This window comes from Suncus etruscus, chromosome 9 (assembly GCF_024139225.1).
Source record: "Suncus etruscus isolate mSunEtr1 chromosome 9, mSunEtr1.pri.cur, whole genome shotgun sequence".
Taxonomy (NCBI): domain Eukaryota; kingdom Metazoa; phylum Chordata; class Mammalia; order Eulipotyphla; family Soricidae; genus Suncus; species Suncus etruscus.
In genome coordinates, this window is record NC_064856.1 from 12,239,665 (window position 1) to 12,383,281 (window position 143,617).

At 46.6% G+C, this 143,617-nt stretch overlaps 2 protein-coding genes and 1 non-coding gene across 4 annotated transcripts; 1 reads left to right on the forward strand and 2 right to left on the reverse strand.

The window, feature by feature from the left end:
• Positions 1 to 12,122: 12,122 nt before the first annotated feature.
• ANGPT4 (angiopoietin 4) lies at positions 12,123 to 55,495 on the reverse strand. 2 transcript variants are annotated; one of them, XM_049779267.1, is made up of 9 exons: positions 55,187 to 55,495; positions 34,120 to 34,275; positions 30,477 to 30,598; positions 27,241 to 27,473; positions 23,484 to 23,599; positions 20,420 to 20,521; positions 18,552 to 18,718; positions 13,561 to 13,691; positions 12,123 to 12,359 (listed from the first exon to the last, which is right to left on the reverse strand). In XM_049779267.1, exons 1-9 carry the CDS (start codon positions 55,493 to 55,495, stop codon positions 12,199 to 12,201), a joined length of 1,497 nt encoding a protein of 498 aa, XP_049635224.1. In that variant the 3' UTR covers positions 12,123 to 12,198. The 2 variants fall into 2 exon arrangements, with proteins under 2 accessions (XP_049635224.1, XP_049635223.1); XM_049779266.1 differs by having other exon boundaries at positions 23,484 to 23,604; positions 27,234 to 27,473.
• Positions 55,496 to 65,241: 9,746 nt separating this feature from the next.
• LOC126019512 (U1 spliceosomal RNA) lies at positions 65,242 to 65,405 on the forward strand. The gene has a single exon (XR_007499189.1). It is a non-coding gene; the product is annotated as a U1 spliceosomal RNA (small nuclear RNA).
• A 26,835-nt stretch (positions 65,406 to 92,240) lies between these two features.
• Positions 92,241 to 133,651, reverse strand: RSPO4 (R-spondin 4). The gene is made up of 5 exons (XM_049779508.1): positions 133,573 to 133,651; positions 100,770 to 100,958; positions 99,937 to 100,077; positions 95,614 to 95,799; positions 92,241 to 92,344 (listed from the first exon to the last, which is right to left on the reverse strand). The coding sequence occupies exons 1-5, from the start codon at positions 133,649 to 133,651 to the stop codon at positions 92,241 to 92,243; spliced, it is 699 nt and encodes a 232-aa protein (XP_049635465.1).
• Between the last annotated feature and the right edge of the window lie 9,966 nt (positions 133,652 to 143,617).

Genomic DNA, 143,617 nt, shown 5'->3' on the forward strand with positions numbered 1-143,617 from the left:
CAGTGGGTTAGTACAGTGGGTAAGCTCTTGCCTTGTACTTCGCTGACTTAGTTCAATCCTGACATTTGCATATCATCCTCTTAACACTGCCAGGAGTGATCCCTGAACACAGAACCAGGAGAAAGCCCTAATAATAGCCAGGTGTGCCATCCCCCCACCAAAATCAAACTAAAACAAAACAAAAAATATGAACTGTACAGTCAAGAAGTTGTGCTAAGTGTTCTGTTTTCCAAAGCCTACAAAATTATGTGTATACTTAAGTTGCAGTGGTATTGCCTAATAGCTCATACCTGAATTTAAAAAAAAACAACATGGTTGAAGGACCAGAGTGATAGCACAGAAGTAGGGTGTTTGCCTTGCACATGACCAACCCAAGAGATGGACCCGGGTTTGATCCCCAGCATCCTATGTGGTCCCCTGAGCTTTCCAGGAGCAATTTCTGAGTGCAGAGCCAAGAGTAACCCCTGAGCACCGCTGGGTGTGTCTTCCTCCCTGTCCAGGACAAGGGCAAGTTTGATCGTGTCTGTGGTGGTGCAATGCGGTATTTGTGTTCAGACGGGAGTACAGAGTGGTTTGGCTCAGCAGTCACAGGATGGCCTGTGGGATGAGGCTGTCTGGGGCAACTGTGTGTGCTCAACCGGATGTCAGCTGTTCCCTGAAATGTTGGGCCAATTCATAGGGTGGAAGGAAAGATTCAGAAAGGAAGTCATTTTCTCTTTGTTCTCCCATGTGGGCTTAGCTCCCCTCAGAAAAGAGAAATGGGAGTTGCAGCCCCAAGCCAGGAGGGAGAGGAGGCTGGGAAGACGGGGAAAGAGCCAGGCCTTCAGGCTTTCTTCCTTAAGGCAGTGGCAGGTTGCTACAACCACTGAAAGGATTTTAATGATCTGATCTGTTTAGATTTGACTCCTCACACTAGCCATTCTGGTAGACAGCCAGAATAGCAATTTAAAAAAAAACAAAACAAAACAAACAAAGCTTTCCTTAAACCTTCCTTCTTTGGAAGAATATTAGAGTTAGCAGCAGGGGAGGTGTGGCAGGCCCCCAGCCATCCTTGTCTTTTTCCCCTGACTCCAGGCCTTCCCTGGGTGCCAGCTCAGATGGCCAGAAGTGGGTTCAGGTGGACTCTTAGTGGTCCTCAGGTTCCCCCCTCCCTCCGTACTCCAGGGGGAGGTGCATGGGGAGGAGGGCGGGCAGACATCTGGCTTCCGATTTTGTCCTTGATTCTGGAGACCAGTCCTTGCCAGGTATAGGGTTTTTCTCCCCTGGACTTCAGTCTTTCCCTGGACACTGGTCTAGGTGTACTCTATAGGGGTCAACAGGCTTTCCCCCTATCTCTCCCTACACTAATGGGAATGCACTCTGGGAGGAGGGCAGGCTGTTCTAGCACTGGTTTATATTGGGACAGTCAGTGGGAATTTTTTCTCTTTGTTTTCATATTGATAGTATTGTGTGCATATATTCTATATATCCACAATATCCATCTTGTATTGTGACCTTGATACTGCCCTACAAAGCTCATTTCTAATATTTTACTGCCTCAGTCCCTACCCTTACTTCCCCCCATCCTCCCATATAGGTGCAGCTAATGACATGAAGCTCACCACATAGAATGATAAGTACAGTTAGAGAAATAACTACACTGAAAACTATCATAACAATGTGAATGAATGAGGAAAAAAGAAAGCCTGTCTCGAGTACAGGTGTGGGTGGGGTGGGGAGTAGGTAGATCTGGGAAAATGGTGGTGGGAATCCTGCACTGGTGAAGGGGGGTGTTCTTTATATGAAAGTAATCATACAAGTACAATTATATTTGTAATCATGGTGTTTAAATAAAGATAATTAAAAAAAAGAGTTAGCAGCAGGAAGCATTCTGAGCCCCTTTGTTGGGATCCTGTGGCATACACATTGACCTAACCACCCCTATTATTACCTGGGAACCAATGGGAATCCAGTAAGATTTTAGGTCTTAAACAACAATGCTGGCATAGTTTCTCCTGTGTATGGTGGTCCAGGCCTGGCCTAGCAGACCCATTATTAAAAAGAAGCCTCTTTGAGGTTTCAGTGGTAGTAATGGCAGGGAGGGTACTAGCCTTGCATGTGGCCAACTCAGGTTAGATCCCTGGGATCCCATATGGTCCCCTGAGCACCACCAGGAGTGATCCCTGAGCAGAGAGCTAGGAGTAAGCCCTGACCACAGCTGGGTGTGACCTAAAAGCAAAACAAAAGAAAAATGAAACAAAAACAAACTAAATAAAGGAAGCTCCTTCTAGTGTCTGGCCCAACCAGTATGTGGCTTCAATCCTTGAGCCTGCCAGAGCTCCATCTGTGTCTGAGCTAAAGTGAAAGGACAAGGACAGAGGGATCCTTCTGCTTGGTGCTGGCTTTCTCATCTTCCTGATATAATGTTTCTTCATAGATATCATATGTCACTCTTTAATATCAGAGAATCTGGGAAAAGTGATCATTATGTAGGTACATCTACTCTAAAGGGTATTTGTGTTTTTGTCTTTAAAGGCTGTACAAGGCCATAGAAATACAGTGGCCTTTCACACAGCACTCAGCTTGATCCCTGGTACAGCAAATAGTCCAACAAGTACCTCTAGGAGTGATCTCCAATCACATGGCCAGAAGTAATTCTGAGCACCACTGGGTGTGGTGCCCAAAAATAAAAGTAAATTTTTGAATATAAAATAAATAAGATTCATTGGCCAACGTGGGAGATCTGTGTGGGTGCAGAGTAAACTCCAGCTTGGGATGCTGAATTGTAGATTTATGAAGAAAACAAAATATTAAGCCTTGTAACCATTGTGCTTAAATAAAAAACTTAATGTTATTAAAATTAAATTAAAAAGAAATAACACTCTTTGATTCTCTATTAAGAGGAAGGTCCTCTCCCCCCCAAACTCCATATATACACACATATTCCCTATGTCTATACTGGGGCTCTGTGACATCTTTAACCAGCAGAATAGGTTGTGATGCTTTTGTTTATTTGTTCTGGGCTACACCTTTCAGGTTCTCAGGGGTTAATTCTGGCTCTACTCCTGCCAGGTTCAGGGGACCATATAAAATGTCAGGGATTGAATCCAGGTCAGCGATGGGCAAGGCAATTGCCCTATACTCTGTACTTGCACTCTGGCCCCCTGTTGTGATGTTTTTATAATGTAATGTACCATACAAGGTCATATAGCACCTCATAGCATCTGTTTGTTAGACTTGGAGCCAGGACCTGCTTCATGGACACCGGGCCTATTGGTTGCATTCTTTGCATGTACTCATTAGGTGGCCCTCCTTGCTTTAACATGTTACTGTCACCATCTTAACATTCTCTTTAATTGTCATCTTGAAGCTCTGAGTTTCCTCTTTGAACTTGTTTATTAGAAGGGAAGTCTAGTGGGACAAATGGATCATGTATATGAGCAGAAAGCAGACATGTTAATAAGGGTGGCTACTATTCACAGAGTGTTTGCCAGGTATTTTGTCCACATGACCTGGAATTTGGTGATTCCCAAAGCATGATATTCAGGGTAACCTTCTTATGCCTGTTATTCCATCAAGTGTGGGCCAGATAAAAGAGGCCATATATTCTGTTTTCAACTAGACAACGACAAACTAAAGTCTTGGTCTTGGCATTCTAAGAAACACATTCAAGGAAGCTTATCAGGTCTTCCTTGTTCATGTTGCATCCTGTGCTGGCTAATCATGAATGCTGAAACTGATAGCATCGAAAGCAAAAAAAGGGAAAGATTGGGGTCAGCGAGATGATACAGGGATAAGACACATGGTGGAACTTGAGCACAGAGTCAGGGATAGCTCCTGAACACTGTGGGGTATAGTCCCCCAAACCAAAGCCCCACCACAACAGCAAAAAGCTATGGAGCCCCAGGTCCTTTCCTCCAGGACATGGAGAGAACAAAATGTATACCTGGCTTTTCTCCATTTAAAATTTCCTCTAAAGACTTCAGGCACTTTTTCTGCCACCAATTCACAGCAATGATGTGTCCAACACAGGAAATAATGGGAAGCCAAGAAATGCTTGGTGCTGTACTAGTAGGCTGCGGTCCTGTGTGACGAGGTTTTCCAAGTACTGTCAACAGACTTTCCCTGAAGTCCTGGCCACATCAGGGTCCTCACCTCATTGAGAGCCCTGGTGAGGTCTTACTAAGTGAGCTATCACTGCCTGCAGCGTTGGCCTCTGCTTAGAGCACATCTTCCTTTCAATCTGATTCCCATAGCTCTGATGCTGCCTCTTAGGATTTTCCCCCTCAAACCCTCTTTCTCTCCTTCAACAAACTCCTTTTCTTTCAAAGAGGCCTTCCATGGCGAGGCTGGTGTTCTTGCTCCAATTGTACCATAGAGCTGCTAGTTCGATTCATGCACTGTTTGTCTTCTGGCTCATTTATATTGAATTTCTGTCTCCTCCCACCTACTGCAGACTTGATTCCCTTTAGAACACGTGTCAATTCACTTTGTTCCTGACTTTCCCAGGGATTAGTGTATAGTAGAGACTTATTTAATACAGCTTTGCAGAGGAACGTCTTGTTTGCGTTTGTGAAGCAAGCAGAACTGTGTATTCCCATTTCACCAGTGAGAGGAGCAAGACCCCAAAAGAGAAGGGGCTGTTCTTTTTTTTGGGGGGGAGTCATCACACCTGGTGGTATTCAGGGGTTATTTCTGCGTTCAGAAATCACTCCTGGCAGGTACATGGGACCATATGGGATGCGGGGATTCGAACCATCATCTGTCCTGGATTGGCTGCATGCAAGGCAAACGTCCTACCACTGTGTTATCTCTCCAGCCTCAGAAGGGGCTGTTCTAATCCCTCATGAATCACAAGTACAATCAAGATTTAGTGACTGCAGACATCTCTTCCACACAACAGGGAGGAGGTTAAGACAGAGGGACTGGACCTAAGTCAACTGGGGGAGCCTTTGAGGTACAGAGGCTTTTTAGTTTAATGTAGTTCCATTTGTTTATCTTTGCTTCCACTTTCTAGGTTGGTGGAATTTCATCCTTAAAGATACCCCTAGCTTCAGTGTATTGGAGAGTTCTGTCTATGTTTTCCTCTATGTACCTTATGAATTCAGGTCTGATATTGAGGTCTTTAATCCATTTTGAGTGGACTTCTGTGCATGGCATTAGAAAGAAGTCTGACTTCTTTCTTTTTTTTTTTGGTATGTAGCTGACCAGGAAATGAAGACCAGAATATAAAGATAGCTCACAGATAGGTGCTGGTTTCCAATCTATTCAGGATAAGCATGTCACTCATTGGTTGGAAGCACCTACTCTAACTGATCTCCTCCCCTGGGTGTGGTCTTTGGGTTCTCAATAAAGCCCCCAGGTTTCAGGGAGAAGCAGCTTGCTGTTTTGGTTTCCACTCCTGAACTTTCTGCTTTCTAGTCTTAGTGCTAGGAGTGGAAGGCTTATGGTGGAAGTCCCTGAACCTGCTTTATCTTCTTAACCATATGCGGATTATTTCCTGTGTCATTTGCTTCCAGACCCGAGTCTCCCCAATCTCCTGGGATTGGGGCATGAGGCTTCTGCTACAGACTGGGAGATACTATTTGCTTACCACTCATCTCATAAAGATGTAATATAAAAGATTTATAAAGCATTGATAGAACTTTACAAGAAAGAAAATTCAATCCCATCAAAAAATGGAAAGAAAGGATAAACAGAAACTTCCTTAAAGAAAAAGTATAAATGGCTATCAAGCACATAAAAATGCTCCAAATCACTAATCATCAGAGAAATGTAAATTAAAGCAACAGTGCACTATTACCTCACAGCAGAGAGTCTGGTACTCATCACAAAGAACAACGCTGTCAAAGTTGGCATGGATACAGTGTGTGTGTGTGTGTGTGTGTGTGGGGTTAGGTAGGAATGTTAATAGACCCAGCCTTTTGGGAAAACAATATGGACCTTCCTCAAAAAATTAGGAACTGAGCATCATATGATCCAGCAATTCTGCTCCTGGGAATATACCCACGGGCTCCAAAACACAACACAGAAAAGGCATCTGCATTACTGCGTTCATTGAAGCACTATTCACAGTAGCTAGAATCTGGAAACTACCTAAGTGCCCAAGAACAAATGAGTGGAAAAAGAAGCTATGGTATATCTATATAATGGAATACTACACAACTATTAGAAAAAAATGAATGAATGAAATTTACTGTTACATTGATGGACATGGAGAGTATCATGCTGAGAGAGATGAATCAGAGGGAGAGGGTCAGACATAGAATGATTGTATTCATATTCAAGATTTAAAAAGGCAGAGTGTGAGAATAATACTCAAAAGACAATAGAAACAGAGGCTAGGAGATCTGGTTCATGGGAGTAAACTTGCCACAAAGGGTGAAAGGCAGTTAGGACAGAGAAGGGACCACTTTGATATTGATAATGGAAGATGATCACTCTGGATGAGGATTGGATGTTGAAAGAAGGTAAAGTGATATGCATGATACCCTTTCAGAAATAGTATTGCAAACCACAGTACCTAAAAGGAAAAAAGAAAAAAGGAAAGTGCCTGCCATAGAGGCAGGTGGGGGAGAAGAGGGGGAAGAACATGAGGGAAACTGGGGCTATTGGTGGAGGGAAATGGAACTCAATCATAAATAATGTTGTAACTTAGTAATTTAGAGGGATTCATAAATCATAAAACAAAAAGTAAGACCTTTGTTGTGCCCTCCTTGCTAAAGACACAGGCTGAGGAAAAAAAACCCTGAGTCTTATGTAGGAATCGAGGAGGGTGGTGGCCCAAGGCCGAGTTCTGCTGCCAGGATGGGAGGATAAGGAATGGCATCAGTGATGGCAGCAAGGAAGGAGCTGGGCCTGCCTGGGCAGGTCAGAGGAGACTAGCGGGCCTCTCTCTTCATTCGTGCTTTCAAGCAATGGCTACCTTGAATCTGGTCATTGCTTAGGTAGATTTATCTTCTTTTAATCTGAGAAATAGAAGGTCTAGGCATATGCATGCTGAGGGAGCTGGTGATTTGGGTCCAAAATGCAATAACTTCTAACTGGGTCATTTTTGAGAAATACCTACATTTTTCCGAACCTCAGTTTCCCCGTGTGTAAAAGAGGGTAAGTGTAGTTGTGGGTCTGATGTATAATGGATGGTGCTGAGGGGAGACATGATGGTGAGGATCAAACTCGGGTCCTTGAGCTGGAGCAATTATGCAGGGGGAAGGGTGCTTGCCTTGTGCCTGGGGACAACTGGATTTGATCCTGGCATCCCATATGGTTCCCTAAGCCCTCCAGGAATGATCTCTGAGCACAGACTCAGGGGTAAGCCCTAGCAGCAGTGGGTGTGGCTCACTTCCCGGGAAAAAAAAAAAACAACCCACCAGGTTTGTGTATGCTGGTGTGTACTCTGATAGTCCTTTGGGCTATGCCCTCTGTCCCATTTTTAAAGCCTTTTTAAGAGGGAGAAGGTTCAGTCCACATAGAAAGTGAGAACAAAAGGGACCAGAGAGATAGCATGGAGGTAAGGCATTTGCCTTTCATGCAGAAAGACGGTGGTTCGAATCCCGGCATCCCATATGGTCGCCCGTGCCTGCCAGGGGAGATTTCTGAGCATAGAGCCAGGAGTAATCCCTGAGTGCTGCCGGGTGTGACCCAAAAACCAAAAAAAAAAAAAAAAAAAGTGAGAACAAGGACAAGTTATAAAAGGGACCAAACCCTTGAACATTGAGACAAACTCTCATGCTCTCATGTCATCCTTAATGGAGGCCCCTTGTGCCTACTGTCTTGGGGTATACCATAACCTATCCACACCAGGTTGCCACCTGCCTTTACTTTGGGAAGAGGTGAATATCTTTTGCCTCCCTGGCTCCTATCAGTGACAATGGGAAAGGAAGATTTATTGGGTCTTGGAGATTTTTCCAGAAAGTTTTTCCTCCCCTCCAGCATTGTGTAGTAGATGCCAAAATGCTTGCAGGCAACTCAGAACAAGGGAGGCAGCAAGGAGCTTATTGAAGGCTATTATTGGCTGTGCTGCCTTAGGTAAGACACTCTCTCTGAGCTTAGTTTCTTCATCAAACAGGGAGCATGCTGGGTTGATTATAGGAGAGACAATATGGCTTTTGCATAGGAACTTGTAGATTTAGGCATTCTGAAGCAGCGTCTTCTAGGAGACATGGGCAGAGGTGTGCCACCAGCTCTGCTGCCATAGGGCCTTCTGCTTTCCATGCTCTCCAACTGTTCTTGTAGTCAGATTGAAGTGTGATGGTCTAAGGGCTGTCTATCTTTCCTGCACAGGCAGATGCTGGAGAGAACCCAGGTTTCTGCTCCAGGGTTATGCCCTGACATAGTAGGTATTCATGGATGTGGCAGGAAGTGAGGGATGGATAGCCCTGTAAGATGGAGACAGCATGAATTCCCTATAAGCTGACTCTTATTGGCCTGCTGAAAAACCCTCTTGATGATGCTGAGTAAGAAACGGCCATTTCTCAATGGGAGTCATCCATCCAAGAGGCTGCAGCTGGCCTCTTGAAGTGGGACCTGCATCCATTTTGTCACTTCCACCACGTCCATTACACTTGTCTATCACACTCATGCCCACCACATTCATCATGTCCACCATGCCCTACTCTGTGCAACCTACAGCCCCTTTGTTTCTTATACATGAATCTTCCCACGTGTGCATACATGCCATATTACAACTGGCTGATAGTGTGTATAAAAAAGCTTTGAATCCATTAAACAAACAAAATATATCCCTGCAGAGGCTTCTGGAGAGTTTGTTTGCAACTCTGAAACCTGTTTCCACTGCTCTATCCCAGCAGCCACTGCTCCCCTTACATTCAATCCAAAACACAACGGGGTGCCAATCCATTATGTTTTGGATTGAATCTAAGGGGAGCAGTGGCTGCTGGGATAGAGCAGTGGCACCTAATGTGGAGCTCGAACCCACAACCCAGAGATTAATAGTCTCATGCTCTAATGACTGAGCTAGATGGGCATGTGAATACAGCATTCCAATCGGTTGATCGTGTGTATGTATAAAAGAGCTTTGCCCCTGTTCAATATAGGAGCCATCTCCCTATAGAGTCTTCCAGAAACAATGTCTCAGCCTCCCATGACTAGGCCACACAGCTTGGGTAGGACCAACCTGACCTCTGGTCCTGGATCTATGATCATGTGATCCAAGACAGGCCAAGCAGAGTGAAAGTACTAAATGCATCTTTTTTTTTCTTTTAGACACTGTGGTTTGCAATATTGTTACTGAAAGTATATTACGCATATTACTTTATGTTCTTTCAGCACTCAGTTCTCGTCCAGAGTTACCATTTCCAGCTATTATTGTCATAGTGGTCTCTTCTTTGCCCTAAATGCACTCCCCTGCTAGCAGTGGAAAATTTCCTACCATGAACTGATTCTCCTGGCCCTCATTTCTATTGTCTTTGAATATTATTACCTTACTGTCTTTCTTTTTAATATACCACAAGTAAGTGTGATCATTCTATGTCTATCCCACTCACTCTCTGACTCATTTTGCTCAGCAAAATACTCTCCATATCCATCCATGTTAAGCAAATTTCATGATTTCATTTTTTTCTAACAGCTACATAGTATGCCATTGTGTACATGAGCCATAGTTTCTTTATCCACTCATCTATTCTAGGTCACTTGGGTTGTTTCCAAATTCTGGCTATTCTGAATAGTGCTGCAATGAACATAGTAGTGCAGAGAGCTTTTCTGCATTGTATCTGGGAATATATCCAGGAGCAGTATTGAAAGTATATTCAGGAGCAGTACTGGAATCATATAGACGCTCAGTTTCTATTTTTTGAGGCATATCCATATTATTTATATATTAAAAATAAAATGTAAAAAATAATGGACAGAAAAAAAGAGACAACTTGACAATGATATGGCTTTCTTCTTTGCATAGCACCTTAATTTACCTTAAATTAAAAAAGAAAAAAAGTGCTCAGAGCAGGGCTAAGTGTGGGGGAAGTGCTGGCTGAAAAGATTCAGGCTTTGTTGAACTCAGTGGAGGAAAGAGGGAGAGTCTACGGGGCAGGACTAGTTTCTATTTTCAAGCTGATGGACTGGGAATGTGTGAGTCTGTGATGCTGGAGTATCTGTCAGGAGACAAACAGACTGAGCATAAAATCAATTCAGCTGATGCAGGACTTTGAGGTGGAGAGTTGACATTAGTTAGATACCTGGATCCATCCATACCCAAAGCCATCATTTAGCTTCTCTATGCAATCACTCCTTTCTTGAGGATTGAGTTTCTATCCATAACACTCGAGAGTTCTGCCACAGGAGGATAGGGAGGGAAGAGACAAGATGAATATTAAAGAACAGAAATCTAAACTACTATCTTGACTCTTTCTGGGGCACAGACAACAATTTGGGCCTTCTCTCCTGGAGGTTGAATGCTGTTCCCAGCACCCAGGGGTATCCCAGCCTCCTCCCCAGCAGACAGCTATCCTGCAAGTCCCCCAGTACAAAACAAATGTCAAAAGCACAAAGCCAATATGCTGGTCACACTGGGGCTCAGGAGAAGGAAACATGGCCAGCATGGGCACACTTTCCTCACCCCATTCACCTCCTCACGAACTAATGTTTATTAGGCACTTGCAGAAGTTTACATACATAGCCCAGCTCCCGGGTGAAGAGGTGGGGGAATTACCATCTTATATCATGGGCAGGACCACTGAGGCTCAAGTCCAAGAGATGGAGCAGGTCTGTCCACCCCATTGCTCTGCCCATGGCTGCGCTGTACACAGTAGATGTTGGATAAAGGCCACAAGAGCTTTCTGGGCTGTGCCTCTGTGTTCTTGACTCCTTGAAAGAGGATGAATAGGATCTAGGCTGGGCTAGCTCAGCCAATTGACTGAGAAGGAGACTGGGGCATGGCCAAGGAGCATAAAGGGGCCCTTTCCCAGGGCCCAGTTTTATGCAGAAGGCACTGTCTGAAGACAAAGGCTGCCCTCTGGTGGAGCAGAACATCTTGCTAGGGGCCATGGGAGGGATGAGGACAGTGTCTCCCTTGCCCTGACCAGTGACCCCAGCTGTTGTATCACTGTGGGTGGGGTAGCAGGATGTGCTGGGCTGCAGAAGAGAAGCAAGAAGGATCAGGAAGGACATGGAGTTGAGTGGTCAACACCATCCCATCCCCTGAACTAGACCAGGGGTGAGTGAGGTGACCAGGAGTGCTGAGGTGAGCCTCCTAGACAAATACCTGGCTCTGATAGCATCTGGAAGCCAGAGAACATCAGCCTGCAGCACACAGGAAGCTGAGTTCCAGAATCTTTTTCTGAGATGGTGCTGTCTGCTTTAACTCAGAGTTTCCTGCTACTTATTTCCAGAGTCTGCTTGAGACCATCACTGGGGTCTTCAGGGCCAGACAGCTGGAGGTGGGAGTGGATCCTTGGGACACTGTTGGGAACAGTGAGGATGGACATTTCTCCAGCCCTGAGGACGGTAATAAATAGGATCCATTTGGCCACACTGTATCGACAATCACAAGGCACATGCCATATAAATGCTTTCACAAGATGTGCAGCTAGTACGCCTTTGTGTACAGATCTAACCCAATGGTTCTTTGTTCACTTGGCCACATACACTTTTAGAGGGAAATACTGTCTAGGGCCAATGCAAGAGAAGGGATCCTGCTTAGATCTCCTGCTTAGAGCCCAAGGCTGAGCTCCAGATACTGGGCCAAGAAGTAAGGTGGTTGTGGAGGTGGAAGGAATCATGGGGCAGGTCCGTCCCTGCTGCCTTGCAGCCCTGAGCATCAACTTCAAGCACATCTCATGCTGAGAAAACTCAGATCAGGGGCTGGCCTTCCTGCCCAGGATATCTGGAATGGCAGCTGAACTATTCCTACCCATTGGGCACTGTCCCTACCCTTGCCAGAAATCCCACAACAAACCATGGATTCTTTCAAAAATCAAAGGGGAAATCTGTTCTCACAGGCAGGATATTTGCCCCTCTGGCTGGTAGGGGAATTCCTGCAGGAGGAGGGAGGCACAAGAAAGAGATGCTACAGAAACAGGAACCCCAAAGCCCCATTCTTGCAGAATCTGGTCAAGTTTTAAGGAGGGGACAGCTGACTTTCCTGCACTCCTGGGGCAAGGAGTGCTGAATCCAAAGACCTGGTCCTGTGTTCGGGCGCAGCAGGTCCAGGGAGACGTGGTGGGCTCCTTTCTGGGGTGCCGCCCAAAGCCCATGCTCTCCTTAAGTGCCTATGGGCCGCACCATCATGCGGGTGGCACGCAGCGAGTAGCTGGGGCCCTGGAAGTAGTGCCAGCGGATGCCATTCAGCTTGCGCACGTGGTGGCGAGCAGGGTAGTAGATGCCGTTGAGGTTGGAGAGGCCACAGGCATCAAACCACCATCCTGGGGGAGGAAGGGAAGGAAAGAAGAAGAGGTCCACCAATGAGGTCTGGTTGCCACTCACCCACACACATTGCATCTGTGTCACTGCCTCCTCCAGGAAGCCAGGATCTCTTGCTGGGAGCAGCAGCAAATTTCAGTCACTCCCTAGATCCTCCTCTCCAATCTCTCTCTCTCTCTCTCTCTCTCTCTCTCTCTCTTTCTCTTTCACTTTCACTATCCTACACTCTCCCCAAATCCAACATCCATGAAGTCTTCTAGCAGTCTGTGTCACTGACTCCATCTGCTGGTCTTTGTCCCCATCAGTCTCTGTCCCTCTCTTAAAACACGCTTGTCATGGCCGGAGCACTGGTGCAAGTGGTAGGGCATTTGCCTTGCACATGCTAACCTATTATGGACCGTGGTTCAATCCCCCGGCATCCCATATGGTCCCCCAAGCCAGGAGTGATTTCTGAGTGCATAGCCGGTAATAACCCCTGAGCGTGTTCCCCTCCCCCCAGAAAAACATGCTTGTCTTATTGATGGTCTCTGTCACCCTGTCTTTCTGTACCTATCTGTTATATATTTTTCTTCCTGTGTATTTTTGAACCATGTCTGACAGTGCTCAGGGATGACTCCTGACTCTGCACTCAGAAATTCTTCCTGGAGGAGCTCATGGGACCATGTAGAATGCCAGCAATGAAATCCAGGTTGGCTGTGTGCAAGACAAGCACCTTACTACTGTACTATCTCTCCAGCCTGTCTGTCATATTCTGTCACCATCAGCTCTGTACATCTGTCATGGAGATGGAGCTTTCTGTCTCATCAGCCTTATTGTTTTCCTCCATGTGTGCCCATCTCTGTGTCTCAGAAAGACTTTCCCTCGTTTCTGTTCACCAATCTCTTCCTCTTGCACATCCAATCTCAGACTTCTGTTCTCCACAAGAGCACCGCTGGGGCCAGCACTGTGGGAAGTTGCCCCTTTGCTCTCAACCCAGCTCCCCTGATCCTGGACCACCATGTCCTGGAGGGAGGATGAGGAACTGGAGTGCCTGATGGGAGGATGTGTTGTTCTGGAACAGTCCTTAGAAAAGTGGTGGTGCTGGCGTTAGAGGGTGAGGCCATGAGCACTGAGAAGCACTGGGACCCAGTCCTGGCTTCACAAGGACCCAGGAAGGGAGGGAATGGGGGTGTCTAGTGGGCCCTCCTCCTCCACTGCACCCACCTCCAGACAGCATCTGGGCGCACTTGCAGAGGCAGTTGTCATTGTCTGCGTCACGGGTGCTGAAGTTGGTGCCCTGCAGGACCAGGCTGCTCTGGCGACCTGCTGAGCCACTGTATCCTCCCAGAGAAAGCCTGGAGATCACCCAGAGGCGGTGAGATAGAAGAAGGGAACCCAGAGTCAGCTTGGGGGTGGTTGAAAAGAGCCTTCTCTCAGTCAGGGGCACTTCTCTGCTTGTCTTGGGGTGTGGGACACCAGGCCTGGGTAGTTTGCATCATTCCGTTCCAGCCCTCCTGCTGCATCTGTACTGGGCCTCCCACATCTCACTGCCCCTGATCCTGCCTATGAAAGAGAATGACCAGGAGGATGGGGACAACCCACTAGCTTCACTGAGTGTCTCTTCTTGTCCAGGTAGGAATCAAAGGACTTTGTAGAGGGTCAGTTCCTTCTCCTTTATATTCCTCACAGCACCCCAGTAATCCCATTTTCCCATGAAGAAACAGATGTGAGGGCTAGACAGAACCTCTCCAAGGTCTCAGAATTAAGAAAGGTGAGGTTTGGTCTGGCTGTGTCCATGCTGATCCCCTGCTGACCACTCTCTTCCCTTCCCTGGCCACACTTTTCCACATGGACCTGTGCCCTGGGGTACCCCTGGTCACTTCTGTAGCCCATCTTGGGGATGGGGATAGGGAGAGACTTTATATGTCTTTGCTAGTTGGTGAGCTCCTGGTAGCACCTTCTAGCCTGTAAGGTGGTTTTGACCATGAGATCTAAAGACAGACACTTGGATTAGGATTCTGGCACTGTCACTGGCCCTCGGGTGATCCTGGATACTTCCCTATCCCTGAGCATTGGTGTCTTCACCTGTTTCCATGCTAAGGACAGTGATATTTATATCTGCTGACACTAGCTTGCGGCAGAGCAGAGCAGAGCTGTGCATGGAAGCGCTCAGTGTGCTGAGCACCGGTTGTTTGTTCTGCATTCTCAGCTCTGGGCTCTATTGAGCTGGCGTTGCCAAGCCGGGCCTGAGGGAGTGTGGGGTGCCTGAAGGCCTTGCCCTGACAGTTGAGTTGGGGACCAAATAAGGAGGTCATCTGGGTGGAGCTGAATGAGCCCCAGATGTGGTTGGGGCAGCTTAGAAAGTTCTGGTTCCCCCTGGGGCAGGGCCTGGAGCTCTGTGGACTGGGCATGCTGCCGGGCTCAGTCCTGCTCCTCCCACTGTGGGCTCTGCTGTCTGTGGTGAGGGAGGGTTGAGTCCCCGGGCTCTGGATGCCTGTGGCCAGCTGTGAAGTTCTAACTGTGCCCTTATACCTGCTGCCCAGAGCCTGAGAAATGTTGAAGACTCTTCTGCTAAGGGGCATGTGTAATCAGGGCCACGCAGGGTGGACAAGACATGTGCCCCCACTTCAATGCCCCCTATTGGCCCTCTAAGGCTTTGATTTTTCCTTATGATCACTGAGGGTTAGTTCAAGGACAGGCTTGGTGCTGAGGTTTAGGGTCCTTCTATGATGGGGCTGGACCAAACTGATGGTTCTTTTTTTTTTTTTTTTTTTTTTTTTGGTTTTTGGGCCACACCCGGTAACGCTCAGGGGTTACTCCTGGCTATGCGCTCAGAAGTCGCTCCTGGCTTGGGGGACCATATGGGACGCCGGGGGATCGAACCGCGGTCCGTCTCCTAGGCTAGCGCAGGTAAGGCAGGCACCTTACCTCCAGCGCCACCGCCCGGCCCCAAACTGATGGTTCTGATGGGTCATCCATGCAGCACTGAACCCTATGTCCTGGTTCAGATTCTGCTTCTATTACTTTCCTCACAATTCAGATTGGGTAATCTATGATCTTTGGGGTGGAGGATAAGATGCAGGAGAGGGGTGATGCCTGAGAATCTCCCTTGCTCCACTCTTCAGTAGTTTAGGTCTGGGCAGTCCGAATTGATATTTGATCTCTGGGGATTAAAAAATTAGATGGGTGAGCTGTGGAGCCCACATGCTTGTGGATCTGTGTGTATGTATGGCTGGCTGAAAGCATTTGCAGAAGATTCTTCATGCTGGAGAGTGTATGTGTGTATCTAAGTCTGTGCAGTAACAGCTCATCTTAAGTCTGCTTTAGACTCACTCTGTTGTCTGCAAAGCTTCTGGCAGTCATGTTTTCCTAGGCCTATGAATGTGTCCCGAGTGTGGGGAACCCTGTATCTGTGACTCTCTGCATGAGTTCTGCTCTTGGAATCCATGTGAAGATCCCTGGTGAGGGCAGGCACCTAGTGAGAGTTTGTGCCATGCTGTGCCTACCTGTCTCTCTCTGTGGAGAGTCTTTTGCTCAGTTGCAACTCAGCAGGGCTCCAGAAAGCCCCTATTATTCCTGCCCCTACCTGCCGGCCCAGGCCCCGGCTTTGGATGGCCCACATGTCACTAATTCCGAGTTTCTCTAGAGAAATTTCCTCACTTATCCTCTGACTCTATACCAGGGGCAGAACATGCTTGGTCCCTCTCCTGCTGACCTTCCTCTAGTAATTTCCAGGTCCTCTTGTGCATCCTGAGGGCTCCATTCCCAGATTTCTATACTTCTCTGCAATAAGCAGAGCCTCTTTTTTTTAGGGTCCTAGTCACCCTTAAGAGAGACTTGGGGGTACCTATATAATGGGATACCATCTCCTTTTGTGTGTTTTTCAGAACATCCTCACTGCCTGGGATGGTTGGGATATTGACTACTGTTATGATTTTACCTCCTCCAGGGAGCTCTCTCTAATTATATAGGCACCTCTATGCCACCAGATGGTTCCTGATTCTCAAGGGTGGGGTATAGCCTATGGACATACTTGCCTATGTCTATGGACTTACACATAACACAATGTATTGTGAACAGCTTTGAGGGAATAGAGCCCAGGTCTGATTCTTCCCTAGTTAACAGTGCTAGTTGGTGCTGGCACAGAGCTAGTGTTTAGCAGACTGGTATTAGGTCTCTGCTGAAAGTCCAGTAGCTGTGGGACTTATGAACTCTGACAGCCTGGAATGATGGGTCAGGAGCTCTCCATGACTCACATAAAAAGCCAAAGCCAAAACGATTCTCATAGGAGGATCTGACAAGAGATCCCAAAGGTAAGAAACATCTGCATATTTGTTTCAATGGATATACATAACACAGATGTGTTATGTTGCTGTGCCTTTGACTCCATTATATGTCATCTCCAACCTCTTTGATGCTATAAACTCAGTATATTGCTGCAGATTTTCTCAATGATAAGTAAGGTATTTTTTTTTCTTTATGGATGAGATTTTTTTTTTTTGGTTTTGGGGCCAAACCCGGTGACACTCAGGGGTTACTCCTGGCTATGCGCTCAGAAATCGCTCCTGGCTTGGGAAACCTATGGGACGCTGGGGGATCGAACTGTGGTCTGTCCTAGGTTAGCACATGCAAGGCAGATGCCTTACCTATTGCATCACCACTCCAGCCCCAGATGAGATTTTTTTTAAATAGTGGCTCAAGGTCATTCAGGGAGACAGAGATGGAGTCAGATTCCAGGTCTTGGCATTGGTGGTAAGGGGCTTATGTAGGAGTGCTAAAGTTCCGTATCTTTTTTTGGAGGGTCATGCCCAGTGATGCTCAGATCTGGGATCAGGAGTTTCTCTTGGCAATGCTCTGGGGACTCTGTAGTGCCAGGAATTGAGCCTGGGTCTCATGCAACACAGTGTCTATGCTCCAGCTTCTCTGGTTTTATTTTATCTTGAGGAGCAGGGATACATCCAACTTAACCCTTCCTGGTCCAGATACTGGTGATGTTTCCATCAGTTCTAGACTTTGCACTCAAAAGAGAAAATGACCTGACAGGGGTGGGTGCTTGAAGCAGGATGTAAACACACCCACCTGGAGGAACCAGGGCCTTTATGGGAGAGAAAATATCATGAAGAAGAATATCACTATGAAGACCAAATGTAAAGGGGGGCAGAGTGACAGCAAAAGTTTTTTTCCACATCCATCAGTGTTCTGGAGTTACTCCTGGATCTAAACTCAGAAATCACTTTTGGCAAGCTTGGGTGACAGTGTGGGATGTAGGGGATGGAATCTGGGTCATCCCTATGCAAGGTAAATGTCCTACCCTTTATACTATCACTCTGGCCCCCAAACACCAGAAATTTCTTGGAAAGAAGATTGTTCATCAGTGGAGATAATCCAGCATGGCTGGGTGTGTCTATGATGGGATTCTAACATCATACAAAGGACTGGATGGACCAAGGTCCTGTTCAGTCCCCTAAGCATGAATAGGTAAATTCAATTCTGTCTGGTTTCCAAAATAGCAGGAGCAGACATGGCTTCAAGACCCTGAGTTCCTTAGAGAAAGAAAGTAGGCAATGGAGATACCTTACATTTTGGCAACAAGGAAAAAGTATTTTTAAAGTTTGGCTTGATGTCAGCTCTGGGAAGGGGACTTAAATTTAAATTATGTACTTCACTTTCCACATGGCTAAAGCAGATATAGATCAATGTCCAGGGGAAAAATCAGTGGAATCATGTGCCAGAATTCGTTTCCTAAACTGAGCAAAGAAAGAATCAGGCTGAGATGGGGCAAGAGACTTGGTTGAGTTTATCATCTGCAAAATCTGAAGCCCATTCTGTTTTTTAAGACACCGTGGTATGGAGAAGCCAGAGTCAGAATTAGCCTCAACTTTCCCATTCCCAGCTCTGGGGTCTTTCCACCTCAGCCTCCAGCTCCAGAATGGGAAAGAATCCCCAACCCCCATAAAGTGACCGACCGAACTAACTAACCTTGGAAGGACCCTGCCTGCTTCCAACTTGGCAACACCAGCCACCTCCTCTCCACCCCACCCCGTGGCTGGGACGTGTTGAGTGTGAAACAGCCGCCTCCAGATCCCGTGACGTGCGCCCAAATGGAGGACAGATGGTAGGAAGCGGAGACGCCCATGGACTGACCTTGTGTGCAGCCTCTGAAGCCACCAGCCCCAGGTCCCCAGCCCGCCCACCCGTCTGGGACCCGAGCCCACCTGTAGAGCTGCCCCTCACTGCCCAGCTGGAAATGCTCATACTGGGCATAGGCATCGTTGCCTTCCCAGTCTTGCAGCTCCACGCGCAGAGAGTAGGTTCCGCTGCTGGTGAGCTGGTGCACGGCCTCGTTGCCCAGCCAGTACTCTCCAGCTGGGTCACCAAAACCCTGCAGCAAGGCGAGAGGGGGAGTGGGTGACATGCCAAAGAGTGGAGGCTATGCCCCCGACAAAGATGCTGGGTTGGGCCAGCTACCAGAGTCACTGATCCAAAGCCACTTTGCCTCATGATCGAGTTCATAGAGTGTAAGCAGACCTGCAGGGGTAGAGCAACTGAGCTCCCAGTGCACCAAGACTGAGGCTCCTTTTTGTAAATGTAGATGCCTGTTAAGAAGAATTGAAAGCAAATTTCCATGAAGTTCAAGCACAAGAAAAATTAAGCAGTAGGAAGTCCAGAGAGTAAGCACCCTTTGGTAAGGGAGGGGATACCACTTCTGGGATGCTGGAGGTAGAGTCAATGCTCTTTAACCTTTGGACACCAATGGACCAGCCCATATCCTGCACATTGATTCATGGATCAGCATTCAGTATCAAGGCACTAGATTCATGTATTTCACTTGTTTGCACCATCAAATTAGTACCAGTTTATGTACCAGAGGTATAGAAAACTTTTCTGAGTGGTGCTCACAGGGGAACAGAAATATATAAACATTCTCCTGAGTCTTCCATTTAAGATTTGTGCACTCAGCTCCATGAGTGTTAAACTTCCACAAATTTCAAAGATTCGAATGAGCAGCATAAATGGTGGAGCATACTTCCATAAGTGACTCAGCAACTATGGTGTGATTTCAGCCATACTAGGTAGGAGTGGAAAGCTAAAAGCTTTGGTTGTCAGGGTCATAGGGTGACAAGAAAAGTGAGCCCTTTGCCAGAACCAAAATTCAGCACCATGGACAGGACCCAGCAAAACCCCACTCCCCATTTTAGTGGAGCTGTGTGAGAGATCATCAGCCTGAGGGGTACTCAGGACTCTTGGCCATTTAGGGATGCTTTCAAATCCAGTCAGTTCAAGAATACTCATGGTTTTCTTAGGTATTTTAAAGTATTTTTCAAAGGAACAGCAGCAGACAAAGGAGACCATTGTTGCATTTCCTTATGGGTCTATTGTTCTATTTCTTTTGCACAGTTGGAGCTTTTAATTAACTGGCAAAAAAAATTCTTTATTTCAAGTTTAACTAAAAATTGGACGACAATAGGATAATACTTCTCATCTTGTAAAATGCACATGGTCTTTAAGCTAGAAATGCAATATTGAAAAGTCTATCTTGTGGATTGGTCGTTTTAGCAATATTTATGTCTTGTCTAGAAAAAATAAATCAAGAGGGGCAAGAGTAATAGGTAGGGCCTTTGTCTTGCATGTGGCCTTACCCAGGTTCAATTACCAACATTCCATATGAACACCACCACAAATGATTTTTTTTCTGCAAAGTAAGCCCTGAGCATTGCTAGGTATGACCTCCAAACTAAAGCCACCACCACCAACAGCCTATCCTCCCAAACCCCAAAACCCAAAACAAAACAAAACAAAACAAAAAAACAACCCCAAGAATACAGATAAACTTTCATTCTAAGAATATATTCAGACAAAACCTCCCTCCAAAACAAAAACAACAGCAATAACAAAAAGTGGTTTAATTTCAGATGATGGAGTTCCTGAAAGTGTATATATACTGACTAAAATCTATTGAAGGTGATTAGTTTTAAGAGGTATGATTATTTTTTCTAGGAAGGATAGAAGACTAGCCTGTTCTCAGTGCACAATAAATGCCTTGTCTCAAGTCTGGGACTGATCCCCCCCTAAGCAATATTACCTGTTTATAATCCTTCCAATTCCTCTGGAAATTGACGCTGCCATTTTCTCTACGCTGAATGAGGGTCCACCCACCTCCATTCGCTTCCATGTCACAGAAGACCTGGAGAAAATGATAGTGTAAGGGAGAGGGGAAAGGAAGCTCTTGGAGGCAGCTAGGAGCTAAGGCTGACCTGGCTCAAGTGTGATTGGTTAGAAGCTCAGAGCGACTGGGAAACCTCATGGCCATACCTCCTTCATTTTTCTGAGAAGAGGAACTGTCAGTTCCTTTTCCTCATATGGAGAAGGGAGTAGTGATACCTCTTTGTGCCTCAGTTTCTTTTTTTTTTTTTTAACTCGATTGATTCTTTTTGGGACCAACACCTGGCAGTGCTCAGGGGTTACTACTGGCTCTACACTAAGAAATCGAGAAATTTCCCCTGGTAGGCTGGGGGTCCATATCAGATGCCAGGAATCGAACTGGGTTTCTCCCATGTCAGCGGAATGCAAGGCAAATACCCTACTGCTGTGCCATCTCTCCGGCCCCTGTGCCTCAGTTTCTGATCTGTAAGTGGGAGATGGGGATTAACAGAGACATCTAGAAAAGAATGTGGCAATAGTAAAACATTTCCTGGAGGCTGTCCATTACTTGTTGCTGCAGGGTTGTTAAAAAGGTTAAGTGTTGAGCAGTGTAGGTGCCTGCCATATGTAGAGTACAAACAGTAACACAATAGACAAGTGTTTCCTAAACATTTGGTTATATTGCCAGGCTCCATTCAAGGCACTGGGGGTGCTGCTCTGGGTAATAAAAAAGAGTTTAATAATAAAAAAATAAATAAATAAAGAGCTCATTGTCCCTCAGTCACACCTTTTGGTCTCTTCTTTACTCACATCCTATTCTCCACCTCCCACCCCCAGGTCAGTTCAGGGCAAGTTCAACCAGGACAAACTTGGTCCTGACTCTGTACTAGATGAGTTATAGATGAATCAGAGGTAAGTGACCCTAGGAGCTGTTTTAGTCGACAGGAGGCAGTGTCAGGGCAGGCAGATTTCTTCATGAACATGTGGGCATTTACAGGGAGATCCTGCAACATGGAGTCACTGACCAATTGTGGAAGGCTTCTTGGAGGAGGGGACATTGGGACAGGGCTGTGGAGGACAATGTGCTGTCAGGGAGGGTCCCGTGGGTCTGACAATTCCAGAAGGTGGGCAGCAGGAATAGAGGTTCAGATAACAAAGACTAGTTAAAGGAGGAAAAAACGATGACATCTGTTTTTATGCACTGTTAGCAGAGGATGCAATAAGGGAAACTGAGGCCCAGAGGTGAGAGGAATTTACTTCAGGCAAAGAAAATTGTTATTTGAGCCCAGATACCTTGCCTCTCAGATAAGTTCTTTCTTTTCTATCAGTGTCCCCAAATTCAGTTATTCATACTTTCCTGAATTCCATTATAGCCGGATCCTATTATTTTCATAATAGAATATTTTAATAATAGGATATTTACTTTTAATGGTGTCCTACTTTTAAATTTAAATTAATAATTAGATTAAATAATTTTTTTTTTTTTGGTTTTTGGGCCACACCCAGCGATGCTCAGGGGTTACTCCTGACTGTCTGCTCAGAAATAGCTCCTGGCAGGCACGGGGGACTATATGGGACACCGGGATTCGAACCAACCACCTTTGGTCCTGGATCGGCTGCTTGCAAGGCAAATGCCGCTGTGCTATCTCTCCGGGCCCAGATTAAATAATTTTAAAAAGAAAAATATCACTATCCTAAATCTAATTGCAAAACTAAAGAGAACAAAATCATCCTAAGTAACTGTAGCTGGAATCCAAGGTGTGCCTCTTGGCTTCAAGAAGAGTTTAACAAGGTGTGTGAAAAACCTTAAAAACAAACTGCAAATGAACAGGGTTGTCCAGAAGGGCTGAAGGGAACAATAAAAGGTGTCATATAAAAGGGAACTATAAAAAGTACCATAGATATACTACAGGGAGAAGGCTCTTAACTTGCACCCTGCTGGTACTACAAACTAGGTACTACACATGGTTCCTGAGCAGAACCAGAAATAGCCCTGGGTGTTGCTCCATCCCTACAAACCCTACCAAAAAGGAATAGGAAAAAGGATCATAAAGCAGATGTACCTGGGCCGGGAGATAGCATAGCAAGAGTTTGCCTTGCAAGCAGCTGATCCAGGACCTAAGGTGGTTGGTTCGAATCCCGGTGTCCCATATGGTCCCCCGTGCCTGCCAGGAGCTATTTCTGAGCAGACAGCCAGGAGTAACCCCTGAGTGCCACCGGGTGTGGCCCAAAAAAACCAAAACAAAACAACAACAAGCAGATGTATCATATAATATATGTTTATACTCCCATGCTCTTCTTCTGTGCCTGCCCCCCCCCCACACACACAACTTACTCCTGATAGACTTCTTTCTCTCTTCTGAGAGACACTTTCTCTTCACCTGCTCCCCTTCAAACTACTGAGCCCCAAAGCCATAGGAGCCAAAGACTGAAGATGGTAGTGCCTCTGTTTCCCCTGGGCTCTCATTCCCTATGGGTAATGGAGTCCCCACATCTTTTTCAATTGGATTGTGTGTAACTTACAAAGAAACTTCCTGTGACAGGCCCTGGGATTTCAGAGCATCTCTCTCCAGCACTAACCAACATGGAATTCTTTTTTGCTGATAACAATCCAGGACAAGCTAGACTTCCAAAGTTGGGAAATTCTGTTTTAAACCCTGGTCTGATTCCTGATTGGAGAGAGGGGCTCCACAAGATGGAGTAATCTTATCTTCTTTGCTAACTTTTCTAACTCAGATTTTGTTTGTTTGGTTTTTGGTTTTGGGGTCACACCCGGCAGAGATCAGGGGTTACTCCTGGCTCTACACTCAGAAATTGCTCCTGACAGGCTTGGGGGACCATATGGGATGCCGGGATTCGAACCACTGTCCTTCTGCATGCAAGGCAAATGCCTTACCTCCATGCTATCTCTCTGGCCCGCTAACTCAGATTTTGGACAAGAACTCAAGATTATTGGGGGAGTTGTCTGCACTATGATATTCTCAGACCCTAGGAAGCTCCCTAACCTTTTTGGGCTCCGTCATGTTGGCCACATGGATGATGTAAACGCCGCTGGTATTGGCCCCAAAGCGCTGAATCTCAGCACAGTCCTGGAACACCTGTTCAGCTGCCCTCATGGAGGCTGTAAGGGAACAAAGCAAAAGCAGTTGACCCAGAAGGGAGGGGAGAGAGGAGAAGCCAGCAGGCACATTCACCTGCTCTGTGCCAGGTGGAGGGTTGGAGGGTTCTGGGGCAGGGAGATGACACAGACCTGGAAAGGGCCCCTAGATGTTTGGCATTGAGCTGGGAATTAGAGGGGAGCAGTCTCTGGAAGTCTCACTGGTGGAAAGAAAGGAACAGCGAGGCAGAGAGAAGAACATGTGCAAAGCTTCTGAGAAAGGAAGTAGTTTGTTCTATGAGAGCAGAGTTGAGGCTAGGGAGAAGAACAGGGAGATAGTAGAACAGAGAGCAACATCAAGGTATAGGAGATGAATCTGCAATGCAGGTAGGGGCTAGTCTATTCCTGAAAACCAGATGGAGGGGGGCTGGCAAGGACCGAGGTTTGATACCCCGACGTCCCATGTGGTCCCCCAAGCCAGGGGCAATTTCTGAGCACTTAGCCAGGAGTAACCCCTGAGCATCAAACGGGTGTGGCCAAAAATACAAACAAAAAACAAACAAACAAACAAACAAAAACCCAGATGGAGGATAAGAACATGATTGCTAATGGAGAGAAAGTCAAAGCAGGGAGGCAGGCATGAGGCTGTTGGAGTGGGTGACTGAGGCCTGAAGGACAATCAGCTCCTTTGCATTGCACAGAGCAGAACACTCCATTCTTAACAAGTATGAGGAGCCTGGCAAAGGGCACACAAACAGAGGGGCAGAGCCTGCCTCCCTCCAGGTATTTTGGGGGATTTGTTTTTGGAACTGCCTTCCCAGAGGGCTAAAGTCCCCTTCACCCTCACCCTCTCAACCCTAGAGGTGGGCTATCTCAATACATTTTCCTTGTGTCTATTGGAATATATTTAGGATTCTGTTTCTTCCCTGTGAAAGAAATGAATTAGCTGTGACAGAATTAATTAACTAATGACAGAATCCCACCAGGTTCCTTGGTCCTAGACTGAAAACTGTCAGGGCTTCAAATTTCACCTCCCTCAGTGGGATCTAGTTATAGGTTTGGACCTCAAAACCCAACCTTTGGGTAGGTGGTATCCAGTGATAGGCTAAAGTTCTTGATGGATAGGTATGGGCATCAATGAAAAATCAGGATGCTACCAAGGACTGTGATTTCCGGTTTGGCTCTTGGCTTGGACTATGGGTCCTGGAAGTAATTTGTGTGTGTGTGTGTGTGTGTGTGTGTGTGTGTGTGTGTTTGTGTGTGTGTGTTGGGAGGAGGTTATTGTTTCCAGGTCACAAATGAAGCATCTTAGATGCTAATTTATGGTAGTGCACAAACATCCCTCACCTACCTGTGAGCCCCAATTTTCTGGTGAAATACAAGGGAAGAGACTGTCTTGGAGGTGAGCATGTTCAATTCCCCACAGCCAGGCAAGGGCAGATGGGAGCTGGTTTCAGACTCCAGTTTTCCTTCCTAAGACTCCGCTATTGTTTTCTTAGTCAATAACAAGGACAGTGACAATAATAACAATTAAAGTCAGATAGCCACTGCAGATTATAGGGTTTCTTGGTCAGGTATTGCCAAGGGTTATTTTGAGGGCAGGGGAAAATATTTTCAGGAGGTGGGGTAAAAGGAAAGGGTTTTAGGCTAATATAAATAGGCTCAATATTAATTGACAACACAGTTTGGCTAGCCTAGACTTCCTGAACCTCTGTACTAGTTACACCCTTATTTAACTCTCAGCACCAAGGCCCAGCCCTTCTATGAATGAATCCCTCTGATTCTTTGTGCAAGAACTCCCTAAGATAGGCACCATGATTGTTCCCACTTTATAATTGAAGAAGTTGGAGGTTCTGAAACATTGAATGACTTGGGCACGTCCAAAGGCTGGCATTGAAGGACACCAAGTCTGATCCCTGAACTGTGAGGCTGCAAAGTCAGTTCTCTACCTACCAACCACCTCCGCCGGGGTCTCTTCTGCTGAGTCCACAGAAGACAGGACTTCGAGTGTCTTAATGAATGTGCCTACAGATTAGAGGTTTCCCTGTCTGTCTAATCTACACAAGGACCCTGGAATCCTCAATTCCTGTCATCCAGGGAGTCCAATTCAGCAGAGAGACCACATAGGCTGCCTTCAAGAGTGCCAGCATTCCTGATGCTTGTACCTACCTCCATCTATTCTGGTCTCTGTCCCTGTGGGGATTTTAATCCCTTTTAGCGTTTCCAACTGAAATATCATCATAGTATTCTTACTGGTGGTATTGTGGGACAGGAGAAGCAGGCATTTGAGTTAAGGGTGCCTCTGGTGAAGTGCAGGACACAACCTCCCACCATGCCTGTGAGCAGGTATTTGGCTAGAGCTGGACATTGGGTAGTGGTGGCCCTGTGGAAGGAGGCACAGGGCTCCTCAAGTCTTGGGCAGAGACACATGACTTGCACACGTGGAACTGATTTAGGCAGCCTCATTGCCAGGTCAGTGATGGGTCCGGGAAAGGCTACAACTCATGGTTTGGAAAGCAGCCATCTGTCCTGCTTGCTGTTGCTTGGACCTCAAACTTCCATTTAGTTGAACCAAACTAACTTAGATGTATTCATGAGCTTCTGTCTTCAAACTGCTGCCAGTCTACCACCTAGAATCCCAAACTTATGTTACTTCCTTGTGCCTTCAAGACTCAGGAATCCTGTCTTCAGTCTTTCTCCCCCTAAGCCATTCTTCTCTCCAGGGTTCTTCACTTCTTCCAAAACCTCTCACTGTTCCTCACTGTCTTCAGGTGAAAAGTCCCTTCTCCAAGGCTTTTCTGTCCTTTGGGGATCTGGAAACTTCAGGAACACTGAAAGCAGAACTCACTTTCCAGTTGTGTCAGGGCTTACCTCTGGCTCTGAGCTCTAGGATCACTCCTGTCAAGACCTAGGGGACCATATACTGTACTAGGAATCAAATCTGGGTCTGCTTCGTGTAGAGCAAGTGCCTTCTTAACCCCTGTACTATCTCTCTAGCCTTGGATTGGGGGTTTTTGCAAGAAATGTGGCTATGCCATTCTGTTCCTTGTGTCTCCAATCTCCAATCCCAATGGGGTTTCACAGTGTGTTTGGTCAATATCTGTTTGCAGACAGAGTGGTTGGAGCTAGAATGCCATAACCCTCCATCCCCCAGTAGGTCCCACTAGGTGCCAGAGCTACAGAGCTGGACTAGAGATGGCTCCCTCCTCCCTCTAATTGGGCCCTCTCAAGGGCATTAGGTGGGAGAAGTTATGGGGAATCCCATTGATATGTTTCATAGATAGGGAAACTGGGCCAAGGCAGGGGTGAGCTGAGCCCAAGTAAGTGGAGATGGAGAGTGAGTGGGTCTGTGCTGGTGGCGTCCTGGTGATCATTCCAAGCCCAATAAATAGATGAGGGGAAACTGAGGCCGTGAGAGACACAAGGGCATGGCCAAAGTCATTCATGGAATCAAGGAAGAAAACCTAGATTGGTTCCTCTGTTTTATCTGTGGGCCGCATTATTCTTACTGCTACTTATTTCTATTGAACATGTAGGGAGTATGTACCCATGATCTCACCCGTGGTCGTTTCCAGGCTCCAGAGTGAAGGTGGAGCGGGCTAATAGAAGGTGCTCCCTGCCCTCTCCTACCCACCTCCCGCACCCAGCGCACTCCATACGCTCACCGGGGCCCTGAGCCACGACGCGCACCAGCCGCTGCACCGACTCCAACAGCTGGCGCTGCTGACGCTGCAGGAGACTGGAGTTGCTGCTGGCGGCGCGCAGGCTGCGCTCCAGGCCGGCCAGGGCACCACTCTGGCGGCCCAGCAGGCGCCTCAGTCGCTCCTTTTCGTCTCGGAGGCTGCTCAGCTCTGCCTGCTGCTGCGTCTCCAACGCCAGCACCCGCGTTTCCAGCGCGCTGCAGGGTGAGGACGCAAGGGGGTGAGCCTGCTATGTCTCCACCAGGCACTCCCTGTGCGCGCTTTCCACTGGGACTTGGGTGACAGGTCCAGCGTTAAAGACCCACTCAGAGAGATATAAAAAACCCTGCCAGGGAAGCGCACAACGGGAGGCAAGGAGGAGCAGAGGGAAAACCTTCAGCTGGCCTTCGGATGAAATGAACTGGGGAGCCAGAGAGGGAAGAGGTGGGGTGGGAAGGACCACTAGCATCTCTCATAAACACCAACTTCTAAATATCAGGTGCTAACTCTATGGGAAGGGAAAAGAAACAGCTAAATGTTCACCACCAGGTTTGGGTGAGTCTGTTGGGGTGTCCCAGGGAATGCTCTTAGTGACAAAGAGGGAAGAGGTGGAATGCACTACATGACCTGAAAGATGCCCAGGATCTGGAGTGCAATGGGCTTGTCAGTGCTTCTCCAGAAGAAAGGGGGACTGAACACAAGGCTCGTAGTGGGTTAAAGTATTAAGGTCCAAAGGATATGGTGAATTTACAGGAAAAGGCATGAGAGAAACAGTGGTGGTGACTGCAGCGAAGGTGAAACTGCACTGCACACTATTTCTTCTGCAGAGAGCCCAAGTGATGTGACGGAGAGGCAGAAGATGGGGAGGAAGGTCTGGAGGGAGAAATTTTCTCCTTCCTTCTGTACTATGTGCTCAGGTGCCTCTTTCCCCCCAACCCCTTTAGTTTTTGGGCCACACTTGGCTGTGCTCGGGTGACTATAGGTAGTGTTGGAGATAGAATCAGGCGAGGCAAATACCTTAACCCCAATGCTATCTCTCTGGTCCATAGAAAGAAGCTTTTAATCAACTCTTTCACTTTAGGCAACTTGTGCCTCAACTTTGCTCATTGGTGTGTACAATGAGCTATGGAAATGTTATTTATTACATCTTAGGTTGGAGTAATAAAATGGAAACCACCTTAAAAGATCTGGGGAAATAAATGAGAGACAGAGAGAGCCATGTAGCAAGGCGTGATGCAGTTGGAGAATAGCATGAGCGAGGCAAGGGCGCCATGCAATTATAGAGCCATTTCCATGATAATTGGGGAGTGGAAAGTACAGAAGGATTTCGTGTGACCTTTGGGATTTTAAAAGACAATTCAGGGACACCACTTGCATGTTTGGTTACATAGCATTACAGGGAGGTCAGTTTGAAAATGGCCAGCTCAGGAAAACAGAAAATTTTGACTATTTATTCATGTCTGTGACCTCCCTCCCCACAAACACTTCCTGTGTCTATATGACTGTCTGGCTCGTGGTAAGTACATGTGGCCAAAGGGAAGGTACAGTATAACAATGATAAAGGAAATTGTAAGCTACTGTAATTGTACTGTAAGCTACAAAAGGAAAAAAAGGGGGGGGAAGAAAAACAATGCCTGCCATAGAGGCAGATTGGGGAGCGGGACAGGAGAGAAACTGGGGATATTGGTGGAGGGAAGGGATTGGTTGGTGTAGGAACATTGTCGGCCTGAAACCCAATCATGAATAACTTTTTGATTCATGGTGAGTCAGTAAAATTTTTAATTCAAAAAATTAAATGAAGCAGCATAACAAGGAACTGTGTATAAATGAAGGAGCACACAAGAGAAATAAACAGCTGTTGGTTCTTTTTGCTTGGGGAGGTGGCTAAGGAATAGGGGAAAGAGGGATACTTGTGGTTATTCAGGCTCTTCTCCAGACTCACAAAATGAATTCCATCAGGCCAGAAGGAATTTCCCTTGAAGCCCAAATGATGCTGCAAAAAGAGAAAGAATTTGTGTACACCCCAACTTTTAAAATTGCAATTGTTCCCTGGGTCAGAGAAACTGCTGATGGAATGTGTCCATGTCCTGGTCTCCTTTCCTTGGAAGTGGAGAAAGGAAGAGAAGAGGGCAAAGTCACTGGCAGCACCAGAAGAGAGGTAGTTGGTTCATCTTTGAGATCTTATCCTGACCCAGCCTGTGAACAATAACCATCTCGCCTAGAAACTTTCTGGTCTGATGTTACTTCCAATATGGTGCTGGCTTTGCCTCCTCCAGTGCCCAGACCTGGGTTCTCTCCACTCAGCTTGAAACTGAGATGGAATCAGGCTCTGAGGTCTTATCTAATCCTCATGACTTTCATCCTTGGTAATTTAAGGGGTGTTCCCACAGGCATATTTGCTCACCGGACAGACTCAGACTAGAGTGTGGGGGCTGTGGTTGCCTCTGGGAATGGGAATGTGGATGAAATCAGACTGACCTATTTGTTTTGTTTTGTGTTTTTGTTTTGAGAGGAGGTTGGGCCATAATTAGCAGCACTCAGGGGCTACTCCCAGCTCTGTGTTCAGCTGTCAGTTCTGGTGGTGCTTTGGAGACCATGCAGTGCTGAGATCAGGCAGATGAGGAAGGTAGCATGCAAGACAAGCTCCTGAGAGGCTGCACTATCTCTCTGGCTCCCCTATTTATGAATTAGTAAATCTAATTAAATTTCACAGAATAAATTGTATGATATGTCAATGGTCAAAAAAGTCTGTTGACATTTATAAAATCAAAGCCTAATAAAAAGGAGGAAGATAAGTGTACATGAGGCTCAGTGAACACTGGTTCAGGGATTGGTTGGTGTAGGAACATTGTCGGCCTGAAACCCAATACCTGTTCTCTGTTTACATCTAGTGGGGGTAGCCAGGCCTTTTGCTTGCCTGGACCCCAGTCTCAGCCAGGCTCTCTCTCAACCCTCTCAGCTCCGTCAGTCTCAGCTCCCAGATGGCCCTTAGCCCCCAACCCAGCCAGCCCTATTGTCTATCTTCACTCAACTTCTGGTTGGTTTCCACCTCCTGCCTTTTCCCAACCTTGTCCCAAGCTCAGTTGTCACTTGTTGTTCCTCACTCCTTCACTCCAATCCTAATGCAGACCCCTCACTCTGACCCTGGTCCCTGCTTCTGCCTAAGACCCAAATCCAGCCTAAACCTGGCCCCCAACTCATAACCTGCTCCCAGTGCCCACCTGTTGCGGCCTTGTAGTCGGTTGAGCTCATGGCCCTGGAGCAGTAGCTGCTTCTCCAGCTTGTTGGTGGACAGTGAGGTCTCCAGAAGCTGGATCTCCATCCTTGATGTCTGGTTCAGGACCTGCCAGGCAGGCAGGGGTGAGCGTTGATTTGTGTGTGTGTGTGTGTGTGTGTGTGTGTGTGTGTGTGTGTGTGTGTGTACTGGGGTCTGTGTAGATGTGTGTGTTTTTCTCACACCTTGCAGTGCTCAGTGGCTATCCCTGACTTCACTCAGAAATCATTTCTGGTGGTGCTCAGGAGACCATGTAAGATGCCTGGTTGGCTGCATGATGTGAGGCAAGGGTCTAACCTGCTCTAATATTGCCCCAGCCCCTTTAATTTTTTTTTTTTTTTTAGTTTTGTGGGTCACATCCAGCAGTACTCAAGATGTACTCCTGGCTCTGAACTCACAGATCACTATTGGCACAGTTGGAGGACCATATGAGGTGCTGCATATTGAACCAGGTCAGAAGCATGCAAGGGAAGCTCCCTACCCACTAGTGTATTATCACTCCAGAATGAGGGGTTGTTGGGAGCCAGTTAGTCTTGCAGAAACCTGCCTGACACTGTTCACCTGACTTTTCTAGAAACATGCTGCCCTTTTTCCAGCCTGGGAGCTGCTATTTCCTGTGGTTATTTATTCACTTATTCATTCATCCTCAGACTCATACTGAGCTTAAGATCTGCTTCCTAAGCCAGAGCCATAGTATAGTGGGGTAGGGCATTTGCCGTACACATGGCTGACCCAGGATTGATCCCCTGAGCCCACCAGGAGTAATTTCTGAGCTCAGAGGCAGGAGTAACCCCTGAACATTGCAAAGTGTGGCCCCAAACAAAACAAAACAAAATATATCTGCTTCCTAAATGTGCTCTTTCCATACCTATCAATGACATTTCCTTTGTTCCTACTCCTCAGGCCCAGGGAAAGTCTTTCTCTCTGGTAGGGACAGAAACCAGATCCTCCCCATGCAGGGCCAGTGCCTGACCATGAAGCTAACTCCAAGAATTATTTGATTTTTTTTTTTTAGCTTTGGGGCCATACCCAATGGGGTTCAGGGGTTACTCCTGGCTCTGAGAAATTATTCCTGGTAGGCTTAAGCAGTGCTGGGGATCAAATCCAGATCAGTTGCATATAAGACAAACACCTTTTCTGCTGTACTATCCTTGGCCCCAAACTCCAAAAATTCTTGGCCCTTACCATCAATCTAGCAGAAAGTCCTATCAACCTGCAGATGGAAACCTGACTCCTTCCATCTCCTCTCTGCTGTTCACTTCAATCCCAGATGCTGGTCTGCTGGGCTGGGCAGGTCTCTTGGTCTCCTTAGCTTTCTATAGTCCCCTAGAGCCCACTCTCTGCTCAGCCTCCAGGACAGATTTCTTAATGTCATCTCTGGACTAGGGAAAGAGCTCAAATGGTAAAGCATATGTCCAGCTAGTGTTCAATCTCCAGCACTGCATGGCTTCCTGAGCATTGTCTAGTGTGGCAAAGGTGGTCCTTCAGTGCCACCAGGCTGGAGCACCAACTCTGAGGACTGCACCTCTATCTTGAGAGTGGCCCCAGGCCTCTTTCATAGATGAGGCTCCTATAAAAGAATAAACAAAATGTGGTCCCTTGATTCAAAACCTCACCTCCCCCAGTATGAGGCCTCTCTGTGGCCTGCCTTTGCTACCTCTGAACTCTCTCCCACCATCCTGCCCTGGTCACTCCAGCCACAGGGGACCCTGATAGTCCTGGAGCTTGCCAGCAGGGCCCTACTCTGGGCTGTTGTATATGCTGTTGTCCCCATCTGGGAACTGTCCCAGTATACCTTACGTGATTCATCCTTCCCTGAGATGCCTCCCTGTACTCATTGCCTAACATTTGTGGCGCATCCTCCCACTACTCCCAGAGCACCTTGTTTGCCCTCCCTGTGAGCTCTTGATCCTTGGCAGCAACCCAGCTCATATATAAATGTTATATCCCATTTTTTCCTTCCCACTTCCTTCCTTCCTTCCCTCCTCCCTTCCTTCCTTTTCTACTTCCCTCCCCAACCTCCCTCCCTCCCCATCTTCCCCCTCTCCCTCCTCTCCTTTCCTTCCCTTCCTTCCTCCTTTCCTCCTTTCTTCCTTCCTTCCTCCTTCCTCCCTCCCTCCCTTCCTTTTCTAGCTCCTTCCCTCCCTCCCCACTTTCCCTCCCTCTCCACTTTCCCTCCCTCCCCACCTTCCCTCTGTCCCTTCTCTTCCTTTCTTCCTCCTTTCTTCCTTCATCCCTCCCTTCCCTTTCTCCCTCCCCAACTTCTCTCCCTCCCTTCTCTCCCCTCCCTTCCTTCCTCATTCCTTCCTTCCTCTCTCTCTTCCTCTTTTCCTCTCTCCCTCCCTTCCTTCTTCCTCCATCCCTCTCTCCCTCCTTCCTTTTCTATCTCCTTCTTCTCTCTCTCCCTTCCTCTTTTCCTCTCTCCCTCCCTTCCTTCTTCCTCCATCCCTCTCTCCCTCCTTCCTTTTCTATCTCCTTCCTCATCTCCCTCCCTCCCCACCCTTCCTCCTCACCCTCTCTACCTTCCCATCCTCCCTTCCCTTCCTTCTCTCCTTCCTTCCTTCTCTTCTCTTTCTTTCTTTCTTTTCTTTCTTTTCTTTCTTTCTTTCTTTCTTTCTTTCTTTCTTTCTTTCTTTCTTTCTTTCTTTCTTTCTTTCTTTCTTTCTTTCTTTCTTTCTTTATTTATTCTTTCTTTCTTTCTTTCTTTCTTTCTTTCTTTCTTTCTTTCTTTCTTTCTTTCTTTCTTCCTTTCTTTCTTTCTTTCTTTCTTTCTTTCTATTCTTTCTTTCTTCTTTCTTTTTCTTTCTTTCTCTTTCTTCTTTCTTCCTTCCTTCCTTCCTTCCTTCTTTCCTTTCCTTTCCTTTCCTTTCCTTTCCTTTCCTTTCCTTTCCTTTCCTTTCCTTTCCTTTCCTTTCCTTTCCTTTCCTTTCCTTTCCTTTCCTTTCCTTTCCTTTCCTTTCCTTTCCTTTCCTTTCCTTTCCTTTTTTATGAATCCAGACCATTACACATGCAAGGCAAGTGCCCTACCACATTTCCTACCTACCCATTCCTTTCCTTGTTCCTTTTCTTCCTTTGCATCCAAAAGGAAGCTCCATACCACTTTTTTTCCCATACCACTTTTATTTTTTCTGTTTTGTGCTCAGTGCTCAGCACATATAACATAGTACTTTCATGCCCAGTACCCTCTTGTCATACCTTTCTCCAACAGTTCACTTATTTATTCCTGCTCCTCTTGACTACTCCCACCACCTTCTCTCTCAGACTCATTGGGTCCCTGAGGTCTGATGAGTTTTATATGAACACCCTACAAGTTGGACTGTCCACTTCTGCAGCAGGGTAACTAGTATGTGCTCTTCTGCCAAACACTGTCTTCAGCCTTTGGGGCACTGAAGTTCCTGAGGAGGACAGGCTGAAGCTGGTGTCAGGCCCTGGGCTCAAGGCCTGCCTGGATGGTTTGATGGGTAGATCATGGGCACAAATTCCCAGAGCTCCTGGTATGGAGGACACCCCTACTCCACCCAGGGACAGAGGTCAGGCCAAGAGCTGGTGTGAGCCCACAGGTGCCCCCACCTCTGTTTCCCCTCCAGTACCTGTGCTTCCACATCGGTGAGCTTTCGGGTCTGTGCTGTGGTCTGGTTCAGGAGGTTGGTGCCCAGCTCCAGCATGGTGGCCGTCTGGTTCTGCACCATGTGCTGCTGGGCCTGCACCAGCTCTGATCTCAGGCTCATCTGGATGTACCTTTCCAGCTGTGGGGAGACCATGAACTGGGGTTATGGGGAGTAGCGGGGTAAACTTTTGGTCTTTCTTTGGGTCTCCATGGACTGGGGAGGACTCTCTGCCAGGCTAGGCCTCATTACCTCTCACCTGGTCTCTTCTAGAAGCTTTCTTCCTGCTCTCTCCTGTCCAGCAGAGCCCAAGCACCTCATACTATTATAACCCAAGCCAATTAATGTTCTTCCTCTGCTCACCCACACTGGAGCCTGATTACATGCAGAAGAAAAAAACAAAGTTCTTTCCATGACTGGTTTCCCACATGACCTTGTTTTCCATCTCCACTCTGACTTCCTCCCCTAGTCCTCTGTCCTTCCTTCCACTCCAGAGGCACTGACTTCCCTTACATCCCTTTAATACAGTAAGCATATATTTGTCCCGGGACCTTTGCACATGTTGGATCTCTCCAGGGAGCTCCTCCACACTCCAACTCTCCTCTGTGTGAAGCATTTGCTCACATATTTTGGGTCTTTTATGACCATGTAGTACTCCCCCTTCTACATTATAATTTATCTGTTGATGGTCCATTTCCCTTCAACATTAATTTTACGAAGCCAGAGACTTCTCCTTGTATCTAGCACAACACTTAGGAGTGGACCAGTAAGTGTGTGTGAGTTTAAAGCAGGGCCAAAATCGGGAGCAGCAAGGATCAGCATATAGTCTACAATGTCATGCCTGTTACCCAGATTCTGTGGAGAATAGAAAGGCCAACAGGGAGTAGGGAGACACCTTTCCTCATTCAATTTGCTCATTCAGGTTCATCTATCAGGCCAGAACGCTATTTTCTGGCCCTTTCTCTTTGCCAGAGAGAGTGGAACCAAACCGTTTCCAGGGCTTCCCCCAGCTCGAGTCCACATACAATCACTTCTTTGCCAGGGCTGCTTTTCTTTTCCAAGAATCAGAAAAGTGGGCCTGGCATAGGACCAGGGTCAACTGCAAAGGTGAACACTGTGTTCTCAGGGCTCAGCGCCCCTGGGCAGAGAAGTGTTGCCCCTCCTCCTCTCGTTCTGCCTCCTGCACACATCTTGGCCTCTTGCCACCTCTCTGCCCACTGGCCTTCTCCCTTTAGCTCCAGCTCAGTCTCCCTAGAGGTTCAATAGGACAGCACCCCTGGGAAGACCAGTGCTTCTCACGCAGAGCTGGTGAACTTGGTTGGGATTGGGGGAATGAGAACAGACTCTAGGTCCTTCTTAGTCTCCTCTACCATTTCTTCCTACTCTCTACTCTAGTCCCCGCTCCCCACCATGCTTCATCATGCAGCATCAGTCCTGAAGGGGATGTGCGTGGGCATTGGTGAGCAAAGGGATTCACAGGGTGTGGACCTTGAATCAGCATCTCTCGGGAGCTAATTGTTTTGTTTGTTTGGGGACCACACTCAGTGGTGCTCCTGGCTTACTTCTGGCTTTGTGCTTAGGGATCACTAGAAGGGCCCAGGGGATCTTCTCTGGTGCTGGGGATTGAACCCCAGGTTTGCTACATGCAAGATAAATCTCTCTGGCTTGGAAACATGTTTAAAAGAAAAATGTCTAGGTGCCTTGCTAGGGCTCCAAAACTAGCATCTCTGTGGTATCATTCAGCCTTTAGGTGAAGCTAAAGCTGGCCCTAGGATGAGAACCCTGGTATAGAGATCACAGTTGGAATCTGGGGGGAGGGAACTGGAACAATAGTGAAGTGGATGGGGAGCTTGCCTTGCATGCAGCTAACTGGGGTTCAATTCCCAGCAGCCCAGGAGTAATTCCTGAGGGCAGATCCAGAAGTAGCTCTGAGCACTTCTGTGTGTGGCACAGAAAATAAATAAAAACAAACAAAGAAAACCAAAGGGAATTGGGGACAAGCAAGACAAACCCACACTGGGATTTTTCAAAGTGTTTGTCTCGTGGACCTTTATTTCCTCCTCTGTTCCCTCAATTCATGGTCTTTTACACAGCACAAATGACTCTTAACAGCTCCCATATGAAAATAAAAGAAAAATAGACCCCACAGCCCCTTCTAGCTACAATCCCAATTTTTCTCCTCCCCTCAACAAAGGTTGACAAGTTATTACCATGTTCTCATCTCCCTTACCTTAAATAACAGCATCATTTTGATGTTTCACAATACAAAATATTATAAATAGAAATATAATGAGATTTCTGTATTTGGCATAATCAGATACATGCACTAGGCTCCAGGCACTCTGCCTGCTTCTCCCAGTACTGGGGTGTCTCTTCACTTTTTTGTTTATCCATTATGTCTCCCTCTTAAACTAAAGGGTCTCTATTTTTTTGTTCTCTCTTTACTCTACTTGGCAGTGAACCCAGTCAGCCTCCCTCTTTTGCTGGAAGCACTTCCCTCATGCTACTTCTCCTAGTTTTCCTCTGCTTGTCCTCCCCTGACCTGACCAGACTCCTGCATCTTTGGTACCATGATCCAGCCCTGGGCCCTTAGCTTTTTATATTCTTTCTACAGGTCAAAGGTTTCAAATGGGGGTGGGTGAGGGCAACACAGGATCTGTGAAGACAATTCAGCTCTATGAACTTGGGTGAGAAAATCAATACAGTTATTGTTCATGAGTATGTAGTTGAAAGTTGACATTTCCTTTATTAGCCCTATTAGTTATTCCTGCAACTTTGATAATGATTGACATAAAAAAATATCCTCATATCACAGCCCAGTTGTAACAGTATTTTAAAATACTAAACTTATTCATGGATACTTGAAAATGAGGGACATTCTACAATCCACCTAGGTAACACTGTAATGAACACATATGAAATTTTTAGTATTTCAATTACAACACCGAATATTCTTATACTTTCTGTTTGTTTGGGGAGGAGCATACTCAGTGGTGCTCAAAGCTTATTCCTGGATCAGTGCTCAAGGATCACCCCTGGCAGGCTGGAGGGACCATATGTGGTGCCAGGGATCAAAACCCGGATGACCATTTGCAAGACACATGCCATCACTCACTGTACTATTCTCTGGACCCAGTGTTTTTTTTTTTTTAAACATTGAAGGCATAGTATTTTTTTTTACATTTTCATGCACATGCATATTAGTTTAAGTTAACATCAAAAGTTTAAGTGTTTTTTTTTAAGGTTTAGAGTCAAAGAAGCACAGTAAAAATGGTGTTAGAATGGCAAATATTGTTTGCATAAGCCCACCAAAATATGGGGGACATGGAAAGGAAAAGTTTTGACCTAAATACAAGGAGACCCTACCCCTGAAGTTTCCTGGCATAAGACCAACTCTAGGCTCCAGGCAAACTAGTTTGTCCAATCCAGGTCATTGTCTGTAGTGCCAACACACTTTTATTTTTCACAGTCTCTGTTGTTGGTATCATGTTTCTGTATTAAAGATCCTGGAATCTGCATGTCCTACATTGAAGTCAGGATGTGGAGCGTCCTGTAGTTTCACCTCACAATTAAAGGGCAATGCAGGGAGCCCTGTCCTGTAAGCAGGTTGTTGTTGTTGTTAAGTCTTCTCAGTGTTAAGGGAAGTCTCTTTTGAGTAGGTCGATGTCAAAGCAGCGGTAGGGTCTTCCCTGGTAGAGGATTGCTTCCAGGTGATGTTATAGACAATCTTGGATGTTTCCTAGATGGCCTCCCTAGATCAGGGGTGAATGGAGAATGTTTTCTTTTTTACACACTGAGGACTAGGATTCTGGAGTCTGGGGAGAGAGTACAGGGTTCAAGGCACATACCTTGCATGTGGCTGACCCCTTTTCGACCCTCATCATCGCAAGGATGCTTCAGTATCACCAAATACAGTCCTGAAGGTTCTCGAGCATTGCTAGGGTTGCCCAGCTAATTAATTCCCGGCCCTTCAGGACTTGAACAGTGCCACACCCTCTGGGCCCTTACTTTGAAGGTCTGGCTTGGCTGGTTCAATATTATGAGGAGTGACTCAGTGACTTGCTGAGCATTTTTGGGAGTCCTCCCCCACACCAAAAAAATGTTGACTCCCAGGGCCTAAATGGCTCTAAGCAGAAAACAAAAGTTCAGTCCTGAGCAAGATCTGCTCTGATCCTCCAGAGACAAACTGAGGCCCAGACGTTTTCAGAGTTGCTCTAGGCAGGTTAGCTCCCATAAGGGACTTTGAGCTACAAACCTGGGCTGGAGACTTGGGGTAGCTTGGGGACAGCACCAGGGATGGGAGCTTCCTCTGCACCCACAGTGGTCCCCCACTTGTCTTGTAGCGGCAAGTGTTTGGGTGGAGTAAAGGTCACCCACAGCTGGGGTCCATCACCCAATTGGCCACACTCGCCCACCAGCATAAACCCTGGGAGAGATGATCTGGGCCAGATGGGCCCTGCCAGGTCAGGCTAGGGCTCTTGTGACTAAAGTCAGTCAGCCTGTATGTTGGTGGTGGGGTTGGGTCTAGCCCAGAGGTCTGGCTCAGGGTTCTAGCAATAGCCAGAAAAGAGAGGGACTAAACACAGTGTGCAATCTGCCCCATCTCGCTGTAGGATTAGATCTTCCCCATCACTGCCAGCCTCATGCCTATGGCTCTCAAGACTGAAGGGGACCTGACCTTCCACTACCTTTCTAGTTGCAAAGAAGCTTTGGGCTTTGGCCCTTGATCCAATGCTGCTCCGTAGGGTGGAATTCTAACTCTACTCTGAATTCTGGGCACTAGCCTCACTTTGCACAATTAGGACAAAGAGATAGTTAACTCTACTACTTGCCTGGGAAAGGATAGTGAGGAAAGGTAAGGGACTGTGGCCTGGAGAAAGGATGAGTGACAGACAGAAAAGTCTATAGAAAAAGCAGCATTAGTGACCAGGGCCTCTGTTCCGGCTGCTTTTTTTTCTGCATTAGTTATAAACTAAGAGCTTCAACTGGCAAATGAAAATCACCATAGCTTGTTTCTCCAGTGTATTCTAAACAGGAACAACTGCTGATACATGTGACAACACAGATGATTGTTTAGCTATTTGGAGGTTACACCGTGCAGTGTTGTCTACCCCTGTTTCTGTGCTTAGAAGTCAACCCTAGTTGTGCTTGGGGACTAGATGCAGTGTCTGGGATTTGAACCAGTGTTGGTGGATTTAAGACAAAAGCCTTAATCTTTATACCTGCTCTCCTGTTCAGCCTCAGATAATTTTTGTTGCTTGGGGGTTGTATTAGCCAGTTTTTGGGAGAGGGGGTTACTCCTGGCTCTGTGTCAAAAGGATCAGGTGTTGCCAAAGACTAAACCCAGGACTTGAGGCGGGGGCAGTGTCGTAGTACAGTGAGTAGGCTATTTGTCTTTCATGCAGCTCACCTGGGTTTGATCCCTAGCATTCCATATGGTCCTCTGAGCACTGCCAGGAGTAAGACCTGAGCATTGCCACATGTGAATTCCCTAAAAACAAACAAACAAACAAACCAGCTCCCCAAACAAAATGCCAACCACCCATGTCCCTGAATACTGGATACTCCTGGTGGCAGCACTGCAGGATACAGCCCACTAGTTCTTGCTCTTACTTGCAGATGAGGAAAAGCAGCACAGTGCCCAAGTCACATAGCTGCAAAGGATAGAGATGGAACCCAATATTTCCGGGTTCCAAGAACATTCCCCATACCCCTGCCAAACACTCAGCCCATCCTGTCGTGGACTACCATGACAACCAGATTCCCATGGCCACAGAGTCCCAAGTCCCAGCATTCTAGCCCTTTCAGTGCCCTTTTTTTTTTTTGGTTTTTGGTTTTTGGGCCACACCCGTCGGTGCTCAGGGGTTACTCCTGGCTGTCTGCTCAGAAATAGCTCCTGGCAGGCACGGGGGACCATATGGGACACCGGGATTCGAACCAACCACCTTTGGTCCTGGATCGGCTGCTTGCAAGGCAAATTGCGCTGTGCTATCTCTCCGGGCCCTCAGTGCCCTTTCTTGAGTGGATATGGCTGGTGTGAGCATAGTGTGAGCCTCTGTTGTTGAGATGCCCATGGTCCTTTCCTTCCCTTGGATCACTTGCTCTGGAGGGAGCCTGTGTTCCAAAGATGCTCCAGGGACCAGCCCTGGGCTGGTCAGTCACGCATGACCTGACCTGCAGCCTCCAACACATCCTGTGAATGTGCCACTGCAGAGACCCTCCCTACCCCCAGTTCCTAGCCCAAGTTGAGCCCACAGATGAATCCAGCCCCAGCTACCTTCTGAGTGTCACTACTTGAAAGAAATTCTGGATGGGCCGGGGAGATAGTATGGAAGTAAGGCATTTGCCTTGCATGCAGAAGGTTGTTGGTTCAAATCCCGGCATCCCATATGGTCCCCTGAGCCTGCCAGAAGCTATTTCTGAGCATAGAGGCAGGAGGAACCCCTGAGTGCTGCCCGGTGTGACCCAAAAACCAAAATAAATAAATAAATAAAAATAAAAGTAAAAGAAAGAAATTCTGGAGTCCCAGTTGCCTGTGAAGCTGATCCCTGCAAGGTAAGATAGCAAGAGATTGTGGCCGGGAGCGGCTACATGCTTTTGGGACACTGAAGCTAAGCCAGATGACAGACATGCTTGGTCTTAGCAGAGCTTGCTGCTCGACGCCTCTTGCAGGGCACATCACAGCCAACCCCAACCCACCATTGTCAGACCTCAGTTTCCTCAGTCGCATGGGGACAGGCCAAAGGGAATAGCCTTGTGGCCATGAGCTCCCTAACCAAAAGCTGGCTCCTACTCTTCCTCTTTGCTTCAGCGCCTGCTGGCTGACCACCAACTTCTCTCCAGGATCAGATCTCAGAGTTGAGCCCAGACCAGGGTCCTGTACTTTATGCTTGTTCAGAGAAGCCACTCAGCCTCCCTTGGCTGCTGTTCTCAGGACTGGCTCAGAGCAAGCAGAGCGGGTGGACAGTGAGCCAGGGGTGGAGGGTGTCAGGGGCCAACGGGCTCTTGTGGGGGAACAATCTGTACCCCTCTCAGCTCCACAGCGATTCCTGGCACAGGCCTGGTTCTTCGAACTCCCAACTACAGCCCTGAGTCAATCCTTGGCCCAGATCACAGCTTTACCCTGGGCCTGGGGTGAAGCTTCCAGGAACCTGGAGGTGGGAAATGGAGCCTGAAGGTCTGCTCCCTGGCAGAAATGCTGAAGGAGGGGAGGGGGGAGGGGGCTCTGGATCTGTGTTGGGGCTTGGTGGCCCGCGCTGTGTTCCCAGGGGCTCTTTCAATGCCAGGTACCTCCTCAGCAGTGATGGTCTGCGGTTGGGCGGACTTCCAAGTCTGCCTCCCCAAGGGCCCATGGAAAAATGAGGGGTGTGGAAGAAGGGGGTGTTAAGGTGTCCACCTTAGGGCATTTCTCAGAAGATGGGAGGCCTTCTGGGGGTTGGCCTCCTAAATGCTCGCCTCACTCTTTGTGTTTGTTTCAGTACCTGATTGCAGGGCTGGAGAGACTGAGGTTTAGGTCCCTTCCCTGCATGTGTTCCTGGCAGGAGTGAATCTTGAACATAGAGCTAGGAGTAAGCCCTGAGCACTGGAATATGTGGTCCCAAAGTAAAACAAAAAAGCGAAACCCAAAATAAACCTTGATCTTGTTTGAAGCAGGGCTGAGCAGCTGAGGTCTCCTCATTGTTTGGAGGAGGCTGCCCAAGAGGTGCTAAGGGCAACTGGGGATGTTCACAGTAATTCATGCCTAACTGGGGTTTGGGTGAGGGCCAGGTGTGTGTCTTAGTTCCTAACCTATCTCTCTGCCGCACACTCCCCCCAAGTCCCACATGTATAGAGGCAAGTGGCAGATTGAGAGGACATGAGCCACATCCCTGGTGATCACATCCTGTGATCACTTGGCCCCTGCCACCAGGTGTCAGCCCTCACACACACATGGGTGGCATGTCCATGGCATTGGCAAACATGAGCTGAACAAACATTCATGACTTAGTGCAGACACTGTTCTCACCACTCAGCATGTTAGATTGGGTGGTCAGACTCCGAGGGGGCAGAGAGCATCAGGTCATTTCTCAGAGGAGGTACAGAAAGATACAGCAGCTTGTCCAAGGTCAGGGGATATTACCAGGGAAAACCCAAGTTTATCAGGAATGTCCTCCAGGTCACACTTCTGTAGTCTCCTAGCTTTGGACATCACGAGTCAGTGACCCAACCCACCTGCTCCCCCCCCCCCCCAGCTCAAACCTCATGTTTGGGAATAGGATCAGGCATGACTTTCTGAGCACTCTTGCATGAGGCCCTGAACTTTCCTGGTTGCCCACGCCCATAGTGAAACTCTGCTCTCATCCCCAGGGACCTGGAGGAAAAGGATAGCTGTTCTTTCACCAGTCAAAGGAGTGGATGGAAGTCAAGTGAGCATCAGCATGACCCACAATTAAGGGTTCAAATCCATTGACTGATCTTTCTCCACTCACCAAGGTGGCTGAGGCTGACAGGGATGGGGTCAGGATCCAGTCAGGAAGGGAGGAACTGACCCAGATTTCCAAGGTCATAGCACATCAAGAACAGTCTCTGCTGGGGGCAGGCTGGAATGTGGCCATGCTGGTTCCTAGCACCTGAGATCCTTGAGAACAGACAGTGCAGGGAGGTGGTCCAGCCCCTGACAGCCACATCTCTCTCACTGCCTGATCCTGTGCTCCACAGTCTCTAGGACACCTTCCCTCCCTTCCTACCACTCTCTCATTCCACACAGAGTTTGGCATATGTTTCCCAGACCAGGAGTGCTTGGCTGGCCCTTCCTTGCCTTAAGTAACTGCCTGTCCACACATGAGCACACACTCTCACCCCGCCCTCCATCAGGCCAAGCCCCCATTATCCATTGAGAACAGACAAGCCCTGCCTTGCCAGCCTGTATCACGGCCCATTGTTGCCTACCAGAAACTCTGGGCTAGTGTTTGTCACTCCCTCAGCTTCTGGGAAGGAAGAATGTGGCCTTCCCTTCTTAGTGTCAAATCCTCCCCTCTGATTTGATACCTTACATCACATACCCTCAGAACACCTTGGAATGAGTGACTAGAAGCAGCACAGTTCAGAACTATATGTGCCTGCATCCCTGCATACGTGTTTAGAACTGACTCACGGAGCATGCACAGATTTTCAAGAAACTATTAACACACTGCATATCCCCTGGTCACTGGGGAGAAGTACTAGGTGCCCAGAGCTGGATATCAGGAGCCTTCAGCTCTGATGCAAGTTGCCACACCCTCTGGGGTGAATCTGGATAAGTCCCTCCCTGGCAGTGTCAGTACAAAACTGGGTGTAAAATGTAGGTACAATGAATATAGGTGGTGTTTGTGGTTGTTAAGAAAGTCATGTGAGGTTCCAGAGAGATTCTAGTGAGTAGGGAGCTTGCCTTGCATGCAGCCGATCCAAGTTTGATCCACAGCACCACTATGGTCCCCTGAACACTAACAGGAGTGATTCCTGAACATGCAGCCACAAGTAAGCCCTGAGCATTGCCAGCTGAGGCCTAAATACAGCCCCCTCAAATATAAAAAATGTAAAAGAGTGACATGCAATCAGAGAGAATAAATATAAGAGGCTGAGTGCATGCTTTGCCTGTGGGCCACTCTTAGTGACCCATGGGCCTCTGAGCATAGCCAATAGGGCCCCACAGGCTGGTTGGATCCCCTTAGCAGTGGACAAACTTGTCTGCCTTGCAGATATGAAGCCCTGAGTTTGATCCCCAGCTTTGTGCCCCATGCTGATGCTCTCCCTGAACACTGCAGCCAAGTGTGTGATGCCTAGCTCTGTGGCGACTCTCTCCACCACACCCCAACAAGGACAGCGGAAGGAAAGGCGAGAAAGTGGCACAAGAGCCATCCTACCTGGGATCATGCCACCTCCTCTGCTCCCTCCTCTGAGGGACCTCATTCTCCCATGGTAAGAGGTCTACGTTTTTGGTAACCCTGGCCTTTCAGGAAGTCACACGTTTAATGAGACCATGTTTGTGCTTGGCATGGAGAAAGTCTCCTTGGCACCCCTCATAACCTCTGTCCTCACAGACTGCAGCTGTTCCTGGAGACAACAGGAAAATTTAGGTGGACACCTGCCAGTAACCCATTGACAGAGGCTTGGGCTTTCTCAGGTGTGATACCTACAGTGGGGGAGTAGAAGATCATACAGTCATGACAGGGGGCACACAGAAGTTGAGGCCTGGGGGCCAAAGCAACAGTACAGTGGTCAGGGCACTTACCTTGCACTCAGCCAACCCAGGTTTGATCCCCAGTGTCCCATAGGGTTCCCTGACCACTACTGAGCACACAGAGGCAGGAGTAAGCTTTGAGCACAGTCTGGTCCTCTACAAAAGCAAACAAAAAGGAAAATGGGGGCTCCCTGGAGGGGTTAGATAAATTTCTTCAGTGGTATTGCAGGAGCCAGGATTTTCTATTATGGCCACACATGGTGGTGCTCAGAGTTTATTCCTGGCTTTGTGCTCAGGGATCATTTCTTTTTCTTTTTAGGTTTTTGGGTCACAACTGGGTAGCACTCAGGGGTTACTCCTGGCTCTATGCTCAGAAATTGCTCCTGGCAGGCTCGGGGGACCACATGGGGTGCCGGGATTCAAACCACCGTCCTTCAGCGTCTAAGACAAACGCCCTACCGCTGTGCTATCTCTCCTGCCCCCAGGGATCATTTCTAAATGGCAACCACATTGGGTAATCTCAAGCCTGGATCATCTCTGTTCTAGGTAAGTATCTTACCTGCAGTATAATGTCTCCAGCCTCTCTTCCCCTTTCACTCTCTCCCTCTCTCTTTCCCACTCTCCCCCTCGCTCTACTTCTCTCTTCCTCCCTCTGTTTCTCTTGATCTCTCTCTCTCTCCCTCCCGCTCTGTGTGTCTTTCTCTGTCTCTATCTTTTCACATATCCAAAACATTTTCAACACATTTTAAATATGCAGAATAAATTGCAAGGAGGTTAACCAAAAGAGGAACAGAGGAACAGAACAATGAGGTTTTCTTCATCTATCCTCACGTCCATCCATATATACTGGATTTTCACACACTATAAATTAATCTATGAGAAAAGAACTCGGCTGCTGCCAAGAGGGAGAGCTGGGAGGGGAACCAAGGCCTGCTGGGCTCAAGGACCCACAATGTCTAGCCTCTTGTCCCCTCATCTTAACTCCCAACAGGCCTTTCTTTCCCTATGGTGATACCCCTGGGCTGCTTGGAAATTCTCCTCTTTCTACCCCACTAGGTCTGGATTCTGTGGAAGCCCTGGAGTTTTGCTCTCAGCATCACAGCTCCCTGGCATCTCACCCCAGGACCCCAGATATCTGAATATTTTGTTCTGCTTTTTACCTTAGCTGAGTATTTGGGCTCCTGAAGATGTCGCTGAGGTCCATGCAAAAGAAAGGCATTTCCCAAGATCATTTTCCAAAATACTACTGGGTGGCAGAGCTGTTGGATCGGAACTCTCTGCTCTGTTTGATTTCAAAACAGACCCCTTGGGGCTGGAGATTAGCCTCGCTCAACCCCTGCCCTACTACCCCGTCTCCAGTACCGTGGAAGGGACTCATGGGGGAAGGTGAAGCCCTCAAGAACTGCCAGGTGTGACCCTGAAGCCACAATAAAATAGAGCAAATGAAACAAAGCAAAATAATAAAAAATAAAGCCATGTACCTATAATGTTAGCAAGCTGAGAGCCCCCTGTGCCTGACTTTGCACCAGGCCCGCAGGTCAGAAGCTGACCACAGACAGCCTCTGTCCTGGGTCCATTTCACAGGTCAGGAAACAGGTCTACAATGAGCAGCTGGTCCTATCAGTTAGGCTTGGGGGCACACATACACCTCTGTGGGGGTTGCCCTAGGCCCAGGCCAAGGCTAAGATAAGTGGATAACAGTGAAAACACACAGGTGAGGGGAGTCTGGGATTCCCTCTGCTTTAAGGTACTGCACAAATCTTGGCTAAGCATCCCAGAGAAACTCCTTGATAGAGGGTTCCTGGGATAGGGAAGGCCCTGGCATGCTGAAGTTCCTGCTAGGGGCCCAGTCTCTCTGTCCCCAAGTTTCCATTGGCCATCCAGGACTCTTGGAAAGGCTTTGCTGACTCATCAGGAACCTGGCTTGCTGCTTGAGAGTGAATTCTGAGATGAAGTAATCCAGATGGCTGTGATTTCCCTTCCCAGTTCATTGACCATGATCCCAGGAAAGTTGCTGAACTGCTTGATGCCTCAGTTTCCCTATTCGTGGACAGGCCTGCAATCTTATTTTATATGCTAGTTAAATTTGGGAATTCAAGACAGGCATTCTCCCAAGGCCCACAATCAGTGTTTGGCCTCAGGTGACCCCAGACTATGTGGCTCATCCCTCACAATTTAATTTTTGTCCCCCCCTCTATTTTTCTTGGTGGGGGGGGAGATTCTGAGTTCCCAGTTCCTAGGAGAGCCAGTCAGTGCATCACCAGCATCCCAGAGCAAGTCAGGGATATCCCTGGAGTGAAATCTCTTTTCAGATCCTTCACTCCAGACCCCCATATCTGGCTCTTGGGTCCATTCAAAACCCTTCCGGATTGACACTGAGGTGGGGCTCAGAGGCCAATGTGTGGGCAGGGGTGCAGGTGGAGGCTGGAAGGCCTGTTCATCCACATTGCTATCATAGGGAGAGAAGGAGGCCATGCCAGCCATATTGAACAAAGCCCTGGGAGGAAAGAGGCAGAAAATGCAGCTCTGGGAGGAAGGGAGCTCTGGGTGTTGGCTGAGTCCCTGGAACAAAGAAAGCATGGGTGAAGAAGAAAGAATGAAGGATGAAGAAGGGAAGGGGCTTTTCAAAGCTGCCTCCAGGATAGGGCATCTGCCCCTGCCCTTTCTAGCATTTTTTAAATTTCTTTTGTTTTTCTTTTGGAGTCACACCTGGCGACGCTCAGCGGTTACTCCTGGTTCTGCATTTAGAAATCACCAATGGCAGGCTCAGGGGACCATATGGGATGCCGGGATTCCAACCACCATCAGTTCTGGGTTGGCCCTGTGCAAGGCAAACCCCCTACCGCAGTGGTCCCCTCTAGCTCTTTTTTAAACCCATCACCCCATTCCTCTGAGATCTCTCTTCAGTCCTTCTACCAGCTCCACCCCCTTCCTCCCACCGCTCTGGCCCTGCACTGCTCCAAATGGAGCCTGCGATGAGGTTAGGAAATCAAACCTCAAGTCGTTTTGTTCGGCAACCAGGATTCATTTCTTGTTTGGATAACTGAAGGCTGAAAATGCCAAGAATTTACAGCCAGCCTCGGGGTGGCCGGGGCAGTTGGGCGGCCTGAGTCAGTTGGGGAGGGTCTTTGGCCAGGCCTGGACCCCACGCTGAGCTCCCACTTGACCCTTATCCAGTCAGGCAAGACCTCTGGAGACCACGGGGCCCTGGGCCCAAGTTATTCTGAGGTTTGACGTCAGGGAGCGAGGCTGAGGGCTGTGCCAAGCCAACAGGCTCCTGCCCAGTTCTGGAGCCCTCCCTGCTGGACCTTGGGGGCAGCAGAGGCAGAGGAGGCAGCCTCAGCTGAGTGGCCATTTGGGTGGTATGTCCTGCCTGGTCTTTTCATGGGGACAGAACCTGAGGACCTTGGGGAAGTAGAAGCTGGAGGGGACACTGTCCTGGGAGTGAGATGGGGGAGGAGCTGAAGGGAAAAACCAGGGGAGAAGCAAAGTGAGAAGGGGACTTTGGTCAGATAGGAGAGAGGTTCCAAAGTGAGAGAGAGGGCATAGGGAGCCTGAGAGAGAACACAGCAGGTAGGGCGCTGACCTATGTGCCATCTCTGACTCCATATATGGTTCCTTGAATCCATTTAGGAGTGATCCCTGAGCACAGATCTGGGAGTAAATCTTGAGAACTGCCAGATGTGGCCTTAAAGCAAAACAAAACAAAACCCCAAATCACAAAATTCAAAGAGTGAATCAGCAACCTTGCTCCCACCCCCTGCCCCAAGGGAGTCCCCCAAGTGTCAGAGAGACCCAGGCTAGAGAGAGGCAGAGATAGAAAGAGCTAGGCTGAGGGGGGCTTTTGCAGGTACAGAGATAGAAGCAGGCCCTAGAGTGCTGGGTTTTGGAGTCGACCCTGCCCCTGGGGCCCCAGAGACTCAGAGGGAGCTAGCACCTCCTGGCAGGGGAACCCTCCATGACAAGAATGAAACTTTATTGAGTTTCTCCTGTGGGCAGATATTCCCAAGGCCATGGCAGACAGGGAACAGAGCTGGAATTCTGGGAGCTTGAATGAAACTCTGAGTGAAGGGCTAGGTCACAAAGCCAGTCCTAGCTGGACCCTAACCCAGCTAAGGATGCCATGAGCCTAACCACTGCTCCACCTGACCCAGCAAGGGATACCATGAACCTAATCACTGCTCCACCTGACCCAGTGAGGGATACCATGAATCTAACCACTGCTCCACCACTGATCCAGCTAGGGATGCCTTTTTTACAGCTGGCTCCATCCTGCAGCCTTCAGCACTCAAGGCTACAGCTTTGTACTCAGACATGGGAAACAGAGCCAAGAGCTGATTTGTGGCCTGGCCCACCGGCAGACAGACACAGCCATTCCAGACAGAGGCTCTGTGGCCAAAGCTGGGGTGCAGGGCTTGGATAGAGGTGGAGAAAGAACAGTGGGAGGAGAGGAGGAGAGCAGGGGTAGGGAGGGAGGAAATGAAATAGGATTAGGCTGACCCACTCTCCCCAGCCCTCTATCATCTTGACCCCAGCCAGCTGCATGCTAGGAGAAGATAGTGGAAATCTGGGGATCTTGAGGTACTGAACAACACCCCTATTTTCTCTTGGGTCCTTTTATCCCCCTCATACCCTTCAGAGTCAGGAAAAAGGCCCTGTGGGGTGGTCTGACAGCTGTAGGATTCTGGGAAATCTCTTCCCTCTCCTGGCTTATTTCCTTACCTGTGCCTTGAATGAGCAAGAGGGGAGCTCTAGAGAGCTGGAACTGAGCAGATAGACCGCTGGGCCCACCACTCTGCTTTCTGTGAAACTGGGGAGCACCTCCAGTTGGTTTCTAGTAGTTAGTTCCTAGTAGATATGGCCATGACACTGAAGCTGAGGGCTCAGGATGGTACCTACATTCATTTTGTTTCTCTTTGGAGACCTTTACCTTGCAGCAGATGCTAAGAAAGGCATTCAGTTTTTAATGACACTAAGACAGGGCCAGACTGAGAGAATGCACGAGAGGTTTTTACAACCATGACTACAGAAGACACAAGTGACCATGGTTCGAGGGAGAGAGGATGATCCAGACAGGCATCTCCCTGCCAAAAACCATATGCATGACTCAGCCAGAGGAGAAACAATGGAGGATGGACCTGGATTGCATCCAGAGTGTGGATAAGACAAGGGTGGCCTGTGACTAAGACGAGTCCTAAGCTTGCCTATGGGCTATCAGTTACCTGTGCATCATTTCATCAAGCGTCCATGAGCCTCAGAAGTGTTTCCAGCCTGTTTCATAAGGGAGTAGATCAAGGTTCGAGAGATGAAGCCACTTGTTCCAGGTAGCACAGCAAGAAAGGACAGTTGTTGAGTCTCAGCAGTTGGGATCCAGTAGGGAGGGACCCTCACCTTCCAGGCTATGCTGCTGCCATAGATGGGCCAGGACTCTAGAAAAGTGTGTGTCTATGCATAGGCTAATAGAACTGTGACATGGAGTGACTTGGCAGTGACCCCAATATCCTTGAGGGGCAAGAAAGGTCCACTCAATTCAAAGGGACATTGCCAAGAGAATATACAGCAAGTGACTACTTGATCCCAAGCAGAGATCAAGCAGTGTTGTGACCCCCTCAAGAGCACCAACACATGGCAATAATACTCAAATACAATAGAGACAAAGGTCAGGAAGACCAGTCCATGGTAGGAAACTTGTCACAAATAGTAGGGGAGTGCAGTTAGGGCAGAGTAGGGACCATTATGACAATGAGAGTTGGAAATGATCACTCTGGACATTTGGTGCTGAAAGGAGGTAAAGTGATAGGCATGATATCCCTTCAGTTACAATATTGTAAGCCACCGTGTCTAAAATGGAAAAAAGAATAGGGGGAGAGAGAGAAAGAGAGAGGGGGGGGGAGAGAGAGAAAGAAAGAGAGAGAGAGAGGAAAATGTCTGCCATAGAAGCAGGCAGGTAGGAGGACGGGAGGGAAACTGGGGACATTGATGACAGAAAATGGACACTAGTGAAGGAGTGGGAGTTGGACACTGTGATTGAAACTCAAATATGAACAACTTTGCAACTTTATCTCATAGTGATTTGGTTAAAGCTTTTTTAAAGAACAAAACGAAATATCAACGCAGAAAATGCCACCTCAGGGTCCATTACCCTCATCCTTTGGATCGCCTTGACCATGATTGAACCTCTGTCTCTTACACAGTGAGGCAGTTCAAAATAAACAGGGCTGAATCTGATGAAGAGACTTGGACTGCATCCAGCAGTGCTCAAGGCCTACTCCAGGGTTTGTACTCAGGGATCACTCCTGGCAGTGCTTAGGGATAGAATCCAGATGTGCTATGTTCAAGACAAGCTCTCAACCAGTCCCAACCTGCTGCATTTCTGCCCAGCTGAGCCACCCCATCTTTAGGAGGCCCCTGCGGTAGCCAGGAACAGGCTAAGAGTAACTCATGAGTCACATAGCTATCTCACCAGCTGTGCCCAATACTTGGCCATGCTCTGCATTGTGCAGAGGGGGAAACTGAGGCATGTTCAGCCATGAGACAGGTTCGTGCTGGGGTCAGGATGTGCAGACAAGTGGGTCTGCTTCCATCTCCGTGCTTCTAAATTCTGGATTGCCACTGTGACCTCTGCCCATGCTTCCAGAGAATAGGAGGTGAGGCCTGGAATAGAGACGTAGACCCGGGTGGCCAGATGTTGCAGGGAGAGATGAGAAGGCCTGAGCTTGGGAAGCCACTGGGATACCCAGGATGGGGCCTCAAGAAGCAGAGATGGGCTGGAGAGATAGCACAGTGGAAGGGTGTTTGCTTTGCATGCAACCTTTCTAGGACGAATGGTGGTTCGAATCCCAGCATCCCATATGGTCCCCCGTGCCTGCCAGGACCGATTTCTGAGCATAAATCCAGAAGTAACCTGAGTGCTGCTGAGTGTGACCCAAAAACAAACAAACAAAAAGCACAGATGATAGGATGGGTGGGGCATAGTGGGGGAAGGACAGCTAAGGACACTCAATGAAAGTGTCTCCACTAGAGACATGGGCAGGGAGGGAAGAACATTACAAATTCTCAGAGAAGAGAGGCCAGGGGAGAACCAGGCTCATGGACAGGGTGGTCAGGAACCCAGATGCTACTTTGCTATCACCAATGGGGAGGCTGGTCCTGGGGCCATAAAAGGAGGCGATGAGGAGAGTGGAGGTGACATGCTGGGAAGCACCAGCATTTCAGGGTTGGGCAGGGCAGGAGCCATGAGAGATGAGAGGAAATGTGGGGCACCTGTGCAGGAGAGCATAGAGCAAGAGTGGATACCTCTTTAAGGCCTTTCTCTGGGTCTGTGAGATCTATGAGGACAGCAGCCTATCTGCCTTCTCAGCTGAGCTCCCTTAGCTTGAGAAGGCAGATAGACTGCTGTCCTCATAGATCTCACAGACCCAGAGAAAGAAAGAACAGGAAGGGGTAGGAGCTAAGAGAGTAAACCAAAGTCAGGGAAAGAGAAAGGAGGAGGGTAGATGTTTCATTTTATTTCATTGATTTGGGGACCACATTGGGTGGTCAGGGGTTATTCCTTGCTCTGTGTTTGGGGAGGTTATCCTAGGTAGTTCTGGGATCAAACCTAGTTCTGCTGCCTGCAAGCAAGTCCTTTAACCCCTAACTATTTCTCTTGCCCCAAGGGCAACAGTTGAAATAGGATATACAGCGAAGACCCTTCTGAGGGAGTGAGGCTTATGCAAAAGCCAGGAATCAGGGGTGAGCCAGGAGAAGAGAAGAAGATATTCCAGGGTGTCAAGATTTCTGCTTTTCTATTTGTTTCTGGGTCCACCTGGTTGTGCTCAGGGCTTTATCTTGGCTCTGCACTCAGGGATTACTACTGTCATGACTTGGGGGGACCACATGGGTTGCCAAAAAGTAAAACTTGTGCCTGGATCATTGTGCTATCATTCCAGCCTCAGGATTTCTGCTGTTAATTGGAATGGATGGTAGGCATGGAGGGTTTTGAGAAGAGGGACAGAATCTAACTCAAGATTTACAAGGCTCTCTATGTTTACTGAGTTGATCTGGGGGTTGATCTGGGGGGGGCGGGTTCTAGGATAGAAACAGGCATTTGAGGGTGATGGCAGAGATTGAGGTTGATCTGGGGGGGGGCGGGTTCTAGGATAGAAACAGGCATTTGAGGGTGATGGCAGAGATACCTGCTGAAGTGGGAGGTGGAAATGCCTGGACAGTGGGCAGAGAAGATGTGTTTTGTAGAGGACTTGGCTGCAGAGAGTTTCCAGGAGAACTTTGGTCAGGATTATTACATTTAGCAGTAAGTGAGGTCCAGTAGAGGAAGACTTAGGGGCAAGGGGTGAATTTGGGAAATGGGAAGTGGAAGCAACATCTGGAGAGGAAATAAATGAGGAATGAGGAAAGGAGGCAGAGAGAGTGAGTTTGGGAAAGCCACATGTGAAAGGGAGAGATTTTCACCCTCTGTTCCCTTCCTGCTTCCTTTCCATGCTCCCCTCCTCTTTCCTTTCTACTTAGGTGAGATAAAGCACAGAGAAGAATCTGCTGGGATGAGGCATTGGGAACACAACACAGTGAGGGAAGGTTGGTTTGGGTCAGGTGACTGCAGGGTACCACTAGTCTTGGAGAGAAGCGTGTCCTCAGTCTAGAAGAACCCCTTCCCTTTGAGCTCAGAGGGAGAGCCTAGAGAAACCTCAAGAAAATCTAGAGGTATGTGGGAGGCAGTGGGGAGGCCTCTCCATGCAACCCCATTTCTCACTGTAGATAGAGATCACTGTCGAGGTAGAGGGGGGTGGGGACTGGAGGAGGATGCATGGTTTGGGAAGACCCTTTGGCACTGAAAACTGCCTTAAGGGACACAGATTCTAGGCAACGTGAACTCTCCTTGGGTTGGGCAATAGAATGTGAGGTCAAGAGCTTGCTGGAGGAGCGATGGGAGGGACACGTAGGTGAGAGAATGTGATTGGGTGGCTAAGATCTCTCACTGAAAGCCAAGATCTCGGAAAGCCTGGCAGAAAAAGTAGGTACATGCATGCCTGAGTGTGTGTGAGTGTCGCATGTGTGAGTCTGCATAAGTGTGCATGAGTATTCATGCGCTGTGTGACCCTACATGGTTGTGTTTGAGTGTATTGCATGTGTGAGTATGCTTGGGTGCATATGTGGCATGCAAGAGTTTGTATGAGTGGGTGCATTTGTGTGTCTTCATATGTGTGTGAGCACATACATGAGCATATGTCAATGAATAACGGTATGTAAGTATGCATGTGACTGCATGCACTCAGCAGAGATCTAGAAGAGACATATACAGCAAACTCTATCTTGAGACTGAAAAGGCCCAGATATGTACCAGGCAACCGACCCTTTGAAAACACGAGGAAGGCATCAGAACTTCAATGTACAACCATTCAGATGTCCTCATTTATTCTTTATTTACTTATTTATATTTTTGCCTTTTTGGGCCACACCCTGGGATGCTCAGAAGTTACTCCTGGATATGCACTCAGAAATTACTCCTGGCTTGGGGGACCATATGAGACACCAGGGATCTAACCAAGGTTCGTCCTGGATCAGCCACATGCAAGGCATGTACTATGCTATCGCCCCGGGCCCCAGATGTCCTCCTTTTAAAAAACGTTTTTATTTTCAAGCCAATGAGATAAGGAGGGGAGAAGGCACTTGCCTTGTAGGCAGCCTGTTCTATCCTTGGCACCATATGTGATACCCTAAGCACTTTCAGGAGTGACCCCTGAGCACAGATAGAGAAGAGTTGCTGGGTATAGCCCAACCTACTCAACCTACTCAAAAACAGTTTAGAGTCTGTCCATATTCTCCCCGTACTTATTCGGTGGCACTTGTGCAATCAGACTGTGCACCCAGCCCATGGCCTGGAGCAAACTAGACTAGCCAAGAATGGCACACCTGGGAAGCTGTTTAGATGAAGAAGGGGCTACTCCGTGGAGAGGGGAGCATGCTGGCCACCTCCTGCATCTCCATACAGTCTGTCATCTCTATCTACTAAGGGATACATTCAATCAGCTCCCACCTCAGCCTCCACCCACACTGTCTCCTGCCTGTTCACGCCCTTGGTGGCTACAACTTAGGGGCTCTGGCCAGCCTCTCTCACACACTCCAAGAAGTCTTTCTGGCCCTTGTGCCCACCAGGTGTCCAGTTGTCCCTGCTCCCCTCTGTGCCTCAGGGCCTCACCTTAGGGTCTGGCACATCACAAAAGCACTGAGTGAAGAACAGAAGATTCTGGGTGGCCCTGGCCTTGGACCCAAACATTGTGATGTCCTAACTCCCTGTCACTTCTGTCTCCAGCACAGCAAATTCATCCCTCCCTGGAAAGTCAGGCATCTGCCCCAACCCATCCTGCCAAAAGTTATATCAGGCTCTTCCCTGACTCCCTGCAGCCTCTTCAAATGAGATCAAACCAGAGGTATGTCTTTCTGTTCAGACCCAACCATATCTCCAGGATGCTCCAAGCAAGGGCCAAAGTCCCCGCAGGGACCTCAAGAACCTCATAGACTTCCATCTCCCTCTCTTTCATTCTAGCCACCTAGCCTGCCCTCCCTGTCATAGCCCATCACTGCTGTACTGCAGAGCCTAGGATAGGCCCGGACAGTGGCCTGCACTTAGCTCAAATGCATCTAGATGATAAATGAATGGCAACCAGGGCTTCTGGTTTTTGAGGGCATCCAGGCCAATTTTGTGACCTGGGTCTATCCCTGCCCCTCTCTGAGTCTCCTTGTCCCAGTCTGTTCAGTTAGAGCTGAGATGCCCAGCCAGGCCACTCATGTTCCCGTTGTCCCTGCCTGCCCATCCTCTGCACCCAGCTCCGCCAGAACCCCCTGCAGGGCTCTTACCTTCTGCAGCCACTGAGTGTTGTTCTCCAGCACCTTCTCCAATTGTCGCACCCGCTGGGTCCGCCAGTCTCCGAGGTTCAGCCCAGCAGCCGGGGAGTCCCTCTGGAGGCTGTTGGAGCCCCCGAAGACTTCGGGTTCCGGCGGGCAGGGCTCAGGCTCGGGCAGCAAGAAAGTGTAGCTGCACTGGCCGTGCTGGACTCGGTGTGCCCGGCGGCGCCCACCAGCCTCCTGCCCCTGCCTCTGGGCCACAGTTGCAGTGACTGCAGCAAGGAGGAGGCTGCCCAGCAGCATGGCTGGCCGGGACGGCATCAGGAGATGAGGTGGTTAGAGGTTCTGGAGGCTCCTACCTGACAGGGAGGGTGGCCCTGCCTGGGAAGCTGCCTCTGCAGCTGTGAGCCCCTGCTTGGTTCTGCTGTCCAGGCTGCTATTTATACTCCAAATACCACAGCTGCTCAGTTTCCTCCGCCCAGCACACCCTCACCTCTATTCTTTCCCTTTTCCCTTCCTTCCTCCTCACTCCTGCCTCCCAGCTGTCCTTTCCCTGCCTGCACAGGCCTTGCTCTGCATGCTGGCCTCTCAGTCCTCCTCTTACTCAGTGGGGGCCTGTAAACTCCCAGCCAGAGAAGAGGAAACACACACACATGCTCACATGCAACACACACTCTCACACACACACAAACACATACACAAACACACACACACACACCACCGTGCCCCAGTGTACATTCACCCACGCACGCACAGACCAGTTCCACAATGCTGCTGTCCAGTCCTTCTGGAAAATGAGAGCTCTCTTCCTGCCTCTGGCTTTCAGTCTCTGCAACCTCCCCCAACCAAGGTCCAGCTCAAATTTCAGCCTCCCCCCGCCATGCCTCTGTTCACGCAACAGCTTGGAACATAAGAGAAGTGACCCCAGAGAGAGTGAAGAGAAGGGAGGGAAAAGGGGTGAGGCTGGGGAGCAGGCAGCTACCCAATATGTTTATGGGGAAATTTTTTTCCTTGCAGGCCTGGGGAGTGGACCCCACAGTCCAGCCTCCTCTTCCCTCTGGGACCTTCTGAGGCCTTCATGCCAGGGCCTCCTGACCTGATTGCTGGGATGGTAATGAGGGGTGTCTTGTCCTGGGGCAGACTGTTCTGGTCCATCATTGGCTGTTGCAGAGAGATGATGGCTGGAGAAAGTTCTTTGAGGAGGCAACTAATGCTTCTTTAAAAAAATTTTTTTTTGTTTGGGGGCAATACCCGACAGTGCCCAGGAGTTATTCCCAGCATGCTGCATGGGGGTCTACCCTGGTAATAATCAGGGGAGCATATTGGACTGAGGATGGAGCCCAGGCCTTCTGCAGGCAAAACAGGCAAGACCCTTTTGAGGCTCCTTCTCCACCCAGGAAGATGACCCCATGCCCTGCTCCCTTCTGCTGGCTTTTGAGGCAGCTTCACCTCTGAGTCCCATGGTCTTATCTGTAAGCCACAGTCTCTGGCATGAGGGACAGTTAAGTCTTCAGAGAAGAATGGAGGGATTTCTGCTTTATTCACCAGTTTATTGGCTCAGATTCTAGCTCTGACCTAGGTGTGATGGTGTGACTTTGGGCAAACCTCTCCAATTCCTTTTGCTACACCAAAAAGAAGAATTCCCTCCATTGAGGATGTGAAAGCAAGTGTGTTGCAGGATAGAGAGAGGGGATCCCAGGTTGGCACTTGCCTTGCATAAGGTTGACTCGGTTTGATCCCTGGCACCACTTCTGAACCCCAGAGCCTCCCCAGGAGTGATTTCTGAGAATAGAACTAGGACTAGTCTTTGGGAGTATGACCCCAAGCCCAACACAAAATTTGCCTTGATGTTGAGTATTTCAGGGCCAAGGTGGCAGAGGGTGGGCATTCAATGACTGGAATGACTGTTCTGTCTTAGCCTCCTCATTGTTGGAATGGGACTACCAGGAGGGCAGGGAACAGAGATGATGTCCAGAAATAAGAGGGCCTCATAGTGGGGGGAACTACCCTTCCAATCTTCTTTGCTTCTTTTACTGTACTGGGAAATCCTGCTGTTGGTTATTGTTTTCCTCCCTTTGTTTCACTGATGCCTGGTATTGGGTGTCTTGAGAGTTTGAGCAGCAATTTAGGGATCCATCCCTGGAACTGAGGACTTCCAGCCAGAGTGTGGGGCCAAAAGTAGTAAAGGAAAGGCTGCAGTTTTTAGCCCCCAGCAGTGCCAGAATGTCCTGTGTATTCAGTCAGACCTCTGCAACTACCTCAGAGCCCTGGCAGTGACTATAAGTGGGGAATCACAGCCTATCCAGGCTATGGAGGAAAGTGCTCCTTCTTAGGTCAGGTTTTCCTGGTGTGGATGCCTCAGGAGGCAAGTGCAGCTTTGACCAGGGCTGTGTTGACTGAGTTAATCCTGGGGAGGCCAGTGGGACCCCTTATTGATTGTGAAAGGGAAAGTTGAATCCCAGAAAGGGACAAAAACATACCAGCAGGAGGTGTGGGCCAAATTCAGCCGTAGAAGGCCTCAGAGACTCATTTGGGCCTTGGAGCCAACATGATCCCCTCACCCAGGAGTGAGGTGGGGTGGTGGGGAGGCACATTGGCAAGGGAGCTTCCAGGTTATGTTGATTTGAAGGAACAGGTAGATGAGGGAACCAGAGCTTCCTTTCATCACAGGTTGTGTAAAATAAACAGGGACTACTTTGTTATACTTGCGAAGGACCCAAAGGAGGGCTCTGGGCACATGTCACTGGCCCTGAACTGACTGTACTGCACAGTACTTCCAGCCCAAATCTCCCTGCACTCCCAACCCTGCCCTCTCACCACACCCTTGGATCCAACTGCAGCTCTCACTTAAACTGAACATCACCATTACTTTCTAGAGGGCTTCTGTGGATTGGGATTTGGGGGCTGCTCAGCAGGCTCGCAGACTTTGGGAACTGATGAGGAAGCAGTCGGAGGTTGACTGAACAGGAATGAGCCCAAGGGTTCCTTCCTGCACTCCTCTGCACTGGGGGACATGTCCCCCAGCACTCAGAGTGTCTTCAGGTGATGGCCCCAATCAGTGGCTTCCATCAGCCAGGCCACTATGGCAGACAAAGATGGGCTCTTGAGAGCCAGGTAGATATTATCTCAACTCTCATAACCAACCCAACCTTGCCATTCTAAGGGCTCCAACTCTAAGTATGGTTGGCCTGACTTTAAGGCAGGGATGTGGAGCTCCCTGTGCCTCTCATGGTAAGAATGTGAGGACTGGAGGTGTGCTGATCTAGGAAGTGCCACAACAGGAAGTAGATCCCCAACCATAGGTGTACTTCCTTAGCCCTGTGTGGGTTTTAAATCAACCCACCCTGGTTTTCCCATTGTGCATCTTTCTTCATATATTTAGAAGTTAATGGAGAGGAAGTTTGCTCTCCTCTCGTTCTCTTTCTCAGTATTTGATAGGCAGTAGATGCTCCCAGTGAGTGTCTGCTGAATGGATGTATAAGCAAAAGAATGTGATGCTTGGGCTCAGGGCTCATGAGTGGGAGACAGGGATGCCTTAGAGCCTCTATGTGGACACAGATATCCTGGTGGGGCTGCTGGCTGACACCAATGTTCATTCCTCTCTGAGAATGTGAAGTGGATTTTTTCCCTATGTCCAGGGACTCAGATGAGATTTCTGGAGAATGTTAACTATCAGACTGCTGAGGAACTTTGTTGTTGCTGATGGTTTTGTAGGTACCATAGTTATGCTCAGTAGGGGAGTGGCTGGGGTGTGGAAATTGGTTGGGGTCTGGGATGACAGCTGGAACTCCTGCATGTAAAGCCTGTGTTCCTAACTTGGAAACTTGTGTCTGAGGAAGTCTGAGCGTAATTCTGGCCCTGAGGCAGAGGATTTAGACAATGGCCTCCTGGTGTTTGGGAAATGGACCCAGCCATGCCCTGGGAAGCAGCAGGTACCAAGGAGAGAGTTGGAGAAGGAGCAGGAGGCAGGGCACAGAGAAGCTAGAATAACGTATAAAGGGGTACCCTGTAAGTGTAGAGGACCCATGTGCTGGGGTCCATAGAGGCCAGTAAACTAGGCCCCAGGAGAGGGTTGTGTTAGCTGTGTACTGGTGTTTCTGACCTGGATCTCCAGTCTGAGCCCCAGATCCAGGGCCATCTGCTACTTCAGTGGTCCTCAAGGTCCTAAGCAGAGTTTTCTATTTCTAGCAATCCTGCTAGAATGGAGTGCCTCTTTCCCAGCATTACAGGGCAAGTTTCTGTAGTCAGAGGTACTGGATGCTCTGGATGGCAGGGTTGACTCGGTGTCCAGACTTGCAGTTCTGAAGAAGGACAGATGATTCTCAAGTAGATCTAGACAGGGTGCCAAAAGGTGAGACAACTGTTGGTGGGTGAAGAATTCCTGCCTATCTACCTTCTCTTCTTGGCCACTGACTTAGTTCACTCACTCACGCACTCTCCATCCCAGAGGTTCCCTGGGGGCTCTCCTACCTCCCAGGATGGCCTCATCTTGATCAGTCCAGGGCCAGAAATATGGAACAAGGGATACTTCATGGATGCTTGGCTTCTGTGACCACTCAGGACCCACACTTCGAAGAAAGAATTCCATGCTTGGTCATGTGCCCCACCTTATGTTCCTGAGATTCTTTTTTTGTTTTTGCTGTTCCACCATTCCCATCACCCATCCAAGCACTCAAGGTGCATTATAAAAGCTTGTTTGCAGGCCCTTGTCTCTATCCAGTCTGGAATCCTTCAGGGCACTGCCCAACCTTTCTACTGCTGTGTGTGATGACTGTCTTAAGGTGCGGTTTACAGGAAATTCTCAAGAGTGTTGGTTGAGGGAATAATCTCCACTATAGTGGCAGCTCCACAGTAGTGATGGAGGAAATCATTCTTTGCCACAGAGAACAGGAAATTAAGGACATTTCTTTTTTTGGGATAGTTTGTGTCTTGTCACCAATCACTTAAAACAACATATCCCTCTGCCCTCCTCTCCCCACCCCCAACTCCAGTTTATTTTCATTTTACTGGTCTGTTGTAAACATGGAGGCAGAGGTTAAGGAAGATGCTAATATCCATCTGGAAGCTTTGGCTTTTGCTCAAAGGACTTGGGCGAAAAAAGAATGTGTTGGCAGATATACTGAGCTGTGTAGGGGGTAAGGGCACCAGCTCCAGGCATGGCTGAAGCCAGGTGCTCAAATAGTATTAGGAATCTGTTTTCTTTTGCCCTCAGATCTAGCCTTAGTTTTCCTCTTTTTACTTCATCTGCTCAAAGTTCTCACCATCACTTCCTTCACTGGTAGCAGAGTATAGTCTATTTATTTAGCAATCCTGCCAGAATGGAGTGCCTCTTTCCCGGCATTACAGGGCAAGTTTCTGTAGTCAGAGGTACTGGATGCTCTGGATGGCAGGGTTGACTCGGTGTCCAGACTTGCAGTTCTGAAGAAGGACAGATTCTCAAGTAGATCTAGACAGGGTGCCAAAAGGTGAAACAACTGTTGGTGGGTGAAGAATTCCTGCCTATCTGCCTTCTCCTCTTGGCCACTGACTTAGTCACTCACTCTCACTCACTCACTCACTCACTCACTCATTCACTCACTGTCTTTTGCTCTTTGTGTTCTTAATGTCATTACCTGGATATCTCTCTCTCTCTCTCTCTTTCAGGGACATGGAGATACTATGGTGAGTCTCAGGGCAGTTGAGAACCCTCCAGAGATAGCGAGTGACCCCAGGATGAATCTTGTGTAATAATCAAGGTGTTTCCATAAGTTTTTTCACCACACAGTCTTACAACTATTCTCTGCTTCCACTTCCTATGGTTCCAACCCCCAGACCCTCAGAATTGATGGTTCCCTAATATCCAGACTGATTTTATGTTACAGGCTTCCTAGCTGTGCTCCGCATTGATACTTAGGCAGGTCATACAGGTCTGACAGTTAACTGAGGCAGTCAATTCTGAAGGGAACAGAAATGAAAGTAAGTGACACTAGGGCCCACTTGGAGTGCTTGGAGGACACTAGGATTATACCCAGTAGTGTCGGGGGTGGGGGGTGTCCATGCAGAGCTTGAACTCTTGGCCTTTAAGAGTTTAAGAGCCCTTTAACTTATCTCCTGATTCCCCCCAGGTTAGATGTTGAGATCACTCTTATGGCCAGGATTTAAGAAATCCTGAACCCACACTCCTGACACTGAATCTTCATCCCACTCATGTATGATAGAAGGTCTAAATCCTGTTGTGGCACTTCCTAAAAATGGATCCCTTAGCACACTCCAGTCCTTACACTCTTACCATGACAGGCACAGGGAGCGCCACATCCCTGCCTTAAAACCAGGCCAAATAGATGTAGAGTTGGAGCCCTCAGAATGGCAAAGTTGGGTCCATCATGAGAGGTGAGATAATGCCCACCTGGCTCTCAAATGCCTATATTTGTCTGCCAGAGTGAACTGGCTGATGGAAGCCACTGATTGGGGCCATAACCTGATGACACTGTGAGTGCTGGGGGACATGTCCTCCAGTGCAAAGGGGAGCAGGATCTACACAACTGTGTTGAAAGGGGGTTGTTGAGAAGAAAGAGTCCTTGGGAGAGGAAGATTGCATATACTGGTGATTGGTGTAGTGTTGGAATTATGCATGTGAGAAACCATTATTATAGTAATGTAAACCATAGAAACTCAGTCAATACAAAAATTTGAGAGGAAAATGTCCCCAAATCCCTGATAATTAATGGTGCAACAGATGATGGACCTTTTTTGTTTGTTTGTTTGTTTGTTTGTTTGTTTTTGGGCCACATCCAGTGATGCTCAGGGGTTAGTCCTGGCGATGTGCTTGGAAATCGGTCCTGGCTCTGGGGACCACACAGGATGCCAAGATTTCAACCCAGGTCCATGCTGGGTCAGCCACATGCAAGGCAAACGCCCTACCTCTTTGCTATCGTTTCTGCCTCATGATGGGACTATTTCTATTTACTATTGGAGAAATTGTCCTGGAATTCTCCTGAGACTTGAAGTCACCTAACACAGCAGAACCCAGCCCAGCCCACCGACACAGGATACAGCGACTTCTGTTGTGAGCTACATTTAAGTTTCCCAGGAGAGCCACTCAGGCCTCAGTTTCCCTTCTCAAAATATGAATAGCTGGGCTCTGCTGATCTGGAGGCTCAAGAGACCAGGGTAGGAGGCAGGCACCCCCTTGGCAATGCTGCTCAGTTAGAGAGCCTGCCTCTCCCATCATTTCTCAGGCCTGCGGAGCTCGAGGCATCTGGCACTCACTCCAGGACGTGAGGAACGAGCCTGCCAGGGGTGGAGGGCAAATCTATTTTGGAGCCTGGGGCCCCTTGGAGACCCAGAGGAGCCTGTGACCCAGAGAGCCAGCAGGCCCCTCTATTTTGTTTATTTTTCTTAAATGAGCACAGCATGTCCCTCGTAGAAAAGTCAGAAAATATATATTAGTAAAAGAGAGGGGAAAAAATGTCTATTTGCTCAACTGCTGGAGACAAAAACTCCAGCTCACATTTTAGACTTTCTCCTGCCCCCAATTATGTCCCTCTATATTCAGAAACATATTTGGAGGGGGAAGGGTGGTTCTAGCAAAAAAAGGCAAAAGGACATGTCTAAAACACATTCTATTTGACTTATTTTAGATTTCTCTTATGGAAAAAGAAGTCAGAAAAGATCTAGTCTAAAACAATAGATCGCTCTGTATGCACATGGCAACATATTACATTTGCCCCAGAGTTTTAAAGAAATGGAATACTATTACAAATTAAGTAGGTGCCCCTCATTGCTTCCTTCCTAGTTTTGCATTCACTCCTGCCCTATTCAGAGTTCAGAGATAAGCACCCATAAATGATACATTCTTCTTCTGACTTCTAATCTTATTTTTAATTTTGATAATACCATTTTTATTTCTATAATTTATTTGACATTCATCATCATATGCATTTATAATTTGTTTCCTTAGTCATGAAAGCTCTAATATCTACTCTCTTACGAACTTGCCTTTTTAAAATAATTCTTATTGTATATCTACTCTCTTATGAACTTGCCTTTTTAAAATAATTCTTATTGTGATCAAAGTGAATTGCAAGTCTTTTACAGAAATATTTAAGGTACATAGTGAAAAGAATTAGGGCCATTCCCACCACCAGTATTGTCCTTCCTCCACCCCTGTTTCCAGCATGTATCCCATATCTGCCCCCTTTATCCCTTGGACTGCTGGAATGAGAGGTCTCTTTTGTGTATAGCTTGCTGTAGATTGGGTATCTATTCTGGTGTCGTTGACTTTGGTGCTTAAGTATGATCATTTCCTATTTTCACTAAATGTTCATACGACTGATTGTTCCTAGTACCATCCATTTATTCCCCTCAAGTTATGAGGGAAAACAAGATTATTCAAGTCCTGTGGGTCTGTTGGGAAAAAAAAAGAAAGGAAGAAGAGAAAAAAAGGAGGGAGAGGAGGAAAACAAACATAAAAAACAGCTGAGGGGATCCGTCTAGAGGCTATAAATACCAGTTTAGGAGAAGAAAGGAAAAAAAATTGAAAAGGAAAAAACAAAAACAAATCTTGAAGACAGACTGGTAAGATGTCTACAATGTCCAGCTTGATGGTATTTTCCATATCTATCCAAATTACACTGAGTTGGTGACCGGGGTCATGTTCCTTTGGTGGCTCTGCAGAACTGCTTCATGTAATTACAGCCTCTATTTCACCAAACCTCAGCATATGAACATTTGGGTTAATCCAACTCTACTGTTATTGCTAACAAAGCTTCCATGGCTATTTTATTGTACACAGCCCATGTGTCTATGAAGAAGGCATAGTCTAGAAGTTTTCCTCCTGGGACAATGTCTATGTATCTTCAGCCTGAGAAAATTGTCAAATCTTTGTGGAGTTACCTCTCACCAGCATGCAGTGCTCCGTTGCTCTCCATTGCTCTTGCTATTGTCAGACTTGGCTTTGTAGCATTCCATGGGCTGTGAAATGGCATATGTATACTACAGCTTACTTTACTCCTTAAGACTCTATTATGACCTATTTTCCTCAGTAGAAGACTCTTCTCTCAGAACATGTTTAATGGTGGCTGTTGTTAGACACTGGGCTGTGTGTGTGTGTGTGTGTGTGTGTGTGTGTGTGTGTGTGTGTGTATCCCTACTAGAAGTTGGGTTTGGTCACGTGCTTTGCTTTGGCCAATGGGACTTCTTTAATTGTGATGTCCAGAGGCTTGTCAGAGACAGTGCCTGAAATCTCCCCTCTGGCTTTCCTGGCTCTGTATCACCACCCTAGTAGCTGGATGATGAGAAATACATGACCCAGGTTCTTTGTCAGCCCAGTGAACATTGAATCAAGATCAGAGTGAGGCTTCTTTATCCCACTCACCCCAGACTAGAATAATCTAATTGACCCTCATAAACATGGTAAATCCTAAATGTTTCTAAGTCACTAAATTTGGGAATTGTTCTGTGGTTTTGAACCTCCTTTTTTACACTGGTGAAGGTCTATGATTCCCAAAGTAAGAAAATCCACTGATGTAGACATTAGGAGCTCATTCTGGCTGTGAAACAAACTTTCTAGTCCAGAGTCACATGAAGATCAGATGAAAATGTGCCTGTCAGTATCCCCTAGTCAGAACTCTGTAGTTGGGCTCTTCTTTCAAGTCCTGGTGTGTGAGAACTTGGGAACATTTTCATTTCCCCTTAGTTCTCCTGACATCCTAGGCCTTCTTTCTGGGAGATGCTATAGAAAGACACCCACGTATCTTTTGAGCCCACATGCAAAGACAAAAGCATAAATAATTGATAGCAGGTGTGTATACATCCCAAACCCAGATGTTCGAATCCTCTGTCCTGCTAGGCCACTCCATCTTGAAAACAGAAGTGGCCTTGGGTCTTGCTTTGACCACTGATTGCAAACAGCTATTTTAAGAATATGTATCAGGGCTGGAAACATAGTACAGCAGGTGCCTGTATATATCAACTCAGGTTCAATAGCCCACATCCTATATGGTCCCCTGGGCATTGCCAGGAGTAATTCCTGAGTGCAGAGTCAGGAGTAAACCCCGAGTATTACTGAGTGTGACCCCCGCAAAAAAGAAGCTATCTGACAGGAGAAATACCATGATCATGAAGGTGGTTTTCCCAGGATGAGGTTTATCTATTCCACTATGGCTGTGCTGACCTCTGAGATTTTCCCAAATGTGAGACATTCAACTGCCTAATTTATGGTGTTGGGGACTGCATTTACATACTCTCCTGAGAAAAATAAAAGAGCAGATATGACTCTGTGCTCCTTCTCCTCTTCCACTGCAGGAACCCAGAAACATTGTGCTGAGAGAACATTGGATGGAAGAAAGCCCACTTGCCTGGATCCTGTGAAGTCTGGAGCAGGCCTGATGATCCCTCTTGAACAAGGAGCATAAGAAAGAAAGAAAAATAAACATTGTCATATCAGGCTATTTGCTATGGCAGGGTAACAAAACTATTTTGGTCGAAATGTGTCCTTTTCTCTGGCCCCCAAATATGTGCTGAAGTTTTCATTCGTGAGCTTAGAAAGAGACTCATTGCAAATGAAATTAGGAAAGAGAGGCCATATTGGATTAGCCAAAGAGTTAGGGAGCTATCTTAAAGGCCAAAGACTTCCAGGCATTGATGACCACCAGTTGGAGCCAGACACAGGCAAGGAAAGATTCAGTCCATGGATTGTGTGGAAACAAGACTCTGTCAACACCTCCTTGTCAAACTTTAGTCTCTAGGGCTCTCTGAGGCTGTCTATTGCCTGAAGGCCCTCAGCGCATTTCAGTTTATTGTGGCAGCCCTAGGAGATGGGAAAGCCAACATACAGACACAAAAATAAAACGCTAATGCATGCTAAAATGTGCCAAAATCATTACAGTGATAATACAATCCTACCAATGAAAATTGTATCTTTCACAATAATGTGTTTCCCCCTTTCTTCCCCTTTCTCCTCTCCCTTCTTTTCCCTTCCTCTCCTCTTTCCTTCTCCCCTCAACTCCCTTCTCTCCTTTTCTCTCTGCCTCCTCTTTTTCCTCCTCTCCTCTCCTCTCCTCTCCTGCCACCTCCTTTCCTCTCCCCTGTCCTCTCCTCTCCCCTGTCTTCCTCTCCTCTCCTTCCTCCTCTCCTCTTCTTTCCCCTCCTGTCCTTGCCCTTAATTTTTTTGTAATGCTGGGGTTGAACCCAAAGTCTCACACATAAAAGCAAGTATTTCATCATTGAGCTATATCCCTGACCTTTTTTAAAAATTATTATTGAAGTGCTCTGTATAGTAAGTGGCATGTCTTATTACATGGAGATATCATCTTAAAGGTTTCTTATTGTGCCCCCATATCCATTTTCCATGGGGGAATTTTCAAACTTGCACAGAACTCTACAGATGAAGACAGCACGCTCTACATTTTTCAGGTCCCCTTGCTGCTGGATGTGGCTGTGTGAGTAATCTCTGAGTATGAGCAGAACTGACAAGTGCTACTTCTTTTTTTTTTTTTTTTTTTTTTTGGTTTTGGTTTTTGGGCCACACCTGGCTTTGCTCAGGGGTTACTCCTGGCTATCTGCTCAGAAATAGCTCCTGGCAGGCACAGGGGACCATATGGGACACCGGGATTCGAACCAACCACCTTTGGTCCTGGATTGGCTGCTTGCAAGGCAAACGCTACTGTGCTATCTCTCCAGGCCCGACAAGTGCTACTTCTAAAAGTAACCTTGTCCTGATGCCCAAGACAATAGGAGATGCCTTCTCCTTCCTCTTATCTGCTTTTCATCTCACTGTCAGCAAAGCAGTGGGCCAGCTGATGGCTTTGATGTAGATAAATGTCAAAGATAAATGTACTGTCTGGAGCGAGTACAGTAAGGACATGTGCACATGACTAACCTGGATTTGATCTCTGGCATCCCACCATAGAATAATTCCTGAATGTGGAACCAGGAATAATCCTTGACTCTCCCCCTCATTTCTCAAAAAAGAAGCTGAAATATTTAGCCTGACTATAAAATCACTCCATGCACTTTATCTCCAAACCCAGGTGAAGAAATCTAAAGAAGATTTGCTGCACTAAATAATCCAAACCAAGTTAAGGATGAAACATGTATAGTCTGTATTCTTCTATCTCATATTGAGAGCTGCCTGCTATAACTGTTTTTATTGAGTACAGAGACCACTCACAGTGGGTGAGGTGGTGAGTAAGAACAGAGTAAAGACAGATAGCTCAGGCTATCCTAAGCCTGTCCTGCCCAGGTTTACCAAATTATAAATCAACAGATGCAAAGAAACCAGGGATGATATTTGTTTTGGGTAAAACAAGGTATAATCTAACAACTGCTACTTTATGTTAAGGAAATTGAGAGAGGTACTTAAAGTTGTGTTCTATTGTTCTCTGCAAGAGGCAGGAACACCAGATCAGAACTTATAAAAGTTGTTATTTTGCATGTGCATAGTAAAAGTTGGCTGTCATAGCATCAAAATTTAAATTGTATATATCATTCTCAGAACAATCAGCTTTTTCCATATCTTATACATATCACAAAATGTTTATAGACTTCTCTGAATGTAAACATTAGAATCTTTCTGCAGATACACTTAATTCAAAAATTCTTTTTTTTTTTAAGAATGCCATTCTTATGTAATTTATTAAAACAAAGATTCATATCAGGGGCTGGAGAGATAGCATGGAGGTAAGGTGTTTGCCTTTCATGCAAGAGGTCATCGGTTCGAATCCCAGCGTCCCATATGGTCCCCCGTGCCTGCCAGGAGCAATTTCTGAGCATGGAGCCAGGAGTAACCCCTGAGCACTGCCGGGTGTGACCCAAAAACCACAAAAAAAAAAAAAAAAAGATTCATATCAATTCATAAAAAATAACAAAGAAAATTAGCTCACTGAAGCTTTTTGTGAATAAAATATAGTTCTTGTCATTTTCTTTTTTTTTTATGCATAATTTTTTTTTATTTAAACACCTTGATTACATACATGATTGTGTTTGGGTTTCAGTCATAAAAGGAACACCACCCATCACCAGTGCAACATTCCCATCACCCAAGTCCCAAATCTCCCTCCTCCCCACCCAACCCCCGCCTGTACCCTAAACAGGCTCTATATTTCCCTCATACATTCTCAATATTAGGACAGTTCAAAATGTAGTTATTTCTCTAACTAAACTCATCACTCTTTGTGGTGAGCTTCCTGAGGTGAGCTGGAACTTCCAGCTCTTTTCTCTTTTGTGTCTGAAAATTATTATTACAAGGGTGTCTTTCATTTTTCTTAAAACCCATAGATGAGTGAGACCATTCTGCGTTTTTCTCTCTCTCTCTGACTTATTTCACTCAGCATAGTAGATTCCATGTACATCCATGTATAGGAAAATTTCATGACTTCATCTCTCCTGACAGCTGCATAATATTCCATTGTGTATATGTACCACAGTTTCTTTAGCCATTCGTCTGTTGAAGGGCATCTTGGTTGTTTCCAGAGTCTTGCTATGGTAAATAGAGCTGCAATGAATATAGGTGTAAGGAAGGGGTTTTTGTATTGTATTTTTGTGTTCCTAGGGTATATTCCTAGGAGTGGTATAGCTGGATCGTATGGGAGCTCGATTTCCAGTTTTTGGAGGAATCTCCATATCGCTTTCCATAAAGGTTGAACTAGACTGCATTCCCACCAGCAGTGGATAAGAGTTCCTTTCTCTCCACATCCCCGCCAACACTGTTGATTCTCATTCTTTGTGATGTGTGCCATTCTCTGGGGTGTGAGGTGGTATCTCATCGTTGTTTTGATTTGCATCTCCCTGATGATTAGTGATGTGGAACATTTTTTCATGTGTCTTTTGGCCATGTGTATTTCTTCTTTGTCAAAGTGTCTGTTCATTTCTTCTCCCCATTTTTTGATGGGTTAGATGTTTTTTTCTTGTAAAGTTCTGTCAGTGCCTTGTATATTTTGGAGATTAGCCCCTTATCTGATGGGTATTGGGTGAATAGTTTCTCCCACTCAGTGGGGGGCTCTTGTATCCTGGGCACTATTTCCTTTGAGGTGCAGAAGCTTCTCAGCTTAATATATTCCCATCTGTTAATCTCTGCTTTCACTTGCTTGGAGAGTGCAGTTTCCTCCTTGAAGATGCCTGTAATGTCCTGGAGTGTTTTGCCTATGTGTTGTTCTATATATCTTATGGTTTTGGGGCTGATATCGAGGTCTTTAATCCATTTGGATTTTACCTTTGTACATGATGTTAGCTGGGGGTCTAAGTTTAATTTTTTGCAAGTGGCTATCCAATTGTGCCAACACCACTTGTTGAAGAGGCTTTCCCTGCTCCATTTAGGATTTCCTGCTCCTTTATCAAAAATTAGATGGTTGTATCTCTGGGAAACATTTTCTGAGTATTCAAGCCTATTCCACTGATCTGAGGACCTATCCTTATTCCAATACCATGCTGTTTTGATAACTGTTGCTTTGTAGTACAGTTTAAAGTTGGGAAAAGTAATTCCTCCCATATTCTTTTTCCCAATGATTGCTTTAGCTATTCGAGGGTGTTTATTGTTCCAAATGAATTTCAAAAGTGTCTGATCCACTTCTTTGAAGAATGTCATGGGTATCTTTAGAGGGATGGCATTAAATCTGTATAATGCCTTGGGGAGTATTGCCATTTTGATGATGTTAATCCTGCCAATCCATGAGCAGGGTATGCGTTTCCATTTCCGTGTGTCCTCTCTTATTTCTTGGAGCAGAGTTTTATAGTTTTCTTTGTATAGGTCCTTCACATATTTAGTCAAGTTGATTCCAAGATATTTGAGTTTGTGTGGCACTATTGTGAATGGGGTTGTTTTCTTAATGTCCATTTCATCCTTATTACTATTGGTATATAGAAAGGCCATTGATTTTTGTGTGTTAATTTTGTAGCCTGCCACCTTGCTATATGAGTCTATTGTTTCTAGAAGCTTTTTGATAGAGTCTTTAGGGTTTTCTAAGTAGAGTATCATGTCATCTGCAAACAGTGAGAGCTTGACTTCTTCCTTTCCTATCTGGATTCCCTTGATATCCTTTTCTTGCCTAATCGCTATAGCAAGTACTTCCAGTGCTATGTTGAATAGGAGTGGTGAGAGAGGACAGCCTTGTCTTGTGCCAGAATTTAGAGGGAAGGCTTTCAGTTTTTCTCCATTGAGGATAATATTTGCCACTGGCTTGTGGTAGATGGCCTTCACTATATTGAGAAAGGTTCCCTCCATTCCCATCTTGCTGAGAGTTTTGATCAAGAATGGGTGTTGGACCTTATCAAATGCTTTCTCTGCATCTATTGATATGATCATGTGGTTTTTATTTTTCTTGTTATTGATGTTGTGTATTATGTTGATAGATTTACGGATGTTAAACCATCCTTGCATTCCTGGGATGAAACCTACTTGATCGTAGTGGATGATCTTCTTAACGAGGCATTGAATCCTATTTGCCAGGATTTTGTTGAGGATCTTTGTATCTGCATTCATCAGTGATATTGGTCTGTCATTTTCTTTTTTGGTAGCGTCTCTGTCTGGTTTAGGTATCAAGGTGATGTTGGCTTCATAAAAGCTATTTGGAAGTGTTTCTGTTTGTTCAATTTCATGAAAGAGTCTTGCCAAGATTGGCAGTAGTTCCTCTTGGAAAGTTTGATAGAATTCATTAGTGAATCCATCTGGACCTGGGCTTTTGTTTTTCGGCAGACATTTGGTTACTGTTTTAATTTCATCAATGGTGATGGAGGTGTTTAGATATGCTACATCCTCTTCCTTCAACCGTGGAAGATTATAAGAGTCCAAGAATTTATCCATTTCTTCCAGGTTCTCATTTTTAGTGGCGTAGAGTTTTTCAAAGTAGTTTCTGATTACCCTTTGAATCTCTGTCATATCAGTAGTGATCTCTCCTTTTTCATTCCTGATACGAGTTATCAAGTTTCTCTCTCTCTCTTTCTTTGTTAGGTTTGCCAGTGGTCTATCAATCTTGTTTATTTTTTCAAAGAACCAACTTCTGCTTTCGTTGATCTTTCGGATTGTTTTTTGAGTTTCCACTTCGTTGATTTCTGCTCTCAGCTTTGTTATTTCCTTCTGTCTTCCTATTCTTGGGTCCTTTTGTTGAGCATTTTCTAGTTCTATTAGCTGTGTCATTAAGCTACTCAGGTAAGCTCCTTCTTCCTTCCTGATGTGTGCTTGCAAAGCTATAAATTTTCCTCTCAGTACTGCTTTTGCTGTGTCCCATAAGTTCTGAGAGTTTGTGTCTTTATTGTCATTTGTTTCCAGGAACCTTTTTATTTCCTCCTTGATTTCATCTCGGACCCATTGGTTATTGAGCATGAGGCTGTTTAACTTCCAGGTGTTAAAGTGTTTCTTCTGAGTCCCTTTGGAGTTCACAAATAATTTCAGAGCCTTGTGGTCAGCGAAGGTAGTCTGCAAAATTTCTATCCTCTTGATCTTATGGAGGTATGTTTTATGTGCCAGCATGTAGTCTATCCTGGAGAATGTCCCATGTACATTGGAGAAGAATGTGTATCCAGGTTTCTGGGGATGGAGTGTCCTATATATATCCACTAGGCCTCTTTCTTCCATTTCTCTCCTCAGGTCTAGTATATTCTTGTTGGGTTTCAGTCTGGTTGACCTGTCCAGTGTTGACAAAGCCGTGTTAAGGTCCCCCACAATTATTGTGTTGTTGTTGATATTATTTTTCAGATTTGTCAACAGTTGTATTAAATATTTTGCTGGCCCCTCATTCGGTGCATATATGTTTAGGAGAGTGAATTCTTCCTGCTCTACGTACCCCTTGATTAATATAAAATGTCCGTCTTTGTCCCTTACAACCTTCCTGAGTATAAAGTTTGCATTATCTGATATTAGTATGGCCACTCCAGCTTTTTTATGGGTGTTGTTTGCTTGGATGATTTTTCTCCAGCCTTTTATTTTGAGTCTATGTTTGTTCTGACTATTCAGGTGCGTTTCTTGTAGGCAGCAGAAGGTTGGATTGAGTTTTTTGATCCATTTAGCCACTCTGTGTCTCTTAACTGGTGCATTTAGTCCATTGACGTTGAGAGAAAGAATTGTCCTGGGATTTAACGCCATCTTTATTTCAAAATTTGGTGTGTCTTTTGGGTAGTCTTGTCTTAGATTAGGTCTTTCAGTTTTTCTCTTAAGACTGGTTTTGTGTCTGTGAAGTTTCTGAGCTGTTTTTTGTCTGTGAAACCATGTATTCTTCCATCAAACTGGAAAGTGAGTTTTGCTGGGTATAGTATTCTGGGTGAAGCATTCATTTCATTCAGTCTTGTCACAATATCCCACCACTGCTTTCTGGCATTGAGTGTTTCTGGTGACAGGTCTGCTGTAAATCTCAGGGAAGCTTGCTTGAACATGATTTCCCCTTTTGATCTTGCTGTTTTCAGAATTCTGTCTCTATCTGTGGGATTTGTCATTGTGACTAGGATGTGTCTTGGGGTGGTTTTTCTGGGGTCTCTTTTGGTTGGTACTCTTCGGGCATGCAGGATTTGATCACATATATTCTTTAGCTCTGGAAGTTTCTCTTTAATGATGTTCTTGACCGTTGATTCTTCCTGGAAATTTTCTTCCTGGGTCTCTGGGACTCCAATGATTCTTAAGTTGTTTCTGTTGATCTTATCATAGACTTCTATTTTCATCTGTTCCCATTCTTTGACTAATTTTTCCATTGTCTGCTCATTTGCTTTAAGTTTTTTGTCCAATCTCTCCTGCTGTATGGAATTGTTATGTATCTCATCTTCCACAGCACCAAGTCTATTCTCAGCTTCTGATACCCTGTCCCAGAGCTTATCCATTTTGTCATTCACTTCGTTTACTGACTTTTTCAGTCCTGTTAGTTGACATGTTATTTCAGTTTGGAGTTTTGTCATTTCTGCCTTCATATTTTCTTGGTTCTTATTAGTGTTCTGTTCAACTCGATCCATGGTTTCTTGGAGTCTGTTGAGCACCTTCCATATTGCTAGTCTAAAGTCCTTATCTGAGAGGTTGATTAGTTGTTCAGTCATTATCTGGTCCTCAGAATTGTCATATTCATTCTCTATGTCTGATGCTGGCCTGCGTTGTTTCCCCATTGTCACACTTGTATTGTGGGTTTTTCTACGTGTTGTGGTGGTATTCATTGTCTATATGATGTAGGCAGCACACTCCTCTGGCTCCTCCCTTTCTGGATGGGCTGACTTGCCTCTAAGGGAGGGGAGTCCTCCGTGGATGAAGCCTCACACTGGGTCAAATCTTAGGCCTGAGCATGCAACAGAGAAGACAGTCCAGAGAGAAATGTTTGCTTCTGTGATATAGCGCCGTTCTTAGTGTGATTTTTCCTTCTTGTTGCAATGGAGTTCTTTCCTTAGAAAGAGTGCACGGCTGCGTAGCGAAGTGGAGCTAAGTGCCTTCTGGAGCCTCTTTTCAGCCCACTCTAAGGAGGTTTACGCAACAGGATAGCAGAGAGACACACACAGGCAGCACTCACAGTTTTTCACAGTCAGGCCCCACTGGTCAGGCGTAGTTTTCACTCGCTCGCTGGGCAGCTTCAGAATGCTGTATTTTTGGGGTTCACTTCCCAGGACTCTGAGGAGAATCACTGGCTCGCTGGGTAGCTTCCGAATGTAGTTTCTTTGGGGTTCGCTTCCCAGGGCTCTGAGGAGAGCTTCCAGAGTTCAGGAAAGACAGAGAAGGGTAGGACAGGGCTCGCTTCCGGTGCTCAGTTTCCTCAGAAGAAGCACAGCCGGGTGGAGACTCTGCAGGTAGAGCAATCAGCACTCTGCCTGGAGACCCCCACATCCAGCCATTTCTTACTCACTCACTGGCTCGCTGTGTAGCTCCCAAATGTAGTTTCTTCGGGGTTCGCTTCCCAGGGCTCTGAGGAGAGCTTCCAGAGTTCAGGAAAGACAGAGAAGAGTAGGACAGGGCTCCCTTCAGGTGCTCAGTTTCTGGTTCGCTGGGTAGCTCCCGAATGTAGTTTCTTTGGAGTTAGCTTCCCAGGGCTCTGAGGAGAGCTTCCAGAGTTCAGGAAAGACAGAGAAGGGTAGGACAGGGCTCCCTTCCGGTGCTCAGTTCCTCAGAAGGAGCACAGCCCGGTGGAGATTCTGCAGGTAGAGCAGTCAGCACTCTGCCTGGAAACCCCCACCTGCAGCCATTTCTCACTCACTCACTGGCTCGCTGGGTAGCTCCCGAATGTAGTTTCTTTGGGGTTCGCTTCCCCGGGCTCTGAGGAGAGCTTCCAGAGTTCAGGAAAGACAGAGAAGAGTAGGACAGGGCTCCCTTCCGGTGCTCAGTTCCTCAGAAGAAGCACAGCCCGGTGGAGATTCTGCAGGTAGAGCAGTCAGCACTCTGCCTGGAAACCCCCACCTGCAGCCATTTCTCACTCACTCACTGGCTCGCTGGGTAGCTCCCGAATGTAGTTTCTTTGGGGTTCGCTTCCCCGGGCTCTGAGGAGAGCTTCCAGAGTTCAGGAAAGACAGAGAAGAGTAGGACAGGGCTCCCTTCCGGTGCTCAGTTCCTCAGAAGAAGCACAGCCCGGTGGAGATTCTGCAGGTAGAGCAGTCAGCACTCTGCCTGGAAACCCCCACCTGCAGCCATTTCTCACTCACTCCAATTCAAAAATTCTTAAACATTCTTACACTGAGTACTATAATACAAGTCTAGAAATCCAAGTTTCTTTTCATAAACTTCTCTAAAAAGATCACAAGAACATTTCTGCAATATATATGTATATATATAGTTTGAAATAAGCTTGCTAAACATCCTTATAATGAACACTGTAATAAGAGTTTATAGTATTCAAGTTCCTTTTCCCTCTACTTCTGTGGACAAAGACATTAGAACATTTTTGAAGACATAACTTAAGAATAAGTTGCTACATAATATACACAATAATACATCATAGAAGTTGGGAAACATTCACTAGGATAACTGAGAACTTTCAAAACTCTAACAGCATTATGCATTTCCCCGGAATTGTGAAAACTAATATAAAATGACTAAAGTTGGATAGAAATTTTTCTGTTTGCAGTGAGTCATAGAACAAAATAGCAATTAAGATCCATAAAGATAAAACACAGTTTAACCAGCAATACAGTGAGCTGTACAAATAGGATCAAGAGATTTACCTAGAAGAAAGTTAATTTTTTGGAGATAAGCCAGGTGCAGGAGGTTCTGAAAGCAGCTTCTCAGTTGGGCTTTGGCTGGACTTGGATTCTCCATCTTCACTTTCTGTTGTGGCTGCTGGGGTCTCCTTGATAAGCTGATGCAGGTTGCAGGAGCTCAGGTCTTCACATAAAGCACCTCCTGTAGAAGAAAGATGGTAGACGTGGGCCCAGAGAGATAGCATGGAGGTAGGGCGTTTGCCTTGCATGTAGAAGGACGGTGGTTTGAATCCCATCATCCCATATGGTCCTCTGAGCCTGCCAAGAGCTATTTCTGAGCATAGATCCAGGAGTAACCCTGAGCACTGCCGGGTGAGACCCCAAAACAAACAAACAAAAAAGATGGTAGATGTCAGCATCTAGGATGCTGCCCAGAGTCTTCTGCTCTCTCCCCTTCATTGCCTGCTTCTGTCCCATCTGAGGGGATTGCTGCTACCATAGATGGTGGAGCAGCTAAATGAGGCCAGGGGATGAATTGACAGAACCTATGTAGATTGGGACCATATTGGCTATCTTTAGCTGGTATTCCAAGTCCAGATATAGGAGCAGCTTTTGGACCCCACTCTCCTTTCACGACATCAAACTCCACAGTATCCCATCTCCAATGCTACATGGAAGCTTCACACAGAAGCTGGGATTGTTTCTCTTAATAGTTGTCCAGTGAACAAAGACATCTTCTTTGCTGTCATTTCTGTTGATAAATTCATAACCATTGTGGACATTGAACCATTTGATAATGCCCAGGACTTGGACTGCCAGCACTGGCTTGCCCATCTGACTCAGTGCTTGAAGCAAGAGGGCATCTCTGGTTGAGCTGTTTTAGACTCTGAGTCTCCATAGACAGTAGTAGCTGGCTCATCATTCTTGAGAGATGGGGGTCTCTCTGGCTTAGTGCCAGTAGTAAATAATGTTATCAGCACTGCAATGGCCTTTAGATTGAGAACTTGTCACCACTGGAAGGCATCCCTCCCCTCTTGGGGTATGTGTGAGGGAGAATCTCTAGGGAACATGGCATTTACAGTCTAGAGCAAGAAATGCAGGTAGATGGACCAGAGAAACATGAAGCTGTTCAGAACAGAGCCCATGTGCAGCCACATTCCAGTGGAAGGCACGGTACATTCAGTCCAACTCAGGGGGTTGTCATGATGATTATCGACCATTTGCTTATCTTGATTTGCTGTTTGAGCACCTATTGTAAAATTACCCCATGCACCACACCTCCAATAATATAATGAGTCTGAAAGCAGGATAGCTCATGAAATCATCTAAACCTGGCTGAAGTTGAAACATGTATAGTCTAACAATCTTCTACCCCATATAGAGAGCAAGCTGCCTGCCAGAACTGTCATTCTTATTGTGTACAAAGACCACTCCTCAGGTGGGGGGGGAGTAAGGACAGATAGTTCAGGCTATTTAGAGCCAGTCCTGCCCAGGTTTACATGAAAGACAATCTCTGTTTGGGAGTAAATCCAAGTTGTAAACCAGTGGTCCTCAAACTATGGCCCGCGGGCCACATATTGTATTTTTATCTGTTTTGTTTCTTCATTGCAAAATAAGATATATGCAGTGTGCATAAGAATTCGTTCATAAGTTTTGTTTTTACTATAGTCAGACCCTCCAATGGTCTGAGGGACAGTGAACTGGCCCTATACAGAGAAACCAGGGGTGAACTTTGTTTTGGGTAAAACAAGGTGTAATACCTGGTGAGTCTGCATAGCAAAGCCAACCACCGAGCTAGGGCTTTTCTCTGAGAAAAGGAAATCTTGTACTTTCTGTTCACTTGGGGTCCTTGGAACAACTGAACCAGTTGATACAGGTGACAGAGCAGAATCCAGACAGACCAGGCACTCCTCTGGACCTCTCCACATTTGGGGCACTTCTGGCACTGTCCCTTATTCCCTGGGCACAGATACTTGGTGACAAACCACAGAATCTGCTTCAGGACTTTCCTGGCCACACGGTGCCATCTTTACACACACACACACACACACACACACACACACACACACACACTTTATTTGTTCATTAGGTCTTTTCTAGTGACTGTGCTGTGTTCATCTTGGCTCTGGGTACCATGAGCCTGGATGCCTACAATACTGCTCTCAGAACTCCCTGGCCAGAGAGGCAGCCAGAGCAGAATAGTGGGTGCAGGTGCAGTGCTTATTTTAAGAAGGTGGTCTTTGGATAGGTCTATACTTGAGGATTTAGGCATTCTCTTCCTGTGCCCTCCTGCTCCATAAGGGGCACCACACACTAGCAAGTTCACAGACTGGATCCATGCAATGTGTCTAATGTATTGTGGCTATAGGGTGAAAATGGGATTCAGTGGTAGATAATATAGAGCTCTCAAGTTTGAGCCCCAGTACTGCAAAAAAGAAATTAATAAATAAACAAAGAAGCAAAGTAATGTTTTGGTGAAAGAAAGTCATAATATGTTAAGTTTATTTAAAAAAAAACAACAAACAGGAATTAATGCTCAAAGATAATAGAAACTAAGGGCAAGAGAATGGGTCCTTAGTAGGAAGTTTACTACTGTGAGGAAGTGGGGATAGGTCAGAAAAAGGACCATTAACAAAATGACAAAGGGAAGTGGTCACTCTGGACAGGGACTGGGTGATGAAAAGGAAGGAAAACGATATGCATGACACCTTCTCAGTAACAGTATTGCAAACTAAGGAAGGATGAAAAATGCCTGAGAGAGAGAGAGAGAGAGAGAGAGAGAGAGAGAGAGAGAGAGAGAGAGAGAGAGGCAGACTATGGGGTTGGAGGAAAATTTGGGGGACATTGATGGAGGGAAGTGGACACTAGTGTAGGGATGGGTGCTTGAACATTGTACCCATGGAAATCAATAAATAATAAATAATTTTGTAATTTTGTACAAAATAATTTTGTAACTCATGTTGATTCAATAAATTATTAAAACAACACCAAAAAATAGGGCTAGAAAGATAGTGCAGGGATAAAGCCCTTGTTCTGCATGTAAGCTGACCTGAATTTGATCCAGGGCACCACATATGGTCCTCTGACTCATGAGCCAGGAGTAACCTTTGAGTACCATAGGTTGTGGCCCCAAAAAACAAACAAACAAACAAACAAACCCAAACCACTAGAGGCCATGTAACAGAGGAGGATTCATCTGCTGCCTGCGTAGCTCAAGGAGCAGAAGGCACAGTTCTAGTTGACCAGATGTCCAGGGAGGCTGCCAGTAGAAGCAGCTCCTCCCACTGGTTTAGGGGCATGCAGATGTGTGGCGTACAGGCCATCCTGTCACCATGAGGGAATGCCAAACACCACGGCACCACATTATGCCTGACGCACAGAAGCCACTGGACCCCACCTTCTTTCTCAGAGGAAACAAGGCCCTATTGTTGGGGCCACCACATCCAACTGCCAGTGCCTGCAGCAGAAAGCTTCCTGGCAGCCACATCTCTCAGCAAAGTCCCATCAACTCTCTGGCCTATTGTCACAATGGCCCCAACATGGTCTGTTATCCCTTTGGGATCACTCTTTCCCACGCATAGGGTAAGCATTGCCTTCTGAGCACTGTGGGTGAGCACTGCCACAGGCTCACTCACCATCTAGGCTGGAAGTGGGCAGACTGCTAGGCTGTCAGGAGAAGGGGAATGGTCTTCCTTCCTGTGAGTGCCAGCGTGGAGACAACAGATACCTTACTCTGGGGAGGGCTTTCTGCCAGAGCTTAGAGGACATGAACATGCTGGCTCAATTCTCTTGAGACTTTATTTGGGTCGGGGATCAGCAGAGGTGACTGGCTAGTGGGTTTTCCTGGAATGAGTCCAGTGACAACCATGGTGCCACATTTATTCTCCCAATAGGCAAGCATAGAGCCATTCCTCCTCTGATCTCTTCTTTTTTGGCTGCAAGACATCTGAACCCTCAGATATGAATTTAACCCTCCTTAATCCCACCAGAAGCAGTAAGCCTCAGATGTTTGTCCCTCTTCTCTGCACCTCTATTGTGGGGCCAGGGGGCCATGTGACACTTAGTGGGACATTAGAAAGAAGGACTGAGAACTTGCCTGTGGTGATGTTTAGCATGGCAGTGTTCACAGTCCCGTCTCTCTCACTTCTTCCCTCAGGGAGCCCCATGCCCTAGGTTCTCTTACAGGGGACTGTCCAGGGGCTGGAAAACCCTGGCCAGCTATGTAACCAGACCCCACTCTTGGCATGCGGAAGTCACATGATAGACACATGACCAAGAGTTCCCCTATCCTGTGCTTGAGACTCAGACCCTGAGATATGGGCAGCCCAGTGGAGAAAGGCAGAACCACGAGAGAGAAAAGATTTGGGTTCTTTTATATATTTGGGGAGGGCACAGACTGTAGTGCTCTGGGTTGCTCCCTGCAGTGCTCAGGAGACAATGCAGTACTGGAAATTGAACCAGGTTTAGCCACATGCATGGCAAGTGCCTTACCTGTTGCACTATCTCTCCAGGCCTGGGGCCTGGGTTTCTTCTGGGCACAGCAGCTCACCCAGTGGGAGGAGAGAGATGTCACATTCTTGGGTACTCTGTGCATGATTCTGGACTTAATCATTGGACCCGAACTCCATACCAACTGATAGTCTACGAGTAATGGAGGCCACTCAGGGGGTTTGCGAGAGGGTAGCAGCATGGCAAAGGCTGTACGGGGTAGGGAAGATGTGAAGAGCCTGTGTTAATGCTGAAGTCTCTTGAACTCTCCTCTCTTGGTCCCCCAATGGCAACCAAGATGTCCAGCCCAGAGTGCAAAGTGGGAGAGTAGGAATCACAGTCATGATCAGCTGATGAAAATAATAACAGGAGTTGGGCTAAGGTCTAAGAGTGCTGACCTCTTGTAGTGCTTTTCTGGCTCCGTCTCATTGAATTCTCTGCATTTCTGGGGTCCAGTTCCACTTTAGAGATGGGCAAAGAGAAGCCCTCCTGGGACTTGAGGACACTTTGCAAAAGAAGAAATCTTCAGTATCGTGGCAATGCCAATAGCCCTTCCTCTCATCCTCTGCTCTGTACCCTTTATTATTTATGGGCTGAGGACACAGGGGGGAAACAAGCAGGCTATAAGTACACACACACACACACACACACACACACACACACACACACATACACACACAGATGAGGCATTCAGATAGGGAAGGAAGGTGAGACAGCAAGACAGGGGGGAGTGAGGAGGTGTGTAGGAACATCAGTTAGAGATAAACGTTCTGGGGTCAGAGCAATAGTACAGCAGGTAAGGCACTGGCCTTACACTACAGCCAACCTGGGTTCAATTCCTGGCATCCCTAGGAGTTCTTAGAGCGCTACAAAGAACACTTCCTGAGTGCAAAGCCAAGAGTAACCCCTGAGCATATCTGACTTGTGCCCCCCCCCAAAAAAAAACCCATAAAAGTATTTGGGATAACAATGGATTAAAAGGCTTAAAGATTAATTAAAAATGAGGAATTATTCTGACACTGAACCGAGTCAGGGAAGGGTCCTGAGAGACCCAGGGTTTTCTTGCAGAGAAAAACATATGCAAAGTGCATGTGCTCAGGAAACAGTGGTTGGCGCCTCTGTTCCCTGGGTCTGACTTTGCCTCTGGAAGCGACCCTTTGAAGAATCTCTCTCTACAGTGGAGCCAGCCCTCTCTCCCAGCCCAAGCTTACCCTCTCACTGACCCAAACTCCTACCCTGAAAGCCAATTCTTCCACCAGGAAAAAAAAAACCAGGATCACTAGAAGGCAGAAATGATGACTGGTGAGGTGGGGATAGAAGGGAGAGACTTTTCCAGAAGGAGCAGGAAGGGGCCAGGAATAAGAGGTAGACCATAGAGGAGCACCCCACATGCCTCCTTCCACTTTGAAGAGAGCAGAAGGCCTGAATAAATAAATAAATAAATAAATAAATAAATAAGTAAATGAATGAATGAATGAATAAATAAGCCTCCACACTCCTAGCCAGTATTCAGGCTAAGTAGAAATGAGAGTAGAAATTTCTGGGATGAGATTTGCCTTCAGACCCCTTTATTCCCTGTTTGTCTTCTGCTCCCTTTATGGGCACTCTGCTCAGTCAAGCACTGAGGCTACAGACTAGGGGACTCCCCCACACTCCAACAGTCAGCGTTGCTTGTAACAATCAGTGACTTGGCTTCAGATTCCACCATGGGATTCAAAAATCAGCAGGCAAGAGGTGGTCTCATGGAGGCAGCATTTCAGAGAGAGGAATATGGAATTGGAGTCCTTCCCATGCCCCACGCCAGCTGTGTGAGTTGCTGGAATCCTGAACCTCCAGTGGGTCATCAGAAAAGGAGAATGGGCTAGAACATTTGGATGAATTGGTGCAGATTCAGCTAATGGAGCAGGGCTGGGCACCCCACCTGCTGATATATCTGGATGCTGCCCGTACACGTGCCAGCCCTGGACAGAGCAGATGGGAATGGCTATTACTTAGCACCCAGCTTTTTACTGAACTGTGGGTCCCGACCCCATTCAGTGTCTCATACATAACTCACTGTGGGTGCAGGAAATGTTTGGCAGCGTAAAAGGTTTCTGAATGCACAAGGACCAAAAATAAATTCAAATTCCACCGTAATGAATCCAAGGTGACTCTGGCTTTCCTGCCTTGCATTTCTCCAGGGGAAAGGGGTCGATGTGTAGTTTAAGAAGCCTTGGCTTAGAAGCTGCCAGCTGCATCAGGGCTTGCAGAAGCTGGCTGATTTGACCCTTACAGCCAGAAGCTCTGTGGGTGTAGGATATGCCAGCCTGCATCTGGAAACCCACTGCCTGTGGCCCCCAGGGCTAGGCCACATTTTGCACCGGGCTTAGCTCCTGCCCCAAAGGCTGGCTGCTGGAAGTGCCTGACCCTGCTGGGAATGGGGCTTCCAAGAGCTGCAGCCCGGGGTTTGTTAAGCACACAGCCCTGATGAGGACCAGATGTCACAGAGGTGGGGCCTGGGTGCCCTCCCCCAGCCTAGGATGGGAGCAGCAATAACTTCCAGATGGACTTGATTCTGAGTGACTGGTAAGTGACTTGGGTCTGGTTCCCTGGGTTGGGAATGCGGTCACTTTCCTGCCATTCAGCCCCTCTGGTCCTGAAGGCACCAGACAAGCTACCTTGGTCAGGGCCAAGTTTTCTCCCTCCCTCCCTCTCTCCTTCCCTCCCTTCCTCTCTTTCTTCCTCCTTCCTTCCTTCCTTCGTCCCTTTCTTCCTTCTTCCTTCCTTCTTCCTCCCTTCCTCCACCCCTTCCCTCCTTCCTTTCTCCCTTCCCTCCCTCCCTCCCTCCCTCCTCCCTCCCTCCCTCCCTCCCTCCCTCCCTCCCTTCCTTCCTTCCTTCCTTCCTTCCTTCCTTCCTTCCTTCCTTCCTTCCTTCCTTCCTTCCTTCCTTCCTTCCTTCCTTCCTCCTTTTCTTTCTCCCTTTCTCCCTCCCTCCCCTCCCTCCTTCTTCCCTTCCCTCCCTTCCCTCTTTCCTCCCTTCCCTCTTTCCTCCCTTCCCTCCCTCCCTCCTTCCTTCCTTCTTTTTTCCTTCTTGCTTTTTCTTTCATTCTCTTTTTCTTCTTTTTGTTATTTTTTTATTCCGTTTCCCCATATTTTTTGTTTTATTTGGGGCCACACCCAGTGGCTCTTATGGGTTACTCCTGGCTTCGCATGCAAAACTTACTCCTGGCAGGCTCAGGGACCATGGGATGCCAAGGATCACATCCAGGTTGGCAATGTGCAAGGCAAACGGTGCTATTGCTCTGGCCCTGCATTTTCTCTTTATTATATCCTGCCTCTCATTCTTTCTAATTTTTTATTTCTTTTCTCTCCATTTTTCTTTTCCTGTCTTTTTCTCTTGTTCTCTTTCATTTGTTCTTTCACTCTTCTTTCCTTCCTTCCTTCCTTTATCTCACTCTGGTTTCTTTCTTTTCTACAATCTTCTCTTCATTCTTTTTCTAAAGCAGTGCTTAGAGCTTTCACCTGGCTCTGTGCTCAGGTATTATTATGTTCTTTTTTGTGTGTTTGTTTGTTTATGGGCCACACCCATTGATGCCCAGGGGCCACTCCTGGCTATGTGCTCAGAAATTGCTCCTGATTTCTGGGGGCACCATATGGGACGCCTGGGGATAGAACTGGGGTCCGTCCTAGGCTAGCACTTGCAAGGCAGAAGCCTTACCTCTAGTGCCACCGCTCCGGCCCCTCAGATATTATTCTGACAGAACTCAGGGGACCATATGAGTTCAATATGAGTTCCATATGCCAGGGATTGAACTGGGGTTGGCTGCATGCAAGGCAACTGTCCTACCCACTGTACTCGGATCCATTGGTTTGGTTATTATTTTCAATTAATATTTTCACAATGTATCATACACACCTGGAGCACAATCTCACAATGGCACTAGCTTCTGTGTTGTCTTTCTGAAGGGAAGAGTTTTGTTTTAATCTCCACTTTGTCTACACAGAGCTGAAAACCTTAGACACTTGTCATCAATTAAATGGGTGGATGACTGACTGCTAAGAGTGAATAAATGCTGAGACTGACTAAAGGGATGAATGAATGACTGCAGAAGGTATCTGAATGAATGCATGCAGAATCTTATTTAATTGATAAATAAAATGACTGTGGAGGGTGTCTGAAGGGAAGGATGAACAAATGAAAATGGTTTTTGAATGGAAGAATGGATGAATAACTGAAAGGGTGTTTGATCAGGGATGGCAGAAATCAGTGCCAAGTGCCTAGAATTTGTGAGATCTGCACAGTGGTCCATGGCTCAGGAGAGAGGCGAGGACTGAACTGGACATGCATAGTTCACTGGTCAGGGGAAAGGGGGCATTCACGGTGTTCCTGTGAGTGTTCACAAACTCACAAGCACAGGTTCCTGAGTATGAAGAAGAGTAGCCCCATGAAGAAGCTGCAAGCTGTGCCAGAAACACTGGGGTGGAGGGAAGCATCTTAGGCCTTCTGAAGCACCAGTGGCCTTCTGATGCAGAACAGGAAGCAGGAGTGATGTGCAATGAAAGCCCAGGCCGCCACATCTGAGATATGTGACCTAAAGCCAGGGATGGAATCTCTCTGTGCCTCATGTTTTTTCTTTCGCCTGAGGAGATCCCTGCTCCATGGGACTGGCTGGGAGGAGCATCAGCAGCTGCCTTCCTGCTCTCCCTCATAACACCACCCACACTAGCCAGTGTCCCTGCTTCTGAATGCTCACTCAGTGCTGGCAACAGGGCATAAAAGGCACATAGGCCTCTCCATGCAGTTAGGAGAGAGAAGCTAAGCACCCAGGGGTCAAGGTCATTTTATTTGTTTTGCTTTGGGGGTCACACCTGGCAATACTCAGGGCTATCTCCTGGCTCTACACTCAGAAATCACTCCTGGTAGTAGTGCTCAGGGGATCATATGGGTTGCCAGGGTTCAAATTCGGGTCGGCTGTTTGCAGTAAATTGTCCTCCCTCACTCCAGCCCTCAAGAGCATTTTAAAATTCTCTAAGGGCTATGAAAACGTGAAAGGCACAGACAAGGCTCCATAGTGAAGCCAACAGTGAACCTTCCAGATGACATGTCATGCCTGGGCATGTTGTGGCCTTCAGCACCTTGGTCTGGGTGATTTCCCTGCAGAGCTCATACAGCAATGAGATCACCTATCTCTGCATTTCTCAGAGCACACCTGTGCTTTTAGGTATCGTGGGATGGCAAAGTAAATAGCAAGTACAAAGTAAAGATGGTTACTTAAAGTTGTTAGATTTGGCCTCTCTGAAGACAATTGTACTGAGACTGAGAAAAAGGACAGGGAATAGTGCACATGAAAAGGCACTCAGGCCTCTAAATGGATGCAGCCCATGTGGCTGGTGACAGTAAGGAGAAAGTAAGAGATGGGTCAAAGAAGGAGAGGGGGATAGTTCAATAGGCTAACAGTTCAATAGGCTACTGTAAGCAAAACGGATTTTACTGGAGAAGGGAACAAACATTTAGATTATCTCATTTTGATGTAACCTCCCCTGGAGGTTGCCTCTCTTGCAATGCCAGTGAGCATGTGGCCATCACAGAACTTTCCTGATGCCCCCTCACCTGCCAAGCAGCAAATCACCCACCAGCCAGACCTGGCAAGACCACCCCATCCTCATCTTGGTTCTTCTTGACAAGACTTTTGTCCCTGACTTCTGTCCTCTGAGATCCTGAAGGCCCTGCAAATATTCATTCACTGATCACCATTGTTGGAGAGAGGTGGCCTGAGCCTAGAGATCCAGTTTCCACAACCTGGATCCTGGGCCTCCACTGGTTACCCTATTAGATGGGAAGAATGTGGTAATGAAGTGTATACCCAGACGTTGTACACTATCTTTGGGATAATTGTAGGGAGAAATACAAATTAAATAAACATGAGACCATCCCTCAGCCAACCCACTCCAGATTCTAGGGACAAGCAAACATCAGTGATGGGAGCTAAAGATTTTTTTTAAAAAAATGTGGACTGGGCAGTGCCTAGGGGTGAAAGGATGTGCTAACCCTTCTTCCTGCAAACACAGGAATGTCCAGGAGGGGAGGATAAGGGATAAGGAGAAGGATAAGGAGGCCATAAACAGGGTCAAAAGTTATGCCAGGAGGAGAAAGGAAGAGGGCAGCAAGGGGGAAAGTGTGTAAATTCTCTATCCTAAGCCTGCATGTATGGCTCACAAGGACTCATAGGTACAATTCTAAGATACTGAATGAACTTGTGATGGTGGGTACCAGGTGAGCAAGAAAGGAGAAAGGGACATCAAGAGGGAAGTTAAATAAAATGGGAATGGATTCTGCATGGATTGAAAGCAATAAACTCTACTCTTTGTGTACCCACAGGCTAAGAAAAGAAAGTGGATTAGAGTAGTTATTATGTAGAAGTTGTTTCTACTTCCTCCATGAGATAAAACTCTGGAGAACTCAGACAGGGTTGGAACAGAGCAGGTACCACTGAGGAGAGTAAGGGATATGAGGGAATCTCTGCAGCCTCTGTCCCTGGACTGCCAGCCTTGTTCCTCCGATTTCCTGGGCAGTGCTGTCCCCTGGTGTCACCCATAGTTATAGCACTCAGACCATTCCCTTGGTATCAGAGGGCTGTGCCCAGGACTATTCTAAGAGGAAGGATAACTTCTGATTGGAGACGGGGTGGTAGATTAGGGAAGGCTTTCTGGAGGACTGATAGGATTTGGAATTATAGAGATGAGGATTGATAGAACAGTAAGCGGAGTTATAATATGAAAGCCCTACTATATGCCAGGGCTTTATGCCCCATATTATGTCATCCATCCCACGACCCTGGGACTTATGTTTGCCTTTGGTTTTCATTTTCATGTGCAGCTGTGGAAAGGTGAGCTCAAGAGTAGCCCCTTGTGTGTTTGATCCACCATGTAGGGCAGATCCAAGAGTGCAAATGTGTTCAACTAGGCATGGTTCCCCACTGGGTCATGGTGTCTGGGGTTGAACTTCACAGTCAGTTTGCACAGAGGATGTGAACAGAAAAAAGCTGGACCTCACCGCCTGAGGTTTCATGTTCTGTTGGTTGGTTTCTGCTGTCCTCAGGGGTTGGTTACTCCTGGCTATGGATTCAGAGATCACTACTCATATTCTTGAAACATTCAGATACACATAACTAGAAATCTTCCTGCCTTAAAAAATCAGTTAAGTGAGACCAGAGTGGTAGCGCAAGTGGTAAGGCATCTGCCTTGCCCATGCTAGCCTAGGATGGACCATGGTTCAATCCCCTGGCATCACATATGGTACCCAAGAGCAATTTCTTTTCTTTTTTTGGGGGGTGGGTACACCCATTTGATGCTCAGGAGTTACTCCTAGCTCTGTGCTCAGAAATCGCCCCTGTCTTGAGGGGACCATATGGGATGCCAGGAGATCAAACTGCTATCTGTCCTAGGCTAGCACTTGCAAGGCAGAAGCTTTACCTCTAGCATCACCTCTCTGGCCCCAACCAGGAGCAATTTCTCAGTGCATAGCCAGAAGTAACCCGTGAGCATCACTGGGTGTGGCCCAAAAATAAACAAAAAAACATCAGTTAGGGGCCAGAGCGATAGCTCAGTGATAGGGCATTTGCCTTGCATGTGGCTGACACAGGATGTACCTGGGTTTGATCCTCGGCATCCCATATGGTCCCCTGAGCCAGGAGCAATTTCTGAGTGCATAGACAGGAGTAACCCCTGAGCATACTGGGTATGGCCCAAAAACAAACAAAAAATATCAGTTAAGGGGTAGGAGATAGAATACTATGGGTAAGGTTCTTGACTTGCATGTGCCTGACCAGGTCTGATCCCTGGTACTAAATATGATGACCCCAAATCTGCCAGGAGTCACTCCTGAGCACAGAGCCAGAAGAAGTAAGCCTTCAGCATCATCCCCAGCAGCACTCTCTATTTCAGTTGTCAAGATATTGCCAACAAACTGCATGTGTGTGTGTGTGTGTGTGTGTGTGTGTGTGTGTGTGTGTGTGTGTGTGTGGCAGTGTGAGGGCTTAGTAATATAATCACATGAACTAGAGAAAAGCTAGCTTCTTTTCTACCCACTCCAACCTCAGCCCCCATGCACATGGCCTACGTTCTGAAATTTGCTTTTCTAACTGAACAATGCATCTCAGTGATCACTGCCAGTTCTAAACAAACACTTCCTCCCCAAACTCATCAGTGACCCAGCATTCCCCCATGTGCCAGGAGATGGGATCTGAAGCAGTCTCCCAAAGATATTTAGGGTGTTTTCACTGTAGGCATGGGGTCACATACAGGTTTAGGAGAAAGCACCATCGTTACGTCATTTTGCATGTGGTGAGGCTAACAAGAGACTAGACAACACACTCACCCCAAGAAGCACATTTTGGGCTGGCAACATGTACATCTATTTCTTATCTATATGGGGAGAGAACACACCTGGCTGTGCTCAGAGCTGACACCTGGTTCTCTGCTCAGGGATCACTCCTGAGGCTCAGGGGTCCCTATACATTGCCAGAGATCAAACACTGCTTCCTAACATGTTGTTTGAGTGTAAGCACCCTTCTTGTTGTGCTTCTCTGTCTTTCTTCAGTCCCAATACACATATAATTCTGATGGTATGAAGTCCAGATCCTGTCCTCCATCAGGAAAATTAGGGAGAGATGTCATGCACACTCACAGCACAGTAAGGTTCCATGGTCTCAATCTCTGGGTTTTTCCAAACAGAAGCAGTAGTTCTTGTGTGATTTGACTGTTGTTTAAGTGTACTTACCATCTCTTTCTGGAGATGTGGGGTTTTCTGGTAGACTAAAGCCAGAGGAACCACACAGAACAGAGGAGTACATGGTACAAAATATGTCTGTGTGAAGTGTCTATATGGGAGGGATGCCTGGCATGGGGCAAGTTTTTACTTTTCCATTCCTCTTACAGAACCTCAAGAATTGGAACCTCAGATTCCTCACCTGTAAAAAGCAGCAATAGCACTAAATCCCACTTCAGACGGCTCTGGGTAGGATACATTGAAGTATTTGGTATTTAATTAGTACAGTTCCTAGTTTTGAGTTAATGCTTGGGAAATATGGAGTAGATAGATGAAGGAGATATGTAACTGATAAGATAGTATCTTAAACATTGCGTCATCTTCTCTTGCATTAGCTCACTTATTTCTTGGCCTTTATTTTTGGGCCAGGCTTAATGATATTTGATGTCCAGGAGTTACCCCCTGAACAGTCCTTGGGGGTCACTCTTGGCAGTGCAATGTAGGTCATGCCATGTTGGGGATCAAGCCTGGAACTCTGAATGTAAAGCCTGTGCTCAGTCATTGTCACAGCTTTGCATTAGCATACTTAACTGTCTAGTGACATTCCAAGGGCTACTCATTATTCTCTCTCTCACAGACTGGGAGACTGAGGCACAGTCTACAGCCTCGTCTACAAGACTTGTCTACAGCCTCAGGCTGGACGGTGGTAGAAATGAGATTTGCAGCCTTGATAAGCAGCTCTCCCCTAGCTTACCTGCCTAGCTGCCCACCCTGGAGCAGAGATGCCATGAGAAACCTTTCTGAGCCCCTAGTCCAGATAATGAATACCAGAGAGGTACTGGGAAGCGCCAGAGGCTAAGACCAAAAGGCCCCTTCTCCTGCTAGGCTGGTCTCTGCTCCTGAGGCAGCAGGTTAAAGGGAAAACTAAGATTGGGAAAGGTGGGGCTGAAAGTCTACAGGGAGGAGAGAGAGCTGGCAGACCAGGGGCAGGAGTTGGCCCCCATGTGCCCAGGAAGGTAAGATATTATGGAGTGATCCACACACACATATACATATTCCCACACATAAATATCTTCTCTTTTAGAAATTTACACTGGCTGCTTCTGCCATCTGCACCCCTTCTGCACCCTCCTCCCAGTAACTATCACTACATCATTCTTCAGTCCTCAGCCTGTTGAGCTCCCTGGGCTATAAATTGGAGGTTCCCCCTACCCACCCCTGCTCTAGTGGTAGGTCTTATCGCATTTCTTGAGCACCTTGAAAGCTTCAGGGATGAAGCTTATAGGTGCTGCAGGTCCAACACAGGGCTCCTGCCCAGAGTGGGTACAACACAGGTACTGCTGTGAGTCTTCATTGAGTAAACCAAGATGGTGACAGATGATAAGGTAAATCCATCCCCAAGTGTCTAGGCTGGGTCCTGAGATTTGAATGGAGACCATGGACCACCAAGATAGGCAACAGTGGATTTGATTCATTCCCAAATCTTCATCTACCAGGTGGGTAAAAGTGGAAATGACCTGCTTATATCTACAATATGCTGGGGACACGCTGGGGTTACAGACACTGTCACCAGCTTCCTAGATCATGGACAGTTGGACAGCCCACCTGCCAAGTGTCCTCCACTCAGACAGGACAGAGGGGCTCAGACCCCCATGTCTGGGATTTATGGGGGATCAGAGAGGATCTTTTTTGTACCTCTGGCTTGATCCCTTCTTGAGAGCACCACACACCTGCAGCAACCCCTGGTCCTCTCTTCCATCACCACACCCACAGGAGTCATCCTCTTTGCCTCCACAGGCTGCTTCAGTCTCTCCAGAGTCACATTTCTGAGCCCCAAGTGGTATTCAAGCTGCATTCATGATTGTGTTCTTCCTTTCACTTTATTATTTAAAAAAATTACACCAAGGAGCACAGCATTTTAGAGGCACAAACAACTTTGTAGAAGGGAAGCTGGTGGCAGAAGACAGCACAGGCAGCAGGGATGAGTGTGGCTCAGGATATTCTTAAGGAAGGGAGAGGGAAAGTGATGAGAGGAACTTTGGATGTTCAGGGAACCCCCATGGCCAGGCAGGGAGGTCTTCAGCAGGACCTTTGGAAACAGGCCTGTTTCGGCACCTCCCTTTCAGCCACCAGCTCAGGGTTGTAGACTCTGCTGCTCCCTGACAGTGCCAGAGTCCATCAGGAGTGCCCCTTGCTGGAGGTATGGGGGCAGTAAAAGAGAGTTGTAAAGGAATGGCTGGTAGTGAACACATATGCTTCCTAGCTGACCCAGCCTGACCCACTCTCCTCCGCATCCTCTGTCTGGGTAGTGGGGTTCACAGCACAAGACAAGAGCCCACAGAAGGGCCTAGAGTGAAGTGAGAGCATGGAGGAATATAAACAACCATTTCTATCATTTTCCACAAAAGTCCCCCATTTCCTCTTGTGGCTATGCTGAGCAGGGCAGGCAGCACAGATGGCCCGGCAGCCCAGGGCATCCTGGATGGTCTTGGATGGGCCCTGCATTCTCAGGTGCTAGTGTCCTCATGGGGACAATAAGCTGGAGGCCTCAGGATGGGAAATCTCCAATGTCCTTTTAGCTTTGATGGCCTCTTACCAGGGTTTTCCCCATGGAGGACAGACACTGGCCACAGCTCTGGAGTCCCTTGAGCCATGAGTCCAGTGGGCTGGGGACTGTGGGAGAAAGTAGAGGAGCAGGAGAGGAGAGGATAGCAGCTCTGCTATCATAGGGGATGTAAGCTTCTTCCACTGTTCTTTGGAGCAAGTGTCCAGGTGGGGTATCCAGATTTTCAGAGCCCCCTTAAGGAGCTCCAGGGTGCACTGGTGGCCACACAGTAATGATATGGCCTCTGGGGGTTGAGCAGAGCAGACAGTACACATGACCTGTGTCCTGGGGTCTCCTGTGGAACAGAAGTGGGATTCCTGGGAAGTGACAGGTTTCCCCCTGCTAGGTCTTAGTCCTCTAACATTGTCTCTGCAAAGATGGGTTCTGGATAAAGTCAGAGACAGGCCCAAGAATGACATTCAATGTTCCTTTTCTCTAAAGAGAAGATGGAATACCTGGGAATGGAACAAAGGCAAATGGTGTGTGTGTGTGTGTGTGTGTGTGTGTGTGTGTGTGTCTTTGTATGTGTGTGTGAGAGAGAGAAAATGTGTATGAGAGAAAGTATGTGAATGAGAAATTATGTATAAGAAAGTATGTGAGAAAAAGTGTGAGATAAGGCATGTGAAAATTTGTTAGTGAGAAAGTGTGTATATGAGTGAGAATGTGCGCATGAGAGGGAAATTGTGTGAATGAGAAAGTGTGTGAGGGACAAAGTATGTGAGTGAGAAAAGTGTGTAAGAGAAAGTGTGTGAGTGAGAAAGTGGGTATGTGAGAGGGAAAGTGAGAGCGAGAAAGTGAGTGTGATAAATACAGAGATGGGGGAGACCACTGTGAGGAACATGAAGGAAAGCAGGAGGAAAGGAAAGGATAGGCAGGAAATAGCCAAGAAAGAAAAAATGGAAGTGATGGAGGGTGGAGAGGAAGAGAGTTGGAAGAAACAGGAAGTAAAGAGAAAAGGAAAGGGAAGACACATAGACCTGGGGAAAGAAGCAAGAATTGAAAAGTAAAGGTGGGGACTGGAGATGATGGTGTCAGTCACATCTCAGTCATGTCTCAGTCACTTCTAGGTCATGTCTCAGTCACATCATCTTGAGTCAGATCTCTGCCATGTCTGTCATGTCTCAGTCAAGTCTCAGTCATAAGTCAGTCACATCCAGGCACTAGGCCTGGGACCGGTGGGGCCGCATGTCCAGCTTGCGGTCAAGCTTTCTGTCCTTGCGTGGGCGCCGCTCCCTGTGGCCCTTCTTCTGGCTGGAGCTTCGCTCTGCAAAAGGGAGCAGAAGGGCAGTGTGTGTCAGGTTGGACCCAGGAGGTTTCTCAATCCTGAATACATCTGGCACAGAGTAACTCGGGCACTGATCTCATAGTGGCTCCTGTTTGCACGGCAGGACAACTCCGACCCCATTCATCACCTCTTGTCCTCTCAGGGCATCCACTCTCTCAGGGCACCCACCCCAGGCCCCACTGTGCATTTGGCCTGTTGAGTTCTGCAGAAACAAGAGGCCTCAGTAGCACTGGGATGAGCAACAGGACCTCAGATCTTGCACCTTTAGTCTAGATATCAACACAACTTTCCTACTTATTTGGCATCCTGCCTCTGTTCTTTGGAACACAGCAGCAGTAACAGCATTTGGTAAGGACCCTGATTGGGCTCCAAAGCCCTCTCCATGCTTCTCTCTCTCTCTCTCTCTCTCTCTCTCTCTCTCTCTCTCTCTCTCTCTCTCTCTCTCTCTCTCTCGCTCTCTGTCTTGTGCCATACCTGGAAGTGCTCATGATTTATTCTTGACTCTGCTCAATGATCACATCTGACAGGCTTGGGGAACTATATGGTGTTCCAGGGTTTAAACTTAGGTTAGCCATGCATCAGGCAAGCTTCAACCCTCTGTCTGCCCTATAACTCTTGCCCCTCATAATCTCACCTGGCAGCAAAGCCAGCTCAAAAGTTTCAGTTTCCAGCATTCTGACACCTAAGCCATCCTCAGCTGTTGTCTGTTCTTCCCTACCAGGGGCCAGCAGCCATAGAGACTTAGTGGACAGCTTCTGTCCTGGCACAACAAAGCTGGAGGTGAGCTGCAGGGAGCATGTGGTTTATTCTTGAATGCCACTCAGAGTTCTTCCTCCACAGCACAGACTCAGGATTATCTCCAAAGTCTAGGCTGCCAACTTTGGGGGTTTCCTATGTCCTCTGTGTGCTTTCCATGTATATGATATATCATCAAGATCCCTGAGCTCCAGGGCTGGCCCAGACCTCAGTAAGGTGGAGGCATGAAGATACTTCCAGGTTGACTAGGTCCAAGCTGACTTGGTAGGTAAAATGTGGGGTGATTGGCTCTGGGGGCTTTCCTATCCCTGTGAAGTACCACTCATTTTCCTATGCACACACCCAGCTTCCACTCATTCTGATCTACCTACTGATTTACCTATAGAACCATCTCTTACCAGCCCCTATACAGCCAACACCTGCCTGGCCATCTACTCATCCGGCAGAACTAACAGCATCTGCTATGTGCCAGGCTCTGTCTAGGGCCAGGGGTCCTCAAACTTTTTAAACAGGGGGCCAGTTTACTGTCCTTCAGACTGTTGGAGGTCCAGATTATAGTAAAAACAAAAACTATGAACAAATTTCTATGCATACTGCATATATCTTATTTAGAAGTGAAGAAACAAAATGGGAATAAATACAATATGTGGCCCGCAGGCCATAGTTTGAAGACCCCTGGTAGGCACTAGAGAGCTTTGTGGAAAACTCCAGCTCCACAATTCCCAGAAACAAGGATCTTCCTCTAACTTCTGTGCCATGCCCCTCCTGACTCAGTGTCTCTCCATGTATAGTTGCACAACAGCCAGTCAAGAAACTCCCTTCTTTTGCTCTTATCTTGAAAGACAAAAATTTTCCTATAGAAAGTGCTCTATACCTCTGCTCTGGGCTGTAGCTCAGGCCAGTTTTCCTAGCTATGGTTCATCAAGACATTGATTAAAAAAAAAAACCAACCTTGCTTTTTTGCCTTAAGATGGACTCAGTGTGACTGATTAAGAGAGCTCCATTATAAGACAACTACTGGCCATTCACTGCTGGCCTTCCACTCTCTGGCCTCTTTTCCAGTGACACCAGTGGTTCTGACTAGTCCCTGGGGACATATGTAAATATGCAGATGGGGCTGGTCACAGCTGAGTCCCTGCAGCATTCAGCAGGCAGAGAGCAGGACTACTATGAGAAACAGGTCAGCACAGAGAAGTCCCTATTCTACCTGAGTCTGACCCACCTTCTAGGAGCTGAGAAAACTTGTGGGTTCATGCCAAACTCCATCTTTCATGTGATTGCGGGCATATATGAATCTGTGTCCCTCTCACTAAACTTTCTAGGGCTTATCAGGAGAGAGCTCGTGTAAAGAGTACAGGTCCTCAGTACCAAGCCCAGAGTTTAGTCCCGGGCACCACATCTCCTGGACATTGCATGATCCCCTAGCCCTTGTGGCTCCTGAGCATAATCATGTGTGACACACATAAAAATTTACACATAGACATAGACACATAGGCACACACATACACAACAACTCACATGTACATACTTGTTGTGGTATTGATCCTACTCTAATCAATAATTGTGTTCCACCCTAGGATGTAACCTGGTGATAGTATATTGGATTATTCTTACTTGGTATTCTGCACCCACCCTGGGGTGGTACCTGATTCTTGTCAATAAAATCAAGGGACTGAGGAAGGCTGGGGGAATCATTCTTCGGCCTTCTTCCACTGAATAAAACTGATGTTTCCTGAAACCTGTCTGCCTGTGAGTTTTCTCCCTGCCGCTATCCTGAACCCTCAGACCCGTAGGCTGAAGAGGGTTGTAGATGTGTGGCCCGGGCTGGAGGAGAAAGGCCTCACCCTCCATCCATCCATCCCATCACCATCCAGCCCCATCCAAGGCTGTTATTCAACACATACTCACCAGAGACACACATTTTCACTTACACACACACACACACACACACACACACACACACACACACACACACACGAATGTTTTAAAATGCCAGATTGATGCCAGTCAAGACTGTATGACTGACTTCACCAAGTCACTGGTCACTGGGAAACTGCATCTCTGGGATACAGTGGCTAGTACTTGAACCCCAAACATACCATCACCTTCGTCATGGTTTGGCTAGTTCTTACCTAGTGTGAAGAGCCCAAGAAAGCTTTGCCTTTTGTGACTTTTCTCTAGGGTTTACAGTGGGAAGTAATACTGACTTTTAAGACCTGTGCAGGTAGGCCACATCATTCACAAATTCCAGGTCAGCACAAAGCCAGGACTCTTGTCAGTGGAAAGAGTCAGAGATCTCTGTGCACAAAGAACAAGCATCATCCTGGGACTGAGCCCTGGCAGGGAAACCTATGAAAGGACCTATGAAAAACCAGGTTTAGCCCTATGACAGTGCGGAGACAGGCAGATTTTTAGGAACCTTTAGAGTTCCATGTATGTGGCAGTGTGTCTCGAGGCCACTCATAGTCACCCCAACCCCACCTGGTGCTTACCTCCTAAGCAGGGCCTCTGGATAGGGCATTTCCTGGATTCAGACAGCACATGGCAGATGGCTGCTTCCTCTGGCCCAGCACGGCTAGCCCCTCGCACACGGGTCTCCAGGCCCCAGGATGAGCCGCACATCTTCCGGCTGTGCATGCAGCGGCTCCAGCCGCCCCAGGGTCCTGGCTCACACTCCTCTGGGGGACAGAGAGATGGACAGATGACAGAACACTCAGTTCAGCTAGCAGAGCAGCCTTTGAATCAAGGACACAGGAGTTGAGGTGTTCACTTCCCTGGAGAGAGCAGTTCCAAATGTGAGGGTGCCACAGGCTGCCGTGTGAAGGGATTTTTGAGGGTGGGTAGGTTGGATGCTCAGGGGGAATGTTTAAGGAGCATCCAGAAAGCAGAAGACTGAGTTTCTGAAGAATGGGAGGAGTCAAGGAGATGTCAGAGTAGGTGTTAGAGCTGGTAGGGCAGGGGGCTCAGTGGGGATGGGGCAGCTAGGGGAAAAAGTGGGGAGACAGTGGGGTGTGGCAGGACATGAAGACATTTATTTGGTCAGCATGGAGGCTGTGGAGCCAAAATGTTCTGTTTGTTTGTTTGTTTGGGGGCCACACGTGGTGACGCTCAGGGGTTACTCCTGGCTTGGGGAATTATATGGGACGCCAGGGTCCATGGTCCATCCTCGGTTAGTGCGAGCAAGGCAAATGCCCTACCCCTTGCACCACTGCTACAGCCCCAGAATTTGAGTTTTGAACTCAGCTGTGCACTTTCTCTTCACTAGAAGGTGAAAGGTATGTGGTACTGTTATGAGGGGGAAATATGAATAAAATTTTTCAGCCTGAAGAAAATTAAGATATATATATATATATATATATATATATATATATATATATATATATATATATTCATTCTCTTACATTAGATATTTTTTAGGAGTCCCTGGGTCAGAAAGAGTGTGGGGAAAATGTCAGGGTCCTGACAGCCCCACACCCTTGGTCTGCTTCTGAGGCTGCTTTGTATAGCTGCCTTCGAGGCCTGGGACTTAGGAAATGAGTAAATCAAGACAAAGTTAGCACAAATTGTGCTACCAAACAGGATGCCTGAGGAGGTTTGCTAAACTATGTTGACAGCCTTGTTCCTGTTGACCTTTCAAGCATGAGTTAAGATCTAGGTTTAACTTTATGTAGTAAGAACATTGGGTAATTGTAAATGTTTTAAAGGTAACTGCCTTCATGTTACACATTTCTTTCCGCAGGCCCACCCCCCCTGCCTCTTTGTGGCTTGGTATATAAGCTCTGTGAACTTTGCAATAAAGGGCTCTTGATCAGAATCTTGTCTTGAGTCCTGTCTTTGCCCCTCCCCAATTCTTTTACAGGTTAAGTCCTCTTCGTGACCCACGAATAACTGGCGACCCCCATCCCTGCGGGCAGGTTTGAGTGGTCGCAGGAAAATAGTTGCTTGCACTCTAGTTTAATCCCTGATACCATATATGATTTCAAAGCCTGGCCAGAAGAAATCCCTGAGCAGAGAGTCAGGGATATGTCCTGAGCAGACAGAGGTGTGGCCCAAGCCCTCCCCTAAGAGGCAGGAAGACAGGAGCAGTGACTCAATCTCCCATTTTACAGATTAACACACTGAGCTCAGAGCAGGAAACAGCTTCCTTGGGAAACACGGTGGGACTCATATCTCCTAACACAGCAACTGTAAGATTAGAGCCCAAGACTTCACACTTGAGAACAATGGCTATCTGCATTCACCTGTCAAGAAAGTAAGACCTGCATTATACTAGGCGCTGGACTGGGCCAGGGGCCAAGGGAACAAGACAGACCAGGGTCTGCCATTAGCAGGGTACTCGACAGCAATCAGGGAAGTACCAGTACTTGTGAAAGCTCAGGAAGTTTTCTGGAGGAGGATACTCTTTTTTTTTATTAATATCTTTATTCAAACACTTTGATTACAAACATGATTGTAGTTGGGTTTCAGTCCTGTAAAAAGCACCCCCCTTCACCAGTGTGACATTTCTATCACCAATGTCACAAATCTCCTCCCTCCCCAGCCCACCCCCACCTGTGCTCTAGACAGGCTTCCTGCTTCCCTCATTCATTCACATTGTTAGGATAGTTCTCAATGTAGTTACTTCTCTATCTGCACTCATCACTCTTTGTGGTGACCTTCATGTACTGAGCTGAACCTTCCAGTCCTCCTCTCTTTTGTCTCTGAAAATTACTGCAAGAATGTCTTTTATTTTTCTTAAAACCCATAGATGAGTGAGACTATTCTGCGTCTATCTCTCTCCCTCTGATTTATTTCACTCAGCATAATAGATTTCATGTACATCCACGTATAGGAAAATTTCATGACTTCATCTTTCCTGAAGGCTGCATAATATTCCATTGTGTATATGTACCACAGTTTCTTTAGCCATTCATCTGTTGAAGGACATCTTGGTTGTTTCCAGAGACTGGCTATTGTAAATAGCGCTGCAATGTATATAGGTGTGAGGAAGGGATCTTTGTATTGTTTTTTTGTGTTCCTAGGGTATATTCCTAGGAGTGGTATAGCTGGATCGTGTGGGAGCTCAATTTTCAGTTTTTGGAGAAATCTCCATATCGCTTTCCATAAAGGTTGGACTAAGTAGCATTTCCACCAGCAATGAATAAGAGTGAGGAGGAGACTCTTGACCTGACCCTGGAAATGGGACAGGACAAGGAGCTCCGCCAGATTCAGGGAGGGACAGAAAGGAGAAGAGCTCTAAGGGAAAGAATGGTCCAGCAAAGTCACCTTGTTTGGATATTGTTTAGATGTTTGGCCCTCGTTTAGATCTGGGGGGCTAGAACTTAGATTTAAATGGGGGAGGAAACAAATGAGATAGACATGGAAGCTGGCAAGTGAGCACCAGATTGCCCAGGGTCTGGGGCTTCACCTGCGCACAGTGGGAGCACTGATGGGCCACACAGGCTGGTTTCTGAGCAGAAGAGAATCCTGGTCAAATGATGGCATTGAAAGAATCACAGGATGATGGAATGGGCACACTCTGCACTGCAGAGCAGTGAGCAGAGTAGGGAGACAGGCAGAGGCTGTGTCAAGAATTATAGCCATGAGCAAAAGTGTGTGTGTGTGTGTGTGAGAGAGAGAGAGAGAGAGAGAGAGACAGAGACAGAGAGAGAAAGAGAGGGAGAGAGGGAGAGAGGGAGAGGGAGAGGGAGAAGAAGAGGAAGAGGGAAAGTGAAAGAATACATGTGAGTGTGTGAAAATGTGTGTGACAGTGTAAGTGTGTGAGAGTGCATGTGTGAGTGGGAAAGTAAAAGTGTGTGCATGGTCATATGTGTATGTATATATGGAGTGGTGGGCAGGCAGAGGTGGAGTAGGCTGGAGTTTATTCTGTCTCATCTACCCCTTACTCAAATTTCTCATTGACCCTGAAATCTGTTTTTATTCTGTGCATCTTTTCTATCTCCACCCAGGAGTCACATTCCTGAGAGTAGGAAGCTTTGCCTGTTTTCTTGGCAAACCCACATCTTGTACAGCATGTGGTACATAGCTGATGCTCTAATGAATCTCTCTTGAGTGGAGGAATGAGCAAATTAGATCCAAGGCAGGTGAGGGAGAGAGAAGAGTCAATAAGGTGGGCCATGTCTTCAGGGTGGTCCACCCATTAATAAAGAAATCCCAGTAAAGGCACTAGGCTGAAGACAGGTAGGAAGCCACCAGAATTTGGGATGACATGCAGGAGAGCTCAGAAGGAGTGGCCAGGTAGCAATTTGTGCTTCAAGTGAGAAGATGGGGGAACAGTATGATGATACCTGTAAGGAGAATGACAGGAGAAGAGATCATGCAAAGGAGTGACAGGGGACAGAGCAGCAGCAATGACAGTGACATTAAAGGATAATTATAATGCACTGAGCACTGACTAACAGCTCCTAATGTGCTAAGTTCTTCAAATTGTAGTAATTCACTTCATTTTTATCCACTCCCTGCCCTCCAGAAAGTAACTTGTATGCTCAATTGTATCTTTTAAAAGCTATTTGGAGAAATGGAAAACCAAGTGACTTACTCAAGCTTATAAATGCATACTTGTTAGAGCTAGGCTCTTCTCTTGAACCTGATCACCTTTCTTGGTAGCACAAGAGATGCTAAGGTGGGCATTTATGGTTATGATGGTATTTATGTCAGATCTAGCATTGCCCAACAATTCCCGTGTGTACCTGACACGTTCAGGTCATGGTCATGCTAGGCCTTAATTCCCATGTAAATATCTCTAGGTCTCCTGATCCCAGTCCCCTGCTTCAAGGATAAAAGGAAAGGGGCAGATAGAGGAGGCCCCCACTCACCCTGGCACTCCCGTGTGCTCTGCTGGGCTGTGGTGCCTGGTGGGCAGGTGGGAAGACACTTCCCTTTGTACAGGTAAAACCTCCTCTTGCACTGGATGCAGAAGTCCTGGCTGAAGCAGCTGTCACAGGTGGCTCCACATTCTGTAACACAGCCAGCACCATCCCCATTGAGGGGTGCTGCACACAGCGGGGACAAACCATCTGGGACTGCCTGAGGCCACAGGGAGGGTCTCTGAACAGCCCCAGCACAGTAGTCAGAATTCAGTGTCTCCTTGGAATTTCAGACTGAACCAAAGCAAAATGGGCTGCTTTAGAGAAGAAAACACTGGAACTGAGGCTCAGCAGAAGCAGGTGATGTGTCCAAAGTAACCACAGGACATTAGGATTTGAAAGTCCAAATTGCCTTTCTCATTTGAGCTAAGCTTCAGAAAGGGAAAGCAATGGACCTGAAGTCACATAGCAAATCTGGCTGGGATAAAAGGTTTCCTTGCTCCATTTTCTTCAAAGTTCAAGGATGGTCATGATTTATCAGATTATTGTAAAATTTAAAGCCAGCCCTTGATAATACTTTCCCATTTGAATTAGGTCAAGAGAGGGTGAGTTACAAAGCCAAGATCACACAGCAAAATAAGGTTGCAGTGAAGATTTGTGAGAGCAGGAGAGAGGACTTTGAACTGCCCAAGATTTCAGAACCAGCCTAAAATCAAGCCAGTATGTGTGGACTGAGACACACATACCCACCTCCCCTGTGGCAAATGGGGCAGAGGTGTGAACTGGGAGCCAGCCAGACCCAGGACCCAATGCTAGCACAGAACAAGAGAGGAGCCACATACTTTTGCACCTGTTGACCTCCTGGCCTCGGACGCCAAAGTAGCCCAGGGGACAGTCATGAACACACTTGCCATACTGGCGGATGCCTTCCCGATGGATGAACAGGAACAGCCTCTGCTGACAGGTGGAGCAGCCGTTCTCTTCCGAACAGATGACACAGCCAGTGCAGTTGCTTCCCAGACCAGTGCCCACTGCTAGCCAGAAGGGGTGGAAGGAGAGAGAGAAGTGGACAAATCATGCATGAGTACTTTAGACTATCACTAAATGACTACATTTCCCAGCTTCCCTTGCAACTAGATAAAACCATGTGATGAAAATCTGACCAATGGGGTATCAAGTCAGCCTCTTCTAGGGTAAGGAATATGTCCTTAGTCATTATTCTATCCATCCTGTTGACTGGAATGTGAACACCATGGTTAGAGCACAAAGAGTCAATTTGGATCATGGGATGAAAACCAGGTGTTGAGGAAAGTGGAGAAATAAGATATGAAAGAGCTTAGATTCCTGAGGAAGATTAAATTCTGGGCTGCCCAGATTAACAGTTACCTGAGAAAGGGCTAGAGAAAAAGAACAGTTAGTTTCTTGACTTGTACATAGTCAACTCCAGTTGGACACCCACATGTTAGGCCCCTAGCACAACCAGGAGTGATCCCTGAGCACAGAACCAGGAGTAAGCCCTTGAACACCACTGGGGGGGGGGGCAAGAAACTCAACGAATTGTTAAATGAGAGAAAAATCTACTTTTTTGTTGTTTAAATCGATAGTATTTGAATTTCTCACTTGCAAACCTGATGTGTACTAATATCGGGAGGTGCCTGCCTATAGGGAGAAGCTAGCCAGCCTTCTAGGTTTCTGAGCAACACCCCCTTTCTCACTGGCACTTGAGTCAAAGGCCCCTACAGCACTAAGCAGAGAGTTGAGGGAAGGAAGTTTCTTCAGTTTTTCCGAAATTGGCCATGAGAACCCCTTGTGGGCGAAGGAAGAGTGAAAAAATTCTAGAATGGGAAGTTCTGACAGGCTCAGAGGAATCTCTGCCAACATGGACACCAACTGCCCCAGTATTGCTACCACGAGTGGTCAGGGGGTCAGGAAGTGCCTTCCTAGATCTCATCTTCCAAGCCAAAGTGCCCTCATGAAGGCAGGGATGTCTGCAAGAAGGGTGGCTAGTATTCAGAACTACTGTTGGGTGTAAGCTCCCCCAGTAGCTTTGGGGACATCTCTCTCTGCACCTTTTAGAGCAAAGCCTGAGTAGAAGAGAGAAGGGCAGATCTTCAGGGAACACAGCATGGAAGGGCCTCACCTCTCTCACAGTTAACATAAAGGGATCTTAGTAATCACCCCAACCCCAATATTGCCAGGCTTAAGTGGTATTGCTGATGTTGTATCTAAGAACAATGGCTGGCAGGTGAGACAGACCACAGTGAGCAGGAGTTGGGGACAATAAGAGAACTAACCAAAATGTCAAGGTGTCACTAAGGGAAAGGCAAGAACCAATCTGTTTTGTGTTGGTATCCTCAAGGGCAGACCATTCAACAAATCTGCTGCTTTGGTGGTACCTGGGCCCATAGCCCACCACGAGTTCATTTTTTTTCTTTTTTTGAACCACACCCAGTGGTGCTCAGGGGTTACTCCTGGCTCTGCACTCAGAAATTGCTCCTGGCTCAGGAATATGGAATGCTGGGGAATTGAACCTGTGTCCATCCTGGGTCAGTCACATGCAAGGCAAATGCCCTATCTCTGTGCTACCACTCCAGCCCCTTCCACAGGGTCATTCTTTGCTTTCCGGCTACTCATCAATCAGGGGTTGTTTGCATGTAAGACATAAGCACCTTGTCTCCTGAACTCTGAAGCCCATCATTTTGTTTTGTTTTGTGATGCTTGAGGGTTACTCTTGAGCAGGCTCAGGAGGGCATATGGGGTGTCACTGATGGAACCCAGGCCAGCTGTATAGAAAGCAAGTCTTTCCCTGCTCTACTATCTCTGAACACTTCCCACTTTTTATTTCTGACTATAGGTTTGTAGATTTATTTTACAATAACAAGACACTTAAAGGAAGCAGTTTTGTTTTTATTGTCCTGGTGATGTGGTAGGTGAGAAAGGACCACACTCTGTTCTTCTAGCATTCTTCCATTTGGAGAAGATAGCAGAGATTCTGAAAGCACCAGAGACCTGGTCCCTGACTAAAGATATGGTCCTCAGTCACCATATCCATCCTTCCTACCCTCACCTCCAATCTGTAACTGAACTCATTGGTCTTCAATCTTTCAGCATCTGTGGACTGGATGTGGATGTGGATTAGTGGTTGGAGAACATGGAGTTAGAGCCTTATTTGTAGATTGTTTTTTAATGTAGATTTTTATTGACCTCCTAAGACAGAAAAACCAGACAAGGGTCTTCCTTGTCTTCCTTGAGGATGCAAGAGAAGAGAAGTGGGGGGGGGAGGGAGAGGAGAAGGAACAAAGGAAGAGAAAGAATATACATGAAAATGAGTGTGGGCTCCAAAGAGTGCTCTCAACACCCAGACGACTCAGCAACAGCCTGCTGGCAGGGCAGATCGCTCCACATCTAATGGTGTGCTGAAACTAGAGGATGCTCCACATCAGCCTGACTTCGATGAAAGAAATGCACAGAATGCAGAATCTTTAAATATAGGAGCATGGTACCAACAACAGCTAAAGTGTGAAAAAGTTACACCGGGATCACGGAGAATGAATGACTCGGATTGGATAGACTGGTATGCCTGGAGCCCAGAATCAGTCTTATGTCAATAAACCTGGGTTATGAGGCCTTCTTGTAATCAGGCCAAGGATTTTTTTCCTGTTTTCCCCATATTTTTCTGGGCCTATGCAAACAACGACAATTGTCACTGTCACACTTTTACTATTTTTTCTTTAACCCTTATCCTTTAAGAAAAAAAAAACACGTGAAAAATTGTGAGTGCTGCCTGTGTGTGTCTGTCTCCTGTCCTCTCGCGTGAACCTCTTGGGAGTGGGCCAAAAAGAGGCTCCAGAAAACTCGCTCTCCCAGAAGCTTATTCCAGGGCAGGAACGCCAAGGAACTGCTTCATAACGTGAAAACCGGCTATAAGCAGTACTTTGCAGAAGCCAGGTCCCCTGTTTGTGACATCAGGCTGGGAACATCTACGAAACTACGCCTGCCCAGTGGGGCCCTACTGTGAAATATTGTGAGTGTTGCCTGTGTGTGTCTGTCTCCTGTCCTCTCGCGTGAACCTCTTGGGAGTGGGCCGAAAAGAGGCTCCAGAAGAGCTCCGCTTCACTACGCGGCCGGCGTGTGCTCTTTCTCTCTCTTTTTTTCTCTTTCTTCTTTTATTGTTTTGACAGAGATAAGAGAAGGGGGGGAAGAGGAGAGAGAGGGGAGAGGAGAGGGGAGAGAGAAAGAGAGGAGAGAGGGAGAAAGAGGAGAGGGGGAGAGAGAAAAGAGGGGAGAGAGGAAGAGAGAAAGTGAGGAGAGAGAAAGAAGAGGGGGAGAGAGAGGTGAGAGAGAAAGAAAGAGGAGAAAGGGGAGAGAAAAAGAAAGAGGGGAGAAAGAGAAGAGAGGGGAGAGAGAAAGAAAGTGAGGAGAGACAGAGATGCTACGAAAAAAGAAAATTAGAGACCAATATCGCTGATGAATGCAGATGCAAAGATCCTCAACAAAATCCTGGCAAATAGGATTCAATGCCTCATTAAGAAGATTATCCACTACGATCAAGTAGGTTTCATCCCAGGAATGCAAGGATGGTTTAACATCCGTAAATCTATCAAAATAGTACACAACATCAACAACAAGAAAAATAAAAACCACATGATCATATCAATAGACGCAGAGAAAGCATTTGATAAGGTCCAACACCCATTCTTGATCAAAACTCTCAGCAAGATGGGAATGGAAGGAACCTTTCTCAATATAGTTAAGGCCATCTACCACAAGCCAGTGACAAATATTATCCTCAATGGAGAAAAACTAAAAGCCTTCCCTCTAAATTCTGGCACAAGACAAGGCTGTCCTCTCTCACCACTCCTATTCAACATAGCACTGGAAGTACTCACTATAGCGATTAGGCAAGAAAAAGATATCAAGGGAATCCAGATAGGAAAGGAAGAAGTCAAGCTCTCACTGTTTGCAGATGACATGATACTCTACTTAGAAAACCCTAAAAACTCTACCAAAAAGCTTCTAGAAACAAGAGATTCATATAGCAAGGTGGCAGGCTACAAAATTAACACAAAAATCAATGGCCTTTCTATACACCAATAGTAATAAGGAAGAAATGGACATTAAGAAAACAACCCCATTCACAATAGTGCCACACAAACTCAAATATTTTGGAATCAACTTGACTAAAAATGTGAAGGACCTATACAAAGAAAACTATAAAACTCTGCTCCAAGAAATAAGAGAGGACACGCGGAAATGGAAACACATACCCTGCTCATGGATTGGCAGGATTAACATCATCAAAATGGCAATACTCCCCAAGGCATTATACAGATTTAATGCTATCCCTCTAAAGATACCCATGACATTCTTCAAAGAAGTGGATCAGGCACTTTTGAAATTCGTTTGGAACAATAAACACCCTAGAATAGCTAAAGCAATCATTGGGAAAAAGAATATGGGAGGAATTACTTTCCCCAACTTTAAACTTTACTACAAAGCAATAGTTATCAAAACAGCATGGTATTGGAATAAGGACAGGCCCTCAGATCAGTGGAATAGGCTTGAATACTCAGAAAATATTCCCCAGACATACAATCACCTAATTTTTGATAAAGGAGCAAGAAATCCTAAATGGAGTAAAGAAATTCTCTTCAACAAGTGGTGTTGGCACAACTGGCTAGCCACTTGCAAAAAATTGAACTTAGACCCCCAGCTAACATCATGTACGAAGGTAAAATTCAAATGGATTAAAGATCTCAATATCAGACCCGAAACCATAAGATATATAGAACAACACATAGGCAAAACACTCCAGGACATTGAGACTACAGGCATATTCAAGGAGGAAACTGCACTCTCCAAGCAAGTGAAAGCAGAGATTAACAGATGGGAATATATTAAGCTGAGAAGCTTCTGCACCTCAAAGGAAATAGCGCCAAGGATACAAGAGCCACCCACTGGGCCTGGAGAGATAGCACAGTGGCGTTTGCCTTGCAAGCAGCTGATCCAGGACCAAAGGTGATTGGTTCGAATCCCGGTGTCCCATATGGTCCCCCGTGCCTTCCAGGAGCTATTTTTTTTTTTGCCAGGAGCTATTTCTGAGCAGACAGCCAGGAGTAACCCCTGAGCCAGATGTGGCCCCCCCCCCCAAAAAAAAAAAACAAGAGCCACCCACTGAGTGGAAGAAACTATTCACCCAATACCCATCAGATAAGGGGCTAATCTCCAAAATATACAAGGCACGGACAGAAATTTACAAGAAAAAAACATCTATTCCCATAAAAAAAATGGGGAGAAGAAATGGACAGACACTTTGACAAAGAAGAAATACAAATGGCCAAAAGACACATGAAAAAATGCTCCACATCACTAATCATCAGGGAGATGCAAATCAAAACAACTATGAGGTACCACCTGACACCACAGAAAATGGCACACATCACAAAGAATGAAAATAAACAGTGTTGGTGGGGATGTGGAGAGAAAGGAACTCTTATCCACTGCTGGTGGGAATGCCATCTAGTTCAACCTTTATGGAAAGCAATATGGAGATTCCTCCAAGAACTGGAAATCGAGCTCCCATACGATCCAGCTATACCACTCCTAGGAATATACCCTAGGAACACAAAAATACAATACAAAAACCCCTTCCTTACACCTATATTCATTGCAGCACTATTTACCATAGCAAGACTCTGGAAACAACCCAGATGCCCTTCAACAGATGAATGGCTAAAGAAACTGTGGTACATATACACAATGGAATATTATGCAGCTGTCAGGAGAGATGAAGTCATGAATTTTTCCTATATATGGATGTACATGGAATCTATTATGCTGAGTGAAATAAGTCAGAGAGAGAGAGAAAAATGCAGAATGGTCTCACTCATCTATAGGTTTTAAGAAAAATGAAAGACATTCTTGCAATAATAATTTTCAGACACAAAAGAGAAAAGAGCTGGAAGTTCCAGCTCACCTCAGGAAGCTCACCACAAAGAGTGATGAGTTTAGTTAGAGAAATAACTACATTATGAACTGTCCTAATAATGAGAATGTATGAGGGAAATGGAAAGCCTGTCTAGAGTACAGGCGGGGGTTGTGTGGGGAGGAGGGAGATTTGGGACATTGGTGATGGGAACGTTGAACTGGTGATGGGTGGTGTTCTTCACATGACTGAAACCCAAACACAATCATGTATGTAATCAAGGTGTTTAAATAAAATATAAAAAAAAGAATTCAAAAAAAATAGAAAAAAGAAAAAAAATAATTTACTGAACTTCAAAACAAATAACTGTAGTAGAATGCCTGTCTCGAATACAGGCAGGGATTGGGAGGGGGGAATGTTACACTGGTGAAGGGGGGTGATCTGTTTGTGACTGTAACCCAACTATAATCATGTTACTTAAATAAAAAATATTAACTAAAAATAAAATAAATGAAAAAAAAAAGAAAATAAGTATGGGAAGAATGAGGGGGAAGGAGAGGGTTGAGAGGGGAGAGGAAGAGTGGAAGAAGGAAAGAGTGAGAGGAGGAAGAAAGGGAGGGGAGAGAAGGAAGGAGAGAGTGAGAGAGAAAGAGAGGGAAAGGAAGAGAGGAGAAAGAGGGAGAAAGAAGGAGGAGAGGAGAGGAAGTGAGGGAGAGAGAGGTGAAGGGAGAGAGAGCATACACATACAAGCACCAAGTGGACAGATCTTCACAGCATTCTCAGTCCCAGGTCTATGAAAGAGTCTTTCAGTGTCCTTGGTCCTGACTTTTGGGTGGAGCACCCTCTAGTGTCTCTACACTGTAAGGGCGCCTCTGACTTGCTGGAAGCGGATGGTCTCTGGCACTGCATCTCATCTCTGTAGTCCTTAGAAAGAGTAAAACTATTTCTGCCCTTTTCACCCCCACTGCCCTGGGCAAGGGTGTTGAGACTTGAATGCTAAATTTAGGAATAATAAGTGGTGACAATTAGTGTGTGTAGAATTCTGTTTTAGCAAGATCCAAACTTGATAGTTCTGCAAGTTGACTGACTGGATATAACACACACACAGACACAAACACAGACACACAGACACAGACACACACACAGACACACACAGACACACACAGACACACAGACACACACACACAGACACACACACACACACACACACACACACACACCAGGAAGGCTTGTGAAGTGTCTGGGTTGGATCCAGGGACATGAGGCACAGAACAAATGTGCTAGTATTTGGGAAGGACCTTTCTAGTTTACAGTATCTTCTCCCTGATCTGGTCTTGGCCACCATGTTTTTGTAGCAGGACTTTGTTCCCTGGCCAATAGGGAGAAGACTGAGCCAGGCTGGTCCAATCTTAACATCTCTGGGGAGACTTTTACTCTGGGTCCAAAGCTAGTGGTCTGGGTTAGCTTCCAGGCAGCTGAACAAGACAACCTGTTCCAGGCATTGTGACGAGAGGCTTTGGCAGCTTTAACATCTGTGATTCCCTCTCTGCAAACAGAGAGCCCCTTCCTCCACACCTTCTTACTTTCAAGGTCCATGTGACCCCATATCCACCCAGATGTACAAACCTGGGCTCTGCCAATCAGAGCACTGAGAATCTGGTCTCCAGAGTTTATTCCAACACTGGTATTTCAACAAGACACTTTATTTATTTATTTTGTCAATCTCTGTGAATGTGTGTCTCTCTTTGTACCTCTGTGTGTGTATCTTTGTATCTGTGTGAGTGTGAAAGCATGTGTGTGAGTGATTATGTACAAGTAGGTATGGGTGTGTATCTCTGTGTGAGTGAATAAATGTCTGCAAATGAATGTGTGTGGCCATGGACTATGTGTGAGTGTGAAAGTGCATCTGTGGGTGAGTGACTGTGTGTGTAACTATGCGATTGTGTGTCTCTGGGTGAGTGAATATCTGTATGTGAAAATGTGTGTGTTCATGTCCGTATCTATGTATGTAAGTGAATGTGTGTGAGTGAAAAATGTGTCACTACGTATCTATGTGTATCACAGTGTGTGAGTGAAAGGGTGTGTGTGTTTCTTTCTCTTCTATTTAGGTTTTGGGGAATGTAGACCAGATCTGAGTGTTCTGCCCTGGGAAGAATACACGGGCTGCAAGCCACACAATTCTCTGGCTATTTGAATCTACCTCTGCGGGAAAGGGTGTGTTCATAAATTCTTTTCTAATTTTTTTCATGACACTTTGAGTTAGGTTTTCTGTCACTTGTAACCAACGACTCTTGACTAATTCAGAAGCAGAAAGAGACAAATAAATCTAACACATGGAGAGAAAAGCAACTAGAAACCTCTCAGCTCCAAAAGACACAATTTCTGACCATCTTCCAAGGGAGTCTCTGGCGCAGCCCAAGGCTTGGCTCACACCCTTTCTCCAAGTCTTTTTTCTCCTTGCTCCAACTCTTCTCCTGGCCTTTTACAACTCAAACAATGTTGTTCATGCCCAGGAAGCAGATATTGAAGGGGAAGTTCTGTTCCTTACACAGTAGAGCATGAAGTACCACCCACCCAGCCTGTACCTCAAGGGTATCTGGGACTCCAGGAGACATTTTTTTTTTTTTTTTGGTTTTGGGTCACACCTGGCAGTGCTCAGGAGTTACTCCTGGCTCTATGCTCAGAAATCACTCCTGGAAGGCTTAGGGGACCATATGGGATGCTGAGATTTGAACCACCAACCTTCTGCATGAAAGGCAAATGCCTTACCTCCATGCTATCTCTCCAGCCCCAACCAGGAGACATTTTTAAGATCTCTGGGTTCTTCTATATCACAGCTACATGCTGGCTTCCTCACCGTGTGTGTGTGTTTGTGTGTGTGTTGGGGGTGCCACACTCAGCAGTGATCAGGGTTTACTCCTAGCAGTCTCAGGAAACCATATAGGGTTCTGGGAATGGAACCTGGGTTAGCTATGTTCAAGGCAAATGTCCTTCATGCTTATCTTCAGCCCCTCTCACTGCCCTTTTATTTTTTTTTTATTTTTTTTTTGTTGTTGTTTGTTTTTTGGGCCACACCCGTTTGATGCTCAGGGGTTACTCCTGGCTAAGTGCTCAGAAATTACCCCTGACTTGGGGGGACCATATGGGATGCCGGGGGATCAAACCGCGGTCCTTCCTTGGCTGGCGCTTGCAAGGCAGACACCTTACCTCTAGCACCACCTCGTCGGCCCCTCACTGCCCTTTTCTAAATAAGGATAGTTGAGCTCTCATGAAAGCTCCTTGAGCTTTTCTGGGGCATCAGAAGCCATGGCATCACATGTGATTTCACTCAAGAACTGTCTCCCTTAAGTCAAGGGCATCCTCTCTTAGTCCAAACAAGCCAGTCAGACCCCCAACCACACAGTTTGGCCCTGAGATGCTCCAGCAGCTGGAGGGCCTTGAAATGACATCTGAGTCACTTGCTCTGTCCCCTGGAGTCCAGAGGATGAGTTGAGACTTGGGCATCCCTCTAATGGAGAGTGACAATGGAATTCATGGCGTCAAGCTTGGCAGATTACAAAGGGGGCAGGCTGATGACAACTCTGAATACATTTGTTAGTCCAGGGCTTCGCAGCTGTTGATCCCTCATCTATCCATCCCCTCAACACAGTCACTGAGCCCTCTTCTGAGTGTGGTCCAAAGCTAGGAGCCCAGCAGGAATGAGACTTTAGGAAGCAAGTCTGCCTTATTCTAGCCATGAAGGCGTGGCAATGCTGATCTGGCAGCAGGAGGCAGAGCAGGCAAGACTCTAAGCTTCGAGCTGAGCTGGCACCAGTAGGCCCCTGGCAAATCAGAGATGATGTCTATATGGAACTTGATGATGGTTTTTTTCTGTCCCTTCTCCCAAAACTCTAAGGCTCTGAGTTATAGTGCAGGAGTTCAATTCAAATCCTGGCTTCCTGCTGGAGAGGGAGTACAGCAGGTAGGGCATTTGCCTTGCACAAAGTCAATCCTGTCTTGATTCTTAGCCCCACCTATGGTCTCCTGGGCACTGAGGAGTGATCACTGTGCTTAGAGTGAGAATTAAGCCCTGAGCACAGCCTGTGTGCCCCACACTCTCCCTTCTTTACCGTCCTATGCAAACCCCACCAAATCCTGCTCACCTGTTCTCTATATGACCTCAGTTAATAAGCACCATCATCTCTAAAGACTTCCATCCTCTCATCTAAAAATGGCGGTGGCAGCTTCGAGACACTATTAGGGGGGGGTGTGTGCAATCATGCCATCGAGGGCCTGCCCTGCACATGGTGAGGACAGGTATGGCTCATTATGGGCATATCATTCACGATGGTACTTTTCTGTCCTTCCATAGGTAAGCTACAGACCCTCATGGGCAGTAGAACCCAGGAAAGGGCTTAGGGCAGTGATAAGAAGAGGCCACTCTGGCCTTGAGGACAGGACTTCCTCTTCCTGTGTTCTCCAGATGGGAGCATTCCAACTTTAGAAATTGTTAACTTTTACAACACATTTTTTCATTCAAAGCTGGTATTGAAATTTCTCTGCACAAAGTCCTGTCATCTGCTGACACTGGGTCCACATTCCCACAGGGCAGGAATAGTAGAGGAACAGAGATGTGCAATCGCTCCTCTACTTGTCACAGTTTCCACCCTTCCCTAGTACCGTTTCTGATACTGAGTGCAAGGTCAGCTGCCTATCTCTAGTTTGTCACTCATGTTAGATGCACACATAAAATGTGGGGAATCTCAGACCTGGGCATGCTGCAGAACTAAAAGACAAGAGGGCTTGGCAGAGCCCTGCTGCTTCTGAGAAGCAGAAAACTGGGGTTCTAGGCCCATTCTGACCATTATGCTTGCAGGGGTAAACTTCAGTGAGTACCTTCCTTGCTCTGAGGTGCTTCTGGCTCCCCATCTATGCAGCAAGATCCAGAATGGCTGACCTTGTTGGGAACAGTGTGAGGACATGAGCTTGTCTGACACTATGAGAACTTAGGACAATTTCTATCACCACCTGCCATGTCTCCCGGGGCCTGGACCTACTCATCTTTGGCAAGCTGTGCAGAACTTTTAATTTTGATGTCAACACTTGTGGGGTAGAGTTTCTTCATCTTCGGGGTGTGTCCAGGGAAGTGTGTCTTGCATGAGAATGTGGTGTGTCATGGCGGACAAAGGATTCAATACAGCTGTCCCAAAGGATGCGTGGGGTAAGAAGGATGAGAAAGACAGGAGACCACGACCTCCTTCCCCGTGGCAGCACATTCAGAGGCCGGGCCATGCTCTGTCCCTGGGGAAGTTCCAGGACCACTTAGGGGGGCCCCATGCAGAGATGGCTGGGCAGAGCATCCTCTGATTCCTGCCTGGCAGTGGACAATGCATGCATGTCCCCAATGACCAAAGGAAATAAACAACATCTGGGCTCTGGCCTGCCTGCTCAGACCTCCACATATGGGAGTCAGCCTCAGCCACTGGCTTGGTAAGTGCCCCCAACCCCTCCTGAGCACATTCCTGCAAAGGGGGGTAGATTGCACCATCCCGCCAGCAAGGGATGGGCACTGCTTTCTGACTTTAAAATATCTGGAGGAAGGGAGTGGGAGCAAAGGTCTCTAACCCACTGGACTCTTAGTACCCGGAAGATGGGGGACAGTAAAACCAGAGGGACTCAAATCCATGGAATGTTGATCTGATCTTGACCTTGGGCAGGATAAATGATCATCTCAGGCTTCACTGTTCAGAACCTCAGTTTCTTCTTCTGCACAACGGGACAACAGTCGCTACCGTCTTGCAGAAATTTAAGGGCATGGCCAAATTGGTCCATGAAAGCACTCTGCACCACCCAGTCTTGCTTCAAGGGAAGGCAATAGAGCTTCCGATATGCTCCCTCAAGAGAAAGGCCCAGCTTCCCTGGTTCTTCATATTTCATAACTGAGTACTTGTGGATGCTACAATTTCTCAAATGAACGAATTGTTGGTGCCTTCATGAACGCCCTCCAAACCTCTTCTCAGGGAGCCTGCACTCTAGCTAAAGACTAGGCTGACAGCAAAGCAAGCAGTGAAGACTTGATAGTCTTCAAGACAAGGGAAAGACAGACCCTGAGTCTTTGAAAGTTTTTGGGGAGTCAGGCCTGGGCACAGGAGTAGGGCTAATTAGAAGAAGAGGAGAAGGAGGAGAGGTAAAGAGCTGAGAAAGCAAGATAGTCTTGAGTTGGTGGCTTGGGGTGATTAGATGAAAGCTCCAAAATGCTATGGCAAGAGAAGTATGTGGCCAGAATGGAATCTTTTTTCCTGTTTTCTCTGAAAACCTGACTCATTCATTCACCTCAGCCAATAGCTACTTGTCTCAGGGTCAAATCCTGGGAGAGATCCTCCTCTGCCCTCACCTCAAATAAAATTAATTATGCTGTATTAGAATTTCTGCCTTCTTGAGGGGACCACAACTGGCAATGCTCAGGTTCTATTCTCGTCTTAGGCCTCCTGGTGGTTCTTGGGAGATATGTGGTACGGAGGGTGGAACCCAGGACTCCAGCATGCAGCATGCATGCACTCAAGCATGTACTTCAGCCCTTGCAACCATCTCTCTTGCCTGTTAGAATCTATTAGAAGGCAGATTGTTCTGTTCTGAGTGTCCCGAAGCAGAGCAGGACTCTCATATCTCCTACAGTCTACTCTGCTCTCACCATTGCCACTATTCAGTTTTAAAAAAACTGGAGGTACACTACCACCAGCCCTGCTCCAGCCTGACACTTTCCCTTTACTCCCATCACCACCCCTGCTTTAGCAACCACCCCTTGCACCCAGGGCCTTTGCAATGCTCTCCTCAGTTTGAATCACTCGCCACCTGCATGCACCCATGAGACTCTCCCCCTTTTAGTCTATGCTGCACCATCCCCTTCCCTTCTTTTCCCTTCCCTGCCTAGAACCTGCCCCTCTTCCACCCCAGGGGGGATTTTTCTCCCAATGTGATGAATCTGAGAGTTTTGTATCTCTTTATCACCAAAGAAAAGTGGGCTTGAGGGTGAGTTGTGGGATGGGCCAGACCTTTGGACCTGCACAGACCAGCCACTACCTTTCTTTGGTCACTTCAATTATCTTGGAGAATGTAAGCATATCAGCATGGATTCTACTTTTAGAGTTGCTGCAAATTTGATTTCTGCCTTGTATGTGGCCAACCTGGGTTCAATTCCCAGCATTCCATCCATATAGCCTCCTGAGCCTTTTAAAAGTGATTCCAGAGTGCAGAGCCAGGAGTAAGCCTGAGCATTGCTGGGAGTGGGACCATAACAAAAACAAATTCATTTCTGTGCTTCACTCATTTGTATCACAGAGAAGAAGAGATGGATGTGTATGGGGTGGGGGTGGTGGTATGCCATATATGCCTGAGATCACCTAGGATGAAGCACAGTGACAATGTGACCCAAGTGGTGTGATTGAAGGGCAGGAAGGTAGCAGCTAGAAGCTGCACTTCTTTGTTGCTAGACTGCCGCCTCTTTTGGTTAGGGGCTTCCCGAGAAGGGCTAGGGAGTGTTGGGAAAGATAAATGGCTGTGTCCAGGTCCAACAATGTGTGGGACACCATCAATGTGTGTGTCTAAGCTGGGACAGACTCAATTTCTTCAGCTTTAAGATGCAAACTCTAGTCCCAGCATGGGATGCCTCTGTTCCTCTGCTCAGAGCAGCTGCCCAGACTGAGGCCTTCCTGAGTTCCCCACACTGTGTCCAAGCCATGCTCTTCAATGCACCCTTGACCATGACTGAGACAGGAGACTGAACAGCAGGGGCAGCCATTTTGTTTGCCATTCTCAATGCCTACCTCCCCTTGAAACAAAACAAAACAGGTAGACGGGAGTCTTTTATCAGGGATCAAGTGTCAGGGACCTAATTTGTAGGTCTCTTCCTCCACCAGTTTGTCAGCACCCCAGTAAATTCACTGGAATTCTTGGTAGACTGGCTTCCTAGAAGGTCAGGGGGTGGGGGTGGCACCATTTATGGGGAGTTCCCAGGAGGCTGGGATTCTGATTTTAATCCATCCTAGAATCCAGTGGAGCTGTTTGCTCAATTTGAGGTAAGTCCTCCTCTCACAGATTAGTTATTAACCTAAAGCAGTTTACCTCAGTCAGTAACTACTACTTCCCTGGAGGTTGTAGAACTAAGGGGGACAGGGGTGAGGTAGCCATGGGTGCCATTGGGGGACATACATATTATGTTTGTTCACTTAAAGAAAGTAGATTTCTGGGGGAGTGCTTTTTTTCTTAAAGGCAGTGGTAGAATAAATAAGTTTAAAAGTGATTTAAGACTTAAGGTGGTATGACTAGGGTCCTGTTATATACAAATTTAATGCTGTCTTCAAAGACTACATTTTTTAGTCATTGCAAAATTTATTTAAAAATTTTTTTTTTGCTTTTATTTTGGTCCACACCTGTTGACGCTCAGGGGTTACTCCTGGCTATGCACTCAGAAATCGCTCCTGGCTTGGGGAAACCATATGGGACGCCGGGCGGGCGATAGAACCGCGGTCCGTCCTAGGTTAGTACATTCAAGACAAACACCCTACTGCTTGCGCCACTACTTCGGCCCCTATTTTAAAATTTTTTATTGAGATTCTGTGGTTTGGGGCTGGGCGGTGGCGCTAAAGGTAAGGTGCCTGCCTTGCCTGCGCTAGCCTTGGACGGACCGTGGTTCGATCCCCCGGTGTCCCATATGGTCCCCCAAGCCAGGAGCAACTTCTGAGCACATAGCCAGGAGTAACCCCTGAGCGTTACCGGGTGTGGCCCAAACCCCCCCCCCCAAAAAAAAAAAGAGATTCTGTGGTTTAAAAAAACTACTAATAGTTTTTCAAACATGTAATTCCAATATCACACTTATCACCATGGTACCTCCCTCCCTCTCCCAAGCAAAAATTAATTCTTGAGGTCAGCTAAGTCTTCTCCCAAAGCATCAGGAGCACATAAAACACAGGGGTCTTTGGTTCAAATGCAGGTTTTTAATGATAAAGGTAATGTGGGGTGGGGAAGAGAGGAACTGGGATTCTGCAAAAGTAGATTCTCTACTTTTTTTTTTTTTTTTTTTTTTTTTTTTTACAAAATAGAGATGCAGATGGTCTAGGTCACGGCATATTTTAAAAAGCTAGGGGATGGGTGATTAATACTTTCTCTTTCTGCAGCTGAAGTAAAGTGCAAAGGCCACCAAGTGTACCTGGAGTTCTGGCCAGTGTCCCCTTTCTACCAAGGTCCAACACAGGTTCTGAGGGCCTGACTTTGGAGTGGGAGGCTACTAGTAGAAGGGGTGATTTGATTCTGCTTAGTGCTTCTAGGAGGAAATTCTCTCAAGCTGCCTGGTGGAAACCAGGCCCTCTCCAGCTCAGCATGGCAAGAAGGGGATGTTGGACCTCTGTGTCCCCAAGGATAGGTGTCTTTGGGACAATGGTACAGAAAATTCTAGACCCCAGGTTAGTGTCCGAATGATGTCTTGCTCCCTGTGATTGCCTTGCTCTTCTGCAGTCCAGAGCACAATCCTTCTGCTTTGCACCCCCCACCCGTCAAATATCTGGCTTCCCTAGGGACTACTAGGGACTCCCCTGTGCACTACATCCCACAGTCATTCATTGAGCACAACCATGTTTATATTTCTGGTGGAGCTCAGTTCACAGAGCAGTCAGTGGTACCTTTAGAAAAATTGTGTGTGTGTGTGTGTGTGTGTGTGTGTGTGTGTGTGTGTGTGTGTCTGGCTTTGCATTCAGGATCATTCTAGCCATGCTCAGAGAATCATATGGGATGCTGGAGATTGAACCCAGGTCAGTCACATGCAAGGCAAGCACACTACCACCTGTGCTGTTACTTTAACATAAAAAATCTGATGTTGTTGTTGTTGTTGTTTAAGAAATTTACCAGTAGAGCCAGAAAAATAGTCACAGCAGTAGAGCACATGTCTAGCCATGGTCCTAAGTTTCATTCCTGTCACCACATGGCCCTCGAGCACTACTAGGTGTGGCTCCTATTTTAGATAGATATAAAGTGTTATTTATTGGAAATATTTTGAGGCTGGGTAGCTAGCTCAGAGGTTAGGGATGCTTTTATATTTAAGGACATAGGTATGATCCCCAGTACCACATATACCCCTTAGGACCCCAGGGAAATCCTTATGAATCCTGAGTACTATTGAATTAGAGTTGTGTTGTGTTTCCAGAACCAACCATTGAACTGTCCAGGCTGATTTTAGCTGAGTTTCACCAAAAGTCAAGTTGGGCAGCTTCTCTACCTTCAAGAGACATATTTTTGGTAAGGATTCTATGTTTTTCAATCTTTGGGCCACACCTGGAGATGCTCAGGGGTTTCTGCTGGCTCTGCACTCAGAAATTACTCTTGGCAGTGTTCAAGGAATCATATGGGGTTTCTGAGATTGAACCTGGGTCAGCTACTTGTAAGGCTGGCTCCCTTCCTATGTGCTGTACTATTGTTCTAGTCCTGCAATGGTTCTTACTGGGTCCTTCTCATTCTGCAGACTGCAGGGGTGTGAGTGAAGAGTAAAAGCTGAGACCAGAATCAGGAGAGTCATGCCCTCCCCTCCAGAGTTTTCTCCAGGAGCCTCCCAGAGTCCAACATCCCATTATTCTTGAGCCTAGAATTATCACAAAGTTGCCCTGAATGTGAAATGTCAAAATACTGAAAATTCCATAAAATGGTTTTTGGGGCTGTGGGTGATTACTCTGGTGTCAAATGTATGAAATTGCCCGAGTCACTGACAGTCACAGTCCTACCAATGCATGTGTGGGGAGTGAAAATAAGCTGGTGAGTTTGTTCCCTTCTCTCAAGTACAGGTTTGCTGTGTATGTGACCTGGAGCATTGCTGAAATATGTTGTCTCAGTTTCTTCTGTAAGTACTTCAGTGGGCTATTTTGAGAGTCCAAGGGAGACTGGCACAAAAGATCTCACAATCAGAAAAGTGCGCAGATGGGTGTGCATATATATATATATATATATATATATATGCATGGTTGTTGCATTAAATAATTAACGATGGTGCTGGATAGAGATGGATGGATGGAGGGATTTTTCTCTGCCATCCCAGGCCACGTGGCTCCGAAATCCCCATTCAGGTGGCGGGTCCCAGGTTTAGGTGAACGTCGGAATTAGACTCATTTCAGAGACAGGCATCAGGAAGCATCAACTTTATTCATGCCCTATCCACCACATGTGTGGCCTATATCATAACCTTTTAAGCATTCAGCCATTCTTAGCTAGCCCTGCATCTTAACTCCTTTCAGCCATCTTCCCTTTGACTTCCATGCTGGCAAAAGACCAAAAAGGGCCTAATCCCCTCTGGTCCATACCTTATCTACCTTTTCCAAGACCACTCCCAGGAATGGGCGGGGTCTTGCAGGTAAGGTCAAGTTACCTAGGGAAGAATGGAGGGATGATAATTATTTAATGCAGCACATGGTTACACACATATACACATGAAGACATTCTCCTACAGGGGCTCTCATGAGCACAGACACATAAGCATACATGAGTATTCACACATGGTACAAACAACAGTACATACAGACACATTCACAAGTGGGTGCATATGCACAAAAAATCATGCCTGTACACTTACAGGTATGTACTCACACAGGTACACAAATGTGCACACACATATGCATGCATGGTAGACATGCAGGGACATATACTCACATTTGGATGCACACAGAGAACATACACATGGATACGCACATGGGCACACACTCACATGCAAGTGAGATTTCCTCAAGGCATGTTGGGTTTTGCCTTGCTCAGGCCTGTGGCCTCAGGACCCTGTCGAATAAGTGTCTGGTGGATATCAGGTGCAAACTGGAAGTGGACTCAGGTTCTTGCTCTTTCTAGTTCTAGCCTGTCCCACCATAGGGCTGTGTGACCTTGGGCAGGTTTCTCGAAGCTCTGATCCTCTTGAGCTATTTGGTCAGTTGCTATATGCACCTGAGATCAGTGGGTAGAGTGCCCGGCAGTTACTGGGGGGACAGTTGGTGCTAGTTGCTAATTATCCCTGCCTACTACCTGCTGTGAGAACTTTTAGATTCTTGGGGTTCTTTATTCTTGTGTCAGGGAGTATCTCAAGAGACCTTCAGAGGCAGGTGAAAGCTTGAGTTTGGCCAAGCAGGAGGATGTTCACAGTAATAAAGATTCATCTTTGGGGCCAGAGAGATAGCATAATGATAGGGCATTGCCTTGCATATGGCTGACCCGGGAGGGACCTGGTTGGATTCCTGGCACCCATATGGTTCCCCAGCCTGCCAGGTGTAATTTTTGAGTGCAAAGCCAGGAGTAACTCCTGAGCACTGCTGGGTGTGGCCCAACAACCGTTCAATCAATAAATAAAGTTTAAAAAAAAAGATTCATCCTGTCGACTTGGAGGCAGGCCTTAAGCCATATTCAGGGTATAGCAGATAGAACACTGATAACATGCCAGGAGGGCACCCACAATGCTATCTTAGCTAACTCAAAAACCACCACCTCCTCCTTCATTGTGTTGGGTGGAAACCCCAAAATGAATGGGTCTTGATCAAGGAATCAGGCAGTGGTACCTGACTGGCCTTGTATTGAGATTCAGGGTACCATAAAGGATCACCCCTAGCCTCAGTTTCCCTTCTAAAACACAAGAATTATCCTGATTTAGCTGCCTTTTTCCCCAGATGAGCAGAGACTGTAGCACAGGAGTCATTGAATAGTGCTTGACTGTGGCTGGGCTGTGTGATGAGGTCTGGCTAAGGTGGAATGGAAGGGTCCTGAGCCCTTTTCTTCTGCTTTATTTCAGCCTCATCTGAAGGCTGACTCTAAAAATGATCCTGAGTGTCCCAGAGACCCACAGTAGGCTGGAAAACCAAGAGGTAACTCTGGAGGGAGATAGCCTGGTCTAATATTGCTGAACCTCAATTCTCCCACCTGTAAAATTAGGGAAAGACTGGTTCAAAGGGTTAGTGCCCATGATTTGCATGCATGAGGCAGGGGATTTGTTCTCCAGCATTGGATGAGCACTGTCAATAAGGTCCTCTGAGCACAGACCAATGGTATAACCCAGTGGTCGGCAACCTTTTTTTTCAACTGAGCCAAATCTCGCCAAAACCATGATTGAAATTTATTTTGAGAGCCACACAGGGCAAGCACTGATAGAGGCTAGGAGCAGAGTCCTGACTCCTGGAGCGGCTGCCCGGCACAAAGAAGAGCCAAATTAAAAGTGTAAAGAGCCACATGTGGCTCGCGAGCCACAGGTTGCCGACCACTGGTAACCCACAGAATTGTTGGCTGTGGCACCAAAACAAGTAACAAAAAAGAAAAAGAAAGAAGAAAATAAATGCCCATCTCTACCCTCCACTGTGAAGATTCAGTAAGTCTATAGAATAAAAGATTAGAAGAGTCTGACAGGTGATGAGGAACCAGAAAAGTGCACTGACATGGCCTACTTGGCCTCTTCTCAGACAGGAAGATAAGACACAGAGAAGACACAAAATGTTCAGGACTACATAGCTGCTAATGGGTAGGTGAGACAGCCAGGAAGGCAGGCAGTATTAACAACAGTCAACTACCATTGGAGAAAGCCTAGAACCTAGAGCAAATCCAAAACAGACATGCCTTTTTATAAAAATGTGCTTCAAAGAAGCTTAGGTGCACAATCAGACCCCAGCACAGAGGCAGCCCAGATACCGCTGCAAGTGAGCATCTAGGAATGGCTACCTGGGACTCTTAGTGATTAAATCAACCCCTCTCTGCTTATATCTAGAGGGCCAGAGATTCTCAGGGGTGCTAAATGGGGTGCAGGTGTAGCCTTCTGCTATGTGTGGCTCACAGCAAGCATCTTTGAGACACCCTATAGGGTCTGGCTTCTGCTCCCAGATCTTAGAATGGAATCATCATCCATATTCTGGTACCCCTCAAGCAAGTTCCCCCTTTTCTTGACATCCCAGCTCCTCTGTCTCTTAAAGTTAAACTCAGTTAGGGCTCAACATTCATCTCTCCATCTGTCCATCCACCTGTCCATTAACCTGCCAGGTGTTTCTTGAATACCTACACTATACCAAGCTCATCTGGGCTCTATAAATGTTAAGTGTGAAAATAAGGAACAGAGACCCTCTTCTTAGCCTTTACTTGATGTATATTAGATATTAAATATTAAAAACCCATCACAGGTCTGGGAAAATATTATAGGAATCTATGCAGATGTAAGCTACATTAGGCTGGTAAATCTGCCCAGAACATTGTCCTGGTCACCTATTCATTATGCCTCTCAGTGTCAGGTGCAGATCTGGGGTTCACTCGGGCTCTGCCAATGTTGAATGAGTATATGGAATTTATCTAATTGCTGAACAAGTCTCTTTCTCCTCCCCTCCATCCGCTACCTAATTCTAAAAATACCTGTCTCATTTATGAAGTGGGGAGCAATTGTCTGAAATTAGTGTACCCTACCTGCTCCAGAGCTTAATAGGGCACTAAGGTATGCCTTCCACCCTTCCCAATGGTATAAGTAAGCACAGGACTGAAGCGGGCCCTAAAAGGTTTGTCTCATAGGATCTGGGGTACCCTGGTGAGAATTATTTACAGTTTGGGGGCATGGGGAAACCTGCCCCCATGAAAATACCCATGGAAATGGGCCTTTCATCTAATTGAACACACATTTGCAGAACCCAGTCTACCAGGGGAGAGGGAGAACCATTGAGAGGGTAGGAGGGCAGAGCAGGTCCTGGGCCAGGAAGAAGGGAAATCAGTGAGAGAGCAAGAGGGCAGAGGGAACTTGTTCAGGGAGAGAGAGAGCTAGTGAGAGCACAGGAGGGGACCTGGTCCTAATAAAGCTACTGCCATTGCCTGATAGGGCATGTGCTAATCTCATCTATACTGCAGATTCTCAGACCAAGGAGTCAAGAGGTTATGTGTGTGAGTGGGGCAGGGACCCCAGGATAGTGCAGAAACTAACTTAGCTCAGGGGAGGTCAGATTCATGCTCCTGCTCCAATATAGCATGCATAAGCTCGTGTACACACACATACACACACAGAGAGAGTCAAAAGGTAGAAAAAGGAAGACCTACACTGACCGCTTCCTGCAGATGACTCTTGTGGGTCTTTGTGGGGAAGTGCCAAATAGGGAACAACTGTTTGTCCCTTCTGCTCCTCAACACCTGATGACAGAGGAAAGACCTGATGATGAGGAAAGTGAGGCACAGAGAATGGGAGTTGTGAGTCAGATAAGGGCACTCACAGGGTGGTGCAGAACTGGACTTGCAAATAGCATCTACCCATGGGTATCAGGAATTGGGTTTTAGAGCTCCAATGAAGAAGGGATGTGGGGAGGGCATGTCATGCTTGTAATCCTCAGCTCCTTACTCATCCTGACCACTCAGCCATCTGTGAACAAAGCAGTCCAAAGTTCACCAACAAAGAGCTCCCAGAAACCAGTAACAGCAGGAAAACGGCAAGATGTTGCAGTAATTCAAACGAGATGAATGATCTTACGAAGCATGGTCGTTCCCATTCCCTACTAATAATATTCAAAATGGAGATGAGAAACCAAGTGCAATATTATTTGTATTAAACCAGAGAGGCAAACTGCAAAGGTCTGACCACATCTAGTGTGAAGAGTTTGGGGTTCCAAGAAGATCCTTGGGGTCCTTCCTATAAAACTCTGCAGGTTTGAAATTTAAGGTATGGGACCACAGGAGCAATTTATAAGTAACAATTTCTGAATCTTGGAGGAGACAACAAGTTGATGAAAGTCACAGGTACACTGGTCTTCAGGCTGAAAACTCTGGGGCTTCCCTAAAGCTGAGTCCCTGCCTTTTCAAAGTCCCAGTAGCAGCACACATATACCTCATAACTGCCATATAAGTGCCCCAGTTCACAGCTTCACAGCTAACCTCAGAAGAGATGTCTTTGGGTGCCTTTAGAAGGGTGTCTTTGGAAAGAAAATGGGTTGAAATTATCCCAGAGCTCCCGGAATGTATGCAACTGTGTAACACCTCCAAATTCCACAATTCTGACAGCCCAGTAGTAGCGCAGCAAATTAGATAGGAGAATAGTACTGAGCTCAGTAAGTGAAAACAATAACACAGAAGGCTTAGTTCTCAGCAAGCAACTCAGTAAATCTTCAGGCAATGACTTTAATCACGCCATTGTGAGATAACAATTTTTATAAATTTTCTTTCACTGAACTTTTTGGGGGATAATTTCACTCACCATTTTGTTGTAATAAGTAATATAAAGTAAATTATTTTGTACCTCCTTAGGGGCGGACTTGGGGTATGGTGGGAAACTGGAAACAATGGTGGATGGAAGGTCACACTGGTTGTGGGACTGTGCTAGAGTATTGAATACCTCAAACAGCTGTACTATGAACAACTTGTAAACCACATTGTTTAAATAAAGTTAGAAAAAAAGTAATGACTTATATTTCCAAAGTCAGATGATAGTGATGATAAATGCATGAGTAATACAAGGAAGATGTTGAATATATACAAAGAATATTCTTTGAATAACACAAAGAAGTCCTATAAATTGACAAGGAAAATTCGTGAAACCCAATTGGAAAAAAGATAAAAGAAAAAAAATTAAACGAAACTCTGAAAAGTTGGTGTGTATGTGAAATCCAAAACAATCAAATCAAAATGTTAAATATGGTAAATAAAATAGAATTACAAGTCAGGTTAGTAAAAGCTATAAAATAAAATCACCTTTTAAGACTAAGTTAAATGATATACAAAACTTAGAAGATATAATGTAAAATGAAATAATAAAAGTGTCTCTATAAATTTAAACTAATAAATTTAAACTAACAGACTTTACATTTAATTTTAAATTAATAAAGATAAAATTTTAATAAAAGTCTCAATACAAAAAAATGATGAAACAAAAATGAGGGCAAATAGAGGACTCAGAGGGCTGAGTGCAGCTTTGCATCCAAGACCTTTAGGACCCTCTAGGTCTCACGTTTGCCTGAGCACCATTCAGAGCGACCCCTCAAAAGTTGTAGCTTTCTTTTATTGTTTGGGACCACACCTGCCATGTTCGGGGCTTACTTCTGTGCTCAGGGATCACTCCTGCTGCGACTTCGGGAACCATCTGGACCGCCCAGGATCAAACCAACCAAGTTGGCCACATACAAGGCAAGTGCTCTGCCCACTGTAACATCCCACCAAAGAAGTTTTAAGTGAACTAAAATATGAGTGGAAAAATTTTAACTAGCAATTTGTAGCAATTTAAAAAAAAATAAAGGGGGAAAACCCCTCCAAAATAACAGAAAATAAGAATGACGCTTGCACCACGGAGGCTGCTAATGTGCTCCGAGTTAAGGAGTCAGACTGACTCAGAAGCCTGCCAGGAAGGGCATGGAGGAGAGAGGTCGACTATATCCCCAATGCCGCCACTGACAGGTTTTTTTCCAGCCTGCAGCAGCCAGAGGTTAAAACATCAGGCTGCATCATAATTCCATGCACAATAGCCTTCTATCAGTGATGCGTCACACACACATATACAAACACAGACACATAATACATACACACATGTGTACATACATGGCAAGAGGCATATATATGCATACAAACACACATATACATTTACATGTGTAAACATGCACTCTCACACACGCATCTACTTTATTTTTATTTTATTTTAATTTTTATTTATTTTTAAAGCAGTTTATTTGTTGATTTATTTTTAAAGCAGTTTATTTTAAAGTAGTTTATTTATTTATTGTTTTTAGGATCACATCTGGTGATGCTCAAGGGTTACTCCTGGCTCTATGCTCAGAAATCCTCTCTGGCAAGCTCTGGGGCCATATGGGATGTCAGGAATTGAATGGGGTTAGCCCTAGGTTGGCCGCATGCAAGGCAAATGCCCTAATGTTGTGCTATCTCTCCAGCCCCTTCTTTTCTTTTCTTTAAATTAAAAATTTTAATTGAATTACTGTGAGATAAAGTTACAAAGTTGGTCATGTCTGAGTTTCAGTTATGCAATGTCTAACACCATCTTTTCACCAGTGCACATATTCTGTCACCAATATTCTCGGTTTCCTTCCCACTCTTTCCACTGCCTCTAAGGCAGGCATTTTTCTTCTCTCTCTCTCTCTCTCTCTCTCTCTCTCTCTCTCTCTCTCTCTCTCTTTCTCTCTTTCTCCCTCCCTTCCTCCCTCTTACCCCCCTTTCTTTTTCTTTTTCTCTCTTTTAGAAACTGGTTTGCACTATTGTTATCTATGGGGAGCCTGTGAATCACTTTACCACCTTTCAAAACACAGTTTTTGTTTTCAATCAGTAGTAATCACATGTCTGCTCCGAGAGGGAAGTCTGTGCCACAGCTATACAGCATTTAGGATGCCTCAATCTCTAGCACCAGATGGAGCTCCATGTTCCTTTTTATTTATTATTCTTATTCTTATTCTTATTATTATTATTTTGTATTTTTGAGTTACACCCAGAGGCTCTCAGGGCTTACTCCTGGATCTGCACTCAGAAGTTGCTCCTGGAAGGCTTGGGGGACCATATGGGATGCTGGGATTCTAACCGCCGTCCTTCTGCATGCAAGGCAAATACTCTACCTCCATGCTATCTCTCCGGCCCCTGCTTGGTCCTATTTGTTTGTTTGTTTTGGGGTCGCATCTGGTGATGCTTAAAGGAACTCTTAGCTTTGCACTAAGGGATCACTTCTAGTGGGATGCCGAGGATGGGTGGAACTGAGTCGGCTGCGTGCCAGGCAAGTATCCTACCCACTGTACTATCTCTTCTGCCCCACCTCCTCCTTGTTCCTATGGTGAGTGAAGCTTCCGGGACTCTCCAACAGAGGCAAAACCATGTCTGATCATCAGGCTAAAACATTCATAGCACCAGAAAGAAGTAAGTCCTATGAAACATGGCTCTGACATCACCAGGCACTGGCCCAGGTGTGTGCAGGCAGACTCTTCCAGACAAGGGCCTCCTGTCACACACACACATACACACCCCTGGACTCCCAGACAGCATGCTGGGATCAGGAGAAAATTCTGCCGCCCAAGCATGGCAGGAGTAGATCTGGGAGCTGAGCCCAGGCCTGACACAGCCTCGATCCCCCCTGTCTGCCTGGCACCAGCCCCTCGCAATCATCACCACTGGGCACTCTCTAAATGCCAGGAAACCGCTCCATGTTCCACTGCATGAAGGAGCCAAGAGAGGCACTGAAGGGAGAGAGGACCCATCTGAGATCACTCATCTGGGAAGCGGCAGAGCCCCCCGGCATCCCTTGCCTTTTGACCGCCTGCCAGGACCCTGTACACCCAAGACTGGCTGGGGGCAGCTGTGCCCAGTGCCAGCACCAGCATAGGCTACGAAAGGTCTGGCGGAATGGTGCTTTCCTTCCCATCTCCACCCTTGCGGATGTGGGCGCTACGGACCACTTCAGGGAAAGTGGAGACTTCTGGGGGAAAGGGAGTGGTTTTCCCATGTGGTCTAGGTCCCCTGGGCTGGAGAATGCCTTTCTTCTGAGTTGGTGAAACAGAACCCCTTTACCCCACCTCCCAACGCCCATGGGTCACAAATCAGGGGCCCTATGAATCAGGCAACAGTGCTAGAAGGCTTCCTCCCAGAGCCGGTTTCACCAGGGCCAATGGAAACCAGACCAAGGGAGGACTCTCCTGGGGGGAGTTCCTGCCCCCCAAGAGGTTTAATTTCTTAAGAACCCTCTACAGATGGTTGGGATCTGGGAATGCCTCTGGATTCCATGCTCCTGCCTAATATTTATCCCAGACCTGCAGAAAGGCAATATTCTCCAGGCCTTCGGAGCATTCAACTCCAAACCTTTTCTTCTACTGCCTGTTTCTCTACCCACTCAAAGCTGCCTCATGGCCTGGTCTATCCTACACCCTCATTGTCCCTCACCTGCCAACTGGGAGACTCTGGGTAAAGTGCTTCCTTGTTGGAGACCCCAATTTCTGAGTGGTGGTCTCAACAGTTTCAGTTGGCCTTTTTGGTCCTAACACTCCATTCAATAAGGCACTCTCTCTCAAACTCCAGACAGAAAACAAGAGCTGATATTTCCAAACTAGAATGTTTCTAGAATGTACTATCTGAATGACAGCAAAAGGCACTTGCATGCAGTAGGTGGGAGGCTTTCCGAGAAATCTGTGGGATGGCATGATTTGTGCCAAAGCATTCTAGAATCAGGTAGGACAAGGTCACATTCAGATGACCACATGATCTTGGAGCAGCCAGATTCCCTCTGCAATGGCTTTTCTCCTCTATCAGGCTGGGCTGGGATGAGAGTCTAGGGAAAGGATCATGGACAGGATGGCTACATTGGCTTCTGGGGGTGTCGAGGTCTAGAGCAAGAGGAGATTTTGTGCCTCGAGAGATTTGTCCTGCCACCCTTTGAAGGTATAAATTCACTTGACTCAGCCAGGTCATGACAATCAAATTCTGGACATTAGAAACAAGTGTCTGAACCTAGAAGTTGAGAATTGGGCAACTCAGAGCAGAGTTTGGAACTCAGAGTAACATATCCTACATTCATATACTGTGACTCTTCAGTCTTAGTTTCCCTATCTGCTACACAGGGAGATTTTTTAAAGCCTGATCCTGTGGCCTCCATACTTATGTGACATTGGCACAAATAATGCTTGTATGTCTGTCACATGGAGCTTATACACCAGTCCATCCTCCACACCCACACTCATGTGGACACTTACACAGATAAGTGCAGGCTTACTCTTAAATCAAGATTAGTCTTAGGGCCAGAGAGATAGCACAGCAGTAGGGCGTTTGCCTTGCAAGCAGCCGACCCAGGACCAACAGTGGTTCGAATCCTGGCATCCCATATGGTCCCCCGTGCCTGCAGGAGCGATTTATGAGCAGAGAGCCAGGAGTAACCCCTGGGTGCTACTGGGTGTGACCCCCCCCCCCAAAAAAAAAAGATTAGTCTTAACATTTGTAATGCATGCTGATAGTTTCTGAGAGGTAACTGGCTGGCAATTCCAATCTATAGACAAACATGCAGGCTGTTTTTGTAAGGCCTGTAAGTTAAGAATGGCCTAATATTTTTTAAGTGTTATTTGAAAAAGAAAGATAAATCTGGGGCATGTCACAATACCTGTGACAATGGGTAGGGCAGTTGCCTTGCATGCAGCTGACCCAGGTTCAATCTCTGGCATCCCATTATTATGGTCTCCTGAGCCTGACAGGAGTAATTTCTGAGCACAGAGTCGGGAGTAATGCTTGAGTATTGCCAGGTATGTCCCTCCATAATAACAAAAACAAAAAGAGGAAGACAAATCAAATAATAATGGAGCAGACTCTGCAGTCTGCAAAACCTAAAATATTAGTAACTTCTCCAGAAATATTCATTACCTGTCCAAAAACCATTTATAGACCCTGCTTGATTTGACTTCATCTTTACCATTTGGAATCAAGTCCATTTCATTCAAAAACTGCTGGCTCCACCTAGAAAATTTATTTTGCTGATCTGCTGATGGTTTGCAAACCCTCAGTGTGAAGAACTTTGAGTTTAAGCAAACTTCAGTATTTTTCACTTAGATCAGTTCTTTCCGATGTGAAAAATGCCACCCCTTTCCGAGGAGATTGGTGGTGGTATGCACTGGAAAATTCTGCAGATGTTCACCACCTTGGGTGCACCTGGGATGTCCTTTCTGTCTATTTCCTTAAGAAGATAGAGTTTTGGGGGGTGGGAATGGGGAAGGATACTGAGTCTTTCTTTCTTTCTTTCTTTCTTTCTTTTTTTTCTGGAAATGGAGCTGCACTGCAAAATAAGTTTTGTGAATCTTGGACTTAGAACCTGCAGATGGATAAAAGGCAGGAGACAAAATGAATAAGATCCTCTTCTCCATGTGACCCCTGAGCCAAGCACTGTGGAGTCCCAGATTCCTCAGTTGTGCCTGCTACCACTGCCCACCTGCCCCTCAGTGTTCTGTCCACATCACTCTTTTTGATGGTCTGTCCCTCATGTCTCAGGGGATATTGGAGCTGTTGACATCTCCACTGTCCTTGTCAACAATTATTCCAGAGCGGATCCCAAAGGAGGAGCTCAAGAAGTCTCAAAAATATTTCTTGGTGACCATAGTGACAGTTAAGTGGCATCTGCATCCATGACAGGACTGTGGCTCTGAAGACAATAGGACCAGGCTCTTTGCAATGACAGAAAAACAGTCCTCAGGACTGACCACATACCTCTGTACATAAAGGGGAAAAAAGAGCCCTGGAAGTGGAGGGAGAAAAAGGCAAAGGTGAGATAGATGCAGCCACTTAGAGACACCCCATTCCAGTTCAGGGTACATCCCATTCTCATGAATGGGAGCTGAAAGGGATTAGATATTTATGGGGCACCTATAAGCCTGCAGCACCTTCCCTTTGAGTCTATGCTCTGTGTTGGTTGGTGTTTCATGGAACCAAAAGGAAACAGGTGGCATATCTAATAGAAGATGATCCAGCTGGAACCCAGGGCTCTTGAATCACAGAACCTCTCTCTGCCTTTTGCTGTCTCCTATAGAGAAAAATCTAGACACTCCATGTAGATGTAGGGACACTCCCCTGCACTGAGTTCCCTCCCTGGTAAGCCTGGGGTGCTAAAGTGAGTCCCTTGTAGCCTGTCTTCCCCACATAGCCTCCAGGAGGCTCTATATCTGGGTGGGAGCTCAGACAAGAGTCCACAAAACCCTGTCCGACAGAAGTGATGCCAGGACGCCCCAGCTTGCTTTAAGAGAAATGTCCCCATCTGGTTCAGATTAATTTCCACTTAATTAATCAAAATGTTTTGTAAGTGACACTTCAGATCCAAGAAACTTCCTTAAGCCTTCTTTCATTCTTTCTTGTCTTAGAAGCAAAGAAGTTGGGTTTCATTAAAAAAAAAAAAAAGTAGGAAGGCTAACATCTGAGCCAGTGTGGGCACTGAGCCCCACAGGAGATATTCAGATGGGCAGCTTCTAGGGCCAGCTCTTGGTTCCTCCTGACCCACAGAGGAGGCTAAAGACTGAGACTAAGGATCTGGGTACAGAGGGGAATTAGGCTGGGCAGGCAGGTCTCTACCCTAGCCATTCCTAAAAAGTAAGTGAGTAAGTTCAGGACTACCCAGAGTAGCATCCCCAAGGTTCTCGGCACAGAGTTCTACAAAGAGGCTGCTCAGGACACTTGTTAAATGAACAAAGGAAGCATCAAAAAGGCCCACTGGCCTCAAGGCATATTCTTCTGCTTCAGTGAGACCAGACTTCGAAAGCAAGAAACACTCTCAAGGGCCTCATGGGGCATTGTCCAAAGAGTGTGCCTGTGAAAATGGCCTTGGACCTGAAGAAATATCTGGCTTTCCTCCTCACCATGAATGCTCTGAGGATAAGTCTCACAGTCTCTCAGCTCAGCAGTTCCCCCACCTCACTGGCTCAGACCCCTAGGACCTCCTTGAAGAAGAGGCTCCACAAAGGCTCCTCCAGATCCAGTGGGACTGCCATGGGAGCACCAGGAACCCACCCCCAGAGTCTGAAGAAGTCACTGTCTAGTTCTTACTGGGAAATAGAGGAAATGGCAATGATGGGGGCTGAAGCTTGACTTGTTCTTTTTCTCTGATATGTGCTTTCCAAACCGCAGCCTGATAAATTCTTAGACACTGACTTAAGTAACACCATAGTGTGATATAGTAATCATTTAAAATTGATTCATGTGGGGCCCGGAGAGATAGCACAGCGGCGTTTGCCTTGCAAGCAGCCGATCCAGGACCAAAGGTGGTTGGTTCGAATCCCGGTGTCCCATATGGTCCCCCGTGCCTGCCAGGAGCTATTTCTGAGCAGACAGCCAGGAGTAACCCCTGAGCACCGCCGGGTGTGACCCAAAAACTAAAAAAACAAAAAACAAAAAAAAACAAAAAAAATTGATTCATGTGGATCTAAGTTTTGATAATTCCATTTTCCTTTGTGTTGTAATAAACCATATGAAGTAAATTTATTTTTGCCTGCATGGAGGCAGGCTATGGTGGTGGGTGGGAGGTTAGGGACATTGGTGAAGGGAAGATCACCCTGGTGTTGGGATTGGTGTTTGAATATTTAATTCATGAAAATACTGTATTATGAATAACTTGGTAAATCATGACGTTATAATAATAAAAAATGTATATGTGCTTTTAAAACTGAGAAGCATTTGGTAGGGAGGGTTGCGTCATACCCATCTGTGCTCAGGGCATACTCCTGCCTCTGTGCTTCAGGGTCACTATTAGTGGTGCTCAAGGGACCAGATGTGGTACCAGGGATGGAACCAGAGTTGGCCACATACAAGCATTTTAATCCCTGTACTGTGCCTCAGACCCTTGGGAAGCATATGAGAGATCTTCTGAACTCACTCCTCTTCGAAAGAGAAAATTGAGGCTTTGGAGGGAAGAGCACAGCTCAGGAGACATCCTTTCAAAATCCTGTTCAAAGGATCAGATACCTAATATATATAGATACCTGTGACATAGATACTTGCTGTGCAACCTTGGACAAAAATTAGCATCCTTCTCTGAAGCTCAGTTTCCTCATCCAGAAAACAAATCCTTTCCTCCCTCCCTCTGCTAGGCCGTGGTGAGTAGCCAGGACACAACGAACAGGAAATGAGAATGACTAATGCTCACAAATGCCCACAAGGAGCCTATGTACTTGCCTCTTACTAGTCAGATACTAACTTGTTCAACCTTTCACTTTTGCCCTGCAAGTTAGAGACTACTTTTTCTGAGTTAGGAGTTAGGGATGCCTGCTTTCGAATCCTGACCCTCATGCTGTTCCCAAGTGTCACCAGGTGTGCTCCTAATATTCCTAGAACAAATACTAGTATTACCCATACTTCTGAAGCATATATTAGAGGTCCTGGTACTCCTGGAATGAGTACTAGTACTCTAGGTACTTCTGGGGAAAGTATTAGTACTCCCAAAACTCCAGTGGCTCTGCTGGGGTGGTCCTGATCACTGTATCCTTTGAGTCTAGCACTGGACCACCAGCCTGGTTGGCTAAGTATTGTTGGGAATAGCTCCTGGGTCCCCTGAACTCTGCTTGGAGGCCCCTTTCCAATGAAAGGACTATTATTCCTATTTTAAAGGAGAGTTAGTGAGGAAAGCATTGTCATGATGATTAATTTTTGGATTATTGTCTTAGTACAGAGAATGACTTTAGAGGATTAAAAGAATCATCAGATAGGTCAACTGAGGCACAGCAAGGAAAAATAACTCTCCTTACCCTGCCATTGAACTGGAAAGTGGGGTGGCTGAATTTGAATCCAGCAGAGCCACCCTAGAGCCTCTGCACTGAAACTCATAAGCAGAGTCATTCGCAGTGTCCTGAGGATGCCCCAGTTCCCCCAGACTCTTACTTCAACTCTCTGGGTCTCTCGTCCTGGACATGGAAGTCCCTCTAGGCACAGTTTCCCTGCAGCTGATCCCAACAAACCCACTCCCTTTCCAGGCTGGAGGGTGACCTGGGTTTTCCCCTCAAACATACCAACAACCTTCAAGGACGGATTCTGCCTTCTGCTCCCATCAACGGCAGAGCTGATGGAAAGAAGGCGCCATCACCTTCTCACCTGCAGAGGCTTTACCATGTGACCTCGTGTGTCTGAGCGTTGATGACCAGCTTTATAAAACTGGGGGCTTCAGGCCGGAGAGATAGCATGGAGGTAAAGCATTTGAACGGTGGTTCAAATCCCCGAGCTTGCCAGGAGCGATTTCTGAGCATAGAGCCAGGAGTAATCCCTGAGCGCTGCTGGGTGTGACCCCAAAACCAAAAACAAACAAACAAACAAACAAAAACAACTGGGAGGGCTTCGGCATCATGGAGATGCAGTGAGGCACCTATTTTTTTGGAAAGGGAAACCCTTTATCCTGTTTTGCACATTTACCCAGAAGGCCCATGGGGGCTGGCTTAGGTAGAATAGCACCCACTTCTTGTTCTTGTTCCCAGGGCTTCTTCCAAGCCCCTTTCCACAGTCATCATTCAGACACTCTTGAGAGCTGATACACAAAGTCCTAGTGAGGGGTGAGGGATCTCTGACTTTGTTCTCTGCCAACATTTAAATTCTGATCCCAGGAAGGGCAGGTGGGAAAGCAGGAGCTCTGATCCCCAGGTCACTCGTATTTCCCTGAGTTCCAGAGACTGGGGTCCCCTCCAGAGAGGAGTCCCCCACTTCTACCCAGCTCTGCCTGCTCAGGATGAAGAGAGAACCCCAGAGATAGAGCTCAGGCAATCAAACCACTGACTCTGTTTTGTTTGTTTTGTTTTGGGCTACATCAAGCAGTGCTCAGGGGTTACTCCTGGCTCTGTGCTCATGAATTACTCCTGGTGGTGCTCAGGGGACCTTATAGGATGTCAAGGATCAAACCCAGGTAGGCAAGGCAAACGCCCACTCGCTGTAATATATCTCTCCAGCCCCCAAGCCAGTGGCTCTTGAAATTTTTCTCTGAACTCAATGACAGCTGCTCCAAGGAGCCAACTTCAAGCACCTTCTACTCTGGCCCCTGAGCTTTCAGCCTGCTCTGAGCAGAACACAGCAAAGCCTGGAAAATTTGGGGAGCGCGGTGTGTGTGTGGGGGGGGAGGGGATTGAGTTTCTCCATCCCTCCTTGCAGAGCCTCTTGGTTCCAGCTTGAAGAGCGGGTGTCTTGGGGCCTGTCTGCAGAACCAGATGGCAATTGTCCTGTGGAATCCATCGCCCAGCACCAGCCATGCCCGATCTGCCCCTCCTCGGAGCTGCGCTGTGCTCCCACCCCCGTCGGGCTGCTCTTCTTACCTTGCTTCTTCCTTCGGTTCAGGGGCAGCGTGTCCACAACGTGGGCGACCAGCAGCAACAGGCAAAGTGGCGCCCGCATCTGGGCAGCCTGGTCCAGCTGGCGCACAAGGCTCCTGGTACCTGGGTGGCCCCCTCGGGGGCTCCAGAGGAAGCCCGACGGCTGGGTGCAATAGCGCCGGGGAGCAGGGGCTGCTCCAGCGCGCCGGGTGCATCCAGGGGCGCGGGGCTGGTGCCTCCACTAAGACCCACAGTCTGCCCAGGCTCAGGCCATCAGGTCCAGTGAGGGCTTGGGAGCGGGACACTGCCCGCGGGGGGCGGGGAGGAGCCAGCACGGGGCTGTCGTGTTAACCCCCTGCAGGCCGGGCCGGCATGCCTTGGGGGACCGGGTGGGAGGTGGGGGTCGGCAGAACCACTGGGCAGGAGGTGGGTTTGTCTGTCCTGCAGCTGCGGCCTGCTGCCTGGGGCCTTTCCCTGCACCGACTTTTACATACCCATCTCCACACTTACCCACACATTCTTATCCACACTTGCACACTATGCACTCACACACATGCTCACAAATACACTCATTCTCCGGCACTCACTCACATTCATACATATTGACGCATTCACTCCTATAGACTCATAAACACATACATATTCATAACTCTTACACTCATTCACACAGACACACAATTCAGACTCATACATTCACCCACATTCCCTCATTCATTCACCCCAGAGATTCAGACACCTCACACACTTTAACACACATTTATACTCATGTGCACATAGACCCCACACTTATGCATATTCATAACACACACACACACACACACACACACACACATTTTGAGTATCTCTGCCTCTTGTACTCAACACTCCACTGTGCTCAGCCCCTCCTTTCTGCTCTTGCCTCTGATTTCTGCTCCCTTCTTGCTCATTCCTTCTTTCCTCTCTGCTCTGGTCTTTAGTTCCCTATTGCCAGATCTCCATCCTACTCAGACCACCTTCTGTCTCCATCTTAGCTTTAGGCCCTGTCCACTGTCCCTCTCTGTCTTCAGCGCCCCTGTCTTCATCTGTAGGTTGAGGTGCAGGACTCCTTGATGTCTGGCTTCCTCTCTGCTCAGTTCACTTCCTCTCAGCAGGGTCTCAGAGTTCCTTCTGGCCACTCACCCTGAGTAGTTCTGGTTGCAGCCTGGGGGAGCCCCACATCTCTGACTCTAAGGGGCCAGCACCTCATAAATTCACTCCAGAAGGGGTCAGGACCCGAGCTGTGTTTCCTCCAACCTTATCCAGGGGACTGGGAGCAGCTGGTTCCATTTTCATCCTTTCAGAGCCAAATCCCTCCTCCTTCTTCCCCTGTCTTCTGTAGACCTGCCCACTAAAAACCTTAAAAGAGTCATGATAGCTACAATTTTTGAGATCAGTGTGATTGGCACGGTGCTAAGTACTTCACGCATGAGCTTCAAAACAACTCATGGAGGTTCTGTGCTCATTACCCTGGCTTTACAGGAGAGGAAAGAGGGTCTTAGAGAGGACAAGTGACTAGCTTAAGGCCACACAGCAGGCGAGCAGCCCCTCTGGGTCTAGAGCCCAGCCTTAGCTCCTCCCTAAGGGGAATTTACCATTGACATCAACTTGCGGAAACGTGTATAGGTCCTTTTTCCTATACACATGGTTTGATCCAAAATTGAAGAACAATGTGGGTGTCTCCTCCATCCCCTTTTTGTTCAGCCTTGGTGGGCTCCCATGAGCAATGGGGACATATTAAGGGGAAAAAAACTCAAAGATGGAGATAGCTCCCATCTGACCAATCTTCTGTCAGTCTACTTCCTGATCACTATGGAACAGTGTCCTTGGGCTCTTAGAATATCAACCCAACAGCTTCACTTTACAAATGTCCCACCAAACTTTAGGACTAGCTCTAGCAGCCCAGCAAACTAAGGACAGCCCTGGATGGATGTGCAGGTGTCCCAGCAAATTCCCCCTCTACCATGGCTTTTGAACTTCTCAACTCTCAGTTTTGAATACTCTCCTGCTCCTCTTTAACTCAGAAAACTCAATTCTTTCAGCACTTTACAAACATCTCTCATGCCTCTGGAGTCTTTGCCATGTGGATTCTACATGGAAACCCAACATGCTTCTCTACAAACTCAGTCAAGCTCTGATCTGAATGTGCTCATTATCCAGGAAGCCTTCCTTAATTCTCTGGCCATTCCCAGCTCTTCTGAGCTCCTCCAATAATCTCTTTATCATGGCTCCAATCACACAGGTCATAACTATGAATGGGTTCATCTCTTCCTCTAACCCAGGAGTGTCGAACAAGTTCGACACAAAGAGCCAAAATTTTAAACCATGAGATTCAGAGAGTCACACCACGCAGTGACCTGCCAAACAGACAAACACTCACACAAAAGCATATAATTTTAACAATAATATATTAAACACATATTGCATTTTGCCATTTTGAGTGAGGGTAAAAATCCTGTTCGCCACCCCTGCTCTAACCTGTTAACTCTTAGAGGGGAGGTCATGGTATGCCCTTGTAATCTAATGCATTCTGGACACAGATAAGGTGCTAGCAGGTTTGCAGAATGAAATGAATTCATTATGCAGACAGTTCTGACTTTATACATGGAATTTAAGCATGCCAAGAAATTACAAGCTTGGGCCAGAGAGATAGCATGGAGGTAAAGCATTTGCACCATATGGTCCCTCGAGCCTGCCAGGAGCGATTTCTGATCGTAGAGCCAGGAGTAACCCCTGAGTGCTGCCGGGTGTGACCCAAAAATCAAAAAAAGAAAAAAAGAAATTACAAGCTTAATGAAGATAGTAAGTACTTTCCCTGTTGCACCACCCCAGTTCTGAAATCTGCAGGGTTCAAGCAGGAATCACCCAAGATGAGCAGGTCTAGGGAGGAGCATTGTATTCTAGGAGCTGTGCAAAGTCTGTGCAGCTCTTACCAGTTCTGCAGTTCTTACCCACCTCCCCTCACTGCTTCTGCTCCAACTACCCCTGACTCCTTCTGTTTCTCAGACTAGTGGACCACAGGCTGTCAGGGGGTCTTTTGTCATTCTCCCTGCCTAACAAGTCTTCCCAAGATGTCCCTGAAGCCTCTCTCTACTCAATTTCTCAGAAAGCCCCACGCTGACCACACCAGATATTATCCAGCACCTCTACCCTGTATCCTCTTTTTCTGCCTACTTTTCTATATAGTTCCAAGAATACTCAGCTTGTTCCTGTTGGTAATTTGCTTGTTGGTGACTTCCAGGAGGGCAGGAATTTCCTATCTTCTATCTTGTCCCTGTGCCTGACACATAAGATGCATATGTGTGAATCTTGGTGGAATGAATGAGTGAAAGAATAAGCACTCCTTCATCTTTCAAATCATTGTGGAGCTTGAAATAGCTTCTACTCTCCTGGGCTCAGTTTCCCCCTTTGTTCAAAAATGACCCTGATGAAGTTTCTTTGCTCTCTGAGAACTCTTCTACCCAGTACTCAGGGTCTCCCACATTCTTGCTCTGAGATGCTTAGGTAGTACTGGGGTAAAATGAGGGCAGCATTATCTGGGAACCCCAACCAGTCACTCAGGCTCCTTTCCTTACACAGACCCTTATGTGGTGCGCCGATAGCATTGCATCCCTGTACATCAGTGATGCCATTCAAATAATCATGGTCAGGGGCTGGAGGATAGTATAATAGGTAGGGTTCAATCCCAGGCAAGTCACAGAATCCCTCGAGCACCACCAGGAATGATTCCTGATCATGAATAATCCATAAGCATCACCAGGTGTGGCCAGAAAATAAAATGATATCATGGGCAGTGGGTAAGTTGTTTGCTTACCTGCATTCTGTATAGACCCCTGAACACTGCCAGGATTGATCACTGAGCACAGCTCGATATGGTCCAAATATAAAAGAAAAAGGAAATTATATCATTTTTTAAATTAAGCCCATAGTACTTTTTAAATTAATCTTTATATAAGGTATGAGATTTAGGTATTTTTGCCTATGGGTGTTCAGTTACTTTAGTATGCTTTTGTTGTTGTTGTTTTGAGTCACACCCAGAAGTACTCAGAGCTTACTCCTGGGTTTTGCACTCAGAAATTGCTCCTGACAGTGCCAGAAATATACGAAATACCAGGGATCAAACCTGGGTCGGCTGTGTACACGGTAAATGCCCAATCCAGTGTACGATTGATTGCTCAAGGCTCTGCTCTAATATGATTTGTTGAAAGTGTTGTATTGCCTGCACTGAATTGCTTTCACTCATTTGTTAAGAATTAAATAGGCATATCTGTGCAGATCAGTTTCTTGTTTACCTTCTGATAAGCATAGCTTTAAGATAAATTTTAAAAATTAGGTAGACTGTTATTATAAATTATTTCCCTCACCTCACCCCAAATTGTTTTTATTGATTCCTATTCCATTGCCTTTCCATATAAATTTCAGAATAGTCTTGTCTATGTTTAAAAAAATTCTTGATGGGAATTTGATTAGAGTTGCATTATAAGGACCAATTTGAGGAGAACTGACTTCTTGATTACATTGAGTTTTGCAGTCCATGAATGGAGTATGTTTCCATTTACCTTATTCTCTTTGTGGGGGACACACAGAGCAGTGCTCCAAGGATGCTTCCATCCCAGTGCTCTGAAGTCACTTCTTGCAATACTTTGGGGACCAAGTGGTACTAGGGATTGAATCAGGATATCGCGCATGCAAAGCATGGCCTATAGACATTTGAACTATCTTTCTGTTCCCGGATCTTCTTTTTTTTTTAAAATTTTTATAACACTATTATTTACCAAGTTGTTCATTATAGTTGTTCAAACATCAAGCTTATTATCAGTGTTACCTTTCCTTAACCAGTGTCCCTAATTTATTTCCCACCACCATAGCTTGCCTCCAGATGGGCACAAACAAGTTTACTTCATATTGTATATTTAAAGCACAAAGGCAAATGGAATTATCAAAACTTATATCAATACAGGACAATTTTAAATGATTGTCATAGCTCTCCATGGTGTTACTAGAGTCAGTGTCTAAGGATTTACGGGGCTGTGGGTGATGCTATTTGAGCCTTCTATGTTACTGGTTAGGCTCACTGAACTTGGAAATTACTTACGTAACTTTCCCATCAGATTTCCTGTCATACTACTGGGCTGAAACTACTATAAAATTTTGAGGTGCCAGCTACACAGTCCAAGATCTATAGATCTGAAACAAATTTGATAGGTTGGCAGTTTGAGAAGTTTTCTGCCAGGAAGATGAAAGGTGTGGACAGAAATATCTGGGTTTTTCCTGGCAAGATGGGTGGATATGTAGGGACACTTGGCCCAAACCTACTCAAATATTCTTAGTTTTCAGCCCGGTAGTCTGGTCCCAGCTGAGAAGAGTTCCACTATTTGAGTGGAACTATCCTCCAATGTCATGGAGCTGGAACCTTTCTGTCAAGGATGTAGTAGGCGTGGGGCTGTAGTGGTTCATGCAGAAAGAAGAATCTAACCACCTACCTTTCAGAGAAGGCCACAGAGTTATCAACTCAAACCACACTACCTGGGAAGTATTTGGGCCCATTATTTTCTTTTAGAGCTAGGACAGGAGCCAGGTTGTTTTTCTATTGGGAAGATAGTAGGTGTGAGTAAAGGCTGAATTTCTTTTTAATTAAAAGAAAAATAGGGGCCAGAGCAGTGGTGGCATAGCGGTAGGGTGTTTGCCTTGCACGCAGCTGACCTAGGACAAACCATGGTTCAATTCCCTGGTGTCCCATATGGTTCCCCAAGTCAGGAGCGATTTCTGAATGCATAGCCAGGAGTAACCCCTGAGTGTCACTGGGTATGGCCCCTCCCACCAAAAAAAAGCAAACCCCCCCCCCAAAAAAAAGAAAAAGGAAAAAAATAAGTGTTTCTTTTCTTTAACAATTTCAATAATATTATGATTATAATTTTGTGCCCAGGTGTTTATGCTCAGTTTATGCAAATACAACTAATTTTTCTATGTACTCTTATCTTTACAATATGCTGAACTCAACTGATCTTCTACAGTCTTTTGAGAGATAGATTTTGAGGGCTTTTCCACATAGATAATCATAGTTGTTACAAAGAGAGATAATTGATTTTTAAAATATCTTATGTGTTTTCATTATCTTTTCTTGCCTTTCTTACACTGGTTAGAACTTGGAGCACAGATTTGGTAAGTAAAGGCACTATTGATATTTTCCCCACCTTAAAGAAAAGCATTCAATACTTTACTATAAAATATTAGCTGGAGGTTTTTGTATTATAAAATTGAGGATAGTCCTCTCTCATGCTGATTTTTCTGAGATTTTTTTTCTTTCAACATAAATGAGTTGTTTTGAATTTTTTCAAATGCTTTAAAATTTTTATTGATACAACATATTGTTTTTTCTTTAATGTATTTACCATACCTATTGATTGGGCACATTGATTTTTAAGTACTAAATTGGTCTTCCCTTCCTAGAATAAGCCCTACTGGGTTGTTTCACTTACTATCTTTATAATGGATTTTGCATCTAATTAATGGATGTTTTAGTATTGGGAGAATACCACAGGATGTTAAATGTATTATATTATGCCTAATATATAATAACACTCAAAAGATAAATCAGGACATAGCATGGGTAGAATTGCAATAATTGGGCTAGAAAGATAAATAAGAGTTTATGATCCTCAACACCATATTTGAACCCTAAGCATTGCCAGGAGTGGTTCCCGAGCATAAGCCAGGAGTAAGCTCTGAGTATATCTGGGCCCTCCACCCAAGAATTGCAAGGATTCTGGCAACAAAACTTTCTTTACAACAATAATACCCCAGAGTAGGTAAGAACCTGCATGCAGTACTCCAAATATTATATGAGCTGCCTGACAAAATAAAATATTTAATCTTGAAGTTTCCTAATATAATGACCCAAATGTCCAGAATACAGTCCTAAGAATAAGAAACCACAGTCTGAATGAGAAAAGATGATCAAATAAATTAAATAATAGGAAGTACCTGAAAAATCATTAACAATCATCATAAAATTCTTTTAGAAGCAACTATAAGGGTCAGAGTGATAGTACAGGGAGATCAAGTACTTGTCTTGCATCCAACCAAGTTGGTTCAAATACCCAGTACCACATATGGTTCCCTGAGCACGTTAATGATTCACTCTTGCCAGGAATAACCCCTGAGCACCACTGGGTGTGGACTGAAAACCCACAAAACAAAATAACAACAAAATTATGGATACAATTATAAATTCTCTGAAAACAGAAAACCTAAGCCAAACCAAATAAAAATTGTAAAAATGAAGAACACACAACTTGTTGGTGAATTCAGTGGTAGAGTTATTGATAATGTTTAAATACCTAGAAACCCTTTTTCAACAAGTAAGTTTACCTGACTCATTTCATGCCCAGACTCCCCAAAATCCATGTCACCATCACTGCACCTCTGAATTCAAGCTGTCCCCAAGGGTGACTCTCTAGTCCCACCCTTCTGGGTTCCTTTCCCAAAGTCTCGCTTATTCTCAGCTCTGGGTTTCCCCAAGTCAAATTCTCAAATTTCCATCTTGAACCTAAATCTTTGTCTCAGGGTATGCTTCTAGGCAATTCCAAACCAAGACCAGACCTTAGGGGGTGGGGCAAGGAAAAATTATGCCTCAGTCCCAAGGAAGTCAAGACCGATGGAACAGTTTCATTTACAGGAGAAGCAAGGCCATGAACCCTGTTCCCACTCTCACCTTTTCCCCTGGGCTTCATCTTATCTAATATTGCAACTTCTTTGGATCCATCCCCATCGCCCCAACCCCAAGCTCACCCTCATCTCTTTTACATTCTTCCTTTGGGTTGGTTTTTCCCAAGGGAAGCCAGGCCACTTGGGCTCTGTAATGTTCAGTTGAACAAAGGGTCTGCTTTAAGCCAGCCACCCCTGTGCCAGCCCCAGTGGACTCCAGCCTCTGTGGTGGGTTGCTTTTAATACCAGTGTGAAATAAATTGAAAAATTACCCATAAAATACAGGTTTTCAGCAGCTGGCTGGACATTTCTTTCCATAAACAAACAAGTTTAAAGAGATGCCTTAATGTCATGGGCCAGTTCCTCCCTCAGTCTTTTATGCCCCCACTGGAGGTGGTAGTGGTGGGGGTATTTCAGAGACATGGCTTCCTGGGCAAAGCAGGCTTCTGGCTGCCATGGGTTATTTCTGGGACTTTTTATGATTTGTGGGCCCCCCAGACTCCACCAACATATACACACAAACTCGCACACACAAGACCTCCACTCATTTAGCAATAAAATAGTATGTGTTGGAATGAGAGATTCCCTACACAGGGAGTGGAATTTTAAGCATTGTAACAGTTTAGAATTGCCTTAGTTTCCCCTTCTGAGAAAAGGAAAAATTAGTACCTAGTTCTTAGGGATGTTGGAGGAATTAGTTAAACAGCTCAGCAGTCTGTAGAACAGTGTCCAACACCAAGCCATGCTGGATAATTGTGAGCTATTATTAGTTTTACAGGCTGAAGAGAAATGAGGAGAGAGATGGAGTAGGAAGCTCAATGACATTTGGACTTTTCCACAATGAGGCTCCTTTGGGGTTTTCTCTGGGGTGTGGATATAAACATCTGTCCAACACCCTGCAGTTTGCAAAGCTTGCTGACATCCGTTCTTTCATTTGGGCTGACATTTAGCTATGGCAGAATTTGGAAAAGGGGTAATGATTAACCCCCAGTTTACAACAGAAGAAACTGAGGCCACATGGATAAATGGACCCACCCATAATCTCAGGACATGGTTGACTTCTTTTCAGTGGTTTGAGGACCCCCAAAAATCAAGATCCCCAGAGTCCTGATTCTGATTGCACTTTGGATCTTGATTCCTGTCATACTCTGAGTTCTGAGTCCTCGCCACACAATGAAATTTGAACCAGGTTCTGACAGAATCACAATCCTTGACTTAAGGCTGTGACTGAGCCCTAAACTTGTGGCAGACTGAACCTAGATTCTTATGAACTGAACCATAATCCTGATCGTACATATTCAAAATCCTGCCTCCCTTCGGAACCCCAGGTCCTAGATTGATACTCCAAGGGATCTGTCACCTGAAGCTTTTTTTTCTAGCCTCATGCCAAATCCTCTGGACAAATCCAACTGCTCCTCATGATGCATGGCTGCATTGCCCATGAAATGGGGGATCTTTCAGCATCCAGTGGAGAAAGCCCAGGCTTAGAGCAGGATTTAAAACCCACTGAGGGATGCTAGAGACCATTTCCTCTCCTGCATTTGCAAAACTTTTAACCCCATCTTGGGATAGTGTCAAAGACCCAAGTTCTCCCATTGTGAGAACATGGAGCATTTTCCATTGTTTGGATGATTTGGGGATTTTTTCTTATTTAGCAAATTTCTCTGGTTTTACGTTCACAGATTGGGTAGGGTTCTTCTCTTTGTGATTAAAGCTGCAGCACTCTTTCAGACAAAGGGAACATTGAAAAACAATGCTGAGACTATCTTTCACATATCTTCTTAAGCAAGTTGATCTGGTAGGCAAAATTTTAGGGAGAGAAGGAAAGGGAGTAGCTTATGCAGCAAGGGGATGGCAGGTCGGGGAGAGGGTGTGTGTGAATGAATATGGAGGAGTAAAATTGGAATGTCAGTCTACCTAAAGATGGTGATAGAGGCAGGAGTTTGAGAACTGGGAGCTGAATGGTGGGGTGAAAAACAAGGTTCTAGCCTCAAAAACTTTCATTCGGAAAGAGCCCAGCCTCCTCTCAGAGCCTCTGACATTTCATCCTTAATTTTCAGCCTCTCTTGTCTCATTTATGAAATGGACACTAACATATCAGAGATCAAGAGACAAATTGACTGCAGTCCACCTAGCCCAAGACCCAATGCTGAGCAGATGTACCTACAAGACTGCTACCATTGCTGTTTTGTCCATTGTTTGTCAGCTGAGAGGTAGTAGATAGAACTTGATGGTACTTGAAGGCCAATGTCCTTCAAATCCTGGTCTGATCACCTACTGTTTATGTGACCATGGTCAAATGGCTAAAATTCTTTGAGCCTCAGTT

Bases quoted from the DNA above. Each gene is read 5' to 3' on its own strand.
- ANGPT4 (XM_049779266.1), bottom strand. From the start codon at position 55,495: ATGCCGTCCCGGCCAGCCATGCTGCTGGGCAGCCTCCTCCTTGCTGCA. The intron at 34,276-55,186 runs GTAAGAGCCCTG...GTCTCCCCACAG, and splicing joins ACACTCAGTGGCTGCAGAAG to CTGGAAAGGTACATCCAGAT. The intron at 23,605-27,233 runs TATGGAGTGCGC...GCTTTGTTCCCT, and splicing joins GCTCAGGGCCCCGGTGAGCG to TACAGCCTCCATGAGGGCAG.
- RSPO4 (XM_049779508.1), bottom strand. From the start codon at position 133,651: ATGCGGGCGCCACTTTGCCTGTTGCTGCTGGTCGCCCACGTTGTGGAC. The intron at 100,959-133,572 runs GTAAGAAGAGCA...TCTGGCTAGCAG, and splicing joins GAACCGAAGGAAGAAGCAAG to TGGGCACTGGTCTGGGAAGC. The intron at 92,345-95,613 runs GTAAGCACCAGG...TCCCTTTTGCAG, and splicing joins CCAGAGGCCCTGCTTAGGAG to AGCGAAGCTCCAGCCAGAAG.